The sequence below is a fragment of the Archocentrus centrarchus genome, chromosome 19 (genome assembly GCF_007364275.1).
Source record: "Archocentrus centrarchus isolate MPI-CPG fArcCen1 chromosome 19, fArcCen1, whole genome shotgun sequence".
NCBI lineage: Eukaryota > Metazoa > Chordata > Actinopteri > Cichliformes > Cichlidae > Archocentrus > Archocentrus centrarchus.
The window spans coordinates 27,718,744-27,848,151 of NC_044364.1; the positions used below are offsets into that span (position 1 = coordinate 27,718,744).

The 129,408-nt window shown below is 41.0% G+C and overlaps 6 protein-coding genes and 1 long non-coding RNA gene across 14 annotated transcripts; 3 read left to right on the plus strand and 4 right to left on the minus strand.

Moving 5' to 3' along the window:
* Positions 1-957: 957 nt before the first annotated feature.
* Positions 958-6,596, minus strand: cdk5r1b (cyclin dependent kinase 5, regulatory subunit 1b (p35)). 4 transcript variants are annotated; one of them, XM_030755281.1, is made up of 4 exons: positions 6,331-6,596; positions 4,443-5,120; positions 3,963-4,349; positions 3,246-3,384 (listed from the first exon to the last, which is right to left on the minus strand). In XM_030755281.1, exons 2-4 carry the CDS (start codon positions 4,865-4,867, stop codon positions 3,363-3,365), a joined length of 834 nt encoding a protein of 277 aa, XP_030611141.1. In that variant the 5' UTR covers positions 4,868-5,120; positions 6,331-6,596; the 3' UTR covers positions 3,246-3,362. The 4 variants fall into 4 exon arrangements, with proteins under 4 accessions (XP_030611139.1, XP_030611141.1, XP_030611138.1 ...); XM_030755279.1 differs by having other exon boundaries at positions 958-3,384; positions 3,963-5,120; positions 6,331-6,590; XM_030755278.1 differs by having other exon boundaries at positions 3,963-5,123; positions 6,331-6,590.
* Positions 6,597-9,534: 2,938 nt separating this feature from the next.
* psmd11b (proteasome 26S subunit, non-ATPase 11b) lies at positions 9,535-20,551 on the plus strand. Of its 3 annotated transcripts, XM_030755713.1 has the most exons (14): positions 9,535-9,681; positions 10,859-10,960; positions 11,781-11,977; positions 14,521-14,578; positions 14,835-15,029; positions 16,078-16,222; positions 16,644-16,704; positions 17,087-17,149; positions 17,398-17,523; positions 19,895-19,930; positions 20,029-20,080; positions 20,168-20,310; positions 20,383-20,410; positions 20,500-20,551. In XM_030755713.1, exons 1-12 carry the CDS (start codon positions 9,591-9,593, stop codon positions 20,308-20,310), a joined length of 1,269 nt encoding a protein of 422 aa, XP_030611573.1. In that variant the 5' UTR covers positions 9,535-9,590; the 3' UTR covers positions 20,383-20,410; positions 20,500-20,551. The 3 variants fall into 3 exon arrangements, with proteins under 3 accessions (XP_030611573.1, XP_030611571.1, XP_030611572.1); XM_030755711.1 differs by having other exon boundaries at positions 20,383-20,550; XM_030755712.1 differs by having other exon boundaries at positions 20,388-20,550.
* Positions 20,552-24,691: 4,140 nt separating this feature from the next.
* Positions 24,692-59,142, plus strand: LOC115798681 (vesicle-fusing ATPase-like). Its single transcript, XM_030755616.1, has 22 exons — positions 24,692-24,795; positions 30,847-30,932; positions 31,843-31,939; positions 33,701-33,740; positions 37,125-37,291; positions 37,464-37,571; positions 37,754-37,829; positions 38,253-38,408; positions 41,464-41,663; positions 43,531-43,696; positions 43,863-43,937; positions 44,294-44,481; positions 45,422-45,517; positions 50,262-50,418; positions 50,572-50,705; positions 50,971-51,037; positions 51,191-51,270; positions 52,903-53,037; positions 53,307-53,420; positions 56,791-56,846; positions 57,063-57,104; positions 58,622-59,142. The coding sequence occupies exons 1-21, from the start codon at positions 24,784-24,786 to the stop codon at positions 57,082-57,084; spliced, it is 2,232 nt and encodes a 743-aa protein (XP_030611476.1). The 5' UTR covers positions 24,692-24,783; the 3' UTR covers positions 57,085-57,104; positions 58,622-59,142.
* Positions 59,143-61,841: 2,699 nt separating this feature from the next.
* Positions 61,842-85,041, minus strand: wnt3 (wingless-type MMTV integration site family, member 3). 2 transcript variants are annotated; one of them, XM_030755082.1, is made up of 5 exons: positions 84,752-85,041; positions 70,693-70,934; positions 66,717-66,982; positions 63,702-64,177; positions 61,842-62,496 (listed from the first exon to the last, which is right to left on the minus strand). In XM_030755082.1, the coding sequence occupies exons 1-5, from the start codon at positions 84,829-84,831 to the stop codon at positions 62,394-62,396; spliced, it is 1,167 nt and encodes a 388-aa protein (XP_030610942.1). In that variant the 5' UTR covers positions 84,832-85,041; the 3' UTR covers positions 61,842-62,393. The 2 variants fall into 2 exon arrangements, with proteins under 2 accessions (XP_030610942.1, XP_030610944.1); XM_030755084.1 differs by lacking the exon at positions 61,842-62,496 and having other exon boundaries at positions 63,282-64,177.
* Positions 85,042-93,920: 8,879 nt separating this feature from the next.
* On the plus strand, positions 93,921-101,471 carry ormdl3 (ORMDL sphingolipid biosynthesis regulator 3). The gene is made up of 4 exons (XM_030755716.1): positions 93,921-94,229; positions 94,746-94,950; positions 95,488-95,639; positions 97,400-101,471. Exons 2-4 carry the CDS (start codon positions 94,777-94,779, stop codon positions 97,533-97,535), a joined length of 462 nt encoding a protein of 153 aa, XP_030611576.1. The 5' UTR covers positions 93,921-94,229; positions 94,746-94,776; the 3' UTR covers positions 97,536-101,471.
* A 14,193-nt stretch (positions 101,472-115,664) lies between these two features.
* LOC115798579 (uncharacterized) lies at positions 115,665-121,987 on the minus strand. 2 transcript variants are annotated; one of them, XM_030755476.1, is made up of 5 exons: positions 120,147-121,987; positions 119,910-119,999; positions 119,186-119,257; positions 116,744-116,842; positions 115,665-115,846 (listed from the first exon to the last, which is right to left on the minus strand). In XM_030755476.1, the coding sequence occupies exons 1-5, from the start codon at positions 121,930-121,932 to the stop codon at positions 115,770-115,772; spliced, it is 2,124 nt and encodes a 707-aa protein (XP_030611336.1). In that variant the 5' UTR covers positions 121,933-121,987; the 3' UTR covers positions 115,665-115,769. The 2 variants fall into 2 exon arrangements, with proteins under 2 accessions (XP_030611336.1, XP_030611337.1); XM_030755477.1 differs by lacking the exon at positions 116,744-116,842.
* A 72-nt stretch (positions 121,988-122,059) lies between these two features.
* LOC115797752 (uncharacterized) lies at positions 122,060-123,481 on the minus strand. Its single transcript, XR_004021450.1, has 4 exons — positions 123,380-123,481; positions 122,536-122,641; positions 122,275-122,345; positions 122,060-122,181 (listed from the first exon to the last, which is right to left on the minus strand). It is a non-coding gene; the product is annotated as an uncharacterized LOC115797752 (long non-coding RNA).
* Positions 123,482-129,408: the final 5,927 nt, after the last annotated feature.

Here is a 129,408-nt window from a genome sequence, read left to right on the forward strand (position 1 = left end):
CAGCTTGGATTCAGGAGACAGACACCCTCTCTATTTTTAAGATTAGGCTTAAAACCTTCCTTTATGATCAAGCTTATAGTTAGGGCTGGATCAGTTGACCCTGAACCCTCCCTTAGTTATGCTGCTATAGGCCTAGGCTGCTGGGGGGTTCCCATGATGCACTGAGTATTTTGAGTACAGTATTTCTGAGTATTTTTCACTCACCTCTTTCACTCTCTATCCCTTAATCTCTGGTTCTTTTTCACAGTGTGCCTTTTTGTCCTTGTCTTCCTCCCCTGACCCCACAACCAGTCGCAGCAGATGACCCCCCCTCCCTGAGCCTGGTTCTGATGGAGGTTTCCTCCTGTTAAAAGGGAGTTTTTCCTTCTCACTGTCGCCAAGTGCTGCTCATAGGGTGTCATTTGATTGTTGGGTTTTCTCTGTAATCATTGTAGCGTCTTTACCTTACAATATAAAGCACGTTGAGGCAACTCTTCTTGTGAGCTGGTGCTATATAATAAACGTGAATTAAATTGAATTGAAATTTTACTATCTTGGAAGCACCCCTCATGGAATCGGAATTCCCAAGAGTGGGAGTTCTTGAGTAAGTTCTCCTAAAGGCTAGTCTTGGTAACAATCATCTTGGTAACAGCTTTGGGCACTTATTTAGGTAATTATTGTGAGGCATTGTCTAGATTGATATTAAAATAAATGGACCATCTTTGCTCTTGTAGAATTCTTCCATTGACGGCAGTTCAGGATTTCCTTTCATACACTGTGTTTGGTTTTCACCCAAATTCTGAACACCACCCATACGCCGTAGCTGTCATGCTAATTTCAGACCAGATTAGATTTTGGTGTTGGGCTGCTTCCAGTTATAAATACACACAAACCTAATAAAGCAAGAAACAAGTTGCTAATATCAAATTTCATGCACATCAATTCACAGCTGGAGGCACAAAAAGAGAAGTGGTAGCCTTGAATGATCAGTGCATTTTATTTTTCCATCACAGTACAAAAATAAATTAAAATAAGCAGAAACAAACTCAAAAAATGTTTCAATTACAGCAACAGGTTTTTTGTCTTCTTCAGAAAAAAATGAACGTTTTTTTTATTGAATATCATCAACACCCCTCCCTCAGCCCATCAAGGGAAAACCAAGTCCTAGTACCAGTGTGGTTGGAGAATGCTCCTCGTTCATAGGAAAACAACATGTCACACATTCTTCTGTACAATTAAAATGCTGTCACACTCACACACACACACACACACACGTGTCTGTTCATTCATTCGCTCACACATGCAGCCTTCGACTTTTTTGATTTTAATCACCTTGTTTTATCTACAAAGTACGCAACAAGATACAGAAAAGAACTTGACAGAAATCGTTAACTATCACATGAGGTTTTTTTTTTCATATTTTATAAGATTTGGAAAGTATTTTCTCAAACAACTACTGAATGATGCAAGTGAAAAAACATGGCACATTTCAAGTGGGTGTGTGGACAGAGAGAAAAAGATTCGGGAGGAGTAACTGTTTGAGGCCCTGTATCCCAAATGCCCTGCTTTTTTCTGCCAGAGCAGAAGCCCATCCAAAGTGCATGTCCCCCTATTGTGCCAGAGCAAATCCCTCCAAATGAACTGTCTCCTCAGCCAGTGTGTGACTCCACATCCACAGCAGAGAAAGCCACAGGTCGTGACTGCCTGAGCTCCTCATTTCCTTTGATTCACACAGACACAGCAGCGAGAGGGGGGGGCCTTTCATTCTGTGGGAACCTGACGAGAGCGTTCTGTTGGCACTGCCAGCGTTCTGGGCAGATTTTCAGAATACTGCAACCAAAACAAGTGTGCGCAATTTCTCTAAAGACACCAACTGTGAAACTTCTAAAAGCAAATACTGTCATTTGTCTAGTAATATAAGTTAGGAAAAATGAGGAGCTATCTCAGTTATTCTGCGTGCTTTCTGTTCAGGTTATTCCACATCTTTGTAGTCTCTGATCAAAATTATGATTATTGTTACGCAGGCTGCTTTCATCTCACATTGTCACACAGAGGCGATGCTGATGGATTATCCTAAGGGTAAGCTGTGCTTTTCTGCAGTGGAGCTGAAGGAGTCATTGTGATTTAAATCACTTATTCTGGCATAAAAATGGTTTGTGCTTTCTGTTACTGATATGTGGGACAGCAGGTTTGGGTTAGCTCCTGATTCAGGTCAGTGTCGCAGGACATAAAGATGTTTTCAGAGCATAACTTTCAGCTCAGTGAGTGTCAGAGTGTCCTTGAGGATGCCACCTCAGTGATGGTCAGATTCAAACATGGTTTTGATCTAAGGGCTTTTTAATTAGATATCCATTGATAAGTCCCTGCAACATTCATTAGCATAAACCAGATCAATCTTCATTCCCACCAAAGATAAGCAAACCTGCTTTACCAGCAACCCCCTTCACCCCTTCTTCGTGTCCTTCCCTTAAAGTCTCTCATCACAGTCTCTCATTTACATTAAATGTGCCTAAATAATACATAAATGGCAATAAATTAGGTGTCTGTATATTAGCATATGATGAAAATCCACCTTTCATTCAACAGCTGGTCAAACAGCGCCGGCTTTTCTCAGACTTGTGGAGTTTTCAATCAAAGATATGGCACTGTTTTAACATTTTCTATGCTGAATCAGAAGCACAAAATCAAACATCATTCCAAAACGGTTGCGACACAACCTAGCGACGAAAAGTACAAAAAAGAATTTCCCTGGTAAACAAATAGCCTATTTTAGCAAGCATAGCTAAATAAACTAGTGTCACTTTGTTCACAGCATTCTCTAATGCAGATGCAGTTGGTTTACAAATCAAGTAAAAAGAAGAAGAACTGCTCCTGCCCTCCTGGAGACTGTAAAATTGCATGGCACACATGCAAAACATTACATTTCTAAGTAAAAAAAGAAAGAAAAAAAAATCAAAGAAAACTTGTTTCAGAAAAGCAATAAATAACCTCCACAGGTGCAAGCCTCGGAGTAAAACATCCATTAACTGGCTTTATTTTTTTTCTAGATGAAAATAAAGTAGGTCTTTCTGAGCACACACAGTATGACCACTTGTGACTGGCCACATGTCCACTGGCTGTTGTCTTTTTTTCTTTTTTTATCAAAAGTCCCACAATGCAGTGCTTATTGTCCATCCGGTCAGTGTAGAGCCGTAAACAGAAACCCACGAAAATATGGATCCAGCACTGATGGCCCCCGCTGTCCTTTCCTTAGATGGCCAGATATGCATCGCAGGGAAAAATGTCCGGTCGTATCTGTATTAATGGAGGGGACATGGGTGTTGGCATTCCAGAGAGGCAGGTTTTTCAGCCGGGGGTGCCTGCTCATCCGTGAAGAAAGCCAGTCAGGCGATGGCCCTCACCCTCCTGCAGTAAGTAGGCAGTGCACATCACATCGTCAAACAGTCAGAAGGTCACTGCTGCAGCCTCAGTCCTGTCCACATTCATTGCTGTAGATGTATGTTTCCTTTTCAAAACAATTTTTTGGTCTTTTTTCTTTTTTTAAAGAGTTTCAGTATTTCATATAGATATAGTATATCTGCATGTTAGCAAAGGATTTACCCAAGTCTGGCATTTCTTTGTTTATATATCATTGTCAAAAAAGAGCTTTCATTCTTGGGTATATTGATAATCCATCCTTAGCTGGATTGAAAATAGTTTTTTAAACCCTAAGCCCCATTTTTTGGTGACCTTTGCGATCTCAAACACGCGATGCAAACATATGAAATAAACATGACCCTCCAACCATCAATCACTCCTGCAAGATACAAAGTTGGTATGAGTGTCAAACACTTCCGAATCAGTCTAGTTTCTCAGCAGTTTGGACAGTAATAAATAATAAGCATCCCAAATATTCTTTTCTACATCCCAGACTGGAGTGTGCCCCCACCTCCCTGCACCCCTCTGCTCCCCCCACCCTCCCCATCCCCCCAGCATCCCCTCACCGGTCCAGGCCGATGAGCAGGCGGCTCCTCTCCTCCTCCTTCTGGCTCTCGTTCTTCAGGTCGGCAAACACTTGAGTGAAGTAGTGCGGGTCAGAGTTGATCTGCAGCATCTTGGAGCTCATCAGGTTGATAATGGACAGGCAGCGGTCCCAGAAGGTCTCCTTGGAGCTCTCCACCAAAAATGGCTTGAGTGGGTAAGAGATCTCGTTTCCCATGTAGGAGTAAGACAGGTAGAGGCAGGTGAGCAGCACGGCTTGCAGCTCGTGCTCCGTGGCCACTTCAGAGGAGACTACATCACGGCACAGCATGTAGACAAAGACCACATTGGCAGGGGTGATGAATCCCTGGTCCTGCCAGCCCTGGAGCAGCAGGGAGCGGTCAACGCTGCGCAGCCACAGCACTGGGTCAGTGGGTGACAGGTGTTTCAGCCGGTAACAACGTCGACACAGAAAGTCACCGAGGCAGCGCAGCAGCTCGCTGGTGGAGGCCTGGACGATCACTCTCTTAGGGGTGCCAGGGGCCACATTGGAGTTTGTCAGGGGGGCCTTCTTGACAGATGATGTTGTATTGTTGGAGGTCTTGGTGAGAGCTGGAGTGCTCTGATCCTGGGTGAAGGTGGACAGGTTGGCGCATGACTGCGACTTCTTCAGGTTCTCATTGTTCAGGTGGGTAACGTTGTTCTGGTAGGTACCATTGGGCTGCACCTTCTTGGAACCTTTCTTCTTGGCTGACACTGCTACGATCCGCTTCCAAGGGAGTACGTTGATGAGCGAGTGGCGCTTCAGGTTCTTGTCTTTGGCGTTCTTGCTGTTCTGGACGGCTGTGTAGTGGCCCACAGTGGCCGGTCCATCTTCAAAGAGGGCCGCCTTTCGGTAGCTGGGTGACAAAGACAGCACGGTTCCCATGGTAACTGCAGGGAGGCTTCCAGGGGCTTTAGCCGCACTGGTTCAGAAGAAGGTCTGCAGGTTGGGAAGGGGGGGAAGTCCTGAGGGTCTTAAAGCCTCAATGTTTCTGGGAGCTGAGAGTCCCGGGCTACAGGCTGCTGCTGGGCATCTAAAGCGCTAGAGGGGATTGTCCTGTAACGAGCTCTCTGAGGGGATTAGAACCACCTTGGCTGTTGTATTTCAGCTCTCAGTCTGCGTGTCAGGATGGCCACTGCTGCTGGAAGCAGAAAACATCAATAATCAGAAACATAATTAGTAAAGGATCACTTAAATTTAAATTATCACTGAATTTTTACCAAAAGCATTTTTCCCATCCTATAATTAAACATTCAGTTTATATCAGATAATATCGCAGATATCTGTTCTGCACTGATTCCATGCATGTGTGCCTGAGTGCTTTATCTGACAATCAGGCTTATTAGCAGTATTGATCTGTCTCAGTAAGTGGTGGAATGGATCAGCTTATAGCTTAGACTCATTATTTCAAACAGTATAGGACACCCCCCCCCCCCCCCCCCCCCCCCCCGTTGCTGCAAATGATCAATGCAATAATCACCTTGTAAACGTTTTAGTGTGAAAATGCGCTTTAGCTCATATCCATCTGCATATGAAAGAATGGATACTTAATAAAAATCACGCATGTGTGGTTGAAATGGGAAACATACGTGGTAGATATTTTATTGTGTGAGATCTATATTTTACGGTCAGTGGCGACGGATGGGAACGAAGCACGCACCACCCCTCTCACTAAAATGGAAGACCGAAACGTAAACACCATAATAACAGGTGAAGGTCGTGTTTGATGCATTCAGCGCGCTGAAGCGCAAGGGCGATGTCACAGAAATTATCCCAATTAGAATCAGATGAACAAAGAGATGAAGGAATGTTATGATTTTGATTTGCACGCGGCTCACTGCAGCACCTTTGAACACGGGAAGCAGTCGATGGATGGACTTCACTCGCTTGCGCAGGACCCAAGCCGCTCGATCCTTCATTCCAGCACCGTTGTTATCAGCCTCATCACTGATTCATTTGTTGCGAGAGAGATACCAAAACATGAGGTGAATGTGTCTGCGCTAAAGGATTTATTGGCCCTGTACATCGGTTGCTCTCCGTGGTGCTGAAACTGAGCGTCTGCGTCGAAACCAGAACGCTGGTTGTGATAGGCGGTGGCTTAGAAACAAATTAAATCTTCATCTTTCCCCCCCTCTGTTCCTTAAAGTGTAACAATACGTCGACGTATCTATCTGTCTTCATTTTCACATCCCATTTCCAGTCCATTTATAATCATATTTCCCTAATTAGATGTAGCTTCGGATTGTTTACACATATAATTAATCCATAAATCTGAAAAAAAGAAAGAAAAAGAAAAAACACTCGCTTCGCTTTCAGAACAAAATGTCCCCAAATCGAAACAAACTTACCAAATTTCCAGCTCAGTGTGAAAATAACTGCGATATCACGGTGATGCTCCGTGTCTCGAGTGCGTTCTTCCTTATAGGACGCGATTAAAACACGAAACCATCTCGCAGGATAGAAATGCAACAAAGAAAATAATCCCAGCTGAGTTAAAAAATATAAATATATATCAAGCAGCGGATAAACACACGCCTGCTGTCGGCGGTGCGTAGACGATGGCAGGCAGTTGTGGAATGGATGCTTGGATGAAGATGTGCTCCTCCTGGTCCTCTTGGCCGTGAGATGCGGATGCTGCGAGGGCTGATGTTGTGTTGTGTCACTGACTGTGTGAGGATGGTTGACGCAAAGGCGGTGGTGGGGCGCCGCTCTGCGCTCTGTGCGCGGCGCTGTTTCTGCTGGGAAACCGCTCCGCCTTTAGCCACACACGCACACAAAAACACACACAGCAGGTGCTAATGCAAACTGAACCCGATGAACTCAGAGCATGTTGTTCCTGGTAACACCATATAGCACCGGCATAACCTAAAGAACAGCAGTCATCTCAAAGCGCGTAGACGCCTGCTCATAGTGTGAGCATAGCCCTGGGTTTGCAGGCCTGTTGTGAAAATACGTCGGTCGTATGGCCTGACAGATTGGCAGGTTTTAATCTCCATACACTGTTATATATTTCAGAGTTTGTGTTTTGCAACTTTAACTTGCTGTTAACAGTAAATTTCAGTAAATAAAACCCAACTGCATTTCAGCTTCACGGCGAAAGAAGCTACTGTAATATAGTAACACAGTACTTTCACTGTAAAACGTGTTTACAGCCTAATGCTGTAATACATTTCTTTTTATAGCCTACTTGGAGATTATTTTCATTTATTTATTGCAGTTCTTTACACTGAAATATAGTTATTCTTTTTAAAATAAATTTTTATGCTTTATTTCACCTTTATTCAACCAAGAAGTCCTGAGATTAAAACGTCTTTTTCAATGAAGACCAAATTTCCACTGCATGTTAGACAGAAAAGGGAAGATAAAAATACTTTTTATGAGACACAAATATGAAAACAAGACACTTATAATCTAAATTTATGGTATCCCGTTGTACTGTGACTATATAGATACAGAAAAACAACCTGAAACTCAACAGTTTCACTGGATGATCACCAATCACACCATGACAAATATAATTTGGTTACAGAAAAACAGAAAAAAATGTTTTTGCAAGTTACAGTCTCAAGTGCAACATTACTCTTTCAAATATGATGATTATATCCCTTACCAAGCTTGATGAGTCTGGATGTGGCAAATAGCATCTAGTCTACTTTGTCATTTTTTTTACTAGGAGTACAATATGTTAAAATTATTAGATTAAATAAATTTCTACCTGAGCTCGCTGATCACCTTTTGTTCTCCATGTGTGGAGATAATCCTCTTTACTGATGTGATCACAGCAATAATATCCTTAAATCTAGGCAGATTTGAGGCTTTGTGTGTCACATGCATCTCTCAAAGACATTGAAAAATGGATGAGCACCTAAATGCAGCAGATTAAAACAGATACACTTTATTTAGAGTGTGACATCATGCAAAACTCTCAATGCCGTCTATGGTAATTTACCAGAAAGAGGGTTTGATGTTCTGTGAAAAATACAGTTAGTATCCAAATAATTCAGTTCAGTTTTATTTATTTAGCACCAACTCACAACAAGAGCCACCTCAAGGACTCAAGGACAAGGTAAAGACCCTACAGTGTGGGAGAAAAAGAAAGTCCCAACAATGAAATGATTCCCTATGGGCAGGACTTGGCAACAGTGGGAAGAAAAACTCCCTTTTAGCAGAAGACCTCTGGCATAACCAGGGTCAGGGAGAGGCAGTGTTCTGCTGTGACCAGTTGAGGAGAGAGGGGAAAGGGAAGAGAGAAAAAAAAAATCTGTTTTTTCCTTAGAAGACAAGGACAGAACAGACTGTGAGAGAGACGACAGAATTTAATAACACACAATAAATTTTATCATATGTGGTAGAGTGACGAAGAGATGCTGAAGTCCCCCAGCAGCCTCACTTGAATTATCTGTGTAGGCTTTTAGAATAATTATGTGTCAGTTTTGGAAAATCACCATTATCATTATTATAGCATTATGGAGAAAACACTTGTTAAAAACCTCATCAGATTTCCAAGAGGCGTTCTTCTGATGGGATATTTCTTTTAGTTTAACTGTCAGTGGTTTAGCAGGAAAGTTATTTGTACATGCAAATGCACAATTTTAACCCATAAGAAACACTAAATAGATTACGTTCATGATAGCGCTTTGTCCCTAATGTGGACCCAGGTACTGCCAACAAGCACTGACCTGCTGACCTCAGAGGTTGAGTTGTTACACATGGAGGCATCTGGCCATGAAAAGCTCTGAAAAGGATCACCAGAATCTGAAATTGAACCCTGAGCTTTGAGGACCAAATTGTTGTTACATGGGACCTTTTAGAGGACCTGGTGAGAAGCCTTGCAGCAGCATTGTGGACTGTTTGTAAGTAATCCAGGGATAATTTACTCAGATAAAGGAATAATGAATTACAATAATCAAGGCATGATGGAATAAAAACATTCAGAGATATATTTAAGTCATATTATATTTAAGACAGACAATGCTCTGCAGACAGACAACTTTTGGCTGGGCATTTAGTAACACCCAGACTTCTCACAGCTGGGAGAATTAAAGATGAAATGGGTCCAAGATTCTCAGTTACTGTGTGGACAAAGTTGTCAGGTGCACAGAAAAGAACCCCAGTTTGTGAATTTTAGGCTATTAGTACAATGTCACATTTACTAATCTAGTTTTTATTTATCCACATCAAACTGCCCTAATTGTTCAATTTCAGATTTGTTAATGTATTTTAAAGAAAGAAATAATCAGAATACAGCAACGTCAATGCAATGGCAGGTAATAAACAAATTTAACTTAAATTAAGTTGTATTCTGCTTGTATACTTATTAATAAACATTTTTTATTTAGAATTGTTCTTATTTTACCTGTTTGTATTTATTTTGATTTCAAATTACTTTTTTTCATCCATCCATCCATTGTACTTTGTGTTTAACTTAACTTTTAACTACTGCAACAAAGGAATTTTGCAACTTTTGGGACGAGCCCCTTGTCGGTATGGCTATATTTCCCATAATGCCTTTCAATCCCGGCATGCAAGCTGTGCGGTGGCGTCACAGGCGCTTGGTAACGTAGTCTCCGCACGTATTTTTCATTCAGGCAGCATTTGAATAAGGAAGATGGCGGCTGCAGCAGTGGTTGAGTTTCAGAGAGCTCAGTCTCTCATTAGCACGGATCGCAACGCCTCTATCGACATCCTACATTCAATAGGTGAGTGTTAGGCTGCTGATTTGAGATAAATACTACCCCACTGACTACTGTAATTAGCGTTTTCTCATCAGTGTCAGGCGGCGGGGTTAGCATACTGGCTAGTGGCTTTGAATAGCAGGAGCCGGCGGTGCTGACTCACTGTTGCACGGCGGCTAACGGGAACTGCTAGCTGGTGGCTGTTAGCTCGTTAGCATCGTTGCTAACTCCAGGCCTGGGCATGAAATATGTTAGTTGTTGGTTGTCAGGGTTGTTATGATTTCCACTGTGTGTAGATGCTGTGTCAGTGATCACTGTTCCCATTAGCGCAACTGAAGACTGTCATGCTAGTGTTGAGGCTAACGTCATTAGCCTGTTATCCAAAGCTTGTCATCCAGCTTCCCAGCACAGTAAAAAGCTGCTTCTTTGGAGAGCTAGAGGACCCACGGCCTGTTTCATTATCACCCTGGGTATTTATAAATAACTAAATTGCTTACGGTAAGCACACGACTTCTTACATTTCCCACAACAGGCATCGTTGTCTCCAATCTGCCTTGTCACAGCAGCCTATTAGCTGGCAAGTTGTCTTTTTCTCTTGTTTACCTCTGAAGAACGTATGTTCTTCGCATCTGTGTATCTGTCATCAGTCTTAAAATGAGCGATTGCTTAATCCCCCCCCAAAAAGCTTCATAGGGGCATAAGTTATGTCTCAGTTATTAAGCCACATATTGACTGTTTCCAGCCTCTAAAATGCCACAGTGAGCTGCTCTTCCATATGTACTGCTGATTTTGGGCATCAGGTTGGACAAGATGATCACTTTGACAACAGCATCCTGACCTGCTGCTTAAGCTGTATTAGTTTTGGCTTTCAACAACTTTGGCACTTCCAGTGTTGTAGCCAAGGCAAAATAAAAATGATCATGATTGTAATAAAATTATTTTAAAAACTGGGTTTTGTTTTGTTTTTTATTGCAGTACAGTGTGCGTATTTAGTGAATATTTTAAAGATAACATGGAGATACTGTTTTCAAAACTGATTATGTGACATGAAAAATCACAAGATAGGGCTGTGTAATCCCGGTTTCCAACACTCCGTATAATAATAATAAATGTTCGGTCACTGTTTTTCTTGTGAATTTGCTGACTGCTTAGTAATTTAATGGAATATTTTCTCTGATGCAAACTTGTCCTTCTTTATCAGTGAGAAGAGATGTTCAAGAGAATGATGAGGAAGCTGTCAGGGTTAAAGAACAAAGCATCCTGGAGCTGGGCACACTGCTGGCAAAGACAGGACAAGCTGCAGGTAATGTTTAGTCATTCAGTGTGTACTTTTTTTGGTGCAAACACATTTGTCCCTCTAGTTTTTTGTTTTTTTCCCCACTTCTTTGCCTTTGTACACACTTTGGGGATGTAACCAGAAATGCACAGAGATTTCTCAGAAAGTGGGCTTAAGGTCACACTGTAAAACTTCAAACATAACTAACAATATTAGACCTAATAAAATCAGGCCAAGATTAACAGAGTTATGGCATTTTTCTATAACAGTGTCAGGGCTGCAGCTCTATCTGGCAGCAGATGGCTGCATAACATTTAGGACAATGATTTTCAGCGCTGGGCATCAATTAAAGTCTTTACAATTAGGCTAACTGACTAGTACCGCTGGTACCGACTGCTGACAATAGTGACGAGTAGTCGTATAATTGACTAGCCGAGCACATCCATAGTTGGAATGCAAGTTACAGCAACTGAATATAAAAACATGTCTCAAACAGATAATTCTTAAATCTAGTAGGAACATGTCACTGTGATTTCAGTATTTGTAGAGATGTAAACTTCTGCAGATCATTGTGCTCTGATGTGAGCTCTTAAAGCAACACCTGCTTCAGGTGCAGCAGGAGGTAACTGATCAGAGAGGAAACCTGCCAGTGAGCAGGACAGGTTCACAATCTGTTTAAGTTGACCGTCTTTCTGCAACAAAAAACTCAGTTTCCTTCATTTCAGGTTTGGCAAACTCAGGAGTTTTCACCAAACCTGCGTTCTGTTACAGAGTACTGCTTAGACTGAGAGATGTTGTCAAATAAGTGCTTCACTCTTAAAGTTTTTTTTTTTTTTTTTGTCTTCAGAACTTGGGGGACTCCTGAAATTTGTGAGGCCTTTCCTTATGTCCATCAGTAAGGCCAAGGCTGCTCGGCTCGTCCGCTCTCTGTTAGATCTCTTCCTTGACATGGAGGCAGCAACGGGGCAGGAGGTCGAGCTGTGTCTTGAATGCATTGAGTGGGCTAAAGCTGAGAAGAGGACTTTCCTACGACAGGCCCTGGAGGTAAAAAGACATCTATCATAGGCTTGTGGGTGCTATTTAGGAAAAACCTAAAATGTGCAAACATATGTATAAGCCTGTCACGATAACAAATTTTGCTGGCCGATTAATTGTCTCCGAAATTATTGCGATAAACGATAACATTGTTTGGAGACCGTTTTAAACTAGTAATGATAATGACTGGTACATCCTCTCAAAGATCAAAAAACTTTAATTTCAAAAGAACACTTAACACTGGAGCTGGAACACAAATAAACAAAAATAAAAACAAAAATAAAACGGACTCTCAATCTCCGTTAACAAAAAATGCACTTGAATAAAAACTAAACACAACAAAAAAAAAAACAAACACTACATTCAACCAAAACAGTATGGATTATTAAGTCTGTAAACTAAATTGCCCTTCAAAAAATAATAATCATTAGTTTTAAATAGAGAAGATGGGCAAAACTGACAGTTTTATAAACAAAAAGTGCAAACTAACACAATGCCGGCATTTTAACAATATTAAAGGGCAGCATCTCTAACGATTAAGTGAACTACGCTGTCTGTGAGCGCGCACCATTTTGCACTATCCTCTTTGTACACTGTCTGTCAATTAAATGCTCCAGTGATGGTGGACTGTTGGGAACTTGAAGATGGAGACGGCCCACCGGTTGTAGTTTTTTTTTTCCCAGCTGGGAAAACTGCTTTGGATGACTGTGCTTTGCTACCGTTTTATGACAAATGAGACATACCGGCTTGCAAAGGTTCAGCGGTTCGCCTCGGTCATTTGGTTTAAATCCGAAGTGCTCCAACACCGCTGCTGTTGCGTTCGACTTTGAAACCAATTTCATTTTGGGTTTTCTCCCCATAAATCAAATATCCACAGCACATATAAGATGAGAAGAGTGTTAAAACGCTGCTATAAAGTCTTTTTCCCAACCCCCATCGCCTTTCTACCAGATGCGGCCTTTCTACTTTATAAAAGAAAGAGGAAGAAATAACTGGATTAAATGCCTGAGATATATTTGGGTAGAGGCTTGATAGTAAAGACTGCCAGAATAGTGACAACAAATTGCAGTACACAAACTGTGCCATTCTGATAGGAGCAGAGTATAAAGATGGCTATTTAATTTTTCAGAAATATTGCCAGCCGATGTATTTGTCCTCCCACCCGACCCCACTTAGCGCTGACATATAACACAGTTTATGAGTAATGATAGTGAAAACAAAAAATATGATATCCCCACACATAAATAGCAGCTGTGGGAGAGATCAAATTTAACGCGTTCTGACTCATGGAGTGGGAGACGCTGTGATTTCAGACGGATAGTGATGGAGCGTTGGGTTGTGCAACACCGACACTGTGGAAGGAAACGTATTCATTCTTTCAATTTGCCTGAGGAGAGTCGCAAGAAGAGTTGCTGATGCCTTCACTTCTTACAGTCATCAACAATGACGTCAGCCTGCCGCTGCATCCAAACTGAGTGCCAGCAGCTTCACACTTAGAGCCGGGAATATGTGGAGCTTCTGGCTGAATTACAGAATACAGGATCAACAAGGTTTTTAACTGGCACTAAGGTGTGGATGAAAACCGTGTTTTGAAAATGCTGCAGGGTGTTTGTGTGAAAGCTTCACAGCAATAAAAATACAGTGATTTTAAAAAAGTCTGCAGTGTTAACAAGTACTATGTGTACTCCATCAGCTCAGATTTAGAGAGAAGTTCTCCTGCAATTAGTACTGAAAACAGAGGCTGTCTAGAGTAATTTTGTAGCTTAAGTGAAAACATTCTTCGAGACTCACAGATGATACAGCATCAACATACTGGAACAGTTATTACCCATAAACATCTCAGAACTACTGGTTCTACTTTTCTCTGCTACTTTCTGCTGAACGTAATCCTGGAAATTAATAAAGTCTGTAATTTCTCTGTGAAATGTATCAACCTCTTCCTATTTTTATCAGTAGCTTGAGTAGCAGTAACTGATTTTTACTGCATACAGGTAGTTTTGGCACCCACCAAAGCAGCTTTAACCCAAAGGGCTCAAATAAAAATATGTAAAAGTATTAAAGCAAGATTGGATTTGCTCAAGCATAAACTACACGTTTATTGATTGAATGTCCAGAAATGCCAGAAAAAGAAAAGCATCGACTTCTGTTAGGTAACACAGGCTCACTGATGTAACTGTGTGTGGACCAATCATATTTACATGAGTAGTCACCTCCCCAGAGGCTCATTTTGGCTAGGAAAACCCAGCAGTACACATTTACATTTAATGATCTCTTTATTACATAATTTGCTCGGGTTTAATCAAACACTTCAGTCTTGATTGCTATGGAATATTTTGAGAAGCTATGATTCATGTAAACCAGTGAAAAGGATACAGCTGAAGGATTTGCAGTAGATTTGCTGGCACCATTTGCAGCCAGATTTTTTTTCATCATCAGAATGTTATTAAATTAAGATTAATCTGACAGAATAACTAAAGGCTAAGATTTGTGGCATTAGTTTCTTGTAATTGCTGTCAGTGTTCTGCTTGTCTAACAGCTCCATGTTCTTTCAGGCACGACTGATCTCGCTCTATTTTGACACCAAAAGATACCAGGAGGCCTTGGCTCTTGGTGAGTGCATACACACACTCTTTTTTGGGGGGGGTGAATGGTAATGTCTGTCTAGTTTTCATTCTTGTAGTGCTAAGTTTAAAAAGTTAATGTTTGGCTCAAGTGCCTCATAAACAAGGGGTTATGGGAGGAAATTGAACACCATATATCAGCACTGTAATTGCGCATTCACCGCCAAGCAACTACATAGTGTTGAAGAGTTTTAACAACAGTTGGTATGCATGACATTAATGCAAAATTTCCCGCTTACCCGCAGGATCCCAGTTGCTCCAGGAGCTTAAAAAGATGGATGACAAAGCTCTTCTGGTGGAGGTGCAGCTGCTTGAAAGTAAGACGTACCACGCCCTCAGTAACCTGCCCAAGGCCCGCGCCGCCCTCACTTCAGCCAGAACCACCGCCAACGCCATTTACTGTCCTCCAAAGCTCCAGGCAGCTCTGGACATGCAGTCAGGTAAGAGTTCTACCTGTTTTACCTGAACTAAAGCAGTCCAGTTCCTGTCTGTGTGCATTAACACATGTTTATCCTGCTGTGGATTCAAATGGTCAGAATCATACTTGACCAGCTGATTACTATTCAGAGGATGATGAATATTTCTCACATGGGTCTCAAACAGTTATTAAAGCAAAAGCAAATGCATAGAACAGCTCATTAGTGCTGTGTTCATCATTCAGGTGCAGAAGATAACTGTACAGGTTTCACATATTTTAAGTGTCCAGTAAAAATGAACTGTTATCAGTTCAGAGAACCTTTTGTCATTTTGATTGCATAATGTGGATATGTGTTGTCCTTTTCCTCTGTTTCAGCTTTACTTAAAAAACAACTCTGATTTCTCTCTTGTGAAGCTGAATGATGGTATAGTGGTAATAACATATTTGTGGTTATGTAGACATTGCTGCACCATCAAGAAGTTTTACCTGTATTAATTACTTTTTAATAATAACATCCAACTATCCATGGAGCAGGTCTTTTTCCTGACAAGTGCTTGAAAAAGTCAGATTTGAAATGAGCTCCGGTGCCTCTAATGTTACAGTTATGAGTATTTCAAAACCACAGTTTGTGTTTGCTGATAGTGAAGGAAGAAGAGCCCGGAGGCACGATCTTGTCATCTTTGTTGATGGCTGTGAACGGTGGATGGAGTGGATTAATACAGTAGAGCTTTTCTAGTCTTATCAGCTGCTCGAAGCGATTTACACCATAAGCTGCATTCATGCAGTTCTTCTACAGTCATGTACAGACTGGTAATACATCAGGGACCGTTTCTGGGGCTCGCCTGCAGTGCGACGTACAGATTTGAGGAGCTTGGCATCAAATCGTTAACCTCCTGATTACAGGATGGCTGTTTAAATTCTGAGCCTCAGCTGCCCAACACAATATAACATGAAAAAAATGACCCATCATGGTTGTTATTTTTGTACTTCTATGAGCAAGTTTTTGTTGAAACTTCACATTTAAACGTTACTGTTGTGGTTTTTGTCATGCTGTGTCGTCTGTGGCGCAGGGATCATCCACGCAGCAGAGGAGAAGGACTGGAAGACGGCCTACTCGTACTTCTTTGAGGCCTTCGAGGGTTACGACTCTATCGACAGCCCCAGAGCCATCACAGCACTCAAATACATGCTTCTGTGCAAAATTGTACTCAACTTGTGAGTAGTGCTTTACTCTTACACTATATTCAAAAATACAGGAGCAGGACTTGAAAGCCTTTAAAAGGCATAAAATTCATCATGTTAGAAATGCGATCTTAATCGGCCTCATGTCTTAAATCAGTCTCAGTCTTAAAGTTAGATGAAACGTAGCTTTTCAGCCAAGTGCAGCAAGTCAGTGTATTTGTGCAGAAAGTGCTTTAAACTTGGCACACAAGTTTGACTTCACATAGTCTAAATTACTTATGAATGTTGGACAAGGACACGTTTGTTTTAACGTGAGCCTCGAATGAAACACGCAGGCACTTAAGTTTTGGTTGGTTTGGCCTTCAATTAAATTCTTGCTGACATTAAAAAGGCTTAAATGTAACTTGTCTTTAGCTGTAGGAATCCTGACGTGTTTGCTGCTTTTCTCTTTCAGGCCCGAGGAGGTGCAAGCCCTGATCAGCGGTAAACTGGCCCTCAGATACGCTGGCCGACAGGCGAGTAACAGCTATTTTATACCTGCAGATTGAGCCATGCGTCACTAGAATTTCCTTCCAAACACTAAGAGTATGACTAAGAATGAATCAAAGATGATACGAACCACCCCTTGAAGGGGTTAAAAGAGCGGTTTGCGCAATATAGGCTGCCACCTGTCGTGCTGAATCCATATAATTAAGTGAAGCGCTGACTGTTTGTGTGTGCTGCACAATTTAAATCAAATTCTTGATAAATATTTGAAGTTAAGTTTAATGTGTCTGTAAAAGAAAACGACCTTCACTGTAACGAGCAGATATTTCTCAGCTTCGTGTAGATTTCACTGATTCTTTTCCTGGCTTTGTAAACGCAGTATTGATATTTTTGTTTTCTTCCTCTTTGTAGACAGATGCATTGAAATGTGTAGCCCAGGCCAGCAAGAACAGATCATTAGCAGACTTTGAAAAGGTAAGAATCCTTTTAAACTTAACAAATCTCTTTTCAAAAAGGTTAGGAAAAATACATTTAGTCATTTTTGGTCTCATTTTTTCATTACTGGCTGCCATTTTTATCAGCTGAGGGCGACACGCGGCACACCCAGAAACAAACTTTAGCTTCTTGAGTTTCGTTTTGAATGATTAAAACTCGCCACTCAGTTTATTTGCAGTAAGCCGCCTCCTCCAAGTTTTCTTAAGTCAAAGTCTTGCGTGTTCCAGGCCCTCACAGAGTACAGAGCAGAACTGAGGGACGATCCGATCATCAACACTCACCTGGCCAAGCTGTACGACAGCCTGCTGGAACAAAACCTCATCCGAGTCATCGAACCATTTTCCAGAGTGCAGGTGAGGACACGCTACGCTCATTTTTACACGGGAAGCACAGTTCAAACTTTAACCAAGAGCTCCTAAAACTTTACTTTTTGTTGAATCATAAAGTTATATTTGTAACTTTAAAGAAAAAATCCTTGATCACTGTGATTGCAGCTGTTACCACAATATGTGGTAACACAATATGATTTTCTTACAGTAGCAGCCGTGAAATTTTAAGACAGCTATTCATGAGGAAATAAAATTCTGCTCTGCTTTTTTTAATTAATGATATGCCTTAAAATCTTATGGGATTTTAAGGTGTCTTTTGACCTGAAAGCTTGATTTCATAAGCAGTAATGCTCCCCCGTCCTCTGCTGCTTAGTTTAATAGTTTTCATTTGGTTAAACCTTTGGGAGATTCTGGCGTCTCTTGAGTCACTGTGTAGCAGCAGCATGAATGTTTTAGATGCATCATCTTATCTCCTGAAGCCATATCAGGTGATCCTGGAGGGAAAACAGTGCCCTCTATATACCTCAAAGATGCCACAAGTCTATACCTCGTTAACGCTACCTCCTTAAAGTTATCAGTTTTATTTTTTTAATGATTTTCCTAAACAAGTATCAAATTAAAAGAGGAGCTTTAAAAGAAGTTTTAAAATGTTAAATCCAGTGCCTGCAGTACAGTCCGGTGCTTGTGCGTTAGTGTGTCTGCATTGATTCATGATCACAAGTGAAACTGAGCTGGTCATGTTGGAGTTGGATCTAATAAAGCTTCAACAGTGGGTACTTTTACTGAAACTCAGGAGGCGATAAAGATTTCACAGTCGATTCTGTCTATGCGTGCATTATCAGAGCTATAAAAAATGAGAAAAAATTTCACACGCCCACACTGGCAAAATATTAGCATAATGAGCAAGGTAGATACATTTACATTTGGTTTCACAAATGTATAACACACTCATTATATTGTGTTTACGCTGCATACCGCTCCCAAACCTATGAGCTCTGCGTGACTGCAACGTGTAAATTTCATAGATAAGATAAGATAAGATAGTGTTTATTTGTCACATGCACAGTTATACACAGTACAATGCACAGTGAAATGTATTTTGTACCTGCAACCTTATATACACACACATATAAATAAGAAGAATAAAAATTAAAAAAAAGTAATTCACACTATACACTATACTCTATATACTATACACTATACACACTTTTTAAATTATAATATTTACATTGTGCAATAATGGTCCAGTTAGGGCTCAGAGTTGAGCAGATGGATGGCTTGTGGGTAAAAACTCTTCTTCAACCTTTCAGTCTTAGCCCTCAGGCAGCGGTAACGCCGGCCTGATGGGAGCAGGGAGAAGAGAGAGTGTCCGGGGTGGCTGGGCTGTTTTAGGATCTTCATGGCCCTCAGCCTGCACTGCTTGGTGTAAATGTCCTGCAGGTTGGGGAGGGTGGTTCTGATGGTCCGTTCAGCTGAACGAACCACCCTTTTTAGGGCCATGAAGTCCTGCTTGGTGCAGTTTCCCATCCAGGTGGTGATGCTCCCACGCATAGTGTTGATGGCGAGGAATCACGTAATTATAAGAGCACCAGATTACCTTCAAAGCAATAAAATCAATAAAGTAATGCGTAGCAAACAAGGCGATGTTGTTTTCCTTAAAGCAGCTGTAGAGCCAGAGCATCGGCCAAGCTAAGCGCTTAGCATGGGTCATGCTAAGGGAAAGTGCAGTGGTGGAGACAGTCAGCTGTTCCTGTATCACTGATTAGGGAAATCATGTAGTGATGCTGCAGCTATTCTGTGGAAGGTAAATCACTGATCTGGATATCAGAGTGTTCAGATCACTGAAACAGAAACACTGGACTGGCTGAAGGCTGTGATCGGGGAGACACGCAGCTGTCATCCTGCTAACTGCTACGTGTTTACATGAAGGCAGGCATTGTTAAAGCTTTGTGTAGGCTGTATACTGTAGTGTCACACTATAAATAAAATAACATAAAAAAATAAGAGGCTGTACATTAAAGGAAAACTTAAAACATAAGGAAAAATACAATAATAGGATGTGAAAACAAATTTACAGAATAAAATAATTTGAAAAAATGTACAGACTGATGTAGTGACAACCGACAACAGCACAAGTTGAACCTGAGCTCATGTTCAAACTAATGAAGCCGCCCGTTACAGCACAAAGTAACCGAATTTTGTCATTAACTCTGGCTCTGACTTTGTGTAACCGGAAGTATAAAAACCGTACAGCGGAAGTAGCCGTCTGTCACCCGTGGATAGGTAATACTTGGATATTGGACTGAGATTATTATTGTCATTTGTTTTCCATCAATGCAACAAAGAAATGAATAATTAGGACCTGTGTTTAGTTTGTCTGTCCTTCTGTTTTCAGATAGAACACATATCAGGTCTGATCAAACTATCGAAGGTAAGGATTGCTGCATTTAGGTTCTTTTTTTAAAGTTACCGTTCAGTCTTCTGTCTCTCACACTGCTTTTGTTATTTCCTCATCTTTATCTTTTACAGGGTGATGTTGAGAGGAAATTATCACAGATGATTCTGGACAAAAAGTTTCACGGTAATTGTCTTTGTGTATAAAAATGAGTAATTTTGCGAGGCTGTGCCCGACGGTGTGCTGCAGTACATTTTTCTGCCACTGCTCTAGGAATCCTCGACCAAGGCGAGGGTGTTTTGATCATCTTTGAAGAACCCCCGGTGGACAAAACATACGAAGCAGCATTGGAAACGATTCAGAACATGAGCAAAGTCGTGGATTCGCTTTACAACAAAGCCAAGAAGCTGACATAGGTGAGTGAAGCTGCAGAGGATTCGGTGCTGTGCGCTCTCTTCTCTCTTCTGAATGTTTTCCTGTTCTTTCAGAGCAGATTGCTGCAGCAGTGAGATGGAGGAACTGTGTGTGTTTGACCAGCGTGTGCGACATTTTCAGACGGGGACAAGGGAGAGCAACAAGAAGTCCCACAAACTGCAACAAAACAGGATTCCCCCATCAAACCCCCCCTCACCCCTCATCAACGGACAATTTCATCATTTCTCCTCTTGTTTTATTTTTTTTTGTTTTTTTTTTTTTTTTTTGTTTTTTTTTCTTTTTAATTTTGTATCTCTTCAGGATTCTGTATAACACTCAGCGGCCAAATCAGGCCATCAGGGAATATTGTACAACCACAATAATAAAAAAAATAGATGAAAAGGTTTAAAAATATATATATGTTTATATCTGCTGTAAGGTTCGGCCTGCCAAGCCTTAAAGCTGACTCCACTGCAACCTCAAAGGTGCAACTTTGACCTCTGTGGCCTCGGGCTCTGCGAGGCTTTCTCCTCCTCCTCCTCCTCCATATCTTTCAGAAGCACACTGTTCAGTTTTTTGGAATGTCGGGATGCTCCCTGGGATGTTGATTTTTAGCCCAAGAGCTCCCTCTAGCTCTTGTTTTTCCCCCTCCTCGCCATATCAATGCCAACAGTTAGTCCCCACTGTATTTCAAATATGTATTAAACTCACTTTCTTTGGTTTTCGTGTTTTTGTTTTATTTTTTTAAGGAAATCAGATGGTTGCCACGTGTCTGCCCCTCCTGCTATAATAAGTTTCTAGAACAGACAGGATGCCATTTCACCACTAGTGCCACGTTTCCGGCGCTTCTGTTTGCCTCAGTGTTTGGGTGCAATATGAGATCGCGGGGTGGAGGTGAAGATGTATTCATCGCCTCTGAGCGTCTGAGTTAACCTGAGTGAACAACTCCCCATTGTTAGTTCCTAGCACTAGTGTGGTATGCTAGCAACCAAACAATTTGTATGGTTTTGATTTGTTTTATTTTCTTTTTTTGATTTTTGTTTTTCTCTTATAAAGACATTTTCAAAAATAAATATTTTGTATTTTAAGGATTTTGTCTTGTCTCTTGGAAAAAGAAAAAAGTCGGTGATAATTTGGGCTGATTGAACTAGTTTCTCGACCACTAAGCTGCATGAGGTGGTTTGTAGGCTGGTGTTTCATGTTGCAAAACTCTGACATGCATTTAATGATGGTAGCGTATCCCAGATAATGTATACATTAGGAAATATGTTAAATATGTTTTTTTTTTTTTTTGAAAGAAGAAAAAAAATCCACAAAATGCAGATGTTCCCCCCGTAAGAACCAGAACACACCTTTGTGCTGCTCTGTCAGTAATAACTTTACATCAAAGGGCATTAAATCATTTTTCTAACAGCTTTGATTGATTTTTTTTTTTGTTCCATAAAGAGTAATTTTATCCCGTTGAATCAGCAGGTGCTTTTCTGTGATTCTCAGTAAGTAGTTTTGCTTAATGCTGCAGTCCTCAGACTTTGTTTTCCTGGAGAAAAATGAGAAGCACAAGTCATTGCTGAAGCTGTCATTAAAAAGAATTCAACACGTCAAACACTACATCATTATGAGAGACTTCAGATGCCCTCTCAGCATTTCTACATTTTCTTTTTATAGATTTTCAACTTCTGAAATAAAGATTATACTTTGCCTTTGGACTGTAAGCTAATTGTTTTTCAGCATGTGTATAAATACAGGTTTGTGCTGTTTTAAAGAAGGCAAAAAATATTTTTAAATGATGAGACGGTATGGTACAAACCACCAAATTTATCAAAAATACATGATTATTGAATTGCACCTGTATCGTAGTTGGAGACTGAAATATTACTGTGGGAATCCTTATTTGATTTTTCTAGAACAAACATATTGTAACATTGTCCCAAATAAAGTACTTTGAACTGTTAATCTAATCGACATAGGTTACCAATGAACAAACAAACATATATATAATATTTTTCATGTGAAAAAGTTATAATTCCCAAAGCAGACTGACTATACACTCACTGGTCACTTTATTAGGTACACCTTTTTTCTTCCAAACTGCTTTAGTTTTTTGTGGCGTGGCTTCAAAAGGCTGCTGGAAACATTTCAGAGGTTTTGCCCCATATTTGCATGATAGCATCACACAGCTGCTGCAGGTTCATTCATGATGCGACTCTGGCTCCACCACATCCCAAAGGTGCTGTGCTGGATCAAGATCTGATGACTGTGGAGGCTGTTTGAATACAGAGAACTCGCTGTCGTGTTCTGGAATTTCCCTTCGGGATCAATAAAATATTTCTGATTCTGATTTAAGAAACCAGTTTGAGATGATTTGAAGTTTGGTGAAATCCTGCTGGAAGCAGCCATCAAGATGGGTACACTGGTCAAAAAGGGATGGGCGTGATCAGCAGCAATACTCACACTGTGGGATTTAAATGATGCTCAGCTGGTACTAAGGCACCAAAGTGTGCCAAAAAAAAATATCTCCCACACTTACACCAGCACCATCAGCCTGAACTATTGATACAAGGCAGGATTGATCCCTGTGTTCGTGTTGTTTATGTCTAATTCTAACCCTACTGTCTGAATATCATAGCCACATTTTTCCAGTCTTTGTGTCCAGTGTTGGTGAGCCTGTGTGGACTGTAACCTGTGTGCCCCATTCTTAGCTGACAGGAGTGGCACCCAGTGTGGGTTTCTGCTGCTGTATCTCATCTGCTTCAAGGTTTGATGTGTTGTGTGCTCAGAGATGCTCTTCTCTCCTAGAGATGATGGTGTGGAAGATCAGCGATTTGAAACATTCAAAGCAGCCCGTCTGGTGCCAACAACCTCGCCACGTTCAAAGTCATTAAATCACTTTTCCTTCCTGTTCTGATGCTCAGTTTGAACTTCAGCAGGTAACTTCACCGTGTCTACAATAGGAACCAGTTAGTGTACACATTTAGTTTTACTGATAACCTGTTGACACAGTGTACAATGTGTTTTATTCAAAAGTATATGTCAGTCCATTAAAGAAAAACAGGTGCAGGGAGAAAATACAAAAAATATTCAGTTCATTTTTCCATCCATTGATGTGGAGCTTGACCTTTGCATATTTACATCTATGAACAGAAAGTCCAGGGTGCAGGTTCAGCAGTTGGTAGCCTTAATCCTGAGGCAATGCCAGAACATGAAATGAATCATTGTTTTATAAGGAACTGGTTTGATCTTCATCATTTTTTTTATGTTCATAACATGTTCATTTTGATCATTTTGTTCATTACTGGGTACTGGAAATTAAAATTTTGCACAAAATTCTTCATGACTTAAAAGGTTGCCTGAATTATCTGTTAAACGGATTACAGGCCATATTCCCATTCCTAGAAACAATTATTCCCTGTTATTCCACAGTGGAGTATTGTGTGGTGTAAAGTTATGCTTGTATGGTAAGTTTCAGAACAGAAAAAAAACTTTGGGTGTAAATCTAACACTTAGTTTGAGTACATCATAGCCACAATATAGTACAAAGTCAATTCATCCCATTAAATAAAAATTGCATTGGGAATCCTGGACAATTTTTTGTGTCCAAAGAAAGGAATTTAGTCCTTTCAGCTTTAAAGCTCCATTCATAACCAAAAAATCTAACATTTAAACCACCATCCTTTATCAGCTCTTCTAATGTAAGGACATTTATTTTTCTAAGTAAAATTAAAGCTTACATTATTTATCCTTTTATCTAAAACTTCTAAAGGGAATACCACATATATGACTGTTGAGAGACTTTCCATCTCAAATAATAAAATAATTCCAATGACTTTGAAATGGATTTAGCCACATTTTAATGGCTATTTTCTTTCTCCCGTATTTCTTTGTTCCCAGTGATAATAATGCCCAGCTGTTTAGTCTCTCTTTTTACTTTTGTGTTACAAACTGAGTGTGATAAGTGATGGAGAGCAAATATTTCACATTCATCAATTTTTAGTTTATATTTGTGGCTTTAAAAAACGAATTAATAGATTTCAGTTCTAAGGGAAGTTCTCTTTGATCGTTTTAGTGACAATGCTGCATCATACGCAAACTAACTTATTAGTATCTGTTTTCCTAAAACATGTATTCCTTAAATCTCACTGTTTCATCATAACTGCCAACAGTTCAGCAATCATTATGATAACAGAACTATTGCAGCCTTGTCTGATGCTCGTCTTTGGGGCTACACATTCTCTTGATATATCGATTTAAAATTTGAAAAAATAATTTAAAATGTGATTTTTCTGGCCAAAACCATTTTTTGAGGGTTTCTGATGTGACAGCTACGGAAGCCTACACGTTCCGTGAAGCGTGGCGTGATGACGCCAAGCCACGTGCACCAATCCCGCCTATTTTACACGTCATTTTGTGCGGAAGCTTCTGTAAACGGAAGGTTCATGCAGTGTTCTTCCGAAGGATAAAAAACAGAACACACAGCGATGTCTACGCGGGTGAGTTTATTTGAAGCGAATATTAAACCTTTAAGTCGAGAACACTTTGAAGGGAAAGTAGTGCATACCAAACCGGGCATTAGAGGCCTGTGGGGGTGGGGGTGGCGGGGTGTTTGTACTCGGAGAGTGAGCCAGCGTAGCAGCAGCCTGTGTGGCAGGTTCAGTTGTCATTCAGAACTTCGTAGGCACCCCGGAAGACAAATGGAGTATCTTATGACCACTCTAGCTCAGCATTCACTACAGTTGTTTCTTTGAATTACTATAAGTAACATTTGGAGTGTTTGGGCTGCTGAGCATCTTGACTTGAATATATGAGCAGTGTTATTGGCCTCGATACAAAAATACTGCTGATAAAGGATGGATCATAGCCTAGCAACACAGTCCGAGCTAACCTGTTTGTAGCCTCCTGAAGCGGTCTGCCAAAAACCGTGTTTCTGATCAAATGAAGGCGTGTATATTCCGTGATTTTTTTTGCTATAGTGTAGGGGACTCCCCCTGGACACCCTCTTTTTCGATTTTTTTCATTCTCTCAAGTCTTTCGTATTGAACGGTTGTTTTTCATAAAGCTCCCCGAAGTTACCGTGTCACGTGAAATATCGTGATACTGCTGAGCATGAGTCATATTCTCTCTACCAACTCACCCAGAAATAATAACAACATACAGTGACCACAGCCTCTTTATCAGTAATCTGAGATTATCAGGACATCTGAAAGGCACAATAAAGTGTAGTTCCCGAAATGCCTGAAGTAGGCCAAGACTGGTGTTTTTAGATGTATTATGGGGGTTTTCTCATAATTTTAAATGTTTGTGCATTCATTTGGTTATTTTTTATTTAATTTTTTTAAACACCCAGCCTGCATGTGTCTGTATTAAGGTTTGCTGGCCAATTAATAAGTTAAAGATTTATTATATATTGTATGTATCTAGGTAGTTTGTGGTGGTTATCTATTGTGCTCACGAGAGGTTCTTTAGTGATTCCTGGTCAGTTTCTGTGTGGAAAAGAAGCAGAGGTTCTCAGTGTGAGTGCAACTGTTTTATTATTTCTGTGACAGCCCGTTGGCAATGTGCAGTTTTTATTGTAACAGTGTTACATAGACATAAGGATGTAACTCCACTCCATCAGACACGTGCACACAATCCAACTGCTCCAGTTGCTGTCTCTGACTCAGTGCTCTTCAGAGGTGGGAAGTAACGAAGTACAAATACTTTGTTACTGTACTTAAGTACATTTTTCAGGTATCTGTACTTTACTTGAGTATTTATTTTTCTGACTATTTCTTACTTTTACTCCCTACATTTTACAAAAATATCTGTACTTTCTACTCCTTACATTTTCAGAACAGACTCGTTACTTTAGGTTTAACACGTCTGAGAGAAGTTTTTATTTCCGGTCACTGCTCCATCAAACATCAGACGATTTGAACCTAAATGAAGGAACAATAACACCTAACAGAAAATCATACTGGCGTATCCTCCATCTCCGGGACTTATCACATACAAATAGATTAAAGAGGCAAAACCATATAATTTATGTATCATTTATAGCGCTATAATCAGGGCTAACCGGGGACCAGACTGAGGGCAGATGACTGTAAGTTGTGCTCGAAATACTTCCAGCATCTTAGCTAGAGGAGAGGAGCGAGCAGAAAGGGAGTAACTGTGGCAGGTAATTTTAAATGTAACGTTTCTAAATGCTCAACAAATATCAGCAAACACACAAAAAGTGTGTGCAGTTTGCCACACAGTGTATCTGCTAGCTAAAAGAAGAGCTGCGTACATTCATTAGAATTAAAACTTAGATTGGAATAATGTTCGTATTCTCATGTATTGTTTTATATTATTACAATAATATATAATGAGGTTCAGTTAGCTTTACACAAAAATAGCAGGTAGAAACGTCCTCCAAAGATCTACCTTTACTTTCTTACTTTGAGTACATTTCAGAGCCTGTACTTTTATACTTTTACTTGAGTAAAGAAGGTGAACCAGTACTTCAACTTTTACCACAGTATTTTTTTTAACACAAGTACTTGTCCTTCTACTTAAGTACAGAATGTCTGTACTTTTGCCACCTCTGGTGCTCTTTTGAAGTAGGTTTGTCTCAGAAGCACTTTTTTTTTTTTTAAATGTTTTTAGCTTGTTTGTGTTCATATTTTCAAGCAGGTGACACATTTGGGCTGAGGACTGTAGACATCCTTGTTCCAGCTGAAGCCATAATATAGGTAGTTTTCAGGCCTACTGATGAGTAAAGATGTTTACTAGTCTCGTTAAATTTTGATTTCAGTAAACTAAAAACAAGCCAAAAATAAAATGAGGGTTTGCTGATGCCATTGCACTAATAATATTCACCTTTATTTATCTAATTCGAACCCAGGGTGTGGGGTGTGAACCTTCACCTTCTGAAGTGGAGAATGATTGAGAACTACTGGAGCAGAGCAGTCATCAATTTAAATTTCAGCTGATGATGCTGTTTAGTTTGACTCATCAAGTTGTAGCTTTTACACCACCTTTACCCTGTTTATAAGGGTTGGAATACAGCCATGACAGCACATATAATATCTGCTTATACTGCTGAATTCAGTTCTCTAAATTCACAAAGAGCAGGAAATGGCACAAATCATTGTGCCACTTTTGGGAAATTGTTTCATTTCCCCGTGATGCACCTCTACACCCAGTCTTGGGTTCCCCTACCTGCCAAATCCCACTTTAACTGCTGAGTGGAAATAGCAGGTTATGTTATGTTATCCTTTTAAATAGGGGTGTCAGACCATGGAAGAAGTTTGTAGAATTGCAGTCCTGCAGTTGATCCTCGGCCAACAGACAGGACAAGAGCTCTGACTCCAGAATAAACTTTTTAAGGAGCATCTATCTCAGTTAGATAACTGTAGATTGAAATATCTCCTCCAAAATTTCTGGGAACAAGCATCTGGTCAGTATTTTCTCGCTTTCTTCTTTGCTGCTTCTTTCTTTTTCCTTCTTTCCTCTTCTGACTTCCATCTGTCAGAGAGGCCAGGTTTGATCTGATGACTTCCTGGTCAGTATTTTCTTGCTCTCTACTTTCCATCTTATTTCTCTTTTTTTTTTTCTTTTTCTTTTTTCTTGTTTCCTCTCCTGAAATGCATCTGTCAGAGGGAGCAAGACTGCCCTCCTAGAGAGCTCCTGTGTCTCACAGGCATTTCTCTCAGTCGCAGAGGTGGGTTGGTCTGACATGTTCTGCGTTTCTCTCTGTTGTTCCAAGCCTCTGGGCTCAGGAAGATCATCATCTAACTCACCTTGAGTTGGATCATATTTTACCTGTGATAACTCTCAGTCGCAGTGGTGGGTTGTTCAGCTGTGCTGCTGGGACTCCAAACCCTGCGCAGGATTTGGTGACTGAGATTTTCTCGTGTTTGAGCTGATGAGCTGTCCAGCTTTTCTAAAAACCCAGGGAATCACATGGTGAGTCAATGTGACCTCTCAGATGATGTCACTGTTTGTTTGAATTGTGGTGACATTCCAGAGGACTGTGACATCACCAGGTATACTTAAACTTAGACCAATCCGGTTGTTAAGTGATGACGTAGAATTCCATTTCCGGGTCCAAACTGTCACGTGATCAGTATGCCACAATGCTGTGTCCCTGGTTGTTTTAACCGATCCAACTAAAAAAAACACACTCGGCTGTCATTTTACCGATGAGAAAGTTAAGGTATGTTACAGTCATCTTTAACAGTAAACAGTCATTGGTTATGCCATTGCTGTTTATTTAGGAACATTTGGACCCGGAAATGACGTCAGATTTAAAGACCGGATGGTGACGTTGTTACCATGGCAGCTATTCTTTTAAATAAAAACTGCTTCAATTGGAAAAGAAACTGACTGTATGTTATAGCATAGACCTGTGATTCCCCCCAACCAACCAACCACCCTTATGGGCCGTGAAGGTACCGCAGGTGGGCTGCAGTAATTTCTGCGCTCCCAAAATTAAATTATTTGCTCCCGTTATGCATGACTTTTGACATAAGTATAATCCCATACATCCCCTTTCCTATTGGTTGGAAAAAAGCACCACATTAAACAATCAAAAAATCAAATGGCAACATTTTTGGTTGCTGAACAACAGGTGAAAGTTGTGGGAATGACAGCAGCCAATGAGACACAGTGATATTGATACTGAGCTTTGAGAGATTTGTGACATATTAGTGTGTTTGGAGTGTGTAGTTAGAAAAACCTCTTAAAGTTCGGATGTTTCTTTCACTTTTAAGCTTTCTGGGTGTTAGTGCCATCTGCTTTGGTCTGCACACTGTCAAACAAAGCTGGAAGCTGGCGTAGCGCTAGGTTTTATTTACAAGTCATTCACAAATAAATATTTAAATAAACAAGACTCAGTTTGTTTATTTAAATATTTATTTGTGAATGAATATTTAAATAAACAAGACTCAGTTTGTTGTGTTAAATTTTGACTGTTGTGCCCTTTAGCACGTATTTTGTAAATGCACCGGCTGCCAGCTTCAGTAGTAATGGTGTTTCAATCAAGCATGGACAACATACACTGAATATTGGCGGTGCTCAGACGGGTGGCTGTTGATGGTTCAGCTGGAGGCGGGGGCTCCAGATCACGTTCTGCTTGGGGCCTAATTTGGGCCGTCTCTGTGTTATATTTGTGCGTTCCCTATGTCCTCCTAGATGAGTGGACCAAGCTGGATGAAAATTTGCATATGCATTGCCTAGAACACTGTGAGGGCCAGCATCTATATGGTGTACACAAATATTTTTACAAATCCCACAATTGTATATATATATTTGTACTGTTGGGAATTTTTATCACTTTTAAATTGGTTTTTACTTCATCATGTATTAAAGTATATTAGTCACACACACTGAATTAATGAACAGTGAATACATTAAGGTTACTGGGGTAGAGGTAGGGCTGGGCAATATATCAAATTTTTAAAAAATATCAATATATTTTCATACACGATATAAGATGAGACAATATCATTTATATCAGTATAGTTGCGTTACAATCATACTTGTAGATCCACCAGCTCACCTTTCTCTCCCAGTTTCTCTGCACAGCTTCACACTGCCCCGCCTCTCTCCCTAAATTTAGCGGCTTTTCAGATCCCTCTGGCGACTTTTTTTTTCCCTAAAAGCAACTAGCGACAAATTTAGCGGCTTTTTTCCGGTGATGTCTGCAACTTTTGGAGAGTTTTGGAAACCTGAAATCCTCCGCTATCGCTGTGTTTTGTGTACGTACAGCCTTCGTAGTGCGTCCGTTGGTACGCTTTGGCATCGCCTGGACCCACAAGAGTACCTGGCTGTTGTCTGTACCATAAGTCATGTGACCTTAATAGCAGAAGTGGGTCTTTTTTGTATGTTCGTGATGCAGCCATGTGGATGCAGGCCATTGAGCGGCTGGGCCCGTTGCTGTGATACGTCAGCGCATATATTCAGTCTGTTTACATGTCTTATTTGCACAGAGTACTAGATGTACAGGAGTACACACAGGAGGAAACACTGCTTGAATTCTGCTTCACTGCAGACTGGCTTTTTAAAGAATAAGTCAGCCTTTTGCTATTTTTGCTCTGTATCTTTGTTTTTGTTTACATTTTAATAGCACAGCTCTAAGTCTTTTGTTATGGAGGAAAAAGCATTCATTTATTTGAATAAAATGTGCCAATAGTTTATTTTTGAGCAATTTCTCATGTACGTCTACAGCTAACTGTTAATAAAAGTGACTGTGTGACATTTGGGACGTGTAGCTTTGACTCAGAAGTTCCTTTTTGTTTATACCTTTTGGGAAGAAAAATATCGAGATATATATCGTATAACGCCATTCAGCTAAAAAATATTGAGATATTATTTTTGGTCCATATCACTGAGCCCTACTTTTAAATTGGTTGGTTTTCAAAACTCAACATAATTCAAATTAGAGTTGTGAAATAATAGTTGACCGACATTAAAATTTGTGCCCTGAGGTTTTCTACAAGTAGACAAAACAAGCACCTCAAAGAGATGAAATGTTTTTTCTTTTTAAGTGAAGTCACTTTTTTTTTTTCTGTGCTCAGGTGATGCAGGCGGCTCGATGCCCGACAGACGAATTGTCGCTCACCAACTGTGCCATCATCAACGACAAGGATCAACCCTCTGAACAGTAAGTTGGATTTTTGATGTGCATCTACCCAAACTGTGTGTTTGTTAAGTTGGGGTGTTTATGTGTAGAGATGGATGTTTGTATATCTGTGGCGTTTGTGCCGTCATGGAGACTTAAGGGTCTGATAAACACGATAAGATGTTTTTGTTACATTGATAAATGACCATTTACAAGTACAAGAATGAACTTACAATCTCAAAATATAGATGTTTTTTATTTTACTTATTTATTTAGATTTATTTACTCCTTATTGAACCAGGAAAGCCTTTGAGATTTGAATCTCTTTTTCAAAGGAGATCTGGCTGATAAAGTTCAGAGAGGGTTCTTAATAATTCTCCCTTCAGTTGGTTTGTTTGTAAACGCAGAAATCAGATTGTAAGTACAGTCTTTAGAAAGATTGGTCACCATATCTGAATATATAGTTATATTTTTATCACTTACAAATACCATAAAAATGTTCAGTGTTGGATGGGTGCTTCTATGCATGGTAGTCAAACATGTTACACATTACATTGTAATATAAATTTCTATATTTATCAAGAGAAAATATTTTACATGACTGACTTCATAGTAATCCTCCTTTGCCTCTATATTCATTTATACCTCCAGTTGAGGTAATTTATCTGGAAAATAGTATGAATATGCAGTTTATAATATTATATATATATATATATATATATATATATATATATATATATATATATATATATATATATATATATATATATATATATATATATATATATATATATATATATATATATATATATATATATAAATAAAGTAATAAAGTTAATAAAGTGCACACACCAATATTACTGTCATATATTCATAATCATAATCTTAATTTTGGCTCGACAGTCGCTCACAGCACCAAATTCTTTCCTTCTGATTTTTCATCTCAATGCAGACACGTGATTGTGCGCAATTCAGCCCACAAATATGTTTTCACCTGGAAGACACATCCCAGTGTGAACATCAACACCATCGCCTTCAGTCAGGCACAGGTAGGCTCAGACGTTTGAGAGCTTCTGAAACTTGTCATGATTACTTGGTTACTTGATGCATTTCCTGCAGATACAGTCAAAGAAAGTTCCCCCTCTTTAAAATCTAAGGTTTTACATACCTGGTCCTTAGCAGGTCTCAAAATTAGGTAAATAAAACTCAGATGAACTACAAAATATTACATATGACGCTGTGCCGTCAAAATTGAGCCAAATGCAGAAGCAGTGTGTGAAAAATGAAGCAGCCAGAGTTCAGTTGTGTGTTATCACGAGACCACAGAGGAAAAAACATCAGCAGTGATCTTTGAGAAGCAATTTTTGCTGCCCATCAATCTGGGAAGGGGTTTAAGTCTATTTCCAAACAACCTGAATCTGCACTTTCACACACTGCTCCTGTTAAATAAGGACACAGTATGATATATATGATATGAAATATATTTAAAGGCAGCAGTTTTCTCTGTCAGCAGCTGCTGTAGTTTTCAGGAAACTTGGTGAAACAACTTTTTCTGACTGAGTAAAGTGTTTTCATCAGTAAGGAATAGCTCAGTGTCTTTGAGAGCGGTTTGTATGACTTCCCGAACCCCAGTGCGTTACCCTGCAGTAGATGGAAGTAGTCACATGACCAAGCCGACCAGCATAGAAACTAAAACCATTTAGAGTTTTAATGGGTTTGTTTCGGTCCAAACTAATGCATTCAAATGCAAAAGTCTCACAAAGTAATTGGAAGTAACTGTGAGGTAGAAGTAGCTTTTTCTTCGATGGAGTCTTTGAAAAGAGCAGTTTCTTTCTTTGCATGCTTTTGCAAACTAGTGACCTTAAAATGAGAATTCAATTAATTTTATCATTAAGTTTAACATGCAGCTTCGAACTTTGACTTATTGTTGGACCAGCTGCAGGAGAACTTTGATAGTAAGCTCAAGGAGAGATACTAACACTGGCATGGCTTTACTGAAGAAACTGTTAAGTAATGCAACACCTATTCTACTATTGTCCATCACTTTTATATCAGTATATTTTTAAAATTTGATAAATTAGCTCTACAACATCAAAAACCATCAAGAATATGATTCCTAAACTGTTCAAATAAATACCACACCTCTTTCTGTCTTTGAAATACATTTATAGGTGATAGCCACCTTTTTTTTTTTTTTTTAAATGATTAAAACACCTGAGAACATTTGATGGTGTTGAACAAAGCACATTGTTGTGTAGCAGTTTGTGAGCTGATATTCTGATAACTTGTAAGCTGTCCTGCGTGGTAGATGAGAGCTCTTTGCAGGGATCTTTTTTTGTCTCAATCTGTCTGTTCCTGCTTTTTTCCCTCTTTTTGCCTTGCCTGTCTCTGCCTGCTCTTCCTTCATCTGTAAACTTGGCAGCCACAACCGCACACAGGTACTACTGCAACCTCCTCAAGATGGCCTTATTTTTGCCACAAGACTTATACTTACTGAATGACCCATGTAAGACATGGAAACCAATTCTAATTAAAATCTCAAATAAAAATAGTCAGTTGCCCATCAGACACATGAGTGATGTATTTCTGTGGAGCTATGTGAAATAAGACCATGTTGTAGAGGAGTGTTGCACTGTGGAATGTGTAGTGATGTTATTGTGAAGTGTAGCTGTCCTCTGCGTTGTAGCTTTCTATAAAATGTTATTTCCTTATTTACAGCTAAATGGTAACAAGTTCATTGCTGTAATGTTTCCTTTTTCTGAGGAAATGATACACATGGAACTAAATGAGTCACTTCTGTTTGTTCACAGAGAAAATGGGCAGGCATAATAATTGGACAAGAGGTTGAAGGTGAGCTGAAGGTTTAATCTTCTTCATTTTTATGTAACGTTTTGCACTTTTGGCCAGTTGGGGGCAGCAGAACAAAATGTCCAAACTGTCAAAAAAAAACTGCGCATGTGCAGAACCATGCATGCTGCCTGTTACAGCGCTCCGGTTATGTTTTTCGCTTCCTTTCTTAATATATAATATATATGTATATATATATAGGGTTAACCCCTTTCAGGAATGAGGAGGTGGAATCCAAATATAATCCACTGATTGGAAAAAAAATGCCATTATATAGTTGTAAAATCTGACATCCCCTTGAAAAGCAGCAAAGCCCTTACTCGTTTTATCTCCGATCAAAGGAACAATCACTGTCTTGCTGTTTAAACCTGCCATGTATTTACGGTAATCATTTTCATAATGAATAGAAATGTGGGAGCAGGATCTTCTAGTAACCGTGATATGATTAATGTGGGCAAATTGTGGGTGTAATTTTCCTGATTACCTGGCAGCAGTGGAAATATCACCAGACTGTAGAAGCTAGCTACTTACAGAATATCTCGTTTCCATAATGAGCCATTAGCAGGAGTTTGAAAACATTCAGTTTAAGGTGAAAGGGAATGATGGATCATCTAATTCAGAGCTGCCTGCTGTGGCCGAAGGAACTGCCGCCTGAAAAAGCACTGGTGATGTGGTTACCTGTCTACATGTACTAATGAGCTCTGACCCAGCTGTTTTGTTAGCATTTAACTGAGTATAATCAGACTATAGAAGAGAGAGATACTAGTAGATCGATATAGCAGCATGTGCAATCGTGGTAAAAAGAAAGGACACCTCTTTAAATTTTAAGGTTTTACGTATCAGCGCATAAATAAAAATAACCTGATGAGGTAAAAACAATCTCAGATGAACTCCAAAACATGACATATTACAGTGTCATTAATTATTTAACAAAAACTGAGCCCAGTGCAGAAGCAGTATGTGAAAAATTAAGTACACTCTTACTGCTTCCATAGGAATTAAGAAGTTAAATAATAGATGTGATCTGCTAATCACATGAACTTGATTAATTGATAGTCAGCAATCCTGACCACCCCCATCAAAGCAAACAATCTGTCAGTTTGCTGGTCTGGATCATTCAGACTGTACAGGGCTCAGTTAGCATGTGAAGTGTTCAAACTGCTGACAGTAGAATTAGAAAAAGACTGAACAGGGATGGCTTGTTTGGAAGTGTTGCCAGGAGAAAGCCTCCTCTTTAAAACATGGCAGCACAGCTTTGCAAACTTGACTTCTGCTTTTGCACATCATGATTCTGTTTGTATTACATTTTATTCAGTGTCCCAGCCTTTCCAAACAGATGCTGTAATATAGTTTTTTTTTAGTTGCATTAATTAATTATTATTATTGGGAAACAGTAATAATAGTTAAATAATTGGCTGTTGACTTGTGTGGCTGTTTTCTGTTTACACTTGTCATGCTTGCATGCTCAAACGTCTTGTCTGCATTGCACGCTCCAAATATGACGCAGACAGGACTAGCGACAGCGCACCCAGCCAGTGTACTTCAAGCTATAGTGACAGTCAAGGGGAGGCGCCGTCAGAGCAAAGGCTCATGGGAGTGTTCATGTTGGTGTTTGTGTTTAGATACAGCACTATCAGTTATTCCAGTTATGTTGTGTCGGTCTCTCATTGTTATTATTAGTTTGAGATGTGAATTACACACGATGTCTGGTATTGAGGGTGGCTAGTAATGGGCCACCGTGATTGAGATGGCTGTGGCTACTAATGGTGTCAGGCTGTAGCTGTTTAAAGGAAGGTACAGCTTGGCTTTACGTGAATAAAACTGCAATTCCTATATAGGACCAGTGAGTGAAAGTCAGGATTTGGAAGGATAGTTTAAACTCTCTGTGTTCTTTCTTTTACCAGAACGTGCCACAGGATTTTTCTGTATCACTTTGGTGTATTGCACGGTTTGCTTTTCTCTTTAAAGCTCAGAACTCGTTGATTGGACTAAAAATATTAGACTACGATGAAAAAACAGCGAGCAGGACCTGAGTTTGGTAGAAAGTGTTGTCCATCACACTTTATGAGGATCAAATAGATTAAGAATATTGTTCTCAATGTAAAAAATTTCAAACATACAGATTTGAGCTAACTCTTTGTAACAGCACTCTGTTACTGTTGGTGTATAGTGTTTATTTTATTCAGTTATGTATATGTGTGTCTGTATGTATATTTTCTTTTATATTATTGTTACTTTTTATTCAAAGAACACAGCGACCTGAGGACAGAAATTTGTTTACCGCTTCAGTGTATCGCATGGTCACACAGACAGTGAGTTCTGTGGTTTAAACAGAAAAGTAGATAAGTAGAAGTGGTATACTAAATCCTGTGGCACACTCCAGTGCAAGTAAGAAGGCAGAGATTTTGAGCAAACGTTTCAATTCCCGACCTCCACTCACTGGTCATATTACAGCTTTATTCTCATTAAGCTCAGACGAAGCCACAAACAGTAACGGTGGCACGAGGCCATTAGCGGCCACAGCCATCTCAGTCATGGTGGCCAAATCTCAATACCAGACAACGTGTGTAATTCATATCTCAAACTAATAATAACAATGAGAGACCGACACAACATAACTGGAATAACTGATAACGCAGTAACTAAACACACAAAAACTGCGTATAAGGCTTTTTTTCTTACTAGCCGTGTTTGTAACAATGAATCCAATCAACAAAAATCTCCATGTCAGCTGATCACTTGGCCGATGGTCCATACTTTAACATGGGAAAAAGCATTGTACTACTATGTTGTACTGTGCCTACATTTTAAAAACCTACTTTAATTAAAGATCACTTTATTAATAGATATTTTATTTTCAATCAGATCTGTTAGTAGGCCCTGTGAGGACACATTCACCCGTCCACCGCAAAAACTGCAGGAAAGGCCACCATAGTTATACTACTACTAACCTTTCTGGCTGTATTTGAAAATACAAGCTCTGTCTGTAACCTGCCAGCTCCCCACTACAATGCTCATATAAAAAGTCTGATTAAACCGATGTGAGAATAGAGCGAGTAATATCTAGAGTTCACAGCAGTGAGTCCTGCCATCTGCAGCACGCTTGTAGTTTCTGCAGTCAGAGCCGAGCTCTGATCTCCTGTTTGGACACAGTCTCAACCTGATTCCCCAATATTGTCTAATGTGTGAAGATGGTTTATGTTAATGTGTTTTCAGCTTGCTCTACTGTCCTCAATGAAACCAACTACACTGTCAGCTTTAGTTTCCCTTACATAACACTGCAGCAGGCTGTGGAAGTCAACAGAATCTACGGCATGCAGACTGTCCAATGAGAAGGAATCCAGGTTAACATAAGATGCTTCCTTCCTTCTGTTTGTCCCCCCCCAGTATCAAATTACAAGTTTGACAAGACCAAACAGTGCATAAGCACCATGACGGTGGAAATCGACTTCCTGCAGAAGAAGCAGGCAGACACCAGGTCCTATGACACAGACATGATGGCCCCAGAGTTCCTCGAGAAATTCAACAGCCAGGCCTTCAGTGTTGGCCAGCAGGTGCTTTTGGCTTTAATGTTTAACTGTGTGCCACTTTAAAGGCTGTCATCAAAAACTGTTTCATTTTTATTTTAAACTGAATAGCACCTGTTCATACATAAATTTATGAGAAAAGGTGTTAAAATTGTTTATTTAAACGTGCTTGTGGTTGTTTTCTCCTTTTGTTAAACAGCTTGTGTTTAGCTTCTGTGATAAGCTTTTCATCTTGGTGGTTAAGTACATGGAGGCCATGGACCCCAGCATCCTGATGGGAGGAAACATTTCTGGGAAGAAACAGAAGGTATGTTCACACCTTATCGTGCCTACTCTTTATACACTGAAATGGTTTTGCATATATTATGGTAGGTGTTATTGTAAGCCGCCCCCTGGTGCTTACATTCTGCTGCAGCTGAATGTCTCAGGGTAGCTAATTTTACTGTGTCTCAAACTTAAATATCTTCTTACTTTTGCTTCTCTCTTGAGACTGACATCGGTTTGTTGGTGGCAAACAGTCAGGTGGTTTTTGAGAAGTCAGAGAGCTCGTCTGTATTCCTGGCTGGTGAGTTTCACACATTCTCTTATTCTCAAGTAACAACCTAAACTTAACAACCAGTGCAGTTTTGTCTACTATAACCACTACACCTGTTACACCTGTTACACTACATATTTTTAAAGGGATTCTCTAAAGTACCACAAGGGGGCACACTACACACACTTTTTAGCTTTTGGCAGACATTCTGATGGGACATTGGCTGCCTCATATGCAGTTTACCTTTATGTCATTGCTGCAATACATTAACATTAATTACAGAAATAAAAACCTTCTCAATGACAGTTTAAAGTGACCTTTTTTAGCCTCAAATGAACTTTACTGTCAAAATAAAGTTTGCAGCATCAAAGATGATAAGAAGAAGGAAAAGGGAAGTGTAGTGTTGTACACATAATAGTAGGGAGTGAAATTTGTTTTCCTTTTATTATGCAGGGAAATCTAGGACCCGAGAGTCGCGCCAGTCCATTATCAGCCCAGACTGGAACTTTGAGAAGATGGGTATTGGCGGCCTCGACAAGGAGTTTTCCGACATCTTCCGCAGGGCCTTCGCCTCCCGAGTGTTCCCTCCAGACCTCGTTGAAAAGATGGGTGAGGCCTCCTTTTGGTCTCTGTTTTGCCGTCACTTATTAATCTGTTTGTGCCTCCTCTTCCACTTCATATACTGCCATGGTTAAAGTCAGACGATGGTTTGAGCAATGAGGACATTTTCATTTTCACATTTTTATCTGAGGCTTGCATTCTCATAAGTCTAGTTTTATGGAGGCCTGTGAGAAAATGACCCACTTCATCTCTGATTTCATTAAACAGTTTTCTGATGAAATTGATTTGACTGAGAGTTTCTGCTCTTCTTTGACCTAACGTGGTGCTCAGTTCATGAATTATCATCCCATTTAAAGTGGAATAATTGATAAAGCATTATAGCTTTTTTTCCCCCAGCACGACTTATTTGTGATCAACTGTGTCTAGTCACTTCTAATATTGCCAAGGCTTCAAAAGAAGTGACGGTGGCTTCATCCATCTTTGTATAAACAGTCAGTGTGTGACATGAATAGATAAGTCTACTAAACTTTGGTCAGTGAGCAATAAGGAGTCAGTTTCAGGGTTAACTCATTTAAACCTTCACTAATAATTAGTGCCAGTCATCTGCAGCTACACTCTGTGGCTTCCTGTAAAAAGACATTTGCTTCATAAATGCCTGAGAGGCTTCTCTAAATAAATCCAAGAAGTCAGAAAACGTGATCGTCATTGGATATGAGTACATCTGTCCACATAGTTACTTGACAAATGTTAACCAAAATGAGCAGAAGAAAAGAAATCAGTTGTAATAATCATTGTTTTTCTCTCACAGAGCATTTTTTCCACTCTTCATCAGGTTGAAGAGATTACTGATGTCTGCTAAATATAGTCAGTGTTTTCAGTTATTATATTCAGCTTGCGTTTAAATCCTTTGGTTGACGTAACACAAACATAATGTTGAATAATTCCTCTGTAGCAGCATTACCTGAATCAGCGACGCCCACAATGAGCGAACAATCAAAGCAGTGTCCTTTGTGGGTGCCATGACCGTGACTAAAATCCCTGCTATCCCCTCTCATTAATAAATCTTTGACAGCTGTCAGATTACAATGATGATTCACTTGCCAAAAGGAGTTCATTCTAATGAAAGCAATCAGGCAGTCTTCTTTGTGACTAATACACAAACCCTGGCTTCCCACACACATTCGCACACATCTGTTCTAATCCTTGCTCCTAGAAGCTAAGAGTCTTGTGAAAACCTGTTGTAAGGACTTCCAGAGCTGGGCAAATACACACTTAAGTTTCTCAGACTCGCCATACCCACAGAGCTAAGAGCTTGCAGCAATGTCCAGCAGTATGTGAGCTGACCTTTACCCAGTTGGTTGTGTGCGGGGATTGGCCTTTGGCTGTGGCCAGCTGGCCATTCTAATGAGATGGCACGTCCTGATAGAGCACCCAGCTGTAGGTAAAGCGATAATTGGCAGGCACGGGGGTGCAGGTGCTGACAGAGCGGCAGTGTGCATGTGTGCGTCACACGTTATATGTGTGTGTGTCTGTCTGAGAGCTTCACCTTGTCTCCCCTTTGCTCCCAGAGAGGTGAAACAGACAGACAGAAGCTTCAGTGCTTTCTCTCCCAAACCCGAACACAACCACATCACTTTTCCCCACCTTGCTAGAGAAGCCGACCCCCTCATCTATCCATTCCCACCTGTCTGCCTAGCTGCTTTTCCCTCAGCGGGCCCAAATGGCAGCTCAGATGGTTATCTGCAGCCTCTCAATTAGTCTGAGCTAAATGTCATTAACCAGGTGCAAAAGGCCATTTAACAGAGCCACACTGTAAATATCACTGAGCGGAGGGCTCACGGATTCCACACATGATCTTCTTGGAGACGAAGTAAATCAAAGGCAATCTTAAGTGCTGCAGAAGAGTGGTTTACACTAATGTTCCCTGGTCATTAAATTCATTAATGTAAAATGAATAACAACTCAAAATATTGGACATTTTGAGGTGATATGTAAGCGCGTCAGTGGAGCTGATGAAGAAAGGTCAGAAATGTTTTCTTAAGAAAACTAAATTCCTGATTCAGCTTCTTTTAACTTTCGTACTGAAACTATAGAAACATCATGAATTGATAAGAGTTGTGCACGACACCAGGAGGGTCTGCACTGGCTGAGTAAAACTTTCCAGACTATCACTGCAATGCCATCCATCTATCTGCTGAGTATCAGTTATATCAGTGAGGTGTCTGCATAAAGGATACTAAAAGTTGATTAACCATAATATCATTTAATTAAGCAAAATAATGCATTCAGTTTATTTCGATAAGAAGGTTACAGCCAACTTATTCAACCTTTTTAAAAGACTTGAATATTCAGTTCAATTCAATTCAATGTTATTTATAAAGTGCCAGATCACAACAAACAGTCTTCTCACGGTGCTTTATATTGTGGGTAAAGACCCTACAATAATTACAGAGAAAACCCAACAGTCAGAATGACCCCCTATGAGCAGATACTTGGTGACAGTGAGAAGGAAAAACTCCCTTTAACAGGAAGAAACCTGCAGCAGAACCAGGCTCAGGGAGGGGGGGTCATCTGCTGTGACTGGCTGGGGCTGAAGGGAGAGAGACAAATATTAAGCCTGAATATTATAACTAACAGATAATACTCCACCATACTATGGCATATGCCAACATTTTGCAAATGTTCATTGCATAAAGCCAAAATATTGTCCTAAATCTTGGGTTATGAACGCTCTGCAGCTGAAGGGGATGCCTTCTCCTGCTCAATTACTGTTTCTTTTTAACTGGGAACCCATCGGCCGCTCTGCTTACTGAGCCTCTGGGGTCATTTGTTCCATTTCAAAGCTCGCTGTTCTGTAGCTGTTCAGTGTTTACTAATGCAGAGCGATTGAAACACAGCTAAAACATTAAGCAGCCAGAGTCTACTCAAATATGACTGCTCAATACAACCTGGACTACAAGCGGGCTAGAAACAGAAACCAACTATTGTGGGAACATGTCATCAAAATTCTGCATTTCTGCTCATTTTCTCTCTGTGAAAGTGAACTGCAGATGCTCAGTTTAACATCAGCTCCTCTCTCCCTCGCCTGTGCATCTGTCTCCAGGCTGTAAACACGTGAAGGGAATCCTGCTGTTCGGCCCCCCGGGCTGTGGTAAAACCCTGATGGCACGACAGATCGGCAAGATGCTGAAGGCCCGGGAGCCAAAGATCATCAACGGCCCTGAGATTCTCAACAAGTACGTGGGAGAGTCGGAGGCAAACATCAGGAAGCTGTTTGCGGACGCAGAGGACGAACAGAAGAGGGTGAGAGCAGGACACGGTGTGTGTTTGTTGTTGTGCTCCTGTAATACAGCAAAGATACCAAAGCAGAGCAACAATAAAGTCCTGATGGTATTAATGAATTAGTTGGTTTAATTCCAGATATATTAGCTGTGTTGCAAGAACCTTCCAAAACTTGGTATCTAGAAGTCATCAGAAGTCACCGTGTATGTTCTCAGTGGCTGTTAGTATTCTCCCATTATCCCTGTGAAATACTGATAAGTACTGCAAAAAAACATAATTTCTCCAGGAGTGGAAAGATCTGCCCTTTAGCCAGACATAGCTGTAATAATTTTTTTAAAGTTCTGGTGTGTGTGTGTGTGAGTGAGTTTGGAAGGGAAAGAGGGGGCACAGGAACCCAGCAGTGTTAGTTGGTTTGGATCATGTGACACAAGCCTCACTCTGCACCACTTAATGAGGGGCTGGGTTCTCTTTGACCTCCTACCACCACACACACACACACACACACACACACACACACACACACACACACACACACACACACACACACACACACAGCATCTAGTGTATGACATGGCCAGCTCTAGACCTGCTTTAAATGCTACGTCAGAGTCTGACAGGTCTGCAGATGGAGCGATAACCCCCCACCCTGCTGCTCCATCACTGTTTTCATTCACAGAAGCTCAATACTTGCAATCAGCCGAGGCTGAAAGAAAAAATACTTTAATAAACTTTAATAAAGGTTTGATACAAAGTTATTATAGTTGAATAGTTTAATTTTTTTATATGTTTTATTTTAATTTAAATGGAAAATTTCCTTTTGATTTCAGTTATTTTGCTGTGTGCATTTTACTCCTTTCAGATTTTTAATTCTGTTAATAAAAATGTTTTTTCATGTTTAGTTTCAGCTTCCTATTATATCCTTTTCAACAAAATTTAATGGTCGTCGGCAGACTTGGCCTGGGATTAAACTCTCACTCTTAGAACTAAGGGTATAAATGACATTTTGCCAGACAATTATAATATTTTAAGACCTTGAAAATAATGAAGAAAATTGAATGCCCTGTTTATTTGGGTTAACTCATGCATACACCATTATGTTTAAGAAGAGGAACTGCAAGCAAAAATCTGCTAATTTGAGAAGAAATCTGAAAGAAAAATCCACATTTGTGTTTATTGTACTACACTTTTAGACATTTCTGGAAATTGGTGCATGTTTAATGGTAGTGATATCTATCTATCTTTCCTGAGACTGAGTATAAGCAGCAGTTGCATTCAGCAGATGTTCCAGATTTACTTCCTTAGAGGTTTTGTTCGTGTATCATTCAGTGCCTGATTTATTGGACATTTTATTCCTAAAACGTGTGAAGAATTGACTTTTTCTGGCTGTTGAGTCATTTTAGATTTATGGGCTAATAAATTCTCTTTGTAAAAACCTTTAAATCTTATATGCCATAAATAAAAAAAATTCATTCTATCCAATGATTAGATTTCTGTTTAGGAAAAGTATTCCAGTAAACTCATATTTAGATGCATAAAGCTTCATTTGCATATTTTAGCATCCCATTTTGAAACTTCTAATGCAAAAAAAATAATGTTCCTCATTTGATTTGTGAACTGGCAGAGTTTATCGTTCGCAGTTTATTTTCACTCCTTTTTCAGATATGATAAACATGCATTACTTTTGTGTTTTTCAGTAAGTAGTTGTGACTGTATACCACCATCTCCTGCAGAATTATCCAGCGTGACGCATGTAGAGAAACTGGATTTACCAGCATCATCGAGACATAAAAGTCCTCCCTGCTTGTGTGAACAGATGGTGTGAGATAACAGTGGAAAGCTCATATTTATAGTTTGCACTTTCGTCTCTCTCGTCCTCTCTGTGTTGCAGCTCGGTGCCAACAGCGGCCTTCACATCATCATATTTGATGAAATTGATGCCATCTGTAAGCAGCGTGGCAGCATGGCGGGCAGCACAGGAGTCCACGACACTGTGGTCAACCAGCTGCTGTCCAAGATAGATGGAGTGGAGCAGCTCAACAACATTTTGGTCATAGGTGCAAACACACCAACATTTTCTCCCACTTCATACAAACTAACAAACACTTGTACACTCAAATCCTCTCCAGTGTTTTATGCCTGAACACCTGCACTCGGTCTCATCACTCTTTTTCTTCCCTTTCCTCTGCTTTCTTCTCTTCCTGCCGTCTCTCCCTCACTCAGGTATGACCAACAGGCCGGACCTGATAGATGAGGCCTTGTTGAGGCCAGGAAGACTGGAGGTGAAGATGGAGATTGGTAAGAAGTGGAGAACACACAGATTAGGCTTCATTGTTGTCCAGAGTTTCACTCAGTGGACTGGAAAGGTAGTGAAAATCATCATAAGGAATGAAGTAATTGGAAAAATAATAAATAGAAGATTAAGAAAAATGCTTTTAACTAATGGAAATTTCATAACTTTTTGTTCACGTGCATTAAAGACCTAAAAATCTGATTTAACACAGTGTAAATAAGTAATGCCGCTGCTATCACATGCAGCAGTAAAGTGTCTTATGCAGCTTACTTCATTAAGTTAATACCAGCGTCAGCAGGGCTGTTCCCGACTGTCAGAAAGAACCAGTACACCATGCGTGGTCACTGCTTTCTTCTTTAAGGCTTACCGGATGAAAAGGGACGCATTCAGATCCTCAACATCCACACAGCGAGGATGCGGGAGAACAAACTGCTGGCCAGCGACGTCGACGTTAAAGAGCTGGCTGCAGAAACCAAGAACTACAGCGGTGCTGAACTGGAGGGTCTGGTTAGAGCTGCACAGTCCACCGCCATGAACAGACACATCAAGGTCAGCATCCTCAGGGCACATTTTTTTATTACAGCTCACACTTATTGTCCATTTGTTAATGTGTACATTTACATTTTGTGGTTTATAAAACACAAGAAAAAAATAATAAAATGCCCTCAGAGCAATAAAGCCAAAATGCACTATTTATACGGTACTCTCACAGGAAGGTCCCACAAGGTGCTTTACAGAAGCCAACACACACCATATAAAACTAAGATTAAAAGCAATATAAAGATGAAAGGGCACTAAAATTAAAAGGAAAACAAAAGTGAAAGAAGAGAAGGAAAAGTGTCATTAAAAACAATACAATATCGAAGGAAAATTAATCAAATATTTTTGACTAATTGTTTTGAAAGCCTAGTATTTTAGTTTTTAAAAGCGCTGACGGGAACAGCGTCACTCTCCTGGCTTAAGTCGCAGGCCACACACCTGGTGGGCATAATATATGGCTATATATTGCCAGTTTAAGCAGCCACCCAGGTGATGAAGGGTTGGGTAGGTACCCAGGTGTGTGTGTGTGTGTGTGTGTGCGTGCGTGCGTGTGTGTGCGCCCTCCCTTAAGTGTTTTATCAGGTGCATTGGCTCAAATCTATGCAGCTCAGTAGGAACAAAGATAAGGTGAAGTTCTTGTCTGTTAAGCGTTCTGCCCCCGCAGAGCAGCAGATATTGGAGGGTGATGATAAATGACAGACAAGGGCATTACACATGTGTGATGGCTGTGACGTTTCTCTTCACTCCTTTAGGCACTTATTCTTCCCTCCCTCCCTCTGTCTGACCTTTCTGCTCTGAGGGGATACATTGTCTTCTGACACATTTTGCAATCTACATGTGCAGTACTTCATATAATGGATTTCACAAGCAGGGGCATGGAGTTCATCCAGAGCACCTCAGTATTTGCTCTCTCTTTACCTGTGCTGTTTCTCTTGTCGCTCCGCTGCAGGCCAGCAGCACAGTGGAGGTAAACATGGAGACGGCAGAACAGCTGCAGGTCAGCAGGATCGACTTCATGGCCTCGTTGAATAACGACATCAAACCCGTAAGTTGATACGCATCCATCCATCCATCCATCCATCCATCCATCCATCCATCCATCCATCCATCCATCCATCCATCCATCCATCCATCCATCCATCTTCTGCTTATCTGAGGCTGGGTTGCCCGGCCAGTAAAGTTTAAATAAACCATCCTTACCTTCTCCAGCCCTCCCAGTTTCCATCGCCAGCTCTGTCAAACCTCAGCCTATGAGAGGCTACCAGAATCACAGCGTTCCCCTTCCAGTGCTTAACAAGTTTATTAGACTACATGTCATTAAAAACAAGAAAAAAATGTTTTAGAAATCTGTCAAAAATGTGTTTAAAACTAAAAATGATATTGTTATAATTGTCTGTTTGGGAATGCAAGTAAACAACTGTAATTTGGCATCTTAATCAAAAAATAATAATAATGTGCTTTACAGATTTCTTCTGTTTTTTTTTTTTTTTTTTGTAAAACAGTGAATTTGAAAATTCATGGATAACAACAATAATTATATTTTAGCATTAAAAATATCATTTGTATTTAAGAGCTTGTGCGCACTGGTGGATTAACCCTTACAGAAGCATAAAAAATGATTTTGGTAATTTCAGTTCCCTTATTGGTGTTAAGCACTGTATAAGTCAAGTCATGTCAAATTTAGTTCTAAAGCACTTTTTTAAAAACAACAACAGTTGACCAAAGTGCTGTACAAAAGCAACACAGTATGTAAAACATAACATAACACAAGCATCAGTTAAAACAAAAGCATAAAACAGTTAAAAGAACATATCAGGACTCAGTAAAAGCCATGGAATAAAGTGAGTTTTCAACCGGGTTTTGAAAATGTCAACTGTTGGGGAGGTCTTGATGTGAAGGGGCAATGTATTCTATAATTTCGGGGTAACAACTGCAAAAGCCCGATCTCCTCTGTGTTCCAGTCTTGACCTTGGAATTGAAAGGAGCATTAGCTCGGCAGACCTCAATGACCTAGTAGGAACGTGTAGGCATAAGAGGTCAGAGAGGTATGAGGGTGCTAAGCCATGCACAGCTTTAAAAACAAGTAATAAGATTGTAAAATTGATTCTAAAACTCACTGGGAGCCAGTGTAGGGAAGCCAAAATGGGAGATATATGGTTCCGTTTGCGAGTGCCAGTCAATACACGTGCTGCTGCGTTCACGAGTCATGGATCGCTCTTTCAAAGTCCCCACAGGCGAGAAAAGGTTTCACCTCTGTGATAAGTCAGAGATGAAAGAAGCTCGATTTGACGACAGCATTGATTTACTTCTCAGAGGTCAATTTGCTGTCAAAAATCACTCTTAGAATTTTCGCAAAGGGTTTATTGAAAGGCTTTAGAGGGCCAAGATCATGGAGGTCAGGGGTACCAAACACAACGATCTCTGTCTTTTGGTCATTCAAGCTACGAAAATTTGAAGCCATCCAAATCTTGATATCTAAACAATTCAACAAGGCTTTTAACGGACTCATAGAACCGCGTGTTAGCGGCAAGTAGATCTGGGAATCATCAGCATGGCAATGATACTGTATGCCATGTTTCTTAAAGATTGAACCCAAGGGGAGCATGTAGATTGAAAAAAAGAAGTGGGCCAAGAATGGACCCCTGGGGGACCCCACAAGTAAGCAGGCTTTTTAAGGAAGATATAGTCTCCAGCCTAACTGCAAAAGTTCTGTTGGTTAAGTAAGATTTAAACCATTCAAGTGCTGTTCCTCTGATTCCCACATAATGCTCTAATCTAGATAAGAGGATACTATGATCTACTGTATCAAAGGCAGCAGTGAGGTCCAAGAGTACTAACATTACAGAATCCCCTGAGTCAGTAATAGTTAGGAGGTCGTTCAGTGCTTTTAAAAGACCAATTTCAATGCTGTGGTGAATTTTAAATCCAGATTGATATACTTGAGTAATATTGTCTTGATCTAAAAAAAAGTCTGAAGCTGAAGAAAAACAACTTTTTCCAGAACCTTAGAGAGGAAAGGTAGTTTGGAGATTGGTCTGAAATTGGATAAGATTGTAGGGTTTAGATGTTGTTTTTTAAGAATAGGTTCCACTACAGCATGTTTAAAGTTAGCAGGGACATGACCAGAAATTAGACTGCTGTTTATAATAGACAAAATGCTTGTTCCCACAGTATGAAAGACATTTTTTAGTAGTCGAGATGGAATAATATCCAGGGGACAGCTCGTGGGTTTCAAGTGGCAGACTATGTGGTTCAATAAAGAGAGGAAAATGGGCTCGAAGTGGTCAAAAGTGGCAGAAGTAGATGGGTGAACAAATGAGTCAATGACAGGAGGGATGATATTAGACCTGATGTTAGCAACCCTGTCAACAAAGAATCTCAGGAAATTTTCACACATCTCTGTGGACGCTACAAAAGAGGGAGTGTCAGGAGGATTGAGAGCAGACTTAATAACTTTAAATAAAATACGTGGTCTGTGGTAGTTATTAGACACCATCTCAGAGAAGTATTTTGTTTTTGCTGCTTTAAAAGCTTTTTGATAGTTTTTCAGGGATTCTTTGAGTGCAATAAAAGACACCTGGAGCTTATCTTCTTTCCATTTTCGTTCAGCTTGTCTACATAGTTGTCTGATTTCTGTGGTAGCCCTATTTAACCAAGGCTCAGTTTTAACGTTTTGACTCCTAGTTATGAGAGGAGCAATGGAATCAAGGATTTCCAAACAAATTGAATTGAACAGAGAAAGTAGGTTGTCAGTGTTTAAGTGGGAAGATTCATCAAAAAGCATGGCATGGTTACTAATTTGATAAGAAGAGGAAAACCGATCAGCAATAGCTGAGGTGACCATGCGAGATTGATGTAAGGGTATGTCAAATTTCACAGTTTGACCTGAAAGTGAACACTCAAATATTATAGGCTTGTGATCAGAAAGATTTGGTTCACAGATTTCTATGTTATAAAGAGACAGGCCACTAGACAACACAAGGTCCAGAGTACGTCCATGTTCATGAGTCGAGTCCAGAAGATTTAAAAAAATCGTTCGTCAGCGGCGTATTCGGGCAGCAAACACGAATATTTAAAATCCGCAAGGATTAAAACACTGTCATATTTCGGCATAGTTTCTGCAAGAAATTCAGAAAAGTCTTGGATAAAATCCTTGTCATCGGTGAACCAGAGCGCACAGCATCAAGGTGGAAAGTTTAATCTCAAATAGATGCCGTCAACTGCTAGCTGCCGACACTTAAAGGTGTTTTTAAAAACAGTGGCCAGCCCTCCACCATGGCCGGTTGTCCGAGGTGAGTTAAAATAGTGACAGTTTGGTGGGACAACTTCAGACATTGGGCTCAACTTACCTGTGTGTAGCCAAGTTTCCATCACCAGAAGAAAATCCAGGTGACGAGAAGTGAAAAAGTCATTTAGGATGAAAGTCTTGTTGGCTAGCGATCTAGCATTAACCAGAGCCAGCCTGGCCAAGGCAGAAACACTAGCCGACTGGGATGCGTGACCCAGGGAACAAAGTTTCCGGCGTTCCACTCTGCTTCTACGGAGACAGGGTGAGAGGAGCCGAGGGGCAGCGATGATAGAGAGTGGGGCGACGGACACGATCCACTGGTAGGCAGGTTCCAATGACTGCTGGGAAACAGTCCCCAACAGGTCCAGAAAGCAATCCCTCATCAGATCACAGGGATCAGCCGCTGAGAAGGACGCCAAGCAGTTTTTTAAATCTTGCTGTCACGCGTTTCCCTCGCTTCCTGCGGCGTTTGTTAGTGGGAGGCCAGGGTGGGCTGCGACGAAGGCACAGAGGTACGGTCTCTAGCACAGGTGGAATATTAAATCCATGGCCTCCTGGAATCGGTTGGTACTGCTGTTCAACAGAGGCTCTAATCCTCAGGAGGAATAGGCGAAAAACATCGGTGAAAAAATCTGATGGAAGCAAAACAAATACAAGCAAAGCATACATAGCTATAGCTATTTAGTTTAATTGTATGTCATTTACCATGATGCTTTAGCCCATCATAAAGTAGAAGCCGGGGGAAAGGTTTGTAGTCAGACTGAGATTTTTGCACAGCTCTGGGGATCCTTCACAGTCGCTGTTTGGAAGACAACAACCACATTTCTTCTGAGATAATTTCCCATCATGCTTTTGGAGAAACAGAAGCACTTATGCATGCTCATATTGGTTATTGAGCTTCAGTATTTTTGAACCAAGAGAAAAAAAAAATAACGTAGTAGAACCTGTTTGGTTTGATCAGTCTGATTTAAGATGCTGCTGATTTTTAAAACCACTAAACAGTCTCTTATGTTGAACGCGCCACAGCTTTTGCAAAAGGATCTTGACTTTATTCTGACCTTATGTGTAAGGCTGGCGACTCATATTTATTAAATGTTTGACAGATGCCTTTAAACAATCTGGTCTGTTCTCCTCATCGGACTGTGACAAAAACCTGTGATGACAGCATTATGAAGTAGAGCACTTGTCACTGCTCTAGGTCTTGCATATTAATATAAACTGTTTTGTTTTTGACATGCCTCGGGGTCCTCTCACCACTCTCTTACACCTAGACTGAACCTGTTCACTGGGATTTGTACATAAAGCTCCTGTTATTGGAAGCAGTTCAGATATAAGCAGGGGTTACATCCCAAATACTCTGTTTTGTAAATTACTAACCCTCAGTGGATTCATAGAAAGACTACAACACTGAGGAATCATCTGATTTACAATGAATATTTTCTTTCTCGGTTGAGCTCACTCGGCCAAACGTTGTTTTTCTCTCCCTGTACCGCTCCTTCAGGCGTTTGGAACCAACGAGGAGGACTACGCCAGCTACATCATGAACGATATAATCGAATGGGGTGACGAAGTGGCGGCAGCCCTGGAAAAGGGGGAGCTGCTGGTGCAGCAGACAAAGAACAGTGACCGCACGCCGCTAGTCTCTGTCCTGCTGGAAGGTAACACACATGTACTGCAAAACCCACTGAGGTCACACATGACAATCGTTCTGAGTCTGGATACAACCCATGAAAAAGACTGTAAAGTGAGGACAAAGACCTGTTTTACTGAGCTTTAAAAACAGCTGATTTGTGATTGCTTTTCACCCTCAGGCCCACCTAACAGCGGGAAAACGGCACTGGCAGCTCAGATTTCCCAATTGTCACAAATTCCCTTCATTAAGATCTGCTCCCCCGACAAGATGATCGGACACTCTGAGATCGCCAAATGCCAAGCCATTAAAAAGGTAACAGATTTCTAAATCTAGTGCATATAAATACCAGATGTTATGTGGTTTAGAACCAGCTGGGTTTCCCGTGCAGCTAATGCTGAGATTAAGAGATTTGCAGCACTTAAGATTCATGAAGCTGTGCCACGTAGAACCAAGGATTCAATTTGAATGAAGAAATATAAAGTTTAAGACAAAAACACTGAGGGACAGTATCTGTAACATCCAGCCTGACTCACTCTTTAAAGCAGATCAGGTTGTGACTTTTATTTCCCTTTGACAGATATTTGAAGATGCGTACAAATCCCAGCTGAGCTGTGTGGTTGTGGATGACATCGAGCGCTTGTTGGGTAAGACAAGGGCGCCAAATACGACCGGGCAGCTTAAAAAAAAAAAAAATTTTGATCTTTTACTCACTTGCATTCCTGAAGTTATTGTTTTTTATTTGAATCAGACTTTGTGAGGAAGAGGAAATTAAATAATCTGATTATGTGTGTCATCAGATTATGTGCCAATTGGCCCTCGTTTCTCCAACATGGTGCTACAGGCGTTGCTGGTGCTGCTGAAGAAACCCCCTCCGAAGGTAACAAAGTTTATGTGGTGTTGCTAGTCCTGAGTTAGCAGAAAGAGGGCAGCAGATCTTATTGATGCCACCATAAACTCTTGCGAGAAATTGTTGGAGGTCCTCGGCTGCAACTGGCATGTGTGAACGCCTGTGTGTGAGTGTATGGTTATTAGCAAGTGTTTGGTCCAGGCCCGTTGTGCTCGGAGTGAATGGTGGTGGTGGAGACCCATTTCTCATAGTTTCTTTGGTTGTAGTTTGTGTGTGTCTGTTGTTGATGGGTTTGTGAATGAGGGTATAGCCCACTATATGGCTGCATGTGCATGAGAAGTGGCGCGGGGCCTGGTGTTGAATGCCTGGCTGCAGTGCTCCTCTGGGGTTGTAAAGCGCTGGGCCCAGCGGGGTGCCTGGGGCCGGGGGAGGCCAGGGGGACACGGAGGAGAATGGGCTCTGTGAGAGAGCCAAGACCTGGCAGCACTGCCGCCTGTGTGGCACCTCATCTGCATGCAGCATCGCAACCCCCCACGCCATGGGGGGGCAGGCGGCAGCCATAATCCCCCTGTCTGCTCGCCACTCCTCCGCCTCTCCTCCTTCGTCTTCTTCTGGTTGTTCTCCAGCTCGTCGGCTTAGTGGAGCTACATTTCTTTTGCTTCTCCTCTTTCTTCCCTGCTCATGTTTGTCTTCTCTACTGTTGTCCTCTGCTCCATTATGCTCCATTGTCTTTTCTTTTTCTCCTTTCTATCATTATTTTCTATTCTTTGTACTCTTGTTGTGACTTAGAGCCCCTCTACAATGTCTGCCTTCATCTGGGACAAAATCAGTGGTCCTATATCTCAGTCTTCAGCAATGACCAATAAGAACTTTGGCTTCAGAGACAGCCTGCATCAAAATTTGGACAGTATCAGAAATATACAGCAAAATTTGAACAATTTGACAGCTGTGATTTCCCACAATTCTAAAGCAGCCAATCAGAACATAAATGCATGCAAAGAATATCTGAATCAGAATCAGAAACCTTTATTGTCATCAAACACAGGTGCTTGATGAAACTGTGATAGGATAGATAAAAAATGCAAAACAACCATCATATACATTTGCATGTATTTGACCCTAACTGTGCTGACTTGATCCACTTCCAATGTAACAAAGTGCTTTAAAGAAACATAAAAACTACTAATGCAAACTGCGATTGCATATGTGTGTATGTGGCCAGGTGTGTGTTAACACCCCATGTCAGCTGACTTGCCTTAAAGCCATAAAACTGTATATGAAAGATGGATGTAGCCTGTAGGATTGAAACGTGAATGCGGATGTGCCTTAAACCCGTCTTATCTAATGGCCAGCAGGTCACGACTCCTCGCAAAAATGAATCTGATTGTGTAGGATGATGGAAAAATGATGCTACTTCTCATTTTATCTGTGACATTAGTGAACAGTTTCCTCAAGAGTTTGTGGTCTCAATTGTTAGTTTCAAGCCTTATTTAATGCAGCATCAAGCCCCCCCACTCTCCTATTCTGTTTTTCCGTTTCCTGTTCATTAGCAAATGGATATCATTAGTATCTCTTTTTCCTATGACCAGCAGGAGGAAGCAGCTACTGAATGTGAGCAAACGCTTAAAGAACCAGATAAAATGTTGCCTGATTCTCTTTCAGGGTCGTAAGTTGCTGATCGTCGGCACCACAAGTCGTAAAGACATCCTTCAGGAAATGGAGATGTTGGATGCTTTCAGCACCACGATCCACATTCCCAACATCTCAAAAGGAGAGGAGCTGATAAAGGCCTTGGAGGTAAACCCCACACACAGACACACACACACACATATCCCTATCTTATGATTTTGACACTTGAAACCTGTCAGTAAATACATGAATCTCTGAAACTAAATATTCTAACCAGCGTTTTTAAGAATGACATCCACTTTGTCAGTGAAGAGGTTAGAGAACATGAATTTCTTCTTATTTCCTGATTACACACTGAATGTGTTCAACCTGAATGACAGAATTGAACTGTTTCCATCTCATACTGATGTTCTCCTGTCTCTGTCTGCTTTACACAGCTGCTGGGCAGTTTCAATGAGACAGAACGGGCTGAAATAGCTAAAGCTGTAAAGGGCCATCGCTTGTGGATCGGCATTAAAAAGTTGCTCATGCTGATAGAAATGGCAGCACAGGTGAGAAACAGATAGTCTTTGCACTGGAAAGTGAGACCGCTTTAATGGACTGTCGTGATTTTCAACAGGCGTTTATGATCAAAGAAGAACGACTGATTTTTTTTTTTTTTTTTTTTTTTTTAAATGTAAAATCTGGATTTAAGCAAAATGTTGATGTCTCCATCAAAATGTATTTTATGAAGTGCATTAATGAATTTATTTTGTCATCCAGTAACCAAATACCTGTGTGATTAATAGTACTCATATTAGCATCAATAGTACTTATAAGCAAAAGTTAGCATGTATGCTAATCACAGTAAACATTTTTACATGTCTGTGATATACCATAGACTGTATATATGACGAGAAACAAATTAACTCATTAGTACATTCTCAAGCCAATGTGTGCACATCAGTGCTGCTATACCATGACTGGCTGACTGACTGTTGACCATGCTGTTGGCATGCTGGATGCTGGCATGTGTGTCTGACCTGTTGACCTACTGTATGAGAGCACCGCCTCAGATGTGATGGTCTTGGTAGAAATCTGACCAGCAGATGAAATGCTCCAACCTGTGCTTGTGCCATTCTTGTGACAGTATTCTACCCTGTGGATGTTTCAGCAGGACAGTGCTGGAGTAGCACACACCTTTCTGTATCAGTAGCGTATCCAGACTCTTCCTCGCACATGCCTGGAACATGCTGGGTCGGCGTGTTCGTCAGAGTTAGCCACAACCAATGACCTTTGCACAGCTGCAGGCTACGCTCATCCAGGAGTGGAGAGCAGTTCCTCAACAAAACAACATTTGTGCAGTCCATGTGCAGACAGGTGGCGTCTGGAGGAGGCCATACTTTGTATTAAACATCTTGGATATGCACATATTATATTGTTGGTCTAAAAAAAGAAATTTAAAACACAGCCTTTAATGGATTGGTGTAGTTTGTTTTAACTATTTAAACATACACTATCTCCTTGCATTTGTGAGGTCAGACACTGATGTGGGATGAGACGGCCTGGCTCACAGTGTCTGCTCTAATTCATCCCAAAGGTGTTCTGTGGGATTTCTGTCAGGACTCTGTGCAAGCCAGTCAAGTTCTTCCACACCAAACTGGCTCACTTGGCACAATGCAGTCACACAAGCACCGTTCCCCTGGCAATCACCAAACCCAGACCTGACCATTGGATTGCCAGGCAGAGAAGTGTGATTCGTCACTCCAGAGAACACGTCTCCACTGCTCTACAATCCAGCGGCAGCGTGCTTTACACCACTGCATCCGAGGTGCTCAGTGAAGTAAGGCTTGGATGCAGCTGCTCAACTGTGGAAAACAGCACGTTGCACAGGTGGCATCCTATCACGGTACCATGCTGATCACTGAGCCCCTGAGAGCGACCCGCTCTTTCACAAAGGTTTGTAGAACCAGTCTGCAAGCTTGGTTTATCCACCTGTGGCCATGAAAGTGATTGGAACACCTGAGTGAATACCTTTGGTATTATAGTGTACTTTAGCTATGCTCCTATGCTGTTGGAGCTCCATGTGTACTAGTTGTGTTAGACAACAGAAAGGTTAGGTATGAAACTTGTGAAGTGCAAGAAAACTGTCTTTTCAATAACTCTCTCATCACCTCCCATTTTATTCAAAACACAGATTTGAAATTGGCACAGGCTCTGCTTTATTATTATTATTTTCTCTCAGTGTGGTCTGAGCTTGAGCAGGCCGTCCCTCCTCTTCTTTAACATCTGGCCGGCATTCCTGACAGTCAACAGGATCCGTCTGTCAGGCACAGAAAACTGTCATCTATTAGCTGGAGTGAAAAACTGTGTGGCTTTGCTGATGATTTGTTGAGCAGAGTGATCCAGTACATTTCTAGTTCACAAACCATCCTCTCCAGTACATTCATAGTTGTGAAACCGTGCTCCGCGCAGCTTTCCAAGTTATATACACGTGTTACGAATAAGATGCTCATCAGAAAAGTCTTAGACACTTCATGGTTTGGTTGTACCAAAGATTTGAGCAAAATCAAAGATCAGCCACTGAAGGGGCCAGCGTGAGGGGCAGGTTAAAAAAAAAAATGACATGAACAAAAATGAAAACAGAAACCACCGAGTCATAGCAGATTTTTGTCTTCCTTTCAACCCAACAGTTATGTAGATTGGTACAGTGGGTATAAAGTCTTCTCACCTTCCTGACTTTGCCTGAAGGGATTTGTGGCTTGGCCTTTAAGTTTTATTTTTATGCATTTTTCTGTGCTGTAGTGAGAGCTGCAGTTATTTTCTGCCCCGATTTTCCCCCAAACGACTTACTCACAAAGCCTGCAGGGGCATTGATCCTGTCGGGACACGAGCATAATCAGCTTGATTGATTCTAAAAGTGGTGAGTCATCATAAATCATTGGCTGATCATTGCCTAGACTGCTGGAGGCTTTAAAGATCATCATGTCTGTCCCTGTTTTCTGTCATATATATGCTTTTACAGCAGTGGATGTTCATGTATTAAGCACAAAGCTGAGGCTTCATATTGCGCTAAACGCTCAGTTTTCTTTTTTTTCCTCTGCCCTTAGCTCTCTATGAGCTCTGGCTATGAGCATAGAAGCTCCACCCACCTGTTTTTCAGACCTTTTGTTTACAAAGGGCAGCCAATCAGAAGAAAAATTAGCTTAAACGGGAATGGTGGCAGAGGATGGACTGAGGGCTGTATGAAGGCCCAATATAAGATTAATAAGGATTCTTTTGAACTGTGGGTCATGCAAAGCTACTTGAGTCCTGGGATAAAAGTATATATAAATTTTTACATAATAAAAGCCCCAAAATCTCATCCTCCAAATTAACATGTGGTTACTGAACAGACTTCCAGCCAGCAGCATCACAGAACGTGGCCCAAATCCCACCGTTAGCTGCTTTCTCCTCCTCACTGACTCTGTTCTGTTGCTTATGTGCGCGGCCTGTTTGTTGGGGATGTGTAATTGCTGTGGTATGCTCCAATGCAGCTATGCAGAGTGCCCCCCTCCCCCCGGCCCATTCTGAGCCTAAAGAAGTATGAACCCGTGTTTGCTGAGACATGCTGCAGACGGCCGCACATCCACACGTGTGCACATTTGCGGTCTTTATCTTTTTTCTCTCGTTCCAGTGTTTCTGCCTGCTCTGGTTGCTACAGGCGATTCCAGACACACTCCTAAGTTATTGCATTGGTTCCCATTAATTTTGCTTCCTCTTCCCTCCCCTTCTCTTCAATCCAAATTGAAACATGAACTCCAGGACCTGCTACTGTTCATAGCATGCCGCTGTGATGTTTAACACCTGAAGAAACCAGTGCCTGTTCACAAAGGACCTGTAAATAAATGGAGTTATTTTACTGTGTGGCTGTTAGCGCTAAGCAGCCTGTCTGTCTTTCAGATTGATCCGGGCTCCAGAGTTAAGAAGTTCATAAGTCTACTGGGGGATGAAGGAGGGTAAGTATTCTTTTCCTGTTTCTAGCCGCATCTCCAGAGCGGGATCGGCACTGACACTGAACACTCACCACACATCTGTCGCTTTCACCAGCCGTCATTTACAAATGTAGCAGAAAGGAAAAAGCTAGTCAGAAGCACAGAGTGTTTACATTGTACCAAATGTAATTTATAATACACATTTTTTCCTTTTTTTCCCTGATGTTTGTGGCAATCTAGACTCAGTGGAGCCACACTGTGAAACAGAGGCATCGTTCAACGGTGAGACTGCTTTAAACTAAACTGTTTCATTTTTTTTACTCATCATTTCTTGTCGAGGGTTGATGGGAGCTGATGTCAAAGTCTGACTCTACTCTCCAAAGAGTCACAGTCAGAGTTTTGAATTAATGTTATACAAGTCCAGTCGGGTGCCAAGTCAAAACTGCCCTGAATTACCAAACTTATCTTTAGACTAAGGAGTGTTGAAATGATTCATTCATTCATCTGTTTCTATTTAGATGTAAGTTAGAGTCAGTGACAGGCAAAGCAGTCAGTGCGTCCAGTCAAGAAGCAGCCTGAGTATGAATTACTGAGCTTTATGCTACGTTTATACTACAACCACCAAACAGAAAAGGGTGGCCGTGTTGAGTCTGGGAGTCATGCACATGCACAGCTTTGCAGCGTGCAGCATTAAGCTTGTTTCCACATACAAGGCACACCCATGTCTTTTAAAATCAATTCATAAATAGGGTTAAAGGGGCACTCCTGCCTCATATTTTGTGATGGGCTCCAATGACTGCAGTGTTCCTGCAGCTGCAAAACAAGCCCAAATCCTCAGCCCTCCACCACCGTGCTGGCAGTGGGTCTGAGGCGTTTGTGCTGATATGCTGTGTTTGGTTTTCACCAGATGTGGGAACTGTGCATCAGGGTCAAGCATCTCCACTTAGGTCTCATCTGGACATCTGTTCACAGCTGTAACTGTGCTGCCATGAAGAGGCTTTCTCCTTCCAAATGTCCTGTCATGAACTTTAACATTTAACATGCTGACTGAGACATGAAGAGTCTGAGACGGAGCAGGTTCTCTGAGTATTGCAGTCTGACCTTGGGGTGAATATGCTGGGATGTTCAGCTCTGGGAAGACTGGCATCTATCTCGAATGTTTATCACTTGCATCTCTGTGAATAATCTTTTGGATATAGCCCTATAAAGGCTTCCCAGATTGATGAGGAGCAGCAGTTGCTTATCCAAGATCATTGCTGATGTCTTTCCTTTTTTTTGTGTAACATGTCACGTTCTGTTGTATTTACCTCATTTTAAGACCTGCTAAAAACCAGATTATTCATCCTGTACAAAAAAACCTTAGAATTCAAAGAGGACGTACTTCCTTTTTATCATGACTGCACACGCTTAAGTTAAAGTAGCACCAATATGCACTGGGTGTTGTTTAATCGTGGCAGTGATTTTGCTCAGAATCCCATGTTTTTATCTGAATCATTAAAAAAAAGATTAAATCTTCTTCACTGTGGCCAGAAGAGCAAAGTTTAAGGAGTTATGTGTCTAGGCTGCTAATACTGCTTTCTGAAATAAACCCTGGGAAGACGGTCTGCTCAGGGTGATGAACAACAAATCCTCCAACCTGCAGCAGCAGCTTTGCTTCTCATCACAGGCTCAGAGACTTATGGTATAGCTGACGCACAGCGTGCCTCAAAATAGGTCGACTAGACAGGTGCTCTCTCGTGGCAGCATCCCTCCTTTGCCTGCCTGTCTCCTCTCACTTTTATTTCTCTCTCTTCACTCAGTTGCAGAGGATCAGAAGCCTGAAAAGGATGGCAGGAGGAAGCTCTGCGTGCCTCTCTGAGCTGCAAGCAGGCAGCCTCCTCCTCTGCAGCATTCTGTTAACCTGTTCAATTAGAGAAAAAAATCAATCAATAAATAAAAATTAGAGACATGCACAGTTCTTGTGGTATGTAGCTGACTTTTTCTATAATCTGTTTGTGATTTATATATATATATAAAATGTTTTAGTATGTATTTATTAGTTTATTAGTATATATTATTAGTAACGTTTTGGGCCACTGTGCCCTTTTCAGACTGGTGGCCTGAAACGTTACTGACTGAAAGTCCTTTTGTATTAAATGTTTGTTCCAGGAGCGCTCTGGTGTGCGGACTTTCTTCTTCTACTTCTGTAACTGTTTTTGTTCCTGCACCCTTTTAATATTGGATGTACGTGTTCAGCCTACAGAGTTCTTTTCTTATGTTGCAATCTTCCTCGCCTCTGATCTTTTTATTGTATTAATTAAATAATATCACTAATAAAAAAAACCTCTGTTGTATCTGAAATTGTTTGATGATCCGTGTGGAAGCTGGGACGCATGTATGTTATCCATAATTATAATGCAGGTTTTCAGTGTTTCCAAAAAGCTGTCTCACCTTTCCACAAAAAACTGCCTCCAAGGAAAAAAAAACAATTTAAGTTAATTATTAAATGTGGCTGTTGAAATCATAAGAATGTCATAACTATCACTTGGTGTAATTACCTCCTAATTATGAAATATTTGAGAAGAGATGAACCCATTCACACATTTGAGGTTAACCTCCACAGCTTCTGTGTTGAGCAATGATTGTAGAGCAAACACTCATTTACTCAGGAGCTACTGCTGCACGTGTGCACTTGCATGTGATCCAAACGCAGCAAAATATTGTTTGATGCATCAGTAGCTCCTGACAAATATGAACCAAAACTTGTGAAATAATTGATTACATACATTTTTTTTAAAAAAAGTAAATGTCACGTTGATGGTTCATTTGAATGGCTACATTTTCACGTGACCCCCCGAGAAAAGACCAGAACCAACCACGAGTTATTTTTCAAACCTCCTGCCCTGCATATTCTTTATAATATAAACTTTTCCACTCAGAAGAAAGTCGTTCTGAGACTGTTTTCAGCTGTAGATTAATGTACATTTGATGCAGTGTGTGGGTTTGAGTCAGAATAACCTACACAATGTTTTCAAGAGAAAGATGGAAAGTGTCTGCAACAGAGTGGCTCATGGGTGTGTTTCTGTGGTGCCAACAGCAGTGTGGAGCTAAAAAATGATGCCAGTTTCTGCAGTTTACTGAATGGCCAGTAGAGGCTGATGCCTAAAGTGAGTCAGTCCCCATAGAATAGTGTTAAAATGCCCAAATGTTTACAGCCTGGTAACATGAAAACATGGCATTCTGTTAGGCATCACTGCTGCTAATTCAAGACTTTGTCATCTGACTAATACTATGGGTAAAGTGGGATTTATGCTTCTGCATTAAGTGTACGCTGTCATTATGCTGCAAACCTCCCAAAAACTTCATACAAAAGTAACTACATGTGAGCACAGCTCGCAGCGACTGTGATTGGTCCATTGCGAATCACCGTTTCCTGCTATGCATTTGCAGTTATTTCTTCTGCCACTGTTTTTCAAATAAAGAGAATGGATCAACCTGAAGAGAGAAACTCCACCGCCAACTGGTACTACACATGCAAAACTGCAGAGCGCACACGAGTCCTGGCGACAGCACCGGCCACTTATATAGGCCAAGTTGTAGGCTTTACACAGATCCAACACAGAAGTATAACTTCACTGTGGTACCAGCGGTTCTTCCCAGAACTCTTTGCACTTTGGATGACTGAAATTCTAGCATTTATTAGCTGGTATCTACACAGACCGTATAAGAGATGGACCTAGCTGCCTGTTGTTTCTGATGGCCACTAGGTGGCGATACCTGTGGTTAGAAAAAGACTTGCAGTCCTGTAGAAACCTGTGGAAAAATGACTTTTTAACTTGACCTCCTTAAAAACTTTCTTGCTGAGTTTCCAACCACTGGGTGCCGTCACAGAGTGTACCTCCATGTTTTAACTACAATCTACACTCATACTGTTCATAAAAGATGGACATAACTGCCATAATGATATTTTAGCACTTGTTGGGTTTGTTAAAAATATTTTTGTTTTGTTGCCCCAGAGGTTGCAGCCTAGATGCACCCATACAGTCTGTGGATACACAACCAATGCGATGTGTTGTCGGGGAAAAAAATATTTCCAGCTGGAAAAATTCACATGAACACCCACTCAAGTTGGAAAATAAATAATTGATTAATGAAAAAAAATGCCCCCCACCCCCCACAGAGTGACAGATTAGGTAGACAAGTTATTTATTAGCAGTAACCATGATAACAAGTCAGGTAAAGTATTTTTATGGTTTGTTTAAACACTGTGAACAACAAAATGCAGCAAATAGTCTGTGTCACATCCATGTTTGATTCCAGCTTAAAGTCAATGGAATGACTTCCCAGCTTGAGAAATCTGTTTAGGGAGCACATGAATAAAACCTCCACCCTCATCCAAATATGGTCTCTTCTGGCTCCAAAAAACCAAAATGACCAAAATGCTCTAACTTCAGAAACCAATGGGAAACCACAAGGTGGATAAGTCCATCTTTTATATACAGTCGCACACAATGTTTGTTGGGATCAATTTATTGTTGAGTTTTTTTTTATGGTATTTTAGACAGTAGGAGCATTATATGTAATTATAAAATTACTCTAAAGTATAATCAAACTTTTTCTTTAAAAGGAAATGAGTACTGTATCAAAGTATGCAGCATTTAAACAGACCTGTGTCTGAGCCTTCAGCTCCATTTAGAAAAGTGAGGTGTGTGTGTGTGTGTGTGTGTGCGCCTTTGCAAATATAAAGAAGCATGAGACAGGTTTTCTTCTTCAAATATATAATCTTAGTTCAGTCATACAGATATATACATTGTATAATAAATAATATTTATAAAAACATAACATTTACGATTATAAAATAAAAAGGGAATTATTCAACTTTAAAACATTTGTACAAAACTTTGGATATAGCAGGAAAGGTCAGGGGTGGAGGTGGGGGTTGGTGGGGTGGGGGACTGAACACAGAAAGGTAGGCCCAGGTAGGGAGGGCTGTGTAGAAGATGATGCAAACGCTAAGCTATGTCACAAAGAGAGGACAGCCTACACACTACTGGGTAACTTGTGTTTCTGTTGTTGAATATAATTAATAGGAAGCAGGTGGGACTGTCAGAACATGTTGTGTGGAAACCTCTCACAGTTTGTTCCACCATTGTGAAGAGCCAGCTTGCTGTCCGTCCGTCCATCCATCCTCTGCTGGAGTCACTTGTCTCACACACACACACACACATCCCATAGAAATCACCCGTTGTGCGCTCCATGTTCTCAGAATCAGACTTTCTTAAAACTGCATGAACTGGCAGTCTTTACAGTCCACCCACAAATCACAGCAATTATTGTCAGCGGTCTTAAAACCAATTCCTCTTGTTAAAAACTGCACGTCACAATGTGCTGACATCAGTGCCTATGAAAAACAATATTTTGATTAAATGGCAGTAAATTGTTTTTCCAATATTTCCCAAACCAAAACAGCAAGGCAGGAGTGTTTTGGAGTGTACTGACAAGAATACAAGTTCAGAAATCAACCTTCTTAAAGCCCCTGACAGTCCAACTGACTGAAAGCATGGATGGAAGGATGAGACAGCCAATCAGATCTCAGCCCATGTGGTCTCCACGTGTCGTCACATGTCCCCCTGTTTTTTGTTTTTTTCTTTTTGTTCCCAGAAATTCAGACAAAATCTTCTCTGCACTGAGTGCTCTGAGAGTGAGATAAAAAAAAAAGCCCAGAGTTAATATTAGACATGCTGAAGCTGGACTGAAGTTTGATGTATAAATTCATAAAATGACGCAGCCATAATAGGTAATCTTCACCCATATAATCTCATCTTTCTCTGGTTAGTTTTCACCCCCAGACTCCTCAACTTTGAGCGGTGACGTTGCATCACAGTTGTGGAAATGGTGAGCGATTTTCAGGGTCAGTGCAGTAACAGAGCTGTCATTTATGAGAACTGCTAGCTTGCAACCAAGAAGAATTTGCTCGCATAAACAATGTTCAAATGTTTACCACCTGGAGTTATGAATCGTGCATATAAATACATGTGTACGGGTTGTTAGTTAGCAGAATAAGCATGCCCCCTCCTGCATACCTCAAATCCTAGCTCAGTGGTAATATTTCAGAAATGTGGGGCTATAAAAATCAGACTGGCGCATATATCTTCTAGTTGACTGTCGCAGTAGAGTCAGTCAGCGGGGAGGAGGATGGGATCAGCTCAGTAGTTTAGAAAAGACAGGACTGCGGCACCTCCAGCACCTCAGTTCAGTTCAGTAGTTACAAAGTGACGGTTTCCTGGGGCTGCAGACGTGTTCAGGATCACTTCTGAGTGATGGAGCAGAGAGGTTAAGTTTTTTTTTTTTTTTTTTTTCTTAAAAAGGTAAACGAGCCGGTCTGGCTGGAGAAGTGAGGTGTTAGTTAGAAGATGCTTTTTACTCAAAAGCAAACAGTCTTTTTTTCTTTTTCTTTTACTGCATTAATCTCACATGTAAAAAGTGTACATGCCGCAAACTCTGTGCTGGCATGAAGGGTGGGAAATAAATAAAGACAAAGGGGAGGGGAGGGGTGTGATGGTCATGGCCCAATGCTGCAGGGTGAGGAACAACGGGAGAGTGGCACAACTCTAGCTTCTTCCCATGGGAGTGGACCAAATCATCCGTCAGGTCAACACGGGACACATTCTGGTCAGATATTATGTAATTATGGGCATAGTGGTTTGGAACATAGATTCTAGTGCATGATTTGTACAAAATAAATGGTACAAAAGTATCCATTACTGATGTGCCATTACCCATTAGGGCCTGAGTGTGTGCTGGTGAATATGTTTCTGACTACGTGTGTGTGTGGGGAAGCAAGGGAGTCATGCAGGAGGTGGGGAGTTCAAGGTCCAGCAGTCAGTTTGCCTCTCTTACTTGCACGTGTGCACATCATAGACACGCACACACTCCTGACAGCTGACGTAGCAGCACCAGTGGAAGATGCAGTGGCACTTCTCTTTGCGTTTCTCAGTCCGAGTGTTGTGGCCACGGCCGCAACACAGCAGGTCGCACCCCTCGATGCCGTGCGATGACACGTTGCAGGCACGGTCACGCGTCCCAAATGAGCCCGTCTCTGGGTTGGGCTCGCAGAAATTGGGCGAGCCCTCATAGTACACCAGGTCACGCTCAGTGGGGTGCTTGAAGAAGGCGTACTTGACTCGCAGGGTCTCCACCCAGCCGCGAGACTCGCGGTGCTTCTCGACCACCATCTCCGAGGCGCTGTCGTACTTGTCCTTCAGGTAGTCGCCCAGCATGCGGAAGTCCGGCTGCGCCCACCAGCACGTCTTCACCTCACAGCTGCCGGAGAGGCCGTGACACTTGCAGCGCAGGTGCATGTGGTCGAGGATAGTCTGAGAAGGGCAAGAAGAAACCAGAATAAAAATCCACATTCCTTCAAATTCACTTTAGTATTAAGGACAGCATTAGTTTAGGCAGGCTGCAATATCAGCAGATCACCTGATCGCAAGCCAGCCCATACTCATATAGTTGCTTTAGTCCACCTGCTATGCATCTGCAAGCCACTCTGCAACCCTCCTCTATCCCATCTCTTCCTTTCCTTTTTGTGCTGTTTCTCACTTAATCAATACAATATCTACTGTCACTAATGTCTGTTCTGTCCCTTAAGATTGTCTTCGTGCTCCTCTCCCCGGCTTGGCTTTCTATGTCTGCACACGGAGGAGCGGGGAGGTCTCAGAAACGAGTCGCACCTCCAAATAGAAATGTCTGCAGATGGAAATGTTAATCTTCTTTTGACTATCTTGGCTGAAATAAAGTAAAAACCACACATTTAGCAGCATCCAACATTTTTAAGCTTATAACATTTTTCTTGAGTGTGATGACTCTTGCGCAGGAAAGGAAATCTGCCTCATCCAGCTGGATTCAGGGTAGATTTCACTGACAATGCTGAATGCATAAAGAGATAGTTTTCTTCCTTAACACACAGGATGCTTTTCCGCACGTTTGGTATGCTCCAAAAAAAGGTTCACATAGCCAATAAGTGGTTAAATATGCTTCTTTTTGCAGAACTTTGGAGCTGTGCGGTGGTGAGAATTTAACTCCAGCTGTTGTTCTCTGGGAAGAAATGAGTTAAAAATGAGTTAAAGTGTGAAATGTGCTCGACTTATTCTCATAACTCTTTTGGAAGCTGCCACTGCCGAACAAGCTGTGGTGGAACAGAGATTTACAGTAAATACAGTAATACGCACCAACAACTTCACTAAAGCCTTGCAGAGGAGGCCAAGAAAAACAAGATGCCACTGGCTGCAGTTTCTTGAAGCGTTGTGCAGCTGTGACTCAGGGGGGGGCTCCATGCTGCCGCTAATTCTCTCTGAAGTCACCGGCTCACATCGTGAGTATGCTCCTGTAGGGCGTGTTTTACGTTTCTGTTTTTCGATTTTGGTGTGCTGTAATTCCACAGCTATATTTAGCTGCAGAATTCCCCCAGCTGGGGCGGAAGGCAGGTGGCTGTGGCACCTCTGGGTGAGTAGAGGGGGAGAAAAGCGGACCAGTGACATCACACCGTGAGCTTGTCATGCCAAGATCAAATCCGAGACCCTCGGGGCTAAATGATGAAGCGTGAGAGGGCCAGGTGGAGAGGACTGGAGACTCCTCTGACATTCCCTCTGTTCAGTGAGCTCCTGTGGTTGCTCTGAGTGCTCCTGTGTGCTCAGATCAAAGGGCTGTCTTGTTGCCGTGTGGTCCCTCTGTTGTGCCTCTCAGCGAGTAGCAGAGAGCCTGTTTTCTCCCAGCAGTGACAGCACCCAGTGATATTTTAAGAGTGAGCTGATTTCCTTCTTTTTTTCCCCCCCCTCGGCTCACTCGGGTTATTTGACTGTCGGGGAATTTCTCATTGGGATGCAAGGCATGAAAGGCAAGGTGTGGGGGCAAGGCGGGCAGATGAATGTTGCTTAGATCAGTAATTAACCAGTCATTCAAAGTCAAGTGCTCATTTTTCAGATGGAAACTCGGGATTGTGCGGACAAGTCAAGTGCCAAATCCATGCCTGTCACATGAGCAATCAGTCATCCTGAACTGTAACACTGCCAGTCAGGTCTTTGTCTGTTCTTTACACCAGCTTGGTTTCAATGTTGACCTTTAATTTAGGTTGTTGTATCTAACATGAGTTATTACAGAGCTGTAACAGACTTTGAGTACCTGCTGTTGTCGTGCAGAGCCATGAAGTGTTATATATCTTTACTATAGTGATCAACATGTACACAGTCCACCCTAAAAGTATTTAGATCACAGTGATTAAAGTTAACTAAAACTAACAAAACCACTAAAGTGTGTGAAAAATGTTATTACCTGGAATAACATTACAATAGTATTAATATTATTAATTACAATAATCCTGTGTGCTTACAAGCTAAACTAATGTTTGTTGAGAGAGCCACATCTGCATGACTGTGAGTCTGATTCAGAAAGTGTTGTTTGACAACTGCATGTCCAAATTAAAAATCTAAAATCACATAAACTAAAACTGAAAACTAAACAAAATAAATATATAGATAATAAATAATCCTAAAAAGATTTTTTAAAATTCCTACTGTAACTTGAAGCCTCTGCTCTTTGGTTTTCATGCCGCGCACTCCTTATTTCCAGTGATCTTTTTGGGTCCATGTGCAGTGACTTTGACCTTTGCCCCCCAGCATCAGTGCTGAACCGCACTTTGTTGCTGTGACTGAGGAAGCCAGGGTCTGAAAACTGAGGGAAAGTCTTCCGAGAAGAGTGGGAGCTGTTACAGCAGCTGGTTCATGTCTGAGCTTTTGAAAGTTTGGATATAGATGTTATGTTGAAGTACCCACATACGTTTGGCAGGGCAGTAGTTTCCATATGAAAAGTAGAAAAAATAACTGCTCTCTGCAGGTTGCTGATAGTAAATGTGTTTACCGTGCGTCCGGCCTCGTTGTTGTGCCGATTCATTGCTGATCGAGCGTCCGGACGATTCTCTCTGGCGTCTGCAAACTCCCTGGACACCAGCACCCCGAACTCTGCGTCTTCGCTGCAGCCACCCCATTTCCAGCCCTCCCCTGGGGGGCCCTTGTGGTGGGAGTCGCACCCGCACATGGTCGATGTGCCTTCAGCGCACGAGCGTGTCACTGCAAATGCAACGCCTGCTGAAGCTATAGCATGGACAAACGCTGACTCTCTGGTTGCTGAAAGAGACGGATGAAGACAGACAGACAGACGGATGGAGAAAAGGAGCGGGAAAGGAAGTGTGTCAATCTTGTGTTAAACGTAGACAAGGTGATCTTTACTACTGCCAACATCCAGACAGATGTATTGAAAGGGATACCTGCAGGCAGTAACCTTTTAACACAACATTCATCTTTGTGAAGGCTCATTAATGGACAGGTATTTGCCACTGTAAAAAACAAGCAGCCTATAGAAAAACCCTTACATATACCTTTCCATACTTAAACAATCTTTACAGAGGTTTTTTTTTTAACCAGGTGATCATCAGTGACGTGGAAGCACCACCAAGGAGCCCAAAAGCAGAGTCCCTGCAGTGACATCAGCCTATTGTAATTGTGTCAGGGGGGGCCTAATGCTCAGTGGGATCTAAGTGACCTCCTGTCATCCCTGAGGTGTGCTGCTTTGCATCTGGATAGTGTTTCAGGAATGTTGTTACCCCCCCTCCACCCATTCCTGCTCACAGCCTAAAGGCCTTCTGGTGAAACCCAGCAGTGTGTCAGGCGGTTTCTTTTTTACTCTGAGGGATGGAGTTACGCTTTCTTTGAAGACAACAGCTTATTATGTAACCAGACACCATTGTTTCACAATCACAGCACACTTACTGTGACTCGCCCATTACACTCTGCCACATATAGAAAAACACGCACTGTGGGCGTCCTGTGACATCGTTTCCAAAAACTGTGAGGCGCTTTGTAAAAATGAAAACACAAACAGAATGCAATGATTCAAAAATCTGTATTTAAATAAAAACCATACACAGACAACTAAAAAAAGAAAGAAAAATGATACAAGCAATACAATTTAAGTGGAGATTTTGTGATTTGGGAACAGAGGTTAACAGTTTCTCATCAGTTTTCATTTCACCTGCCTTTCTCCCTATGACAGCTGGGATAGGCTACCCCCCCCCCCCCCCCCCCCCCCCCCCCCCCCCCCCCCAACCCTGAACAGGATAAGTGGAAGAGAATGGATGGATGAATGGATGGATGGATGGATGGATGGAATTCCCCAAATGGTTTCACGCTGGCCGCCAAGCACTAGGACTCTTTTACCATGTCCAGAAAGTGCTTTCACATCATCTTGCTGAAATAAAGATGTTCCTTCATGAAGGTGTTACCTGGATAGAAGCAGCTCCAAAATCTGTATTCAGCATCAATGGTGCCTTCACAGATGTGCAAGTTACCCAGGCCATGTGCACTGATGCTCCACTGCACCATCGTGCAGCTTTGAACTGTGCACTGATTTTGTTGGATGTACTTTACCCAGAGGACACAGTGCACACAGGAATGCTTTGCATCCATCTTAAGTAAGCTCAGGCACAAAGGAGGTCACAATGCTTCTTTTTAATGCTCATGAACATTCAATCTTTTTTTTAGCCTTTTTGACGCACACAGAGATTTCTCTGGATTATATGAATCTGGTTGCATTCAGAGTGAGATGAGTCCCTTTTTTTGTAAACCTTTCAGGTATTTTGTTGTCACTGTCCCGGATTTTTTCCCTTTTTTTTTTTTGCATGTTTCTATTTATGAATTCAAAATGAGCATATAAAAAAATCAAATAAAAAAGGTTTCTCAATTTAAACGTTTGAACCATATTGTCTTCACAGTATTAATTACAGCATTTAAATGGTTTGCAAATCATTGTGTGCCATTTTTATTTGCATTTTGCACAGCGTCCCAGCTTTTATTTTGGAAAATAGTTTTGCAGAACAGGCTTTGAACAGCTGGAATTTCTGAATTGCACGATTTGAGTTTTGAAATTTGTATGAACACGACTGGAGTGTTAAAGTTGTATTTTGCTGACCACACTGGCAACCAGAGCTAGAAATTCTCTGATGAGTCCACTGCCAAAAACTCAATGAGACCACTTAACAAGCCACAGACAAAGTGTACAAATGTTTATCTGGAGGCTATCCACATTTCCCCACCCTCAGTTTGACTGCAATCTGTGTCACAAAACCAAAATCTCTTTTTATGTTTGGTGCTTTGAGAAAATCTTGAGAAATAGAGATGATGAAATACTAATAATCACAACTATGTTAATATTTGAACAACATCAAAATCTGATGAGTTTTGACATATTTTATTAAATTTAAAGAATAAAAACTGTGTCTACACAATTATTTTCACTGGTTATTCCTGATAAAAGTTTTCATTTAAATCCTCAATGAACAACATCAGATGACATACTGTCCTCATGTTGGGCATCCCTGCTTGCCCTGGCAAGCCTAAGTGGGCCCTCCAAAACAGGGGCCTGTGAGCCCTGGGCCCCTGGAGCTCTGGCTGTTAGCCAAGGCTAGCGCTGCTCCTGCTACCTGCTGGGCCCATCAATCCGCCTTTGTTTCCCTTGTGTCACACCGTATTATCCACACAAAGGGTCCAGCGACTCGCGCCCCCACAGCCCAGCTCTGCCCAGAGCTGGCATTCCCTAAACTCCCCGAGTCCCCCTCCTCTCCCACCAGCCACCCCTCCGCCAACACCCTGATCCGAAATCCCATACACCACCACCCACCGCAGCACCTCAACCCCCTCGCTTCCTCCAGGCATCCACCAACAGCACCACCACAGCCAACCCACAGCTTAAGGTGGCCAGGGTCCTCGTTTGGTAGCTCTTGCTTTCCCAAACACGAGCTTCCCCATTAATCACTCCCAAAGTGGCACACTCTTCATCCTTCCTTCATTCCTTCCTTCCCTCCTTCCCTCCTTCCTCTCTGTCTCTGTCCCACAGTGCACACCCGGGCTAGGTTGGGAGAGATCCCCTTTCAGCCTGTTTTCATGACAGAGTCAAAAGGGCGTGTGAATGGGGTGTCCGTGGGAGCTGGACTGTGTGAGGCGCGCACTGGCCTTCATGCACAGTAGGGGTTGAGCGGAGCCCCCGGCCCTTTTCTATTGCCTGTAATCTCATTTGGCCTCCCCTCTCCCTTTTATTTGACTGAGGAGCTTGGACTGCTCACACTGCCCATTTCTGCCCAGATTCCTTCGCCTCTGACACACAGGCTAATTCATTTCCAATCAGCAACCTCACACACAACACACAAACTTCTGCCTTTATAATTAGGGACTGGAAGGCCTTAAGCAGGACACCTGTGTGTCTTGTTTCTCACTGTCAGGTCTGGTGGGATTGCTTAATTGACACAGATAAGTGTAGGGATAGTTTACACTTAGCATTCTGCGTGCACAGCACCTGATGGATGCCTCCAGTTCATCAGCTGTCAGGTTTTGTTGATAGATTTAGCACACTGACCTTCTTTCATGTATGAGTGTGTAAACAAGGTTGGGAAAAACCAGAAAAAGGCCAATGAGTCTGAAGATAAATGCAGTATTGAAGGTAAAGATAGATGGAAGTTGACTAATGTGTCAGAGCTTGTACCTGTACTCATTTCTCACTGAAGCCAGGAAAGGTGGATATTATTGTAATTGGCCTAGTTAGTCGTTTGTCAGCAAAAGCTCGGGCAGCTCAGGCAGTGCTGAGCCTTAGGGTGCAAAGTGTTAAACGCTAGTTTTGTAACAGCTTGCAGCAGCCTTAGCTGCATTTTAGAGTTGGGTATTGTTTGGTACAGGTTATTTAGATCCCTCTAAATCATTTTTTTTCAAAAAATGGAGTAAGACTGTATGCCACTACAAAAAAATCAGCAAGAATAATATATGGCAACTTAAAAAAAAAACAGGCCTACCTTTGTCTAGGACAGGACCAAAAATGGCCAGGTTGTCCTTGATGGTGGTACAGTTCCATCGGCGGCCCCTAAACTGGTGCTGGCATTCTTGGATCCCCAGCTTGACGCCTTCAGCGACACTGGGCATAATCTCAATGTAGTTGCGACAGAAACGGAGCTGCTTGGGTACGAGGCCGGGGATAGAGCCGCACAGGATGGGTTGGGAGCCCAAAGATGAGTACTGCTGCCCGAGGGCCAGGGACCTGTGTCACAGAGAGAGGGAAGGCATCGTTAACTGAGCTCTGCCGTCCAAAATCTCCTCTTTGCACCTGTGTTAGACATACATGTGCAAGAGGACTGGGAGGAAAAAAAAAACATATTTTAATTGCACTTCTTACTGTTTCATATTTGGCAAAAGTGCCAAAAGTATCTACAGGACAAAAAGCTGTCAACATTCAACAGATTTTAGGCAAAGTTTGGCACTGCTGCTTGTGTTTTCACAACATCTGAACTTTGTCATTTTTATAGGTTTTGTTAAAAAAAAAAAAAAAGTAAATAAAACTATATATTTCTCACATTCGTTTGGTATTCTTTCAAAAACCCTTCTCTCTGCTTCCCTCACATCTTCTGTGCCCTCCATGAACTCAACTCCTCAATAGCAAGAATGGTGACCTGCCAGGGAGGCCTCCCTGAAAGGCAACCTGCTCTGTGAGAAGAGACTGCTTCTGTATTCATTAATCTCCCATTACACTGTAAATGCAGGCCTGAGAGAGGACAGTGATTCATACCTGAGTGTTTTATTGATTTATATTGTTTATACTAAGAGCTCCTCTTTATTTTATTTTATTTCCTTTTTTTTTTTCACCAGAAAGGGGAGGCTAATGGGCCCACTTCAGGGCAGGGATACAAGCTATTAGTACTGACTTCTCAAAGTGTTCCCACTTGTTAGCATGCACAGATCTGCTGATCTAACTGATAACAGACAAAGAACCTGTCTGGTTAGTTTGAGAAAAGCCCCCTCGTGTTTTCAAATATATGAAAACACCTGCCCTTGCAGTTCCATTATTAATTTGTGGTTTTCCTCTGGAGCTGATGTGTTAAGAAGGCTGATGGTGATACACAAAGAAGGCACGTCTGAAGCAACGCGCCTCACCAGAAGACTCGTGCAGATGTGTCTAAGCAGGGATTAATCACTGCAAAACAGCCGAGATCAGCATGTGTTGCCAGAAACCATTATAGTTTCACTCAGGTAATTAATTTTAATTGCTTTCAACTTCTCTTGAAATAAAAGACAGAGAGAAGACGTGTGTGTGTGTCATGCCCATGTTTTAACATGCTTTTCATGTTGACAAGCTCCAACAAAATGTAAGGTTTCTTCCAGAAGCTCTGCCGGATGCCAGATTCAAATTTCTTGTTTACTCATTTCTGTGCATAACCTTTATCGCCCTATAAAAAATACACCTTTCAGTACATACTTGCTTAACAGCTAATTGTGCTACAATATATGCATGTGATTTGAGTGTGTATAGGTTAAAGGATGTGAAGATGTGCAGCCAATTCACAGGAGTCTGCAGAGTGCAGACTCTGCAGCACTTGGCTGAGTCTGGCTGGACAACGTGGCGCTGGAGGCCCTTAGAGGATCGCGCAGGAACAATTGATGCCGATCAGATCAGAGCGTCACTCGGGATGACCTCAGGACACCCGCAGGGCGCAACCCAATCATAGCAGGCCCTGACTCTGACAGATGACTGCAGTGCAGTGCCCCACCCGAACACAAAAGTCAAGCCATTGAAGTTGCAAGGAAAAAAAAAAAAAAAATCCCCTTAGATACGTTTGCAGCTCATGTGCACTTTTGATTTCTACACATAGCTACCGCCAAAGCCCTGCCCCCACCTCTTTAAACACATTTCCCTCTCCTATACTGCTCGATCTAAGGCCAGCATTGCTACGGTAAGATTTACAAGTTTGCATTCTGGCACGTGAGACTGCTTTACTTTTACAGCCAGCCTAATGCAATACGATCGTCCCATAATCAGCTGAGCCAACTGTGTTGCTGGTATGAGGTTTGTGACTGACACAGATACACAATAAACAAATCTTATGTTTCATGTGCAAACCTGTAATGAAACCTGATCTGACACTCAGAAATTATTGAATGCTGCTATGCACAAGGAAAAATGAGCTTGCTGGCTATTAATAACTACAGAATTAACATGCTATTTTTCCCCAATTTCACGTCCCCACGCAGAATTAGTAATTTGATAGTGCTCATCAATCTCCCTTCATGTTCTTGTCTTGAGTTTACCCAAGCGAACGCAGCCACATTATCTCATCTGCCAGTCCCAATCCCACCAACACCACTGAGTTCAAGTGTTGCTGACTTCACTCCGTCTGGTGACTGAGTGACTAAGGACCTTAATTACACTGTCTGCTAGATGGGTTGCTGCCCATTAATCTCTCAGTCATGGGATATACCAGAGTGGATGATGAGCCAGTAGTTGAATGATCCCCAACAACATCAGTGTGTTACCTCAAAGACAAAACTCTCTTGCCCAAGTCAGATATCTATGAATCAGACCACTGTGGCATTCAAGAGGACGAAACTGTTTGCTGTGGTGGGCAGGATTTCTGATGGAATCAATTAGCTAACCACACGGGACTTTGCGGTGGACATAGCGTGTTTAAACAACAGGCTGTGGATCTGCCAGGCTATTTGTCCTTGTTTGCAAAGGATGTGCCTCACTTGATCCTCGTGGATAGATGAGATGAAAGGGATAACTCATTGGCTAGGTGTTAATGAGAGTTACAAGGCACATTGTGCAAACAGACACACACAGAGATGTATGCACCACAGACCACATGTGTGCAGTGCTGATCCTGCCTGCTTTGCCTCACTTCTCGGAAGCTACGCGCAACGTGTCTCAACCAAGTGAGGGAGCAGCAGATGCAGAGACCTCCTGAGAGGCAGAATGCCGGGGGAATCTGCTGCAGGGGATGAGACGAGCAGAAGAGCAGCAGTGAACGGCAGGGCTTGGCAGGTGCATGCCCGGGCACATCCGTTCGGGGCCTCTTCTGGCCTGGGGGTTTACAGCTTGGTTGGGGGTTTTCTCAGTATCTAAACCGGGCTGATGTGAAAGTATGATGAGCCACTGGAAACCACAGAAACGAAGCAAAGGAAACAAAGGGATTCCACCACACACCTTGCTGAGAAGTGGGAATTCACGCAATCAAGATTGTAACACTGTCAACAAAAACTTTTGGCTCAGTCACCCCCAATGCAATAAAATCACTACTGCAGTCTCTGCTGGGTAGGGAATTTAGGTGCAAGGATCTATTTTACTGCACCGCTCAGTTCTTAGTTTGTCTCTGAGGAAGCTCAACCTGAGTAAAAAAAAAGTGAAGGAATGTACTGTCAGAAATATACTGCGAGAGGTTTGCCTTACAGGATTCAGTGTGTAGCACGTCTGCAACAGCTTCCTATATCTAGGAGCACAAAATATACCAAGTGACCTTCTGAACTTGTTGAGCAGAACATGACATCTGACCTCACCGCCTTTAGCACCAAGCGTCCACAGAAGTTCACGACCAGGGCCAATAATAAGCATGTATCTAAGTAGCTCAGGAGTGTTGATCTCCAGCCTGTTTGGCTTGTTAAACAAATAGAGGGTCATTATAGGTTGCTGTCACTGAAGAAAAAAAATAATAATTGCAAAGGCACAGTTGAAATTTTGGGTTATTATCTCAAAATTTCAACTTACTAAGATATCTCAGCATTTCCAGTTAATTTTAAGTAAGTCAAAATTTCAAAATATGTAACTCGAACTTTGGAGACACTAACCTGAAATTCTAAAAAAGTCTGCTTTGTTTTGTCTGGAGCCAGATGTAATCAAGAGTTCTGGTTTTGTCCATGGGAGGAAAAAAAACACTGGCACTTCCATCTGCCATCTTTTTTTTTTTTTTTTTTTTGCCTGCAGCTAACCTAAGCTAATCTTTATTGATAATAATCATCTGACGGTATTAAATTATTTAAGGAATCTGGATACGTCTTTAAAAACAGGTAAGTAACCAACCTGCTTCTGTATGTTTTTAGCTTACAGCTAACAGTTAGAAATCAAAAATAACAGCTGCTTAAAAATAATCTATTTTACCTTTAATTGTTCCACCTTTGTCTTGTAGTAACAGAGAAGAGATATTTTAACATTAACTATTTTTTTCTTCAGTTTTCTCAGTGCTTTCTAGCATGTATTAGCCTGTCATTGCTGTTTTTTTGAATTGCTGTATTGATCACTTCTTGCCTAAAGGCTCAGAAACATTTTATGGTTTTTCTGAAGCTGAGATACTTTCTGGCAACCAGTGATTGATTAGTATTGGTGTCAGAAGCACAATGATCCAACCATATTGTGTTTATACGCTGGATGTTCGTCATTAATACACAGAGGAGCAGGTATGCAGAGCTAGTTGATAATGAATGTAGGCCACTGCAGTTTAATTGATGTCAGTACATTTTATTAGCTTATTAGGTTTTTGCCAGGTCAAAGTAACTATTGCAGAATATAGTTTGTAAATCTAAAGCAGCATAAATGGGAAACACTTGAATATGTGTTAATGTACCAAAGTTAGACTTAGCTGCTGTGCTTCTGTGTATTCTTCTAATGCATTTAGAGCAGGCACATTTTGCTATTTGGAAGTTTCTACTTCCAGCATATTCTTTATTCATAATGGATGGCAATAGGTGAAATGCTAAAGTTACATTAAACATATTTGCACATGTGGCAGATGTACTATGCTTGCACCCCTGCTGACAGACAATGGGACACTCTCCAGGCTATTTCTTTCTGGTCAGGAGGGCAGGTAGGACTAATGATGCATTCGTCTTCTTTATCTGTGGAGGCCTGCAATTCTGCTTGACTTTTGATGTTTTATTATTCACGCTGACTCATTAACGATGAATCAGATAGTTCTCCTCTCAGGCACTGAATTAGGAAAGAGCAATATACAAATCTTTATTATTCCTACAATTGCTTAAAAGCATTTATAAGAAATGTGAAAGATTCATCATTTACATCCAGAAATGATGCTTTCTTCAGACTTGATAAAAAGCTATGGAAATCCAGTGTATATGCTCTTAGTGAGAATTGATCATAGGTACCGAGGCCAGCGATAACTACTGGCTAAAACTTTGTCAAATCAAGTTAGATTGAAGTGAAGAAAAGCCCAGGAAATGGAAGTATTTCACTTTCACTTCTGATTGGTTGGCAAGCATAGACACAGTCAGGATTTGTGAATATTAAAACCATCAATAAATAAATTAAAACAATTATGGGACTATTTCTTGGCTTAATATATATATATGTATATATCCCTTGTTTTACTGGTGCCCAGTAGTATGCAATGCACAGTTACTGCCACAAGGTGCTTGGAATGCACATGGAAGCTGTTTGCTAACCAACAACTAGCAGACATCAAACCAATAAAACGTGCACGGAGCAGTGAGGTTAGATGCTACGCCCAGTCGAAACACGCAAACCATCAGTTAAAAAAGAGTGCAAACTCTAGAAAGTAAAGTTTGCATGTCTTAAGTCTAAAAAACAACACTCAGTCATTGGATACTGGAGGATGCTGGAGGATGCTGGAGGATAATGGAATGGCGTGAGCGAGTGTTGAGGAATAGTCGAATAATTCCCAGTGAAAAGAAGCCCATCGTTACTAACCACTGCCAGCTCTCTTCAGGAGCTCTTTATAGCAGGCAGACTCCTCCACTGTACAAAATGAAAACTTGAACCCTTGACCTGCTCTGATGGAATTAAACAAATGTTCATACATGAACTGCGGAGAACATTAGGAGAATCATGCTAGGATATTTTTTATATAGTTTGCTTCTGATATGTTCACAGTACTAGAAATATTCCACGTAATTTATGCCTAGACACTATAAGAAATGGATACAGCTGCTGGCTCTTAAAAGTGAATCAACATGAAAACTGCTTTCTTTTAATGGTCACCAGCAAGCAGCTCCTCTGGTGGCAAAAGAGTTGTGGTTCTGCAGAGGTCTATGGGGAAGCTGGCCTCCACTCCCTTTCTCTGTGACCTCAGTAAACATTTTCCTGATGACTTTATGGACACCTTCACTAATTTGAGGTCATACTAAAGACAACATGAAGCTAATTTTTTAAATCATGGTCATTAATGGAGTCAGAAAGGACGATTATTATTTTTTTTTTCTAAGCTCCAGAGACAATTATCCAGGGTATGCTCATTGGCTAACATCTTGCGAATTGCGAGTCATTAGCCAATGAGCGTGTAACAGTCAGATGCACCCCTGCTTTTCATGTTGAGCAAAAACTTCCCTAACCACTGGGTGGCATTGCTTTTATAATGGTTATGGATTTAGGTGAAGGAGCTGCCCAGATAAAGCGTACAGGATGCAACACGTCCCACATTGTTAGCTATGCTTTTTGCACATCGGTACAATCGATATCACATTTTTGTGTTATGGAGCGCAAATTAGACATTTGTTCTCACATGCACATTAGTCACGTCCTAGAAACGTTGAGGGCTGCAGTGCATGTGAAAAGCTGCTTTTGTGCTCCAGATGTTTCTTTAACATAGCCTGGCCTTGAACTGCAGCGTTTGGTTTGCCGGTGTTGTGCCAAAAAGTGATCGTCTGCCAAAAAGTGATTGCCAGACAATGATTGCCCATATTTAAACTGTTGTAAATGACTTGCTGACCTATAATCTGTGAAAGATATGTCAAACATATCTCTCCTGAATGATATCAAGTCATTTTGAGTAAGAAACAACATTTCTGTCACAAGGTAGAAGCTGCAATCAGTTTTTGGCAGCGACTTTTATATATTCTTTATTTATCAGGTTAAAAACTGTGATTGGCCAGATTTTAAAGAGATATCTGGACAAGAGGGCAGCGCAAATCAGAACAAATATGACATTACACTCTATATAGATATTTTAAGTGACCAAAGAGGACTGGATTTATTATAATGTATGTGCAATAATGCAGAGTCATAAACATACTTGAATAACAGGTCATTTCTTCATTTTATATTTAAGCCCTTCATAAATCCTATTGACTACACTCTATTCACCAATATAAGCAAAGACATTACACATAAAAGCACATAGAAACATCAAAAATCAATTTCTGGCAGACGATCACTTTTTGGCACAACACCGGTCTTCTTTCTCAACTTGTTATCTACCTGTTATTGTTACCAGCGCACCCTAATATATCACTCTGAAATCAACCCTGATGTGTTCCAGTTGTTGTTAGCCATGTCTGAATAAGTTAACTTATTTTGTATATTATAGTTGTTTTGTTAGCGTATGCTGGGTCTGTGCCTGAAGCGCAGAGTCCCATGTGCGTTCTGTCACTTCTTCTGTGAGACGCTCCTCTGCTTCAGCAGACTGCAAGAATGCCGTTTGCATTAAACTCCAGTCTACCTCTGATATACTTCTATATGTTGATGCTGCAGCTCAGCTTGTGAGATTTGCCTGGAGGATGTCATGTTGCTAAATGAGGCCCTTGTAAGAGCAGTTGGCGCAGTGCACTGAAAATGCTGCCATCGGTATCTCATCTATGAATCCCCTAACAGAATCCACAGAGAGGTAAAGACGCTCGAAAGAGAGTAAGTGGGCCAAGGAAAGTTGCCGGCTTTGCCCAAGGATGGGACTTTTCCTGGTGGAGGCTGGAATGCAAAGCTGCTGTCTGTGTTTTGTTGTCTTCTCTTTTTCTTTGGCACACTTTTGATTTGTAGTCCAACAGCTCCTGGCTGATCAGATAAAAAATGACAGGACCCCTGAAAAATGTTCCAACCTGTTCTTTCTATCTACCTCCTTCTACCTCCCCTCCTCTCCGAGCTCTCTGCAGTCTGCTGCAGAGCGTGCAGAGTTGGGACAAGGAGCCCCTGCAGTCACAAGTATGGAGACGTGCAGAGGGAAACTGAACAGGGTGTAAACTTGTGAACCTCCCTGTCAGGAAGGGAATGAGAGCAGCAGTAGCTCTGCGCTGGAGAGTATAAGACACTGATAAATGCATGTCGGACTGGGAACTCGGTGCCTTTCTCTGCAGTCTGAACTGTTGTCTTGAGAGGACAGAGCTTATTTGAGTCTTGAGGGTGTGTGTGTGTGTGTGTGTGTGTGTGTGTGTGTGTGTGTGTGTGTGTGTGTGTGTGTGTGTGTGTGTGTGTGTGTGTGTGTGTGTGTGTGAATGAACCCCAACTCAAACAGCACAGCACATCGTCCCCTGCTACTGTTCATAAGAGGCAGCTTGTTGGCACTGCTGCTTAAATTGTCAGCGGTAATGCATCCCATGCAAATCATAACTCATGACGGATTGTTTGAAATCTTCTACTGTATGTCAGGAATTTCAGTGTGGTTATTCAAACACCACAAAGTGGCTTTAAACATAATTAAAAAATAACTGCTTTTTTACAAACTCGTAGCTGGCGGATTTGAAAAAAAAAAGGGACATTCTTGGGGTGAAACCTTGTAATGAATGCCCATCAGTTTGCACACGCTTCACTCAGCAGTGGTACTGCAGCCTGAGACCCTGCACCACTACTCTGGATCTGCTGTTGCAGGGCCATGCAATCTGTATGCATCTTTAGGAAACCAACTGCCATATATATTTTTGTTGTATCAATCTGGTAACCCATTGGCTAATCTGGTGGTTTAACCTCTCTAGCGGCGTTTTATTTTTCAAGGCTGTTGTTGTGGTCATGATAGAAAATCAAAATAATATATAATAATAAAAAAAAAAAAAGTTAACAAAAAAGGTGAATTGATGTCAGAAAATATCTGCTGGTTCTGAGATTGTATTTCAGCTAATGCAGTCCCTCTTTTGCTGTCTACCCGCGAGCAACTAGGTACTGAAAATCGTATCCCTCTTTTGACATAATGTTTAACTTTATGATACATGGGCCAAATTTGTCCCTCTGCATATCACTTTATAGGTCTGTAATATATTTTGGCCTGCCTAATTATAGCTGTGGTCTGCACAGACAGTTTCCACTGAAGTGGGAGGCTGAGTTGCCTACATCTTTACAAACTTTACTGACTGCCAAATACTAAATACTACCAGTAGCTGTCACAGTAGCTGTCATGTTCAGGCCTGTCACATTCAGCTGCCTGTGCGGTGACCTTCATGTGGAACAGTAATTAAAATAAATTAGTTTGCTTGACAAAATGTTATAAAGGTGAATAAGCTTTTTTTTGTGGACTGGCTGAGGGATTTATGTAGACCAAACTACATGTCAGATATGACACACATGTTTCACAGGAAATTAACTGTTTTGTGCATAAAGCCTGCATGTCTACAGGCCCTTGATGTGACTCCAATTTCTCAGTGAGAGCCTGATTTAAACTGAATTTGAAACCCCTCTTCTCAGATGAATTTCTTGTAGGAACATCAAGGTTATATACACATTTGAGATTCTGAAAAGGAAGCGATCACTACTGAGATATTGTCACCGGTACTGAAAAGCTTGAAATGAAACCCACCCCTACCCTGATTCACTGGCTCATTGTTTTTTTGTTTGGAGATACATTTTTGTGGTTGCAAGGACAGAAGACTTTCTATTTGAAATTGGACCCCTTCTAATTTTGAATAATAGTCTTCTCAGCCCTTTCTCACTGCATCTGTTAGGCTGACCTGGTCAGTGACCTGAGGGCTTTGACTGAACATAGGCTGCACAGGTGTGATCAGCACATCTTTGTTACTGACCCTGTGTGTCAGGGAAATTGCTTGCCACTAATAATTGACCTCTGTAACAAGCCACAGAGGTGAGATCAGTCAGGTAATGAAGACTTTAAACAATGTGTGCATGTGCGCCTCCACACGTGTCCTCTAATGATCTCTTCGCCACTGGCTGTTGCTGTTTTCCCTTTGAGTAACTGTGCTGCCCTGTGGTTTAAAGCAGCTAATAGCCGTGCACCAGGGGGACTTTGTCATTTCCTACAAGAGCACATTGCGTGTCCTTTGATGGTGGGTGAAGATTAGGCCTTGCCTTCACTGCTTTGAAATACCACTCTCCTTTGAACCGCTCACCTAGCTTGGCTTTGCCTGGATGGTGTCATCCCACAAGTTTGTTTGCCTAAGTTAGTTTTGCAATGTTTGGTGAAGTAGTCTTCGATCAGAACTTAATGGTAGCAATCTCTCATTGACTGTAAGTCCAGGGAAAGACTAGCACATTTTTAATACTGTTACATTATTAATGACTGCGTAAAATAAGTTTAATCAAATCAAAATGTTCCTTATTTTCTGACACATATGCACTATTATAAGAGAGTTTTTCCTGGATTCCTCGACCTTTGGAGGTGACTGTGCACATAAACAGAATTAATCCACATATAGTTAATTCAGTGAGTCTGTGTTACAATCCTCAGTAGTTACTTTATGTATTTTCCTTTTATTTCTGGAAATTTGATAAATGCTATTCATTTTATCTTTGAGTAAATGAAGCCACAACTTAAAAAAATGGTTGTAAATATAATTTTTTCACCCCTGGGAGAACTAAAACTTTACTGGGTGCCAAACTTTTGTATATGTAGGAAAAAAAAAACAGTACAGTGGCTGATGCTCATATGGAACCCTCTGCTTATGAGGGGCAGCCAATCAGAAGAAAGTAGGCTTAAAAGGAGAGAAGCTAAAATGGCTTGTTTTTAAAAGGCAGTGCATGAATTGTGACGCATTGTAAGTCCAAGAATATCTGTGTGGAGCTGGAAGTGAGCAAGACAGGTCCCTTTAAAACCTACGCAGAGGTAATACATCTGCTTTCGGATTCTTGTTATGCATAACATAACGTGTTATGCATTGTTATGCCCTTGTTATATATAAAACAAGTGTCTCTGCAGAGACATTTCTCTAAATTACCTTTGACCCTGGCCCTGTGGCAGCCATCAGCCGTTCATAATGAAACCCTGAAGTTTCGTATGAATTACGTTCTTCTGGATTTTCCTGCTCTTTTCTCTACCCTCAACTCCAGAATAATACCCGAACATCCTTGATCTTTTCACACAAGACTTGCAGGCGGGAGGATTTTCTCATAGTAAGAATCATTTAAGTGACCCTTTTGCCAGCGGTAGGGGTTTTTGGAGTTAGATTGAAGGTGGTGGGGGGTGTCACAGTCAGATAATGACATTCCTGAGACCAGGAGATGGACTCTAGAGCCCCATTTAAGCTGCTCAGGTTAAGGAGATCTTGAGAGGTACGCCACTGATATTATTGAGGCCCCAGCAGTTTCCAAAACTTCCACAAGTATTGCAGGAAGTTGTCTGTATCCGTGAAATTCTCCAAAGGTTGATTAAAGGGCATTAAATGTATAATTTGGCACTTTTAACAAATTGAATTTGTTGTTTTTTTCTTATGTTAATGTTGCTTTATAGTGCAATCATAATGTAACACCGTCAATAATTTTTCACCTGAATGGAAGCTGGTCAGCTGGGGTTGCACTGATTTTCAGCATCAGGAAAAGGTGATTTTCAAAACATGTAACAGACTCTTACGTCATTCCTTTATCTTTCTTTCCATGTCCTTTCCCTGCTTCTTCCTCCCTGCCATTGTTCTCTATTTGATTTCAGCTCTCACAACAGCAGCTCTGTAAATTTAAAGTAATCTTTTAATGACAAAGAGTGCGGACAAAATTGACAAGAGGTGTTCAACGTCTCTGCTTTCTCATGTGGATTTAGCAGCGGTGATGATAACAGAGGATCAGGAAAATAGCAGTTATTGGATTTGAACATCTTGTGGCCGAGTTAAAACCGATAATCACTGCTGGTGCTTGATGGCTGGAGTCAGTTCAGCTGAGGTAATTCATCGCTGAGAGTGGCTGTCATCATTTGCTTACATCTATCACTGCTAATGCAAGGAAAACAAACACGCTGCTGGCTGCTGTTCTGAAACTCGATGAGATGCCACGCTGCGCAAACGCACGATTAGGAGTATTAACAAAGCTGGTGTTTAATAAGAGCAACATATTACATCATCATTCTTGGGTTAAAAGGTGAAACTGAAGCACAAGCTGTAAGTCTAATAATAAGATCTTTTATTTCATTTTCCTGAACCAGAAAGAAAGGACGGTGTTGTCAGATAATTGGACAGAAACACTGTGGAACCTGCGGATTATGTGAAGTCACATCTTAGCGTTAAGCTGTTATGAATTCTCTCAAAACTTGATGTACAAATTCACTGTTTTTCCAAACATTCTCGCATTTCAAGAGTTCACTGCTCTGTCTTTCCAAGCCCATCTCATTAGTTTGCTAGGCCTTTTCACTCCACCACACCTCATCCATGTCCACGCATATGTGCATATCACTGCAGTTATTTATGCTCTGTTTTATTTTCAACACCCCATCTTGTAAGAAAAAAAAAAAAGCTGCCAGGCATAAGCAGTCAAAAACTCCTCTTCCCTCCAACCTGTCCCACCTTGGCCGGAGAATTTATGGCCAAGTCATCGCCCCTGAGACTGAAGCTGAGAAGAGGCTGCCCGGGCCCTCGCTGAAACTCAGCACCCTCTTGTTTTTGATGCACCAGCTCGTTTTGTCTCCTTTTTGAACATACTCCATACTGTGGGGATGATGCCACTGACAGTACTACTTGACACCCATTCCTCAGCACCCGTCCAGTCACCTGAAGCTACCTGTTTCATCTTAAACCCCCCTGGTAACATCTACCCCAGCCTGCACTTCACAATTTGTTACCCAAATCAAAGGTAGCGTGCATTGTTAAGGTTCAGATATTACACCAGTGTCATGTAAGCTCCTTGAACAGAACAGCTGCAGGTAATTCACAGAGAGCGAGAATCCCATGCTCTTTGTCACTGTTGTCTTATGGTTCTTGCTGAATCCGGGAGTGGGTGTAAAGTCCTCTTTGCCATTAACACTTCAGCCCTGTGGCCTGTGTGCTTGGCAGCTGCCTGCTCTGTAAATGAAACCAGAAGATGCTCGCGGTTTGGACGACACCACGGTGGGACCACATGCTAGTTGGGCTACTAAAGTGCAGTAGCTCTGACAAGTATTGTGTCGGGTGCCAAAAGAGCTTTGTCATACGCCCACGCAAATATCTCCAAAATAGAAGCTTTATGTTACAAAAGGAGACCAGGAGCTATGAGGTCAGCTGCATGTAGCTGAATCTGTAATGAGATAAACCTCTAAATTTCAGTTGCTGGTGCCAAAAGCGATCTGGGATAATTTAACAAAGAGTAAAACCCTGCGGCACCTAAACATATTGTCTCCTCACAAATCCGTAGTGGAGGGGGTGAATTGCACTGCAATTGAAGCAAAATGCCCAAAATGGACTGATTTAAACACGAGTACACTGTGGTAAACCGCAAATTTGTAGTATTTTTTTTTTTAATTGTGTGGAACTTTGTCAGTGCCCAAAAAATTTTTTGATTCACTTCACGGCAGTTTTTTTTTGGGGGGGGGGGGGTTGAATGTAGAACAGTGACGCACAATAGCAAACAAAACCAAATGACGCTGATCTTATAAGCCATTATTGTTGTACTTCCTAAGGCACTTCTAAAATTATATGGTTGTATTTCAGAAAAGAAATTAATTATTGTTTATAAACAGGGGGCTGTTTTTTGAGGCTTTGTTGAGTTTTCATGCGCAGCATCAGTCCTGTCATTGTCCTTGAGTGAAAGACACAATTTATGTGATTATGAATGACTTTCAGTGTTATGAGTTCATCTTTGGCGACTGACAGTTGATATCAGCTCGGTGACCACTCGCTGAAATCTTTTTTTTTTTTTTTTGTAAATTCAAAAAAGACATCTGCGGTTTGAATCATTTAAACTAAAAATTCATCCTCTTTGCATCATAACATACTCCAATGTGATAAATAGACCTGAGTGTAGAGGGGAAAAGAACGGCAAGCCTTTTCCGTTACACTAGTATTTGAGGTTAAGATTCTTTGGACTGGGCTGGAGAACATTTTTCCACGCAGTCTTACTGAAAGTGCACATTCTGCCCTCTCAGAAATGATCATTTGACCAAAAAAAGTCTGTCTCTCTCTCTCTTTATGCAGCTATAGGGTCTGATGCTGAAACTGTGGGTTTGTACTCACCACCAGATGGGATAGCCTCCAAGCACCCGTGAGCTGGACAACCACACACACATCAAATATCCAATCAGATACAAATCCATGAGGTAAGCCTTGTAGTGTGTGAGAGGGTAAGTGGATCAATACATAGAACTTCCAGTAGGCAGTGAAGAAGAGTTTCCAGGAAGAGAAGCTTTAGGGCAGCTTGATTGTTGAATGAGGGGAAAATTAAAATGATATTGAAAAAAAAATCTTCCTCCTGTTTTCCCCCCTTCTTTGAGTCGGGCCAGGAAAGTGTGTCTGTCTCCTAGTAGTTAAGAGAATAAGTGTCTCTTACACACATGCACACACGCTCCTACCCGTCCTCTCTTTCCCTCCCTCTCTCTGAGGTTCTTCCCTAAGGTAGATATATTTTTCTCTCTCTCTCTACTTTTTTCTCCCTCAGGATGCCTCATCCACAGGCCCAATATTAAGAGGGGGGAGCAGCAGGGGGAGAACGAGGTTTGGAGATGTCAGCTGGCAAGCCAATCACAGAAGATGGCCTTAGGTTACGAAAAAAAAAATTATTATTCGTTCCCATCTGTCAATCACACGCCACCCCCTGGTAATGTGAAAAAGAAAGGAAAGAGTGAAAAGAGAGAGGGAGGGAGAGAAACGAGAGAAGGAGGTATAGGGAGGGACACATGAAAAAGGTAGAGCCGAGTTGTTGCTCAACTTGCTTAATCCGGGGATCATCGGGGGAAAAAAATGATCCCCCAAAGTGGTTTGGAGGTAGGCGACGTAAGCCGGCTCCAGCCCAGGAGGAGCCTCGCACACGCTGACATACATGTTGACACATTGATTTTTTTGGGGTTGTGCCCTGACTAATTGATCCGGATATATGTGCATACAGTGCGCAGACACACATGTCAACACACGCATAATCTCCCTCCCACTCATGGGCACATATACAGTGAATTTTCTAAATTGCTGTCCGCCCTCCCCAACAGGGGAGGACATAAAAGGGAACACAATAAAGCCATAAACTGTGGCGGTTGCTGGGCCAGGCATGCAGGGGTTATATGCTTCAGCGGCCCAAAGGCGACACATTTTACATCAATACTATTGTCATTCTGATGGGCTGTGGGGCAAGCAGCCGTGGGACAGGGGAGGAGGAGGGGGGCAGAGGCGAGGGAGATAGGGTGCAAAGGAGGAGGGTGGGATGCTTGTGATGGACTTAGCCTGAAGTAACCACGCATTTGATTCACATACAAGGAAACTGATCAGCACGAATGCAAACAAGATAACCCAGCAGAGATCAAACAAAGTCAGTCGTAGTGATGATAATCTAGTTAAGAGGTTTGTCTGAAGGCATTGTCAGGCGGTCATCACGGGAGGGGTGATCATCAAATATGCGAGCGCTTCAGAAGACATTTTGAAACCAGCGATGAAGGGAGTTATCAGTGCAAAATTCATACTTAATGGTTGGTTGGCTGTTGGGCTTTTAGAGACTGATGCTGTCATTTGTAATATGTTATAGAAATTGTGTAACATTCATTTTGGGGCGTTCACTTAGGTGTCCACCTGCCCAGGGGCCGCTGCAGATGGAAATGAGCTAGAAGTGAAATCTTTTCTCTTATGAGATCAGAGATTTTGTGTATAGTTCCCGACAAATAAAGAACTAAGCTAAATCAAGCAAATAAGTACAGGAAGCATTTTTTTTTTGGCATTCTTGCCAGGTGAACTGCATTTAAAGCCCTTTCAGACAGACAATTTCAGACCTGATGAATTCTTGAATCAACACATCTCAAATGCGATTTAACGCTTATTAAAAATTCATTTACAAGCCTGGATGGATTTCACAACAGATTGAGAGTGTGGCGCCATATGGAAGCCGGTCTTTTGGAAGTCGGAAAGGTCTAAAGACATCAACTGACAGGGTAATTTTATTGACTTGATCCCATTTCAACGTTGTAGCAACAAAGAAATGAAAAGCATTTATTCCACTTTGATGAAATTACAGGTGTATGCTTTTTATTAATCCTCCTAATTCTGCCATAATGTGTTTTAATTGTGTGGCATTTGGCATATGCAGTAAAAAGCGTATGTGCATTAAAATTTTGAATTAAAACAATCTACATTTCTCCTTTTTTCCATTTCTGCACATAACATTTTTAGAGTGTAAAATTACACGACTTGTATTATCATTCTAGTTGTTATAACAGTGCTTGTGATATATCTGTCAGCAGGTTTTAAAAATGTAATAAAATTTTATGTGTGTGTATATATCTATATCTATATCTATCTATCTATCTATCTATATATATATATATATATATATATATATATATATATATATATATATATATATATATATATATATATATACATATACATAAAAGCAGTATTACACTTTTATATCCCTCTGGTAGCCATGGCCTGGGAGTGGTGGTGCCATTCCCGAAGACCTCCGGGGCATGAGTGGGGTGGTAAGGTCGCTCAGCAGGGGCTGGGAGCGTGCACTCTGCATCAGTGTCCACTGCATGGAGAGAGCCCAGTGACCAAAGTCTGGAGGTCAGTAGTGGAGTGCCCCCTTCACCTGCTCCTTCTGTGTTTTATTCCTCCTTAACAATGACGAAAGGAAAACAACGGTGACTGAGCAGCACTCGACCTACCGCCCCGTCTGAGGGGAGGGTCGGGGTTCTGTGGGGGGTAAATTTGACAATAACTGATAGATTGCCTGGTGAAACTTGTATGAAGCCTGCTCTCCAGTTGGTTGTGGTGGGGAGTCTTCTGTGCTGTACCAATAAAGATGACTTTTCAATGCCTCAAGTCAAGAGGCGGTATGTCATAGCGGTGCTGACAATGAGGCAGGTCTGTTTTCGATTATGAACAATGTCATGTGTTACGGCATCATCAGAAATGTGCCGAGCTCAGCGCTGGGATTTGGATGACAGTTGCTGTGCCGGAGCGATAGACGGTGTGCAGGGCCAGGGATGGATTATGGGAATGTGACAGCGGTCTAATTTATGAGTGCAGGCGAAGGAATCAGTCTGCGGTTTGCATCTGAACAACATTGAAACCACGTTTTCCAGGTTGAGGTCACAAGTGCAGCGTGAAGCATCCAGAAAGGCAACGGTGATCGCAGACAAAAACACGGGAGGCTCAACAATATTTGTGGTGGCATTTTGAGTGGTGGTGTTTTGGAAAGGTATCTGCAAAGGAAGACTTCGGTCTGCCAGTCTACACCGGGGGGGGGGGGCACAGAGGTCCCCTACCGGGATGGTTTCTACGGTGACCTGAGAAAGGCCGTAACCAGGTCCGGCTCTTTCTCAGGCCTAATCAGCGTATTACCACAAAGAAGGACATGTGTTCAGCCCCCCCCACCCCCACTTCTTTGCCCTCCCTACTCAATCCGACCAGCATGGCTGGACACAGGCAGCCAATAAAACTAGGATTAGGAGGGTAACTACACACACTGAGCTGTAGCGAAAAAGTTTCTGAACACGCCCAATCCCGCCCTGCGCCCTTCACAAATTTCTTTTCTTCTCTGCCTCTCATTCCTTCCATCTTTCACTTTATTTCACTTGCTGCCATGTTTGTATCCTTCCTTTCAGAGCCCTCACCCTGTAAGCTCTTCACACAATGGGGTGTCCCGAAATTACTCATTTTGTTGGAGTAGTTCAGCAAATTCCCAATGCCTCTTGCCCACCTCCCTCTTTACACTCTGGATCCTGTGCTTTATGCTGTTATGATAATGAAATAAGCTCCATCACAATGACAAAGCTGCACATGTGTTTAGATGTGTACGGGGGAAGAGAGAATTTATGTGAATTAGCGCTCTTTTGCATAATTTTGCATGGGTTCACACTGACCTGCAGTGTGTGCAAGATTGAAACCTTCCACTTGAATTTAATGTCCAGGAAATAGATTTTCTTTGGCCTCCATCTGTGAAGTAACTGCCTGATTAATTAATACCTCATGACAATAATCTCAATAAGGACTCAATGTGCAATATGTTCTGTCTATACAGGAAATAAACTGTGTCTGCTGTCATGATTTGTCGGTCTTTTGGCAGTCTTGTGCCACTTGGTGGCTGAGCGACCGCTGCCTTACCTCACAGTCCTTGCTAATGTTTCCTGGAAATGGAACAGTGTTAAAGATGATATCAGTGCCATTGTGAGGACTTTTTAAGTCGGGGGCAGCGAGAACTCTACCTCTAAATAAATCTTTTTCATTAGAGTGGCAAACACTTATCGCTCGGCTGTGTGAAGGGCCCTATTGGTGTGTTTGAGCCGCTCAGCAAGGTCCCACAGGGAAGAGCCTAAACCCTCAGTGGTCTTCAGCCGGACACTGAAGGCGGCCTAATTAAAGGGCACTTAAGCCCCACAATGTGCGGTGGTGCAGGTTGGAGTTGGTGGGGGTCCCCGGCGAGAGGGACAGAATTCATGGCACTCGTAAACAAGGGAGTCCAGGACAGAAGGACAGAGCGAGGCTATGTGCCAGAGACTTTGTTCACACAAGATGAAGAGTCAACAGCCTCCCCGTCCCTCACCCCTCTTTAGCCATCCCCCCTAATAACCACCTTCTTCAGAGAAGCTGCAAACACAATGCTGTCCCACTCCCCTCCTCTTGCTCTCAATCACCGCTGGGACAATGAGGGGAACCCCACCACCACCACCACCACCACACCACCTTCACCATCCTTCTGCCCCTCCCCGACCCCCAAACAGACACTTCTTTTATTGAAATTCTTTGGTGTTCTAATCCTCCGCTTCCTCCAGGGGCAATAATGGACTCCCTGCGTCAGCCTTTTCCAGTGAGGCTATCATCCAAGCCTGCCTGGGTCACAAGTCCACCCCTCCCACTGGAGAAAATTACCCCGGCAGTGTCATTCCTGTCACAAGCAGCCCATCCACAGGCCATAAAAGCCCCGATGCCATTGACCTTAAGAGCATATCTGTATTTATGGTTATTTCTGTATTTTCAGGTAACCGTCTCCAAAGCACTGCTCAGATGTGTTAATTAAAAGCATGACACTGATTTGCCAAATTCCTTTCTCTGTAATACTTGAAGATTTTGATGTTTATTTATTCCCCTTTGAAATGCACTGCATTCAAATTCTGAACTCACGAGTTGTCTAGAACGAGCTGGAAATACAAGATACTAGATGAACTCAAATTTCAACCTGCAAATTTTCTGGAAGAACTGATGAATACAGATTATACTCTATATTTTGTGTAAAGGTCATACTTGCATTGCCTGGCCTTTTAGTTTTGGTACTTTGATTTATTTGACTGGGTTGAGCAAAATAGTTCAAATACCTCTCAATGTAACAGCCTGTATCAATACTTTTAGTTGAGGAGACTTAGTACTATGACACGAGTATTCATTAAGCAGTGGGCATCTAGACAAACATGTTAAAAATGAATACTGGAATTCATTAAATATAAAAACAACTTTATAAACACTTAAAAAGATTTATGTGATCATTACCTGATGGGTTTCTTTGCTGCTCCGTGGGCCCGGATGTGGCAACAAGTAGAAAGACAGAAAAAAAAGGACTTAATTATAGTAATTAATAGTTACAGCTTATATCATATCACTGTGCCCCTACAGTTGGGTCTTTAAGCACAGAAGCATCACAGTCCAGACTCCAGGGTGGCAGCAGCCAGTTCAAAGTGTGTCGATGGTGACATCTGCTGGTCTCCTACAATCAGAGACTCCTGTTTGCCAACGTATTGCAGCAGGAAGAGTGAAAGATGCAGATGCATGTACTATATGTATATTTTTTGGCCATTATTGTGACAAATACCCCCTAATCTTTATGGAAATCTAAAGTTATGAAGCCTGTGAAATCAGAAATGCCAAAAAATGCCACGCTGTGGGAGCACAATTCAAACTGTTGTGCACGTTAAACTCGGGACTGTTTTTTTAAAAAATGGACCGGGCAGGCTGTGTGTTCATTAACTGCTTTAGCTCAGTTGCTTTCCTTGCCACCTCACAGGTTATGTAACTGCTTCCAAATTTTCATTTATGGTTAGCCGATATGATGTTATGAATTATGCCAGGTGCACTAACTAAAATCTAGGACTTTAAATGAATTACAACACGTGGAAAACAAAGAAGCATTCAGCCAAATGTCAAAGTAAAAGTTACAGCATGTGATTTAACATTTTAATCCCAAATTCTGAACATTGAATGCTATCAGATTACACTGTACATTATAGATGATAATTAGATACAGATTTATGGCTTGTATTTGGGCCTCAGAAAAAAAAAAGATTCCTGGCTAAATGCATACAACTCACAGCTTAAGACAACCATGGAAATATGAAATGCATCTCATCATTATAAGCTCTTGTTACTGGCAGGCATCCTATTAATGGCATCACATTACATCTGAAAGACTTGGCTAAATGAGCCGTGGGCACAAGCCTAAGAACAGAGAACTGGAGGAACATATCTAAGTATCTGTTAGATTTATGGTTGTGTAGAAATGAATGAAACCGCAGGACACTGAAGCTTTGATTTTATCATCAGTGGTAACCAAAGTTGTAAAACAGCTATTAAATACTGCTCGAGACTAAAACAACAGCTAATGATTTAAAACGGCATGCTTTTTTAAATTTGTGATCATGTCTGTATGCCCAAATTTAAATTTGATACGTCTATATTTACATTACAAATTTAACATGACCTTCCTAATTATGTAATTTTATTTCAAATGCAGCGTTATTTAGAAGGTTTACCGTCACTATGATTTGCACTGAAATTATGGAAAAACACGTCTCTGGATGTCAGACGTTCCCAGATGAGTACTTTCATTATCCCCCTCCTCCTTATGTGTATTTTATCTGTGCCATTGTTCCGGTGCCAGAGGTGACCTCACAGCCCTGTCATCTGCAGCTCGATCCATTTGAGCAGAGCTCTAAGTTTACACATCTGGCACAACTATAACTCCCGAGGCTATGAACACATGAGACGGTCCGGTGTAGACGGATAAACCCGTTTGATGCCACTCATCACAGGAGTACCCTTAGATACAGTGAGTGTCACATAACATTTCATGCAAGTAGAGCACTGTTGACCCTCTTGGCCTCGGGCTGCTGTGGGCCGAAATTAGTATTTGGGTTTATCTTGGAATCTAGAACATGACACTGTTGATCTTTTGATTTTGAAACCGCAGTATGATCCCCGTTAGACATTTATTGTTGCCTCTAGCGAGGGCTCCTCTCATCTTGGCTACATGGAGAATCAAGGGCTTTCTTTTGTGTGCGTGTATGAAGATTTTACTATTTAATTCATCTTTCTGCTTTGAACCATTTTTTTAAAAAGCTCCACAAGTTAAACTGCTTGAATTTTTAATCAGCTGATGTTTTTTTTTTAATTGTGACGCTTCATGCTGGTCATTGGGACAAAATGCTGTCCTGTTGACACCTAATGTAGTGTCTGTGGATAGTCACTGTCAACGCAGTACTGTAAGAGGGCACTTTACAGGTGTGAGATTGAAGAAAAGTGGGGTAGGAACTCATCAGTACTGACTAAGCAGAAATTGAGGGACCTTTTACCCATGTTCCACGTGACTTTTTAATTTGTAATGTATTTGGCGGTTCGGGCATCTGACTGGGATGCCTCCTGGGCTCCTCCTGGGCTCCTCCTGGGACACGTGTTCCGTGCATGTTCTACCAGGAAGAGGCCCTGGGGCACACCAGGAGACATTATATCTCCTGGCTGGTCTGTGAACGCCTTGGTGATGAGCTGGAGGAGGTGACTGGGGAGAGGGAGGTTTGGGCTTTTCTGCTTAGACTGCTGATCCTGACCGTGGAAAATGGCAGAAAATGGATGGATGGATTTGTACCTATATGAAGTCCTTTTATGTGGTCTTCTGAAGTGTAGTGTAGTGCTGTAGTGGTTGAGTGGTCTCTAGATAATTTTTACATTTTAAACTTTCTGTTCCATCATATCATATTGTTCATTTTGCTCTTAAAAACAATCATTCAGCAACATGTCCAACGTGGAGCTGCGGTGGGGCCAGAGCCTTTCTCTGCTGACATGAGGCAAAGGTAAGGTAACCAGGTGTCTCTGCAGAATTTTTATCCCTCGTCCCACATTTTGACTAGCTGTAGCTCTCAGAGATCAACACTGCAGGACAGACACATTTTTAAAGCCTGGCTGTTTTGCAGTGGTTGTCAAGAAAGACAGTCATCATGAGTCATGTGCATGTTAGCATCACTCTCTTTTGCTGCCCAGGTTACAGGATTCCAAACAGGGGAAATCAACCAGGGAGTCACTGAGTCAAAAGCTTTGCAGATTTCACTGGAATATGATGGAAATTACCACAAATACAAGGAAATGCAGCCCAATAAAAACTATGAAACTACCTATGACAGGATGACACTAGTGTAATTTTTGTCCTTTATTATCATTTTTATGTTTCACATAATGGTGAATAGTGATGTGAAGTGACATAGTATATGGCAGTCTCACAAAACTCCTGGGGCTGAAAAAATGAAATGCAAATCTCAAATCCTTATTCACAGGGGGATGCCGCAGCACTGCAAATCAAATGTGCGATTGGCAGATTTTTACAGCAGATGACCTTCCGACCACAACCCCCAAAGGATCCGTATCTCCTCCTTGGATCAAACTGGGTATTTTTTCCCTCTAAGCCACTTCTGGAGCCACTTGCCAATCTAAGGAGACAGAACATCAGCTGAAATCACAGTCAACAGTTTTCATATTTATTGCAATAGAAGGAGTGTTTGAAGATCAAACAAAGCATAGCATGCTTTTATGCTTTCTGTATTTACCCAGGGAGCTCGGGAAGTTGCATTTAATTTAAATGCCATGCCCCCCCCCCCCCCCCCCCCCCCACCCCCCAAATGTGTTAAATTTTAAACAAATTCAGCATTACTAACGCTACTACTACTAACGTTTTCAATAAAACCAAGTGTATTTTTTTTAAGAAACCATTTAATTGCACGAACTCTATTTCATCATTTTAAATTTTAGTAGTCCTGTTATTAAACGTAGCCCCTAAGTGTCAATCATACTCTTTCCCCTTAGTTCCTCCTCTGCTGTGACGCAAGGGACACGTATATACGCGTTTTCAGCGCACTGGGCTGTGATTGGCCAGGTTAGCCCACATGACGTAGGGGCAGCGAATCACAGGGAAATGCGAGGAGCAAAAGAAAGAAAAAAAATCCGCTGAAACATGCGGCTGAGGGAGCGAATAGCGGTGACGTAACATCGTGGACCGTGCCGTGTTGTCACCAGCTGTTGGTGAAAAGAAGACGAAAGAAAAGTGGACCCGTCTCGGTTGATTGTGTGTCCACGAGTGGACCGTAGCGCGTACAGCCACGCTGGGAGCTGAAGGAGAGTACCGGGTGACTAATGGAAGCCCCGCAGACGCACCAGCCTCGCAGGGATAGTTACATAACTGAAGCCATCGATAACGCGAAAACTGTGATAACGGAGTAGTACCCTTACAGGTCGGAGTTGAAGCCATTTTTTCTCTGCAGTAAGTGCATCGATTTAATTAATTAACCTTCATTAACGCATTTTAACTCTTTCTTTTGTTGTTGTTTTACAGCCCACTGAAAGATCTTTGAAAAAGATCATTTGCTTCCAGTGATGTTTTCAGACAACTTGCAAAACAGCTGGAATGACCATCGCTTGCGACACTGTTTATTCTGGTCAATCAGTTGCTACTGAACCAGCAGACACGAGCTTGCTCAGCAGTTTATATTCGTGTACAAGGCTACTTCTTAAACTAGGGAACAAAATCTTAATTTTGTCATATTTACATGTTTTTCCCGTAAATACCACCCCCGCAGGTTTCTGATTGGCTTGTAGGTGTTTGTTAAAGCCTACTGTTGCTTCATTGCAACACAGTAATTGTTGCCTTTATGCAGTTTCATCTAGGGGCAACCAAGCTGGATGATTATTTTTATTTATTTTGTTTGTTGAGTTCATCACAGGTGTCTGTATAGGTTGTGAATAACCACGTGTGAACGTCTTTGGGTTTCTGTTTCAGGACACCGTTACAGAAGTTTCACACCACCATCATGAATGTGGGAACAGCACACAGCGAGGTTAACCCCAACACCCGAGTGATGAACAGCAGGGGTATGTGGCTGTCTTACATCCTGGGCATTGGCCTCCTTCACATCATCCTGCTGAGCATCCCCTTTGCCAGTGTACCCGTGGTGTGGACCCTCACCAACCTCATCCACAACCTGGTTAGTGGTGTAGAGTCCCTGAAGGCACCAGCACTGTGAGAGTTTGCCTTTACTGTTAATTGAACAAGATGGGTCAGTGGGGAGCACGAGCAGCACAGTAATGAGGTTTAAGATGTGGTGAATCAGAGAAGTTGAAGCTGAGTCATACACAGCTGCTTGCTGCTTTCCTGCTCTTAGTCATGCCCTTGGTTAATAAGGTGATGCTATAACATGTTTTTTTTTTCCTTTTTCATTTTCAGAGTTCCTCCTTTTTGTATTTTTGTTATAAACCTTGTTACACAAGTGAATTTGCTAGTTGGGGCATGGGCTCTTTGATCATACAGCTTAAAAGTGCTCCTAATACCAAGAGCACATCCAGCTGTTCATCATGGTTTTTACAGTAAATGCAGAATTTGTTAAAGATGAAGCCTTTAACCTTGTGTTTACTAACTTCATGGAAGATTTTGTACTGAACAAAGTTTACTGTTTTATTCACACATAATAATCCACTAGTATGGCACTTATGTTGCAAGAGGTCTCTTTCCCCCCTCCCTGTAGTGCATGTACCTGCTACTTCATACAGTCAAAGGGACACCGTTCGAGACCCCAGATCAGGGCAAAGCTCGCCTCCTTACACACTGGGAGCAGATGGACTACGGTGTGCAGTTTACTGCATCACGCAAGTTCCTCACCATCACACCCATTGTCCTGTAAGTTGCATTGTTCTGCTTTATGTTTAATGCTGCATGTTAAGAGTGCAATATAATGGGACAGCACCTTAAGCAAGTACATCAGGTCAAAGAAGAGTGCAGGTGGAAAATGACACATATACAGACGGCCAGAGTAGGTCAGTTCTCTGACAAGGACGTGATGTCTCGCTATCTTGTGATCCACCAGCGCTTCAGTGTTTGACGGGCCCACAGCTAAAGCAGCTTGCTAGAGGTTGAACCTGTGTGCCCCCGCCTTAATCAGTGTGCTACGACTTTTAAATGGGACTGAGCCTGAATACAGCTATGCTTCTGTGAAAATCTTATGTTGCATTGTAAAATGCACTGCTTATTTTCCTCTGGAGTGTGGGTTGATTAGCATACCTGCTACTCCCATATTAGCCAAGCCTGCAAATTGAGAAGGGGGCTTAGTATTTACAAAAGTACCGCTTGCTACTTTCTTGGCCTTTTTCTGTCCTTATTAACCACAAGAGTTCAGTTTACAGGAAGCACTCTGCTTCCCCCAGGGCTTATTTGCCAGCTCAGCACGAACATTGTAGCGATAGCAGTTTTGCAGGTGTGGACATTGTTTTTGCGCTTATTTAAAAGGGCTCTTTGCCATTTTATTTTGCAACCAGAGCCAGCAGGAAGAAACAAGTGGTCAGTCTCTAGACTCCAGATGGAAAGGCTACATATCTGCTCAGATCTTCTGGGAGTGTTTTCTTACATGCCCTTACCTGTTCTGCTGGGAACAGGATATGCAATTCATCATCCTCACTTAATAAAAATCCCTCACTGGCGTGTGTAGTCACACCTAAAAGTGCAGCTGGTATCAGTGTTTTATTTATTCCAGCATCTCTGCACCCCCTGCAAACATGTAGCCAGCACCCAGTCACAGTTTGTGCAGGACAAGTGTTATTTTTTTTTTATTTATCTTGTTTTTATCAGAGGATCATATTGACCTAAATAAAATACATATTGGGCCAGATTAAGAACTGTGAGATAAGACATACATATGGCTGAATTATGTTAAACTCTAAAAGCAGATTTGGTAGCTTATTCTACGTTTGCCACCCCAGAAGGGCAGATCCTACTTAACAAACAAATTTTGGCTGGAAATTGTTGACTTTTCTTTTTTTAACTTATAAAATATCACTTTGTTTTCCTCTCAGGTTAAAGAAAAGAAAACTGTCATACTAGCCTATATCCTCCTAATTGTCTTAAATATGCCACTGCACTCATGAAAGATGCTGTATTATGTTACAAATATGTAGTCAAGAGAGGCTGTTTTACAATCCCGAGAATCTAATATTTATTATATGTTAAGTCTCCAAACTCAAACGTTAATCCCTTTATTGTGCAGACTCACAGCAGTGAATGAGGCTCTTTCTGTCCTCTCCCACAGTCCAAAGACACACAGCTAATTCTGTGGTCCAGCTCCTGTACTTCAGATCTCCACTTCATACAGCACTTTATTCTGCATACTTGAAGCACTGTATGGATTCTGTTGTTTGGCACACTGAAGGTCTCACAGGTCCAACTGCTGGCACAGTTTTAGTGAGTTAGGAAACATCTGGGTGTAATAGTGAGAAGAAAACTAAGTGAAAGGTTTTTGCGTACTTAAAGAGACATGTTATTAGGAATTTATATTTGCTAAAGACATTATGTTTCCCCTCAGACTGCTAACAGCTTGACAGCAGCAGAGAGAAATGCAGATTCATGTCCTCTAATCTTCTCCTTTTTTTTGTTCATCCTTGATTCAGGTATATATTAACCAGCTTCTATACCAAATATGATCGGGCCCATTTTGTGGTCAACACCGTCTCCTTGCTCACTGTACTCATCCCCAAGCTGCCCCAGCTGCACGGTGTGAGGATCTTTGGGATTAATAAGTACTGACACTGCAGAAGAGGACACCTCCTTCCTGCGTCCCTGTGGACTGCTGAGAGCACACAGAGTATCAAGCTTCTGATTTGGCTGCAGAACCATCGGGATCTGTGGCCGTTTGGCGCCTTACTCTGCAGAGCAGCGCGCTAAATAAAGCCTATAGAGCATACTGCCATGGTACCAAACCCCAGGAAAGAGACACAAAGCACTAGAGAGCACAAAGGGAACGTGTTCTGTTCTGATTATTTGTGGAATATCTCTTTGAGTCTCACGATTTTCCAGAGACATTTCAAAAGGATTTCCAAAAGTATTTTGTACATTTCTCTAGAAGTTTTCCAATGTGACAAGTGCCGGGGGGAGCGGGACAATGTAGTTGTACAAATGTGGTGTGCCATTTTGCACTACTGGCACACTGAGGCAGTAATCAAAGCTATTTTGTATGTAATGACACAGTGCTGTATTTATTCAGCTTCACTCTCGTGTGTAGCTTCCTCTTCTTCGAGGTTTCCGAGCTTAGAGCAGAGCAACAATACTTTAATGAAATGGTATATAGGACCTGGGAAGTGCAGCGGAGACGATACACAAGAAACCACAAGATTTTATATTTAGGCCTCGCTGCTGAGCTCAGGGCCAAGATTGGGAAGTTAAGCGGCTCTTATTTTTATCTGACCATTTCCTTATTTGGGCGCCTCTTGTCCTGGTTTGTGCAAAGCTCCCGTCTGTCCATGCACAAAATGAGCAAGAGCACAAGAGCAACCTGACTTAAGAGAGACACAACATCGGTTCACATGTGTCTGTTGCTCATCAGTAAAAGTACTCAGGATTTGTTATGTTAGCATCAGTCGGCTGTGTCTGCATCTCAGTTAGGGACTGAGTTTATTTAGCAAAATGTATCTCGGTACACCTGTGCAGTCTAATGCACTGTAGCACATTAACTCTGTAGTAAGTCTTGAATTACTACAGGTGGTTCTTATCTGATTTGCCTTCACGTACGTGATAATTAGAAATCCTTCACAGTGATGAAAGAAGTGCAACAATAAAGCGCACAGCAGGGTGCATCTGTATCTGCCGGCTGTGGCCATCAGGTCTTCTTTAACCCTTTCTTTCCTGAAGCTTCCTGGTAAAGGTCAACGCTGGTATTTGTTAAAAAAATGCATTTTCAAAGGTTTGAAAAATGCATTTAGGATTTGGTGCGCTTCATTTCTGTTGGATCAAATTGTGTAGAAACCATAGCCAAAGTGTAGTGAAACAGTGGCCTGGGGCTTACATGCATTATGACTTTAAGTAGTTTTTATAGCAGATGTTTCACTCTTCAGTTTGCTTTGCTTTGATTTTCCCGTCTCCTAAACTGTTTAGGTTCCACTTTCTTATCATGTTTTTAGCTCAGTCTGTCTGCTGTTTGGTGCTGGGCGGGTGGGCTACGATGATTGTTTTCTGATATTAGCTGCTGCTGGAAACAAGGCTAACGAGAACAGTTTGTGGACTGGAAAAAGAATTAGAAAAAGGAGACTGGCTTACCAAAAAAATGTAGCTGCATAAGAGTTTCAAAGTAGGTACGATCCAGATCTTTGAAGAGCATCAGGTGCTTCCTGTTCACCTGATTGAAACTGACAGTAATTTACTGTCCTGTGTGCTGAAGGAATTCTTTGCATTACAGTAAAAATGGCTAAAATAAGCTGTGAGGTTGCTGCTTGCTGAGGAACGCAGTGAAAATGGATCTTTTTAAGTTCCCCATATTTCTAGGCTGAGTCATTTATTTTAATTTTTATATTGTGGTCGGAAATGAAACCATCTCACCAGAGCACTGAGTAATGCTTTGATTCAACTACACAGCCAAATGTGTGTTTTCTGACTTGATTTGTCTTAAAAAAAGACACAATTCATAATGATTGACCCAAACTGTAGACCAGATATCCTAGTTTGAATTCCTGTTTGGTGTAATCAGGCAGTCAGATAGACCTGCAGCCATTCAGAGGCACAAACGATTTAAAAATGAAAGCAGACTGAATGTTAATCATCATCTCATGTTTGACCTCCATAATTGATAACTGGTACTGATTAGCTCGGCACAGGCAGGGAGAGAATGAATCGCAGCTCATTGATGCAGCTCGTTTAAAGGGAACCAAAACAGTGTGATGGTTATTTACATGAACAACAATATTAATGGGAGCTCTCCTTCATGGTAACATTTTAAACATTATTCTGCAGTAAGAGGCAAAAATGAATGTTTCTTCTCTTTAGCTAAATTCTTACAATACCAAATGTTTTTATTGTGTATGAAGATCTGAGGATTCATTCAACTCTTTAAGCAGTTGACACAATAAAAAAAAATAGAGGTTATAGATAAAAAGCAGCAGCCATAATAATGTAAACATTTAAAATGACTGGGAATGGCAGCAGTATTAATTGTAGTAGTGACCAGATTCATACTTTAATGGAGACAAATTTTGATTAGGTTTGGTCATTGTGGTTCATGCTGTTACCACAGAGCAGGAAAACGATACATCAGTCAAAGCAATAATCAGCATTGACCAAATGGTTCATGTGTGTGTGTGTGTGTGTGTGCGTAACAGCTGATGTGCCCCAGTCTGTCACACGTGAGCTTCATCATCACTCTAAAGGGCTTCAGTGTGAGACATGTTATAGATTTTCACAGCACAAGACGACCTTTCCTGTTTTTTTACGGGACACTTTGAGAGCAGAGGCTAAACTGAATGTTTGATTAAATGTGAAAAGTTGTGCTTGTAGCTTCTACTTGCTTTTTTTTTTTTTTTTTTTTTTTTTTGAAGGACATATCAAAGCCATCTTCTGTAAGAGTGCTTGACCCTAAATACAATATTTTTCAAGCATCATCTCAAAGTTTTTTATGCTCGCATTTGTGTGTTTGTCGTGTCCTACAGTTGGGAGTTGGTGACATGAAGAATTGTGCTCATCATGTTTTATACTTTGCGTTTCAGTATTTGGTACAACATGATGTGAGTGAGCCTGTCAGGCCTCTCCTGTCTTATTGTGGCTGTACTTAAACTTGTGTTTGCACATTCAGGATGGTCATAAACACAGATGTAAGCGTCAACAAAGAGAGGCTGTATTCAGGACAGCTTGTTTTCAGTGATGCAGGTACTGACATGTCAGAGTTTAGTTCAGAGGCTGCTTAAGAGGATACCTAATTAGTACTTACAGAATAATGGAGGTTACACAACAGCAAAACTGAAAAAATGTATTTAATAAATGTCGGAAGCACTTTGAAAATTGTGAATTGGTGTTATTGTGTTTTGTATTGTAAACTCTGCAGGCTCAGGGCTTTGTAGAGGCAAAAAAGCCTGCGAGTATTAACGCTCGTAACGCACCTCCTGATTGCTATGCAGTAACAGTACTTTTTTTTCTTTTTAACTGCAGTATGGCAGGTTATTAAATCTGAGTGATTGTCCTAAACTCTGCAGATTTAAGTTTTTTTTGTACTCTCTGTCAACTCTACCTGATAGTAAACCTATGCATCCAATCAAAAATTAAATCCATGGTCTTTATTTCCCCATCGCAAGCCGACACTGACACCGCACTCTGTTAGACAACACCGGAGGCTGTTTAAACATTCAGTAAGTGAAAGTAACGGTGAGGTGTTGGGGTAAATTATCAGGATTTCACAGATTATATGTAAGTGCTATGAAAAACAGTATAATAACCTTCTTTTAGGGGCACAGTAATCTTTTTATTTAGTGTCGAGCAGACGTGCAGTTTTTTAAAGGAATGTTGCACTAAATGATATCGGTAAATGCAGTCACTGAGCAATAATCTATTTATGTTACTGTGTGTGATTCATCATAGGCCTTCATATATTATACTATTCAAAGTTCACATGAACAAAAGCACAGGAGAACCACCGCTGTTGTAAAAGGTCAGCAAACCCAGAGCCGCAGCGTGCCCGACTCATCTTCCTTTGGAAGATTTAAACCATCCTATCCAAGTGTATTTAACTTTACAGAATCACAAAAATATATTTGGAGTATGCTGAAGTCTGTGGTAGGGCACCACGCCGCTGTGGCGTGAATTTCAAATATTGCTTTGCTTGTAAGCACCTCAGGAAAATAAAGAAATTGGAGTTTGTCTTTATCTCAGGATGCTTGTGCGCACTGTTCTTTTCATACTCTTTTTCGAGCTTGATGTTCACACATGTTCACAGTGTGTGACTGTGAACATGTGACCCTGAGTTCATGGTCCAAATGAACTGCATTATGTGCTGGTTCAAATCTGGGGCAGATAATGTGTGTGCAGTGCTCATTTTGGTAACCAGTAACCATGTGGAAAAATGAAGTGCGGATAGCGAATGCTGCTTTTTTTGGTTGTGTTTAAATAATCTCAAGCACATGTGAAACAAACCATTCTGTATTTCTACAGTAGAGGGCAGCAAATAGCTGCTTTTGACCCTAATGTGAAGGGACATTCAGCCTCTATAAATAGAGAGGCCTCAAGGCGGGAGATTATTGTTTTTTCCTCTCTCTCTCTCTTTGTCAAGAGGCTTTCTTTTCTCTGTTCATTCACTTATTTATGCTGATTTACGATGTCATAGAAATGTAACCGTTTCTTTCTTCTTATTGATCTCCTCGAAAAAGGTGTTAAATTTGTCTGACGGTAAATACTTAATCCACGCTAAGATTTGATAATACATGCGGATATGTGACTGTAAATTATAAAATATTTGTAAGGTCAGGAAGTAAAGGATGGAGGCTTGTTAGTAATAACTGTCCCAACATATCTGACGTGTTAAACATACGCAGCATGCAGCAGAAATATTGGAGTTCTATATTTATAGCCTCAGGATTTACAATAATTTGTACCTTTTGCTTGGTGTGGCTAATTTAAACCCTCGTAGCTCCAGTCAATAAATATTGACATAATCAGGGCTTTTGTTTTGTTTGTGGTTCGCTGTACTATACACAGACTGTTGATTAACTCGGCTGTTCCAGAGGCAAATATTTGTTGTTTTAAAACCACAGTTTGACATAGTTACTAGTTACAGCTGAGATTTAAACTTCACTTAAACGTAAAGGCTAAACTGATAAAGATACATTTTTACAGCTTGTTCCCGACCTTCCCACTCATACTTGAGGCCAGTAGTAACATGATTATTACACGATTATTATAACACGATGGCAAACTGGCAACAGGCCGGGACCCGAACCCGCGCCGCCCGCACCGCAACCCGGGTGCCCCGACTTTGACCGATTTAAATAAAGATCGTGAAAATATGTCTGGGACAGCGTCCCTGTGTCAAACCAGTAGAGTTGAACCACCGTCCTGCTGTGACATATATTAAACTTTAGATTTAACAGTATTTATTATTTAGAGATCTTTTAGACCTTTTGTCATCAGAAATTTGTTAAACATTAAAACAGATTGAAGGGACACATTTTTAAAGACTGGCTGAGCAAATTTACCCCAGAAAATGTGGTCTTTGGATTTCTGGTGGGGGACGATGATTAACTTATAATTATTTTTGCCCCTGATGCCTGTCATCTCCCACTGTTGCAGAAACATAAGAGAATAGGCCTGAAATATGAAAATCAATAAAACCCAGTGAGCCCTTGATCTTGTTTACATGTTTGATTTTCTCTCATTTTATGTTAACTTCAAAAATAAGTTAGTGCTCATCCCAGCGAGCCAAGATGTCTGCTTTTTTCTTTGGAGGAAAACAAAGTCACACGGCTGCCACACAACCAACAACCTCATTAAGTATGGATGACCTCCCCACCAGAAATGCAGTACCCCATCAAGCCCTCTGCAGCTGAGGGGGCACGTGTCTCCTCAAATTGAGCATTTTGAAATATGCATACTTCATGTTGTGAGGCTCCCACTGCGTGCACTTGGGTTTCCTGTGGATGTGACAGCACTGGGTGTAATAAAACACAATGCTCCCCGGATTCATTTCTCAGCCGCCCTGCTGTGACCTTGACAAGCATCCACCAGATAATGATGTGTTGATCGAGGGTGTTGTGAGTTTCATGTCATAGGGAAGAAGGATGTGCTGATGTGTGGACGTGGTTAACTATAAATAGAATCAAACGAGAACTGGATCAATTAATTATGAGCTCTGGGTACCCTGCAGGGTCTTTGAGAAAGCCAAGGACAGGACTGAGGACAGGAGACAGTGTCCCCATGAATGCTGCCGTGCTGCCATTGAAATGCACTGTGGGGGTTTCCACTTTGCCCCCAGAGTTTCTTAAGGTCGCTCTGTGGTTTAGTGGCTGCTCTGCCAAACTCAGTAGAAAGTCAGGAGATGGCCTGAAGTACACATAAATGTGGTGTGAAACAAAACAGTCCTTTATGTTGATTATATGTTTGTGCGTGCCTACATGGTATGAAATTAGATACCATGCCATATATTATATGTGTGCATTTAGGGTATCTCAAATTCCAGAAAAAATTAGCATTGTTGTTTTGTTTGGCTTTTACTTTGTGGCTGAAGTCTTCCCACTTTCCCAGGTAAAAAAAAAAAAGTGATTTGAATATGAAGCATTAAAAGGTCGGCTAGTCGCTATCAAATCATCCATTATAAAATAGGAGCCTGGATGTTCTTCCAGTTTCTTCACACAATCCAAAGACATGCATGCTAGGTTAATTATAAATTGACTGTAGGCGTGGATGGTTGACTGTCTCTCTGTGTTAGCCCTGTAATGGTCTGGCAGTCTCTCCATGGTGTACCCCGCTGTTCTTTCTATGGAGGAATAGGCTCCAGCTCCATGGGAACCAAGCATGATAAACAATTAAGAAAAATAGATGGATGATATAATTAACACATCCTGCTTTCCAAAGTTATTAGGAATCAGATTCTACACTGAAGAGACTCTGTCCGTCCTTCTATCCATCCATCCTCTGGAGCTTATCTAGGTCTGGGTCACATGGACAGCAGTTTAACGCAGAAGGACAGATGGTCATGGATTTTGTGAAAAAGATGGAGTTAGCTGTGGTGAGCTAGTACTTTAAGAAGAGGGAGGAACATAGGGTAAAGTATAGGAGTGGAGGGAGATGCATGCTGGACTACATCTTATGCAGAAGGTGCAATCTGAAAGAGATAGGAGACTGCAAGCTGGTGCAGGGGAGAATGTAGTTAGGCAGCATCAAATGTAGTTCATTAAAAAGAGGAAGTGAGTGCATGTGAGGCTGGTCACTAAGGAAGGAGAAAAAGACTTGTATCAAATGGCTAGGCAGAGAAATCGTGCTAGAAAGGATGTGCAGCAGGTTAGTGATTAAGGACAGAAATGGAAATGTGCTACAAGTGAAGTGAGCGTGCTGAGAAGGTGTACTTTGAGGAGCTGGTGAATGTAAAAAAAAAGAGAGGAGGATGGATGGAGGACAGGGAATCAGGAAGTGCAGAGGACTAGTAAGGAGGAAGTGAGGGCAGCTGTGCAGAGGATGAAGAGTGGAAAGGCAGCTGCTCCAGATATCATACTTGTGGAGATGTATAGGAGAGAGCGCAGTAGAGGTTTTTGACCAGACTGTTTAACACAGTACTGCAGAGTGAGAGGATGGCTGAGGAATGGAAAAGGTGTACTGGTACCAAGTTTCAGGAACAAGGGGGATGTGCAGAGCTGTCAGACGGACAGCTCAGTTTGAGCAGTTTGAGGCTGAGATGGTTTGCACATGTGCAGAGGAGAGACAGTGGATATATTGAACAAAGGATGTTGAAGATGGAGCTGCCAGGCAGGAGGAAAAGAGGAAGACCTCAGAGGAGGTTCGCTGATGTAGTGAAGGAGAACATGCAGAAGGATGTTGTAACAGAAGAGGATGCTAGAGATCGGGTGTGATGGAGGCAGATGATCCACTGTGGTGACCCCTTAAAGGAGCAGCCGAAATAAGAAGAAGGCACCAATGCTAAATTGTACGTAATGGTGAGACGCATCTAAAAAAACAGCATTATGTTGAGTCCAATAAGAATCTCTTAGACTGACACAAATCTTTGTGTAACTGTGATATGAATGTCTATCTATTTACACAGTAAATAATTGGACAGCTTAGTTGTTTATCATTGTTATTTAACAAGTACATTAATTTTAAAAGCTATTAAATTACATTTTATGTGTTAATAAAAAACCCTTAAAAAGTCTTAAATATGATTAGGTGGACCCTGCAGAAGCAAGGGGGCATGTGCATTATCAGATTTCTGTTCCATGTAAACGTCATAGCCTGAGTATGATCAGCCTCATAAACGGGATATTTTTATCCATGTTAACACACTCGCTGATGCAAATCTGACTCTTGCCTGGTCATAAATTCTTCTTCTGTGTCTTCACATTCATAACAAAAAATAAAAATGTATAAACCTGTGATAAAGAACCTCACAGAGCCCAAAGTGTTTAACTGAAAAGCACTTTAGTGCCTTTATAGATGAGAAGGTCTGCAGTGACGCCTTCAGATGACAAATAGTTTTTGAGAATGAGCCGTGTGCCAAGGGCAGGGCTATATGGCAAATCATAAAACCCTGCCCAGATCTATCACATGTACTATGAATATTCATAAACTGTTCTTGTTTTACATTATTAACACACCCATTCCCCCCAATAATAAGATTTACGACGACTTTGTGACACCCAGGATTTAAAACCAGCCGTGTAAAACTCGCCGGTCACCATGGCAGTGCCACATAAATTAAGAAAATGCTCCAGAAATGCTGTCATAAATAAAACACATCACAGCTTAAGAGACAGGCCTAATTAGCTTTAACTTCACTGCAATTTAGCACTGCACTGCTGGGTATTAAGCCATGACTAAATCTGAAGAGTCCTAATTAATTACCTGGGGCTTCCTGAGCATCTTGTGCTCGCTTTGTTTTTGTTTTGTTCTGTTTTGTTTTCTCTTTTGGAGGACAGTCAGCTGCATCGTTTTCCCTCAGACTTTGTGTTCACTCCTGTGCTCTTTTTGTTAGTAAAGAGAAAAAAGGCAAGGATGAGCAAGCTGAGGAGGAGATGCTGAGAAGAAGAAAAGGGAACAATATTTGTGGGTCAGTCAAAACCGCGTGACTGGAGACATTTTCAGGTCTGAGCAGACTTGTTGATATGTACTTCAGCAAAACAAAACTGTTTTTAAAAGCAAACGTACTGATATAATACCTCCAGAAACAAAAAGAAAAGGGAAACAATATAAATCTGCCAAGATAAAATGTGCTTAAAGTGGTAAAATGCTTAAAGTGCTTTTCATCATTTTCTGTTTTATATATACTGTTACAATTTTTAAATTTTCCAGAGTTTTGAATAATGAGGTCCATGTATGTGCCAGTAGTCCATGTGTGATGTCACACAGCAGGGGATATACCTATTATGGTCATCTCAGGCCCACAGATTGGCTATGAGCACAAAACCCCACCCACTTGCTGATGAAACTTTCTGTTCATGAGGGGCAGCCAATCAGAAAAAAGGTGAAGAAATCAAAGAGTGGGTAAACAGAGAGCAGCACCAAGTCCCAGCATGAGTAAGAAAGGCTTATTTATAACTGGGAATGTGCAAAGATACTCTATCGTAGAGTCCAAGAATAAAACTGTGATGCTTAACAGTTTCCTTAATAACACACAGTTAAAATGTTCTGGCACAATAACAAAACAAAAACAAAACTAAAAACCTTCACAATCTACAACTGAGCGTTGAAGCAGAAATCTACCAGACATGATGAAGCTGGGCCTCTCGGGCCTCTCCAGCACTGATTTTTCTCAAACCACTGTTTACACTCAAGAACAGGAAGGCCAGATTTAAGGAGCCTGCACAGCTCTGGAAAACAATCTTTGTAAATCCTGAACAGCACTTCTGTGAAATTCCTTGAGTTAAAGCTGAAAGTCTGCACCTCAGTCACAGTTACAAAACGTGTGTTACTGCCCAGATACTTGTGGATGTAACTGTATCCGAGCCTGATCAGCGCATCTCCAAATAAACACCTTTTAACACCTTTTCAGATTAAAGCAGCAGTGAGATTTTGAAGTTCTCCCCCTAGAATTACATCCCGGCTTTGAAAAGTATTTGATTTCATTTCCGACACCAGGGCTCCAAACTGGAATGCATGTGTCATAAAAGCACTTGAGCCTACACCCCGCGCTCTCATCATGAGTACCTTCTGAAGGATAATTTCATCTGCTATACCACAATTACATTACTGAGCATGTGAAACGCTGAAAGCTGCCACTGAAGGCCTGTCCTCAGGTAGAAAGCATTTCCAATATATTAGTAAGACAAATCCCACTTTGTTCTAACCACTGTGTCTCTCTTACTGACCTGTTTCCACCATCTGTAGTTTCTTTTTAATCTTCCTAAGTGGTCCAGGGTGTGTCCCTGCAGGATCCAAACACGGGAAAGAGAAAACCTTCTCCTGCAGCTTTCAAATTACCCCACTGCCCTGCTGCCTGCACACATATTATTATAGAACTGAAGTCTTATTTATCCTCTTATTGTTGCTGTATTTTCATATTGCTGTGGCATTCGGCCATGTCAACATGCATCTGCATAAATATGAATCTCTGCATAGTTCAAAGGGGAATTCAAAGATAAAAGAGAAATCTTGAACTCAGTCCACTATGACAATTAGCACCAATTAACAATTAGCATTTTTTATTATATAGAACTGCCTGCCTTTGATCACCACTCTGCACTGAATGATTTATGCTTGAAAGGTTTTTACTGCAGCCATCCCCTCAGAGCTTCATCTTATCACTGCACTGAGTTTCAGTGCGTAATCAGATGGGTGGGATATATATATATATATATATATATATATATCTTTTGCTTTTTTGCTTTTTTCAATCATTTTTTAATCATTTAATCTGTGCTATATGTATTTTTAAAAATAAAATAAATGGATTCAATTTAATATCAGGAAAATTTAGAGTGTAAATTGATCAAGTTTTATTGTCAGCTGCTGCTCCAGGACATGCTAGCTATATAAAAAAAAATAAAAATTAGACGTGAGATTAGAGGTTCTATGTGAACTTCTGGTTTTTATAATGTTCCTTGGAGCTTGCTGCACTTTGGAGTACATATTATATGGAATAAGTACAATTCATCAGTATTTCTACAATGCTTGTTATTAATTTTCACAGTGAACTGGAGGGTAGTCTAATAATACCTTGATAAAATATTATTTTCATATTTCAATTAAAATAAGGTTTACATTGAAAAATAAAAACTAGAGCTTTTGAATAATTAAAATAAAATGAAGTGCATAATAACAAAAAAAATCAAAAGGTGTTTCATGTATAAACCATCTCAGTTTCTTTTTTTACCTTTATTTACCAGGTAAAGTGTTTGAGAACCAGTTCTCATTTGAAAACATGACAAACTTATTTGGACCTCTGCATCTTGTCTCCTGGCCCTGGATAAATGATTTGATTGGCTGAGTAGCATCACATGGGATAAGTTACAGTGCATGTGATTGGTCTGTGTGTTTCCTGTGTACATACCTTTACTACCTTAAAGAAAAAGGAAAAAAAGCTGCACAGATTCAAATAACCCTCTTGTAAATATGAGAAAAGTTGCACTTAGCAACATAAAAACAGTCCATCAACATCTAGTAAAAGGTCAGGCTCAGTAAAGAACGATGTCTGGGTCCAGATCCAGATCACAGTCTACCTATTGGTGACTCAGCATTGAAGTAATTTTTTTTTTGTTTTATCATACCTAGTATGGCCATACAGTTTCTTGAGGAACTTCTTCTGTTTTTGGCCACAGAGGGTCATCTGCCTCCATCTCTCCCTATCCCAGCATCCTCCTCCATCTATTTGCAGGTCCTCCTTCACTACATCAATGAACCACGTCTCTGTGGTCTTCCTCTTTTCCTCCTGCCTGACAGCTCCATCTTCAACATACTTTGTCCTCTATATCCACTCTCCCTCCTAAGCCTGAACTGTCTCACTGATGTATTTGTTTCCAATCGTGTCCATCCTGAGCGCTCCCAGCAAAAATCTTGCCAAATCTTCAGCTCTGCCTCCTGCGGTTTGGTCAGGGCCACCAACTCCAAACCATGCATCGTAGCAGGTCTCACTACCATCTTGTAAAGCTTCCCTTTCACTCTGGCTGCTATCCTTCTTTCGCAAATACCCCCAACACTTGTCTCCACCCACTCCACCCTGCCTGCACTCTCTTCTTCACTTCTCTTGTCCACTGTCCGTTGCTTTGAATGGGTGACCCCAGATATTTGAGCTCATTCACCTTCACAACCTCCAGTCTTTGCATCTTCATCTTTCCACCTGTCCGCCTGTCCCCCTCTCATTCACACACATGTATTCTGTCTTGCTTCTACTGACCTTCATTCTTCTTCTCTCCAGTGCATACCTCCACCTTTCCAGACTCTCGTCCACCTGCTTTCTACTCTTACTACAGACCACAGTGTCATCTGCAAACATCAGAGTCCACAGAGACTCCTGCCTAACCTCATCAGTCAATCTGTCCATCACCAGTGCATAAAAGTAGGGGCTCAGAGCAGATCCATGATGTTTTCCCACCCCCACCTTGAACCCCTCTGCCACTCCTACCACACACATCACCACTATCTCACTGTCCTCATACATGTCCTGCACCACCCTCACAGACTTCTCTGATATTCCTGACTTCCTCATGCAGTACCACAGCTCCTCTCTTAGCACCCTACCATCTGCTTTCTCTAAATCCTCAATGACACAGTGAAGCTCCTTCTGTCCTTCTCCATCAGCATTGCATCTGCAGTGCTCGTTCTCCCCATGAAGCTACACTGCTGCTCACTGATTGTGAGCCTAGCTTCAACAACATGAGCGGTAAATCATGTTGATTGCAGCAAACGCCTTCTTGTGTGTAGTTACTGGAAGGTAAGGTTGTCTGAAGTTTTGGGATTGATTTTAATGATAGTTAACTTTTATATTTACAGCACTGTGTTCCCATTCTGTAGGACAAAATGTGCAAAAAGAAAAAACTTTCAGTCTACATGTGCTATTTTTTAGAGCAACCACAGGAAAAAGACTGGAGCCATGAGGGAAACTGGAAGATGCAGAGAAAACATTGGAGATTTGACCATAATATTAAAGTTCATAAAATGAGATTAGAATTCAGCCCTTTACTCTGCCAAACCATCATGCTTTAGAACAGACCCTTATGTTTTACACCTGGATGTAATTTACAATAATGTTAAAGAAACATAAAGTGTATGGTCTACAAGCTATTAGTGCCAGCACTTAAAAATGCCTCCAGGGCCACAAGTGTGTGCGCAGCCAAAAATCTCCCATATAAAAGATTCTTTCACTACGTCCACACGCTGGTATAAAACTGTTGATACCACTTCTGGATGTCATCCAGGTTTAGGAGGATATTATGACTGTAGTGATTCTATATTTTGTTCTCTCTGCACCACACAAATGATAAGCTGCTGTACTTTAATAATGTGGTTCATAAATTCAAGTTATCAAGTCTTTAAATGAATATATTTTCTGTGGCAGACATGAACAAACAAAGGGAGTTTCATGTGATGTAGTGACTGTTTTAGAATATGAGTTAATATTTTGCATTATCAAAAGACCCAGTGCACAATATAAAGACATTTTGAATAATCTTCTTTTTGCACCAATGTTCACCCCCATATTTCTGACACTGCTCTCAGCTGGCAGCAGAAAGCTGTAGACGTGCTTCTGCAGAGCTCTGCAGAGCATGAAGGCAGTGCCATGCCGGAGCCATTATCAGTGTTATACTTACTTATTTTGGTTCAAGCCTTTCAAGCCTGATGTGTAATGGCTCAGTCACACTAGAGTAAATATAGAATAGAAACCTTGTGACTAGAAAAAGTTGGTGGTTGCCCATTGATTGCATTGAATTTTCCCACACTGGGTGGCTGATTGCAAGTATTTGAGGGTTGAGGGTTTTGCTGATTCAGCCACTAGGTGAGGTTTAACACTTTTGATTGCAAGGCGATTGCATCAGCCACCTGGTGGAAGGCTGCAATCGCTCTCAGACAGATTGGGGAAAGTTTGCTAGTAATTGCCGTCTAATTTATAAACACAGATTGCCACCATGTAGCAGTCTATCTGAGACAGTCTGCGCCAGTGAAACTAACTCATCTGTGATGTGTCTTTGTGCAACAGGGGACTCGAATCAACTGGATGCCAACTGGTTGTATTCTGGTTATATTTTTACTGGGTATGAAAGCAAGGTTGCCGAGCACTTATGCCGTTTTGCAGTTAAATTGCCATCCTGCAGCAATTGTGCCACTATTTGAATTTTTGCTTCAGATCCATGAGTTTCTGTCTGAATTCTAAATGTAAGTGATGTCATTTCTGGCAGCAGATTTGTGATTTTCTCCCATTTGTCACAGCTAATCACTGTATTATCACAAACAGATCAAATACATTTGAGAACTTGATCCCATTCAACTGCAGACTGACTTTGTCTCGCTGTTTGTTATTTTATCGTCATCTTGATGCACCAAAACAGCAACTCACTGCCAGTGGTCTGATCGTCCAAGCAGCCATTTCAAAGGCAATAATATTGCAGGTTCATTGCACACGGTCACAGTAATTTGGGTCATGTCGTGGTCTCCAACCACTGCTTTCCCTGCTGTGATTGTAGCATCGTGCACCTGAGTATGTGTGTAGTATTGTGTCTTCAGAAGCCCAGAACTACTCTCTGCTGTCATGTTCTTGTCTGAAAATGTGTGTTTTTCAGTTTTTCTCCTCATTTTTTGCAACTTTGTTACTAGTGTTGATGTGAAAAGAGACTCAGTTCTATCATTACTTCTGGTTACATTTACCTCGTCCTCATCACATCCTGCTCTACTTCTCCAGCAGCTCCTTTTTTGATATTTATTTTCCACATCACCTGTATTGAATCTAATGACAGCTTTACATTATTCAGTATGTATTCCTGCCTTTGTCTTTACACTGTGAACTGCTGTTCTTCTGAATCTAGTTTAGCCACACCTGCTTGTGACTGACCTCTGAGTCAATGTTCCCCCTCAGGGAGCCCAGCCCATACTTCATGGGTCATCGGACCCACAACTCATTATTTTAATAATTCATGGGTGATAGCATGTAAATGATGAGCCATGTAAGTCACTCTGGATGAATCTAGCACTGCCATGAGTAATGCAGACTGCAGGAGGATCCTAGGACACTGGACACAGCATTGCCTCCATACCACCCCACCCCTTTATCATGCACATCCCTTGTTTTTTCATCCCTCCTTTTCACTCCATCATTGTGTTACTCTTTCATTACCTACTGTCTTTGTCTCCATTTTTATTTGCTCTCTGTCTCCCACTCCTCTAGTAAAAGGTTTCACTGTGTTTTATGCTTTTCATCTTGAAGCTTTTTCTTCACCTTCTCTCTGCCTGACCCGTTTCTTTCACCCTTCCTCTTTTTTCCTCAGTGAAAGCATTAAGAAATTATTCACAGTGATTTTTTTCCCCTCTGCCTGGGCTTACGCTGAGTACTTGGCTGATTCATGAGGCGCACCAAGGTCAGGCAGGCTGTTGCTGCTGTACCTCCTATACATGTACATCCATGAATGGAAATATCCTTCAGTGCTGCCTGGAGAAACCACACTGCTAAACAGGCATCAAACTTTAAAACCTTTACCAGTTAGTATTTGCAGAACTTTGGCATTTTTTTTAAAGCAAGCAATTAACTGAACAATCATTAAATTATAATCATTAACCACAAAACTAAATTTCAGGATGACAAAAAGGTGTTCTGCAATAATTTACATTTGGAGGTGTGGCTAAATATGGGAAGGCAGGTTGTAAAGCAGCTTGTAGTAGCAAATGCAGGCAACTTAACTGAAGCAACCTACAAACTGTGATTCTTAGAAACTGATCAGCTGAGCCATGAATTAAAGTGGACTGGCTCTGAAATCAGCTGTTTTCAGCTGTACTTGTATTCTGGGTTGATAATGACCTCGTGGTCTGCCTGCAATCAGAAACCCAAACTAAGAGCTTTTACCAAGATATTTAAATTAAATTTAAATTCATCAGATGGTCTTAGGAATCTTTTTTCTATGGTAATATTGGTTGTTTAGTGCATGAGGTACAGTTTAGTTTTTGCAGCTACATCATATACGGTTATGGTCAGAGGTTTACATCCACTCAGCATGGACATGAATGTATTGATAATTTTGGGCTGTTCTGTGATCAGTCTGTCACATTCATCATGCTTGTGTCACAAAGCAATTTTGTTAGCAGCCACATGTTGGAACATAAAACCTTTGTGTAATGATTCAAAAATTAATGACTGCTCATTCCAATATAGTCAGTATATCAGTTCTAAACAATTATTAAAAGACTTTTATATTTCTCTAAAGGGTTAAATAAACATATGTAACAGTTCCCTAAAATAAACAGTTATAAAAATGTCAAAATGTTGTTGTCAGAAATTATTTTACATAAGCAAGATTCAAGATTCAAAATCTTACCAGACATTTCTGCCACCTTTTGGTATCTGACAAACTTGAGACAACATTTTTTATAGTCTCTCCACTTTCACAGGCTCAGATTTAATTGGAGCTGACTGATGAGTTCCTGAAGACCACAGAAGGCATCGTGGATACGCACAGAAAACTTGCCTTGATGATGAAAAACCCCATCAGTCAAGATCATGCAAAGCAGTTATTAATTAATTATGAACGTTTACAATCAAGAGGCGCTTTAATCAATGCAAATACAGGGTCCAGACCACTGATAACACTCAGGAACAGGGATGCCAGATTAGACTTGCTATACAACATTTACAAAACAGGCCAATTCAGGGTCATGACAGATGAAAGCAAGATTTCCTTTTACCAGATGACTGAAAGCGAAGATTTTGGAGTCTTCTTGTTTGCAGAGGTGATGAATAGATTAACACATGAGGTCAGGCATGAGTCTCTGTGGACTATGATGTTTGCAGACAATACTGGGATCTGTAGTGAGAGCAGGAAGCAGGTGGAGAGTCTGGAGAGGTGGAGGTATGCTCTGGAGCGAAGAGGAATGAAGCTCAGCAGAATCAGGACAGACAGGTGAAGCTGCAAAGACTGGAGGTAGTGAAGGTGGATGAGTTTAGATACACACACACACACACACACACACACACACACATACTGGTTTTGGTGTATTAGAAGGACAATTTTTTCAAACCAGTTTTTTGCAACACTAAACGGACACCCCTTTCCACTCATGCTAGAAAGATGTAGTAAATCTTAAAAAATTCTGTTTGAACTATACAACACAAATCTCACTTCAAAATTTAGATACACACATCAGAACTCAAAATATAAGAACCTGACACAATGCTGTATTAAGAGGACAAACAATAATGAGGTACTTAGCTCCGCCCATGACACAAACAGTAATTGCCAGGGCCAACTTTATTTGTCAGGACAATGGCCATACACATACACAAACATGTAATTTTCATGCATAAAAAGGCCAACATGGATAAATGAAAAATGACTAAACAGAAAGACATGGACTGCATTTTACAGCACCTTCACTAAGTAAGCGGCAGTAGCAGTAACTTTCACTAAGCAACAGAATCCTATTTGTGAACAGAAAGGAAAAATTATGAATGGCAAAATGAAATTATGCAAGTCTGTTAAATCATCAAACAGATTAAACAAAAATTGAGTGAACAAGATGAACTTACCCATCGTCTCACAGTAGAAATAAAACTGAAACGTACAGTAACCAATCCACACCAAACAATATATACTGTAAAATATCAGTATGTTTACATATTCTGTTCAACACCCAGTTTGCCAATATAACTGGAATACTGTCAGCCCTTCTCCTGCCTCCACAAGATGAAATATTTAAATTGTCCACCAGTGATATCATCAGGACACAGAGATTGCTTCTGGTCTTACCCTTAATATCCCATGTGTCCTGATGATATCACTAAAGGACAATTCATCACATTCCCATATTCTATCCAGGATTTTCTTTTCTTTTCATAGTTATGCCCCGATTCCTTACAAAATCTCTTATGTTTTGGATAGAGCGGGCAGCCAGAGCAGGATCTTCAGCCTTCTTGCATTGCTGGCATTCAATCATAGTGGCCAGTTTTCCTTTTTTGATGTGTTCGCCAAAATGTCTCATTTTTATTTTTTATTTTATTTATTTGGGACAATGCACATTAATAAAACAATCAATACTTAGTACAGATTGTAAATGAGCCAGATTATAGCATATTTGCTAATTTGCATCTGTAGTCCCTAGGCAGAAGGACAAACAACAGAAAACGTCATGAATATACAATAGTAGTAAAAGACAACACATTGACAAACATTAAAACAATATGACTGCGACAACCTCCATGGGAGACCATGGATTCTTTTTTGCTCTTCTAGCACTTTCCAGAGATACTAGAAAAAAGACAAATAAATTATTAATGAAAACCAACTCCATTTTAAACAGTTTTTAAATAAGGAAATTTGTGTTTAGTATATTATTTGTTAAAACAATGGTTCTTGGCTATAAATTATGTACTGATGTAATGCCTATTTATTCCCCTTTTAAAATGTGAATTAATAAAGAACATACATTAGCGGGACAAGCTACAGAAATGAGCATGTGCGTTGCACAGATGAAAATAAATTTCTGCCAATGCTAAACAGCTTATTCTGCCATTGACACTTGCTTGGTAAGTGTGGTTGATTATATGATTGAATTCTGAAGAAAAGGCATTTTCGTAATTTCAAAATAGTATTTGTTTGACAAACAGGCCTCAGCAGCTTTCATAGAACCATCCAAAGCCAAAAGAGGCTTGCTGGTCCCTAGATCCCACTCAGCACCACGTTTCTCTATAGGTGCTGTATCAGCAAAAGCCCAAAGTTGAGAACCCTGGTGTACTAAATCTAACTTAATAACCAAATTAGAAAATATATTCCCATTGCTTTGCTTATTACAGTTTTTTGGTGTTTTGCTGTTTTGAAAAAACATTACAGATTAAAATATGTATAAAGAAAGTACTATAAACATTAGTCCTATTACTGATCACTAAATTGCATCTATTTTCTAGCATCTGAATATTGACAGTTTGAAAATGTATCAATTTAATACAAGGTACAGTTTTATATGGTATGTGCATTTAGGCCAGATATATTAGCTAAAATATCAGCTCACAGTATCCTGCAGAAAGAGAATGGTCACCATATTGCCTTTGGGTGGTGTGGATAATTTCTTTTGACCATGCTTCAGTTGTGCTTTTGTGCTTAAGTAATTTGGTGTTTAGTGACTTGTGTATGTGTGGTAGCATTTACCAGAATGTTTATTTGTGTTCTTTTTTCTGCTGGGCTCTTTGTCCTTCTTTAGTTTTGTGTTGGGTTCTTTCTCCTTAGCATCTGTGTGTTTACTTTGTGCTGAAATGAAGAAAGAAAAGATTATAAAACAAAAAATAACAATGGTCTGGATGAGCATTTATTTGTTGTAGGTAGGTTTCTTAAATACTGTGAAGTCCAAGATTCTCCTTTATGGTGTTAAGCAACTAATGGATAAATAATGAATTTATTCTCTTAATGATGAAATCCAGATGTACGGTTTAGACTTGTAGTTCACAGCGACACATGGATGTGTGATATGCCCAGTGCTACTACAGCTTATAACAAAAGATATTGAGCTGACTTATGCACTAAAATAAGACTCAAGCAGTGACTGGAAAGTCGACCAGCTTTTGCAAAACAAGGATGCGATCACAGAGAGAGCTAAGCAAACCAGGCAACTAACAAGGAGACATTCCACCAAATACATACTTTAGTAGATCAGCCCCTTCTTTCAGGTCAGATGGTCACCACAGCAAGTCAACCTCTTCCACCTCCCCTTGTTCTCTACATTTTCTATCCTCACACCAACTATCTGTTAAGTTTCCTCATCCACATCCATCAATCTCTTTGGTCCCCCTCTCTGTCTCCTGCCTAGCAGCTCCATCTCTAACATTCTTTGATCAATATGTCCACTGTCCCTCCGCACATGCCCAAAACAATCTTAGTCTGGCCTCTCTAACTTTTTCTCCTAACTGTCCAACCTGCGTAGTCCCTCTGACATTTTCATTCCAAATCCTATCCATCCTCATTAGTCCCACAAAGAATCTTAACATCTAAGCCTCTGTCACATACAGCTCAGCCTTCTGCTCAGTGCCACTGTCTCTAAATCATACAATATAGCTGGACTCACTCTTCTCTTTTAAACCTTTCCTTTTACTATTGCTGCAACTCTTTGGTCATACACCACTCCTGAAAATTTTCTCCATTCATTCCATCCTGCCTGTACTCTCTTCCTCACCTCTTTTTCATGACTCTTCATTTCTCTGGATAGTTGATCTACTTAAATTCCTCCACTTTTGCAACCTCTGCTCCTTGTAACCGGACTGTTCTACCACCGTCCTCATTCACACTCGTATTCTGTCTCACAACTGACTTTCATTCCTCTTCTTTCCAGTGCAAGCTTTTATCTCTCGAAGTTCTCTTTTACCTGTTCCCTGCTCTCACTGCAAATCATGATACTGTATGCAAACATCATATTACATGGAGATTCCTGTCTGACCTCAACTGTTAGTCTGTCCATCAGCAGGACAAATAAGGGGCTGAGAGTTGATCCTTGATGCAGTCCCACCTTCAACTTGAAACTGTCAGATCTCAAAACTACATGCTTGTTGGGAGGTTGCATCGCTACTCCTTGTTAATGAGGGGATGCCTCACAGATAGAGCCTTCTGTCTGCTGTTGGGGCAGTTTTCTTCCTCGGTGGCCCCTCTGACCTGTGGGGTTCCCCCGGGGTCAGTTCTTGGTGCTCTACAGTTCTCCATTTACATGCTACCCTGGGGTCGACATTTAGGAAGTATAATATTCCTTTTCACTGCTTTGCTGACGATGTGCAGGTTTACATGCCATTAAAGGCACCTTCCAAGAAATCTATTTATGCTGTGTTTAATTGCATGAGGGATATTAAGACAAAGATGGACTTAAAGTTCTTAAGATTAAATTAAAACAAAACAGATTAACCTGTTTGGTCACCCTGACTTGGTCCAGGTTCTTACCATTTCTCTTGGCCTACTAGCACCTTATATACCATCACAGGTAAGGAATCTTGGTGTTATTGATGGGGTGTTCAAATTAGACAAGCAGATTAGCTCTGTGGTCAAGGCTAGCTTCTTTCAGCTTCGGCTTCTAGCCAGAGTCAAACCTTATCTTAGAAGGGGCAATTTAGAAAAAGTCATTCATGCCTTTATTACATTGTGCTTAGATTAATGTAACTCCCTGTACTTAAGCATTGGCCAGTCTGAACTCAACTGTCTGCAGTTGAAAGCTAAGAACATTATTTGCTTAAGTTGATTCATCATTGTGAATGGTATGATAGGAAGTGCTTTTATTTTTATATTAGGAAGTGCAAGCCTAGACGCTGTAGTTGCTGTTGTGCACACTGAAAAGCAGCAGCCATGCCTATATGTTAATTGTTGCACTGTAATGTATTCAATGAGTAAATTGTTAGATTGAAAAGACTGTCCTGGTCATCAGTTATAGCTACTACTTCTGTATTCTACATTCAGATCACTTGAAATTTAGCTTACATATCACCCATTTATTTGAACTGTTGCTGTGACAACAAAATTGAAATGAGTGAAGAAGGTCTGAATCCACTGTGCATTATTTCATAGCCTAAAAGCAATCAAAAATGGTGACATGTTAGTATACTGAGGATATGGGCTAACCTTGTGATAATGGCGCAGACATGCCTGGAGGTTCCTCGACAGGTTGCCTAGCCATCAATGGTCCTGCAGAACCTGTAATAAAATATAATATATTTCATTGCATACATAGAAAGATGAGTAGAAGTATTACAGTGAAATTTTGGTTAACTTGCTATGTGGAAAGGTAATGTTTACTCTCATAATAATAATAATAATAATAATATCTTATGGTTATTTGCCTTTTCCACTGAAATTTGAAGTCCTTGGGACTGAATTTCATTTGGCACATGAAGTCAAGTTTGGACAAAAGCACACTTTTACAGAATAAACCAGGAAATGTTCAAAAATCTAATTGACATACTACACCCTTTGCCATCTTTTTATGCGACTTCAGAGAGACCCATCTGTAGAACACAAACCAACTGTGGAAGTCTCTTTGCATGAGTGCTCAATTGCTATCTGGGACCTAAGTCATTCTGGCCCTTGCTGTTTTCTAGTATTTCAGATACAAATTAATGTCCCCTCAATATATGTCTGAAATACTAGAAAACAGCAAGAAATTTTAGTTATTGACTTGACAGTGAAATTAAAATTGGTTACGAATACAACATAGCATGTAGCTAAACTGTTAAAAGTCTAACCATCTGGTGACAATAAATACACGCTAGGTTCCTCAACAGATTCCTTATATATATATATATATATATATATATATATATATATATATATATCACACAGTACTTACCGGTCTGTGGATGTGTGAGATTTGCTTCATCTACCTCACTCTCAGCATCGACCTCACTCTCAGCATCTGAATCGGTCAACTGTAGGTTGTCTAGTTAAAATAAATTATATTGCCTTAATGAACCATGAGGTTAAAGTGTTATAAGTTGCCTATGCACAATGTGTGTTCCATTTTGCTACCATATATTTGCTAGAAACATGTCTAATTTTTAATGTAAACAACTTTAAATGGCATTACCTTCGATTTCATTCTCGTCAAGTGTTTTGCCTTGAAGGCTTCTGAGAGATCCTTTCTCCATGGCAAGCAGCAGTTTGGATATCTTGGCCAGCTGGGTAGTAGCCTCAGGAAGTCTGTAATATTCACGATGAACGCGAATATCGTGGCCAAGGAAGTTAGCAACTTGGTCCAACTCGTGATTCTTGAGGTTCAAGATCTGAGACAAAGTTGCAACATGTTTGCGTAATTGCGTTGACCTGAGGAGCTCAGGGTTTTCAGCCCCACATTCACTGGCATAAAACCTCAAACAGTCCTGTCCTCTGTAGGGAGTCAGACAATGAGGTCTGGCAAACAGGAACAGGTTTTCTGCCAGAACACCACAGTCTTTTCTTTTTTCTATTAGGCGTGTTATGGCATTCACCATGTCTGGCGAGAGTAACACTGCAACCTTCCGGCCTCTTTTACCCCTTAATTCAACACGACTGAAGTGTTGACAAAGGCGAAGTTCAAATTCTGTCAGTCCAAATGCGACGTCCTTATGCAGGGGACTTGTGTCTCTTTCCAGAAAGCCATTCATTGTCATCTTTGAAATTTCTCCCCCTCTTCTTCTGTTAAAAAGTATTATATTTGCCATGGTGGCTTTACACAGTTCACTATATGATTTTGGTGAACTATTGTCTTCCAAGTCCTTCAATGCTTGTTCTGTAGTCTTCTCCAGATGTCTGTGAAGACGCTGAACATCTTCGGTGAAAGGAAGAGTGGAGGGCTTGTTAAACTGCTGCTCATTCAACGTAGTTAAAGCGGTGTGAGAGATGAGTTCAGACCACTTTGTAGCATAGAGAGTTTTGAAACTCTGGGTTGACTTTATCAGCGTACTGTCTTGTGCCATGAGTGCTCTGCAATGTAAAATATCACTGACTTTCTGTAGTGAGTGACCTAACTTTAGAGCAAGGCTTGGAGTACGGTAGCAGTGCTTTTCTTCATCATACCCGGATACTTTCTTGACCGCTTTGATAACCACATCAAAATTTTCAGGTCTCACAGCATCCTCAAGACTATGTATTGAGAATTCCTTGCGAAGCGTGAGCAGGAGTCTTCCAGATTCTCTGAGTCTCTGGCGAATGTAGTCATATTTGGTGGGATCCTGTCCATATTTGTTAAAGAATGATTGGGCCAGCTGAAGAATAGAGAAGTCACTTCGCACAGTAGAAGTTATTTCATCATCTTTCATAACAGCTAACACGCTCCAAACACCTGGTGATATCTGCTGACACAAAGCTGACTCATTCATAGAGGCCAAAGACAAAACTTTTTTTCTTCCAATCTCTGAAGTGGCTTCTACTGCTTTTGAAGAACATTTTCGAACATGTCGCCAAAGATCTCGTCGCAGATATAATGCCTGGCAGTACATGCAGTGAATGTAATCTTTTGCATTGTACTTTTTCTTTGATGTGCGTCTTAGTTTTAGTGATCCAACTCCACTCGCCAAGACCTCTGAGTTATGCTTGTGGTTTCCCTTGTTGCGAAGCTTTATAAGCATTTTCATACGTTGTTTGGACCTCTTGGGAAGACTTAAAACTTGAGCAACATCTGCATGTGTTTTCTCGTGAGTTTTTAAGTGACGTGTAAACTTTGTCTGTAGTTTCCCACAAATGTAGCAGTAAGTTTTATTTCTGAGCAAGGATGACGTGTTTGAGACTTTTTCAGCCATAGCATCAGCACCATCATCAACAAATATGTCTTCGGCATCAGCGTTTCCTATATTGCCAGTAACTCTTGATACTTCAAGCTGACTTGTGCTGATCATATCTTCAGTTGATGATTCTGCAGCTTCAGAAACGGGCTCTCTGTTTTCCTCTACAAAACTTTCTTGGTGGTGTCTTTTGTTTTTGGAAGAATACTTGCTGGTGGAGACCTCACAATTCTGTACTTGTTTGTAACTGATTTTTAAAGGCTCTGATCTGTCATCGCACGAGCTGTTTGAATCATCTATGGAATCAGGAACATACTCCTCTTCTGATGATACCACCTCACTTGAACTTGGTTCTGTACAGACCTGATAATGATTAAAAACCATCGTATATACATATATTATATTTTGCATACTTGGAAAGCATTGCACCGAGAATAATTCTACTAAAAAGCTTACCACTTGCAGAAGTTCAGTGATGTCCACCTTGTGTTTAACATAACACTTTTTGTGCCAGGACTGGTTGCAAACTAGAAAGAGAAAATTAAGAATTAATAAAAGAAGGTAGCATGGAAAGTACTTAAAAAGTCAGTGCAGCAGCAAATGGCTCATTTTAAACATATAGCACAGCTACACATGGAACAGGTTTTTAAAAGTGTTCCTGTGGCATCACATTCAAAAGATACAGATGAAGCCCCCCTTCCATTTTCAAAAAATTACCTTTACATCTCACACCACTCCATTTCAGAGGTGCAAAAGGTCCTCCACATGAAACACATTTTTCTAAACTTGACATTTTGTCAGGGACAAGATCATGATCACAGTCCTGTTGACCAAAAAAAAGTGTAATCATAAGATAAGAATCTTAACGGACACTTGTGAAGTGTAGAATATCAAAACCAATGAATCGTTTGTACTCTGTTTCTATAAAAACATGAATTAAGGATGAAAGTGACATGATTTGTATGTGTTATCCCTGTTGTGAATGAAATTGTTTAGAAATTAGAAACTTCAAACCTTAAATCTACATTAATAACTTGTTGCCATGTAAAATTCAGAGGAAAAATTACACACCTGGAATAACAGAAAAAAGATCCCCTCTCAACCTAGCTTGTTCTTCAGCAGAACAAACCTAACTAATCAACTAAAATAGAACAAAAACATACATTCACTGTGGATTTACTCTACCAGTTAAAAGTTTGGAGCCAACTTCTCATTCTCATTAAAATGAGAAGGTGTGTCAAAACTTTTGACTGGTATTGTACATAAATATATTGTATAAAAGCATGCATGGAGCATGACCCTTAAGAATATGGTCATGCTCCATATTCTTGATGGTGAGCAGATATCTCACCTGAAAAAAAACAACCCCACCCCACCCCAAAAAATAATTTGAATATACATGCTTCAGAAGACTGAACTGGATTTATAATCTTCATAATGTATTAACTTGTGAAATTAAAGATTACAAAAACCAACTGAATCTATACACAACTGAATATAATTTATATGAGTGAAAATTTAAAAAAGTAAAAGTTAAGAAGTCGTTAGAGATGAAAATTACCTCTGGTGAGTTGCCCGAAAATGATCTGCAGGCATCCACATCAGAAGCCTGACACAGCAACTCTTTGGAGAGCTAAAATGAAGGGATGAACACTGAATGAGTCTAGGCTTCTAAATTAAAAAAAAAGAAATAATGTCCACCTAATGTATGAACCTATCAAGCTGAGTATTACACAGGACCTGTGTGTCTGCGCACTTCTAAATGTAACTTTCGTTCTTTTGTACTTGTATTTTCAAAAATCAGTCCTCCAAATTCCTCCATCTTACATTTTGAGGATTACATAGGACCTGTGTATCTGAATAGTACTGAATATCACTCTCATGAGTTTGTTTTATAAAGTAAATAACTCATTGAAGATGTAAATTACCTCTGGTGAGTTGTCTGGAAAAGATCTGCATGCGTCCACATCAGCAGCCTGACACGGCATCTCTTTGGAGACCTGAAATGTAAAGAACAATCACTGAATGTGAGTTTGTTCATAATGTTCAAAACCGAGTCCTCCTTATTCCTGCACCTTACATGTTGAGTATTACACAGGACCTGTGTATCTCCGTGCTTCTAAGTGTAACTTTCATTCTTTTGTACTTGTATTTTCAAAACTCAGTCCTCCTTATTCCTGCACCTGACATGTTGAGTATTACACAGGACCTGTGTATCTGCGCGCTTCTAAATGTAACTTTCATTCTTTTGTACTTGTATTTTCCAAATTCCTGCATCTTACATGTTGAGCATTACATAGGACCTCAGTATCTGAATAGTACTGAATATCACTCTCATGAGTTTGTTTTATAAAGTAAATAGGTCATTGAAGATGTAAATTACCTCTGGTGAGTTGTCTGGAAAAGATCTGCATGCGTCCACATCAGCAGCCTGAAACGAAATCTCTTTGGAGACCTGAAATGTAAAGAACAATCACTGAATGTGAGTTTGTTCATAATGTTCAAAACCGAGTCCTCCTTATTCCTGCACCTGACATGTTGAGTATTACACAGGACCTGTGTGTCCCTGTGCTTCTAAATGTAACTTTCATTCTTTTGTACTTGTATTTTCAAAACTCAGTCCTCCTTATTCCTGCACCTGACATGTTGAGTATTACACAGGATCTATGTCTAGACACAGATACTATATCCCATCCTAGTTAATATATATATATAAATATTAGGTCAGCATAATTTTTTTACATGTGACAGTCTATGACATTTTGAATAGTACCGAACAAGTTGGAATAGTGTAGTCTGATTAAGTCTTTCTGCAAGATCTGCCTTTTCAGGCTCTGTGCTCCTCACTTGTGTTTTTGACTATATTGAAAGTGTGTGCTACAGCTTGATATATCCTTCAAAATTGTGTTCAAAGGTGGTAGAATGACTGGTGGTAGAGGTGGTAGAGTGACAGTATTGTTACACTTCTATATACCTTGCTTCTCCATGGCCAGTCAGAATCACCATAATTATAAGTGATTTCTTCCCCTGGACCAATATCTTTGAGCGCAAATAAACAGAGATGGGGTCTTCCAGCCACTCTTGTAACTTTCATTTTGCTGTTTGGGTTCACCTCCTCATCATTTACCAGTCTGCCTAATGATCCATCCTCTCTGGCAGCATCAACACTGAAATATCAAGTATGCAATAAGAATAATTACGTCATGTAAGAGAAAGGATTTTGCATATTCAGTGTTAGCATGTCTGAAGAATATTCTTCCACCATCTTAAAACCATCTGGCACTGTGTTTCATAACTGAAACTACTTTTACTGATGATGAGGCAGAAAATGTTTGCATCTCTGTGTTTAGATACAAATTTGGGGGGGGGGGGGGGACACCTTAAAACAATCACATACCATAACTGTTGTCCATTGAACTGGAAATCAAACATAAAAACCTTGAGTGCATCATGGTAAACTTTCAATCGGTTTTCTTGTTCCTTTCTGCTTATGACTTCCCCTCTATACTCAATAAGGAAATCTCCTTTTTGAAAGCACCGACAGCTGAACACACCCCGACCTGAAGGTACACATAATAAACAAAGTAGAATAATACACTTTAAACAATGCAGAGCTGTCCAATAGTAGCAATTAAGACTAACTTTTGAGATTATTAACTTATTCAAAATCAGTTCATAAATAAAGTATCTCTCTAGGTGTATAGAATTATCTACCCAAGAAAAAAAAAATTATCCAACATAATAGCTTCTATTTTGAACAGTTGTCTCCTTTGGAATAAGACAGATGTTCTGATCATGATAGTCATAGAACATGATCTATGCTCCTAAAGTGCAGTTTAAAAATTGTAAATTAAAAACAATCTTTGTTAACAAACCTTTGCACAATAAACTCAGAACTCACCTTTAAATGAATTAATATATTTTACATTAAATCCTTCCTTATCTTCACCTAAGGAGCAGTAATAACTGGCATCATGTTTGGGATTTCTTTTTGCTCTCTGTGGCCTTGTTGCTGCCATCTCCTGCAAAAATCACATGTTGATAACTTGAGCAACAACGTATTACTGTGTACAATATAATTTAATGGTATTGTATGTGAAAATGTCGTATGAATGAACAGTATCACATCTCCTACTTTCTATTGACAGGTTCTCAAAACTTTCAAATAGAAAAATTAATCTTAATCCTAAGAATTCCTATATAGTATAATTTGTGCCTGAGAAAGAATATCACACACTGATACACATCACAGACAATGACCAAATACAGACTTGACTTTTCCGGCAATTTCATGCCTTGGTTCTAATTCTGGAGTGAGCCACCATCCCTTTAAACTCTGGTACACTGACTAGCATGCTTGCTAATAACTAGCTAAACTGTTGCAAATCAGATGCTTTAAAGTATCCCAACATCAAGTAACCTACACATTCTGCATAATTGCATAAAAATATGTACCTAAATGTGTAAGGGGTTTTATATGGATCTTACCTCTTCCTCCAAAGAATCCCCTGCAAAGAATGACGCTTGTTCAATTAACACGTAAGGGCTTGCACCTGAACTGGACGGACTGTACCACATTGATAGAAGAGGAGGGGTATGACAAATAGAGAATTCTTTTTTTGTTTCTAAAGAGCACAAGGTTTGATTTATTCAGGAACAAGAAAACAAATTTGTTTAAATAATATTTTGTTACTTTGATTCAATATTTCAAAGTGTGTATTTTATCTTACATTTTGCTTTTATTAGGAGGCAGCAGTCACATGGTATCTCCCACCAGCAATGTTTAACCCTTTATCAGGCAAGTGACTTCTTTTGATCACTTCTGCTGACCTCCTAAATGATGTCACAGCAGCTATACTTTAAAACACATTCTTATTCAGAGACACTTTGGTATTTTTTGTATTCATTTTCACCCAAATAAGGTAGCTTAAACCTTTTATAAACTTTTCCTTTATCTGGAAACTGCTGTCTAATGGCAGACCCAGCAGAAAAACGTTTTCTGATGAACCTGCCTATAGACAATCTAGACTACCTAGACAATCCATGTGTATACAGAGTAGCATTATTACCTGGAGATAAGGACAAAATATCAATCTTTATAGTTTTATGCTAACAGTAACATAAGTAATCATGATATTTTTGCACGTTAAGTATTTTTTAAATTAATGCTTTTTATTTTTATATTTGTAATTCTGTATTACCCCATGGGTGGTTATCCATTCTTTCAAGCTTGGGTTCTCTACCACAGGCCTTGGAGCATGAGGGTTCTGCACAATATCTTAGCAGTTCCCAGAGGTGTGCTCTTCTGTATCAAGAAGTCTGATGAATCTCCGGGTATCTGTTTGAGCCACTCTTCCAGTTTGGGGGTCATTGCCTCGAGTGCTCCAGTGACCACAGGCACTACTGTTGCCTTCACCTTCCAGGCTCTTTTTAATGCTTTTTTGAGTGCTTGGTATTTTTCTAGTTTTTTTTTTTTGTGTTCCTTTATCCTAATGTTTCCATCATTTGGGATGGCTACATCACCACAAAAGCTTTCCTCTGCAGGTTAATGATCCCGATGTGCAGTTGGTTCGCCATTCCCATTTTGTTGTTCTGTAGCTGGAAGTCCCACAGGATCTTAGCTCATTTGTTTTCTACCACCTTGTGTGGCATCTCCCATTTTAACCTGGTTTTCTCCAGGTCATATTCTGCACAGATGTTTCTTTACACTATTCCGGCTACTTGGTTGTGGCGTTCCATGTATTCTTTTTCTGCTAGCATCTTACATCCTGGTGTTAGGTGCTGAATTGTCTCAGGGGACTCTTTGCACAGCCTACAACTGGGGTCTTGCCTGGTGTGATAGATCTGGGCTACTATTGCTATGGTGCTCAGGACCTGCTTCTGAGCCACCATGATTAGTGCTTCTGTGCTGTGTTTTGGTCGAGCCTTTCTGTTCATTGGTAGGATTTGTTCATATCAGCCACTTCAGCTATCTGTCCCTGGTACATGCCATGCAGTAATCTTTCTTCACATTCACTGAGCACTTCATCCTTTGGAGCTATCTTTCCAATGTATTCATATATTTTGTGTTTCATTTAAGACAGTGGCCCTGACACTCACTATCCTCTGTCTATAGCTTCTGGATGCTGGATTTGGGATGGAGCCCTCCATGTATCGTCAGCAGCTTTTGCATTCTTAAATCAGTGGACTGAATTTCCTCCCTTTTCTATCTTATTATTCCAGCAGGGTATCTGATTACTGGTGTTGATTGGCTGGACCTTGTTACACCCATTGAGCTAACATTTCAGGCCTTACTACTTGCAGATATTTGGCTGTTGCTGCTTTCCCGATGGTTGCCATTTGCTTGTGGTAAACCCAGGTACTTGTAGCTCTCCTTTATATCTGTTTTTCTGCCTTCTGACAGTGTCACACTCTGTGTGTATTACCTTCACTTCCTTTGTCAACATTGCGCCATATTTCTCCAGTCCAAATTACACTGATACATAGATATATACAAAGAGAATACAGCTTGATGTCATCCATGCAGAGGAGGTGGCTGATGGTGGCCCCATTTCTGAGTCGGTATACATAGCCAGTCTTGTTGATTATTTGGCTGAGAACATTCAGGCCCAAGCAGAACAGCAGTGGGAACAGAGCATCTCCGCATCTCCTTGGTAAATGCTATATTTGATGGAGACTTGTGCAATTGTGCAACTGGCTTGGAGTTGGCCTCAAAATTTGTTCTCCACAGCTTTGATGTAATGTCCTTAAAACAAGTCAAAATGAGGCTCAGTATTGTGTGTGGCCTCCACGTGCCTGTATGACCTCCCTACAATGCCTGGGCATGCTCCTGATATGGTGCCGGATGGTCTCCTGAGGGATCTCCTCCCAGACCTGGACTAAAGCATCCACCAACTCCTGGACAGTCTGTGGTGCAACGTGACGTTGGTAGATGGAGTGAGACATGATGTGCCAGATATGCTCAATCAGATTCAGGTCTGGGGAACGGGCGGGACAGTCCATAGCTTCAATGCCTTCATCTTGCAGGAACTGCTGACACACTCCAGCCACATAAGGTCTAGCATTGTCCTGCATTAGGAGAAACCCAGGGCCAACCGCACCAGCATATGGTCTCACAAGGGGTCTGAGGATCTCATCTTGGTACCTAATGGCAGTCATGCTGCCTCTGGCAAGCACATGGAGGGCTGTGCGGCCCTCCAAAGAAATGCCACCCCACACCTTTACTGACCCACTGCCAAACCGGTCATGCTGAAGGATATTGCAGGCAGCAGATCGCTCTCCACGGCGTCTCCAGACTCTGTCACGTCTGTCACATGTGCTCAGTGTGAACCTGCTTTCATCTGTGAAGAGCACAGGGCGCCAGTGGCGAATTTGCCAATCCTGGTGTTCTCTGGCAAATGCCAAGCGTCCTGCACGGTGTTGGGCTGTGAGCACGTGGACGTCGGGCCCTCATACCATCCTCTTGGAGTCGGTTTCTAACCATTTGTGCAGACACATGCACATTTGTGGCCTGCTGGAGGTAATTTTGCAGGGCTCTGGCAGTGCTCCTCCTGTTCCTCCTTGCACAAAGGCGGAGGTAGCAGTCCTGCT

Excerpts from the sequence above, each read along its gene's own strand:
- LOC115798579 (XM_030755476.1), bottom strand. The coding sequence starts at position 121,932 with ATGATCAGCACAAGTCAGCTTGAAGTATCAAGAGTTACTGGCAATATA. Across the intron at positions 119,258-119,909 it reads TCTCACACATCCACAGACCG|GTTCTGCAGGACCATTGATG; the intron begins GTAAGTACTGTG and ends ATTTTATTACAG. Across the intron at positions 115,847-116,743 it reads GAACACAAATAAACATTCTG|TATCTCTGGAAAGTGCTAGA; the intron begins GTAAATGCTACC and ends TCTTTTTTCTAG.
- cdk5r1b (XM_030755279.1), bottom strand. The coding sequence starts at position 4,867 with ATGGGAACCGTGCTGTCTTTGTCACCCAGCTACCGAAAGGCGGCCCTC. Across the intron at positions 3,385-3,962 it reads CTGCTCATCGGCCTGGACCG|GAGGGTGAGGGCCATCGCCT; the intron begins GTGAGGGGATGC and ends TACTTACTGCAG.
- LOC115798681 (XM_030755616.1), top strand. Across the intron at positions 37,830-38,252 it reads CTCGTCTGTATTCCTGGCTG|GGAAATCTAGGACCCGAGAG; the intron begins GTGAGTTTCACA and ends TTTATTATGCAG. Across the intron at positions 43,697-43,862 it reads CAACAACATTTTGGTCATAG|GTATGACCAACAGGCCGGAC; the intron begins GTGCAAACACAC and ends TCCCTCACTCAG.
- wnt3 (XM_030755082.1), bottom strand. The coding sequence starts at position 84,831 with ATGGATTTGTATCTGATTGGATATTTGATGTGTGTGTGGTTGTCCAGC. Across the intron at positions 64,178-66,716 it reads ACAACGAGGCCGGACGCACG|ACTATCCTCGACCACATGCA; the intron begins GTAAACACATTT and ends TGCCCTTCTCAG. Across the intron at positions 62,497-63,701 it reads TATGATGTGCACACGTGCAA|AGCACTCAGTGCAGAGAAGA; the intron begins GTAAGAGAGGCA and ends TCTCACTCTCAG.
- ormdl3 (XM_030755716.1), top strand. The coding sequence starts at position 94,777 with ATGAATGTGGGAACAGCACACAGCGAGGTTAACCCCAACACCCGAGTG. Across the intron at positions 94,951-95,487 it reads CCAACCTCATCCACAACCTG|TGCATGTACCTGCTACTTCA; the intron begins GTTAGTGGTGTA and ends CCCTCCCTGTAG. Across the intron at positions 95,640-97,399 it reads ACCATCACACCCATTGTCCT|GTATATATTAACCAGCTTCT; the intron begins GTAAGTTGCATT and ends TCCTTGATTCAG.
- psmd11b (XM_030755713.1), top strand. The coding sequence starts at position 9,591 with ATGGCGGCTGCAGCAGTGGTTGAGTTTCAGAGAGCTCAGTCTCTCATT. Across the intron at positions 14,579-14,834 it reads CCAGGAGGCCTTGGCTCTTG|GATCCCAGTTGCTCCAGGAG; the intron begins GTGAGTGCATAC and ends GCTTACCCGCAG. Across the intron at positions 17,150-17,397 it reads CATTAGCAGACTTTGAAAAG|GCCCTCACAGAGTACAGAGC; the intron begins GTAAGAATCCTT and ends TGCGTGTTCCAG.